Here is a 139,959-nt window from a genome sequence, read left to right as displayed (position 1 = left end):
GAAACTACTGTGCCCATGACTTATTTGATCTTACAGTCTCACGATTGAAGGAATTATTCAGAGTTTGTCTGTGCTACAGAGGCACGTGGTAGAGACCTGAACCCGTCGCGTAAGCGATGCCAAAGCTGTGCAGAAGTGGTTGTAGCAAGTGCCTTGTCCCGGCCCCGGGGAGTGCTGGTCCTCCTAGGAAAGAGCTTGGGCTGCAGGAATGGACCGTGAGGATTTCTCTGTACGTTGATCTTTCTCCTTTTCTAGAAACTCTAGGGGCATATACTGAAATGCACAATACTATATATGTATGTATATAGTTTTTTAAGAAAACCTGCTGTAAAAAAAATCTGTACTGAGGAAAATAAAACTTCTACGATTTTTTTGAAGTGTCTGAGCTGGGTGACTTTTATTTTTACTGTGATCCTTTTAACATGCCTTTGGATTTGTAACTGGTCGAGTTCGCTGTCTCCCTCGATGCATAGCAGTAAGCGATTGGAAACATCCACTGGAGGTTTTGGTCCATGGGAAGACTCTTTCCAGGGCCATCAGGTGGGAAGATGGCTGCAGTTAGACACTAGCCTACGGTGTTACCTCCAGGAAACACTGATGGGACTCGATGCAGCCACGCAGGGTGCACAGAGCACCGGGCTGGGAGGTGACCGTTGCGGCCGGCTCAATAAATCCGTCCCTGCCTGAGACCCTGCATCACCGGATCGGCCGCCAGGTAAGGGTGTGACAACAGATGAGAAGAGAGACGTTGGTGCTTCGGGCTTGTCTGTGGGTAAACGTGGTGCTGGTAACATCGAAATCTCTTAATTGATAGTGTCTGAGTTGCTGTGCAAAGTGCTTCTCCCTTGGGGGGGAGTTTAATTTGTACAGCTGCCTTTTAAATGAAAACAGCCCAGAGAGCCCAGTGCTGCTCTGTGTGCTCATCCTCCCCCTGCGATTCCTGCCTTTGCTGGCTGGAGCAACTGGGATCCTGCAGCTACCGGCTAACCACGCTGCTAACGCCCGTCTGGGGAGCCCATGGAGACATTCATCTGGGAATGCTGGCAAACAGATTTAACCTGTGAGTAGCACTACGCTCCCTTTGGGGTATCAGAGCTGGGCTGCGGGCAGAGCAAAGGGACTTTGCAGAGATGCCTCTCCTCCCGCAGTGTTAGACTAACAAAAAAAAAGAAAAAATTCAATCAAAGTTCATTTTTCTGTTTAAATTGCCTGTTGCAGTGTGAGGAGATGTCCCAGATTACGAGCACTGAGTACCGGCAGCCTGCGCCTTCATGCATAACTGATGGTGACGCCGAGGAACAAATTGATCTTTCAGTTTTGATGTGACCTTTTTTTAAGTGCCAGTTAAGAAACTTTCAGCATCCATTTCCTCCAGCCGCCACGGCTGTGTGCCTGGGAGGGAGGAAGGGGTTCGCCGTGGCGAGACGGGGCTATGCCACAAAAAGCAGCTGCCTGCTCGGTGGTCTGCAGCATCTACCATGAGCTGGGGGAGCCAGTGGCTCTGCTGACCCCAGACCTGCGTTTCCCTGGGGGGCACGAGGCGACTTCGCTGCCCGTTTTCCTCCCTTTGAGCAGCCTCGGCAGCAGCAGCAGTGGCTGTGCTGTGAAGCGCTGGTCTGTCACCCTGCGTTGGCACGGGGTGTACGTAGGACATAACGACTCCATCCATCCTACAGATGGTAGCCAGCGTGGGCGAGGACGCCAGCTCAGACCCTGTCTTCAGTCTCCCCCCCTCAAAGCACCTGCTAAAGAAACAAAACTTGCAGCTAGTACAAACCACGTCATTCAGAGCTAATTTCTTTTACTGCTGGTGCTGTAACTCGTTAAACTCATTTAATGCATCCCCCAAAACAACAAACTCAACCCGTTGCTGCCAAGTTACAGGCTGGGTTTACAAGTAGACATTAAGTTTATCAAGCATTGCTGTTTCTTCTCTGTTTGGTGAGTGCTCTCGAGTGATGGTCAGTTGTGTTACGTGAGTCGAGGCCAAATCCAGCTCTGAGGTTACAAACCAGCTGACTCAGGGAAGTGCTGAGCTGTTAAGGACGACGACGTGCAGGTACTGAGCTCTGAACTTCTCTCTCCTTGGAGCACCAAGAGAGTTTGTGAATTCGTGCCAAGCCTGAGCGGGAGCTGTAGGGCTGTCGTTACCCAGATCATTCTTTTTTAAAGTACAAATAAAGAGAGCAACATTTCATCTGAACACCTGAATGCTGTATTATGTGTTTTATAGCCAGCCCCAGGGTGCCAGGAGCTGTGGGCTGCTCTGCCAGGCTCTCTGTGCTCTGAAGCAAGAAGAAATAACCGTCCTCATGGAGAAGCACAAATGTATTTTGGCTCGGGATGGAGGGGGGACCGGGGTGGGAATGGAGGGGGGTGTTGGTTGAGCTCCGCTCTTACGTGTCAGTGCTGCACGACAGCTGGCTGCAACAGCAAACTGCCAGACTCCGATGAGATTCGTCCCTGTCGAATCCAAGAGGAGCTGAACCAGAAAAAACACCGGGAAAAGGCGATGTTTGCTGAAATCCTCATCGCTGGCTTTGCTGAGACCCGGGGCAGGGGCTGGCTCGAGGGGGGCTCGCCACGGGTCAGCCAACGGCGCTGGACGGGTGTTTTGTAAGCGTGTCTCTGCCTCTGCTTTTGAACTTCTTCCAGGGTTTGCAGAACTTAATGGCAGGAGACGACGTAGCAGCGGGAGGCCGGAGCAGTGGCGCAGCGTTAGCAAACGGCTTTGGTCAAAGTTTCCGTCGCAGGGAGCTGCAGAGCCAACACGGCCGCCCTCGGTCCGCACAAACAAGGGGTGCGGGGTTGTTCTGCCAAATCCCCTCGGTGTGGGAAAATATCTCCTCCTGAAAAAGCACTCATTTCAGTGCTAAAAAATCCATAAACTTGTCAAAAAGTTAACTTTTTTACAACCCCCTTTGGAGGAAATCCTGCTGTCTGCTCCAGCTTTCCCTGAAACCTGGGGCCTCGATTCACCAAGTCAGTGGTAAGTCGGGGCTGACGGTGCCCGTGTTGTGTCCCTGCTCTGTGGCAAAATAAAATCTCCTGGAGCGGCTCCTTCTGCGGAGGCAGCACAAGCCCTGTCGGACACCTGAAGCCGAGCAAGATGCAGCGTGAGCTTGGGATGTCCCAGAAGCTTTCCCCATCCACAGCACGGAGGGGACCCGGGAACCCACACCACGCCATCCTCGTGGCAGCAGCAGAGCCAGAAGCTGACGGAATCACCCCGTGCAAACGAGACACGAGCGAGCGGGGCCTCTGCTGCCAGCCCTCGGCTCGGGAATCCTTTTAGGCATCTGACTGTGAGCAATTTATCAGGAGTGAGCGGTACTGCTTATGACAGAGGGAGTCTTAATATTGCATTACTTCATTTATTTAGCACCTCTCCTCTACAGCCCAAGGGAAGGATAATGGGAAACAGTGCTGTGGGTTGCTGGGGGTTGGTTGTTGTTTTTCTTCCCTGCTAAAAGCAAACATCTCCAGCTGGTTCTTGGCTCAGAGAAAAAATATTGGCTTTACAAAAAGAAGGGATGTCAAGTCATTAAAAGCTGCAGGAAGAGGAAGTCTTCCGAGATGGGAGTGGAAATGGGGCCAGAGAGCTGGAGCCAGAAAGCAGACGTAGGAAGCGCAGGAAGATGGGAGGCAGTTGCATGGTGAACGCGCAGGTAGAAGGTAATTAGTGACCCAGTGCTGCTTCATTTATTGTCACCAGCCTCTCGTGCTGGACACATACTTAGTCCCTTTTCCGCTGGGCTCTGATCTTCATCAGTAGCGATGGCTTCTCGCCTCGGGCTCAGGGGCAGCTCCCGGCCCGGCACGGCAGTTCTCTCAGCTGGCAGAGCCGAAGGCACCCTCTGCTCTGCCCGGAAAGCCGACCAGCACTCTGCTATCAGGGCCACACGCTGCCGTCAGCCAGCGCTGGCCTGCGGCCAGGCACATCCGAGCAGGGAGCCGGAGCCTGGGGCTGTCCATCCCACCCAGCACCCGGCTGGTGCCGCTCACCTTTGGCAGCGCCGAGCCTCTCCGGAGGCATTAACCCGCCGGAAAGCTGTCGGCCTCGGCCGTTGAGCAGAGATGTGTCTTTGCAATTGAGTGCTCATTCCTTGTTGCCCACGGCGTGATCTAGGGGGCTCTTTGGGAGCTATCGGAAGCCGCAGGAGCCAGGTTGTGCCAGCAAACCCAGCATGGGAGCACTGGGAAAAGCAGCGCCGGCTACGCTTGCAGGTGGGGACCGTGCCACCTTCCAGCCCTCCTCTTCGCTTTTCATTCCAGGAGCCAGGCGTGAGCATCACCGATGTCACCGTTCCCATGTCAGGGCCGCAGGGTCGCCCCTCTCCCTGCGAAAGAAAATATCGGGAGAGGCGGGTTGTGAAACATCATCCCAGTCAAGTTTCGGCCCTAAAATCCCTGCTGACTCCTGCGATTTATCGCTCACCCAGCTACTACTTGCAGCTTGGAAAAGATAAGCGAGGGGGGGAAAAAGAGTATGGATTTCAAAAGTTTGGCTTTAAAGCCCGCAGGCTTTGGCCAAGGCTCCTGTCCTGGCCGAGGTAACGGAGTAGGAACAACATCATCGGTCGTGGCTGAAATAAAACAGCCATCCGCTTCAGGCCGCGGCACCAGAGGGTAATTCTGCTGCCTTCTCTTCCTTTCACGCATCTTTTGAACCATAATGGGAGAAAATGTGAGTATTTAGATACCAAAACCCCTGCCACCTTCCTTGTCTTTCGGTTTATTCCCCTGGCACTTTGTTTGCCCCAAACTTTTGCCATCACAGTTTCCATTTCGCACAAGCAGAAGCACACACCCGCCCAGGGCATCACCGAGCTGTCGTCTCTCTGGGCACACGGGGTGATGCCCAGGGCTTTCCTCCTCCCCTCCTTTCAAACCAGCCCCGCTCTGCAACCTATTGCTCACTTTCTGCCTCTGAGGTTTTTTTTTTTTTAACCTTTCCAGCCATTGCTGGCAGCAATTTCTTCCCCAGCAAAATCTCCAGCTTCTGTGCAAGAGGAAAACAGTCCCAGGGCTGAGTTTTCCCAACGCTCTCGCTGCAAACCACAGCGGCAGTTTCTGTCTCGACTGCTAATAATCCCATGGATGGTAACATCACTCCAGGCAAAGTTTTTGCTTAAAAGCCTTGATGATGATACTTTGCAGGGAGTTATTTGGCTTGTACCTTTGCGTTTCCGTCTCCCTACCCAAATCTTGCCGTAACAGCCCCCAAACTTGCTTCTTGTCAGGTCTTGTTTTAGCTACAACCCTCCTCCCTTCCCCTGCTTGGCAGGATGAATTTTAATGTGACATCCCAGCATCAGGCCTGTCACTTGGCTATTGCCTGTATCACACGCTCGTACGTATCAGCCCCAGGTCTAATTAACGTAATAAAATGCGTAAAAGTACTAAATCTCCTCAGACGTGGCAATTTTATCACTTCTATATACTGTCACAGCACAGGTAAAATTGACAGTAAAGAATAAAACAGTTATGTCTCTGGCATTTTTTATTACTTTTAATATGCTACCTTTTTTGTTGCTGGAAATTTAAATTATAATGGTGTGCTTCACTTAAAAAAAAGAAAGTATCCATAGCAACAAGAACATCTAAATTATTACAGGCTGATCACTTCTCTCCTAGAGTCACATCAAATGCCTTTCAAAGACAGTCCCAGAGGTGCAGGATTTTAATAGAATTATTTTTTTTTTACCTTTTTTTGCAAATAAACAACTGTATACAACGCACTTTCTCCATCAATATGCTGCCTACAGAAAGATCTAAACTGCCAGCATGCTTCGTTAGCCAGAGAGGGAGGGTTTCAGGGTTGTTCTTGCAATCCTTACTTCACATGAGGCTTTCTCATCTGAGTCAGTGCCTCCTGGTTATCCCCTGTGAAACTGGAGAATTTCCGTCAAGTTCAGCTGATGTAAATTCTGTCTTGAATCAGGGGAAAGGGAAAGGGAAAGAAGGGAAAGGGAAAGGGAAAGGGAAAGGGAAAGGGAAAGGGAAAGGGAAAGGGAAAGGGAAAGGGAAAGGGAAAGGGAAAGGGAAAGGGAAAGGGAAAGGGAAAGGGAAAGGGAAAGGGGAAAGGGAAGACCGCTGAGCCTACAGCATTGTGAACCTGCTTGTTAAATTACAAGCTGGAGTCAGTTTGATTTCTATTTTATTCTTTCAAAATTCCAAGCTGTCAACCCTAGAAAACAACTTCAGCAGCTGCTCAACATTTAAAAAGCAATCAGTGGGAAAACACCCGGATATTTTTCAGCCACCATCTCTGCATCTAAGCCTCCTCGGCGACTTTTGGTTCGAAGCAGTTACAGCTTTCCGCTCTTGAAAAATTCCTTTACCTTAATCATGAAGAAAAAGCCCCACTGATACACACACACAGAGCTGTCAAAAGGAAGAAACAAACAGGCTGGAAGAAATAGACGTTTTTTTTTTTTTTTCTCTGATCTCAATTATAGGAATCATATGCGTCATCTAGATCAATAGTAGGTTGAAATTGCTCAGCCAGAAAGATTTTGTGTATAAAAAAGCAGCAGCTGATGGCCTTCCTCTAAGCTCATGTATTATAATGTTATAACTGAAATTATGGTAGTAAACCACATTTACAGGCTCTCTTGGAAAGCTCAGGTGAAGAACAAAGCCTTAATAAACGTACTTGTACATAGTAACAAGATCTTAAACCAAGCCTGTACGTATCTGAGATCTTATCGTGTTCACTAATAGCAGAGATTTGCTTTTTATGGCCTTTGTTTCCCACTGCTGTGGGTACGTTCCTGGGTCATCATTTCCTTCCTTTTTCCCCCAGAGGTGACTGCAATTCAAGGAGGATATATTTGCAGAGCAGAACAGGCAAATTACAGTGGAATGAGGCAATCTTTAAAAATATAAAATATTACTTATCACTTAACCTTTGCAGAATGAGAGCTGATGTGCCAGACAAGTGGTTGTGGTTCACTGAGGCCAGCCCGAAGCAAAAATGTGAAAAAACAAGAAAATGTGTCAGAGTTCTTTGGCTGGTTTGATTTTCTTGTAGGGAAGGGTCAGGGAACCTTTGCATCCGTGAAAAAAGAGGGGGCTCCAAGGAGAGAGCTTGCAGGTTTCGAATACGGTTGGCATCGAGGTGATGCCAGGGAAACAGCATTACAGGAACTGGGTGTATCGTCTGTCAGTGACTTTCGGATCAAATTGGTTTCACATGTGAGTTAAAAAAAAGTCAGAATGAGAGCAGGTGGGTGGTTAAAGAGGACTGAGAGTGATGCAAAAAATCTGTCGGACCTGCAGATCCGGCTCACATTTGAAAATCACCCTCTTTATGGCTCCTGTGAAATCACCTTTTAATAAAGAGTCTGTAACAGGAACCTATAATTTTGTGGTTGATGCCTGAGCCAGAAGACAATCCCAGTTCACTCTCACACAGCTTTATTAAAGCCATGGGTCCAGCTGGAATCAGAAATATTTACTTTCTGTTGAGCACACAAGATCGTACAGAAATACTAGGCACTGACCTTTGATACCAGGCAGCAAGTTAAAGCTGTCATTCCCCAGCTCGCCTCCCTCCCAGCTGTACGCCGTCAGGTCTAGCAGGAAGGTTTCCCTAATTCGTAGGTGGAGTTCTCTGACTCACAGCTTCCCTGAATCCACCTTCTCACCTCTCAAAGTAATTAAATAAATCCCAAAGCCACAGCCCCAGGTATTTGGGGGTATTTGTCATCCAGTCTGTGGGCAAGAAGATGGGTCTGTGCTGCTCTACCTGGGATTTGCTTCTTAAATTGGGCCACACTTGATCCTCAACATTTGTGTTCGAGACTTTGATGCATCTGTAAGTGTTTTGCCAGTGATGTGGTGAGGCTGGGCAGTGGGTCAGAGCTAATTAGCTAAAAAGTGATTGTCTGTATCTGAAAATGGTCAGTGCTGGAAGGGCAAGACCCTTTGCTTTTAAGAGTGACGAGAGGGTGGACCTTGTTTTTTCATGTTGGCTAAAACATTGTGGTCTAGCAGGTGGCTGGTGTTGCACGAGTCAAAACTAAATTCGGGGGGAAGACTGTTTGAATGTGGGATACTTGCTCCTTTGTGGTCTCCTGTTTATATACTGAGCTGGCCTAGCTCAAGTCTGTGCAATGTGATGGGAGAATGGGAAAAGCTTCTGGTGAAGTTATTTAAGGAGTTCAAACAGGTATGAGCACACAAGTCATTTTAAAACTATGACAGGAGAAACTCAACTAGTGTGCCGGGTGTGTTTCACAGGTGCTTCCCCCTGCCCTTGGTGCTATGAGCCTTTCCAGTTCTGCTTTTTGTGTCCTCGAAATGAGAGTGTGGTCCCTTGAGGCTGGGGTAAGAGAGCCAGCACAGGCTGGACCAGATCTTCTCAGTTACAAGTGTTCCCTCGTCTCGTTAACCAGATTGCGTAAGGAAGTGCAATACTGCTGAGCTCAAAATTACATCTCTTTATTTCCTACCTGACATAGCAGCAGTAGACAAGAGAGATGGCTGCAAACAAGTTTAAAAAGTATTGCTTCCTCAGAGCAAAACTCAGGAGATGAGACATTTGGGTTTCATCTGGCTAACCGAAAGCCCGTGGGAGCTCTGGATGCTGATGCCTGCGACTGCCATGGCCACGTGATATTGGCTCCATGCCGACCCAGAGCACCACAGAGCTTTTGAGGGTGACCACCCATGTGTTTTGTAACAAGCTGTGATTTATGGGATGCCTGTGGAGTGGCTGGTCTCTTTGTGATAACGAAGGAGTTTGTGACGTTGACTCCCCTGAGAGCAGGCAATGAGCTCTTCAACCCCGAAGGTCCTTTTTATGTCCCCATACCACCTCTGCGTTCCAGCTGACAACACGACCCCACTTGTCATCCCCTCTCTGGTCCGTGATCAGGTCTGATGGCTGCAAACTGATCTCGTTTTACTTGGAGGGAGCACAGGTGTGGTCCTGCCCTTGTATTGTCACCATTTCCTCCCTTGTGTTACTCCTGCCAGCTTTAGTTAAATGTCATTGAATCAGACTCTTCCGAGTGATTAACTTGCTCTCAAACCTTCAGTACAAACCAAATGCTGAGCTGGGAGATGAGATTTGTGGCCAGAATCTGGGAAACTTTCAGTCTGGAGCAAGGTGAGCCCAATCCTGCTCTGCCTTGTGTCTCCCACTGTGGCTGCAGAGTCCGAAGCAAGGAGTGATAATGTCTCCTTCAGCCCTGATGAGCTCAGGCTTTATCTGGTTTGGGACTTACTAAGGCCATTTCAGGAAGGTGCTGAAGTGATAACACAATGTCTGGAAAGGTGGTTCCTGGCTGTGTGGTGAGAGTAAGCGTGATAGATTGTAAAGCCAGTGGAAACGCTGATCGGCATCTAGTCTGATTTTTATACAGAAGCACATGGTTCAAAGATGTCACTTGTTAATATCTGTGCTGAACTCCAAACATCCATCTGATTACCAGATCTCTTTAAAACCACACACAGTCTTTGAAAAGTGTAAAAAAAAGACAAAAATTTCCTACATCTGAAGACCTTTCCAGCCCTGATACAATACTACATTCCCTCTCCTCAAAAGTTTGATCCAGCTGGTGCAAAAGTGCTTTCAAAGAGCAATAAGGTGGAAAACCAGCTCAAGAGGAGAGTCCCTTCCATGTAAAGTGGCAGTTCTGCAATCAAACATTTGATCGTTTGTCCTTGGATTTTTCCTCTTGTCTCCAGGATGACTCTCAGCAATGGTTATTTGAGGGCTGAAGTTCCTCTTCTGTTATCTCTCGGAGCTTCTGACGCCAGGAGGATTTTCTAGGCTGAAACGGAAAGAGCCCTGAGCGAGTTGGGGGAAAGGCTTTGGACGCAGGCCATTAACAAAGCATTAAAGGCTGAGCTGAATTTGCCTTTGGCAAGTACACACAGGCTTCCCTGGTTTCTGTAAGGCTTCTTCCTGGCCCTGGTTTGAGATGTTACTGGATGCTGCTGCTCCATCCATCCTGCAGGTACGGGCTGTCAGGAGCGAGGAGTCCCAGTGCCCATGTACGCCTGTCCTCCTCCGCGCCGCACGGCCCACGGGCTGCCCTTGAGGGCCGTCATGGACTCAGTGGCTTGTGTCAGAGTGATGGCTGGAAAAACCACCTGACAAATTGAAGCAGACACAAAGCAACAACCTTCCAAGTTCCGCGTAGGTGACATTGCTTTTCCCCTACCAACCAGCTAGAAAATGAGCAATTACAACCTCCCTACAGTGCTAGCTAACTCCTACAAAGGTACTTGAGAGTACGTGGCCTCAGTGCTGGCTGTGCTGATTAACTCCGTATCCCATACAGCATTTACAGCCCATGGGCTCACGCTTCAAGGAAGCTCAGCCTGTCCTGAGTGTCTCGGGCTCCCAAGAGCCGCAAAACCTGGGAGAATATCAGCACCGGGATGACTGTTGCTATTGCAGCTCCCCATCAGAAACCCACCAGCCAGGCTAGAGGACAGCGAGTCCCCACAGCTCATGCATTTCACGTCTTGACCAAGAAATCTTTGGGGTTTGTTTCCTTTCTGAAGCAGGGATGGGAGGACACTGCCCCGAACCATTCATTTCCTTACCTCTCCCTTCCCCCATAGCTACTTGGTTTCTTCCCCCTCCCTTGCACTTCTGATACCTGGCAGGTATTTTTATAACCTCATATTTGTTGTTTTCTCCAGTTCTCATTTTCTCACTTTACAGCCCGGCCACCTGGTCAGAGCCGTTTTAATCTGTATGCAGCGCGCACGGCCGGTGCAGCCCGGCAGAGACCTGTGTGTAAAACCCTGTGCTGAGACACAACAGCTCGAGGCACAGAAACACAAACACTTTCTTCCCCTCTTTTGGGCACCGCTGCCAGCTGCAGCGTGAGCACACTTGCTCACACAGGCACGTGTTTTGGGAGAAGGAGAAAGCACCAATCTACACAAGGTTTGTTAGGTTCATTGAGGAGGATCTGTCTAGCCTGGATGAGGATCCAAGGAAGATTTTTCTTGTTCCTTTGCATGGATTAGGCATTGCCCTATCTACCAGCTTAAGGTCGGAAAAGGAAGACAAATGTTCCCTGAAATGTAATTGGATCTATGGAATCACGTAGGAGATTCATCATTCCATGGGACCTCTTAGATAACAGATGGAGAATGACGGGACAATGAATCTGAGCTGGTGCCACCTGGAGACATCAGGTAAGGAAGAGCATTTTCCTGTTTCATAGGGCTCCAGCACATAAATGGTTTTATTTTGTACTGACCCAGGACAAATTGAAAGGCAGCTGAAGGAGGACATTTCTGAAGTCGGTAGCAAACTGGAGGATCAAACCCCAGCCTCTCCCACCAGTGCACCACAGGGTCCTTCTGACGGCCCAGCCCTTGCTGGCACGCCGGCACCAGTAAAGCCCCATAGTTGGGAAGCGGCTGATACTGGAAAACGGGGCTTCTTTGCAATTGCTTCTCCAAAGCTGATGCCAGGATGATGAAGCATCTACAAGCCGTGTCTGTGTCAGAGGATGTGTTTTGCTTGCGTAACTCACGAGTTGGATGGGACATCTCTGTTCCCCAGGCTTACGCTGGCAAAATGTCAACAGTTTGGCGTAGACCTCCCCAGGCTCCTGTATAAATATAGCGTAGGCAGTGATTCAGCTGAGCGACGTTAGGAGTGACCTGTTTCTCAGGTTGGGACAGATGAAACTTCACCCTGAAGGTGACTTAAAAAGTTATTCTGGGCTACACCAAGCTTGCTCCATATTTCAGTGTTGATCAGGAAGCCTGGTGCAGTGTACAGCAGGAAGAAGTCAATCATCCGAGGTGGATTTGGCCTTACAGAGGGCTATTGGCACTGAGGGGAAAAGCTGATTTTTTGAAAAAGAGCCACAGTCTTGCCTTTTGGGGAAAAAAATAGCTTGCAAAACAGGACTGTGACACCAGCATGTCTGCAAAGTGCAGATCATTCTTCTTTTACGGCTTAAGCTTATGACTTCCCATGATCATTTCAAATCTTTACTCCTGTTTCTCGTCTGGATGCTAATGATCTGACACAGGAACTCCCACTCTGGAAACGTGAACTCCACAGTGTCTCTATTTTCCTGTATTGGCTAATGTCTGGATAGGGAAAAGGGTAATTCTATAATTTGGCAAAGCAATGCATAGCAAAGCGGTTCAGCAACTTTTACTCCTCTCTACAGGGAACAGAAATATATTTAGCTGCTGGAACATCTGCCCCATTAACCTTATCTTTTCTTTTCCTTTTTCCTTTGTACTATTGACCTCTTTGAAAGAGGTTAAATTCTGCTTACCTTGAAAGTCCCTGGGGAGGGACTTCACCTGCCAGGCACCAGGATCCATGCAAAACACGAGGCATTTATCCCAATCATAACCTGGCAGCTGCAGATCACTACTGAAACAGGCTGGGTAACGTCTGAGTAGTGCCAATAAATTACTCTGGAACCTGTGTATTAATCTTAATATAATTGCCCAAAGGGCATCTACTGACCTGCTTTACCCTCCAGTGTATATTACTGTACAGTTGACAAATGATTTTAACAGAGCCTTACTGGTCACCTGAGGATGGCCAATATATAGTGCTACAAGCTGGAATTTTCATTGCAGCACATAGTTTAAATGACTTTTAACTCTTTGGAAGTGCTTCTTTTTCCCTATAATGGAAATATTTACGTTATCCCATTCAAATGCTCTAAGGTGTCTTTATTTCTCTTGGCCCAGCTCATAATGGCCGAGTTCAAAAGCATTAATGTTGAAGGGAACGAGCTTGGCACCAAGGGAAGTAGGAAAATATTTTTTCCTCTGTAAGATGGATCTGTTTGCCTTAGGAAGGTGCTTGCTCCATAACGGCCCAGGCTTCTCATTTACCGTGTGCAGGGGGGTGTCCTCTGCAGCAGATTCAGGGTCTCTCTGCCTCACTTTAGTAGCGCAGGAAAATAATTGAGAGGGTTGAAGGTTTGACCCAATGAGTTTATCAAGGATTTCCTACACAGGGTCAGAGAGAACCCAAGCTAAAAACAGCAATGTTGGACAGTAACTTATCAATCTGTACACAAACAGCCAGAGGACCTCCATGGCTCATGGACTTATTACTTGCCATTAAGTCTAATAACTCTAGTTAATAATCTGACTCCAAGGCTGCTTCTACAGTTATCTCTTGCTGAAAAAAAACAAGACTGCTTGTCCTGTAACAGCTGTTTTGATTAAGTTCTTTGCAACCTCCATAAACTGGTGGTTTTAGTCTTTGACTTGTGGTCTTCTAAAACAAATGTCCTCTGTGTAGATTTCCATATGGTTTATATGAACGTGGGTATTTTCATTTTTTTTTTTAAGGTTTGCTGCAGAGAAGTGTATTAACCCCAAGGGTCTGCCAACCACAAGTTGGAGATCACGGTCCTAAATTATCTGTTAAGACCACTTATCTATTTGCCCAGAAGAACTTACACACTAATCCTCATCTAAAACTATCCCCTTTGGGCATGATCCTCTTCAGACTCAGCACCAGAGCTGAAAACTGCCGAAGTCCTGCTGAAATCACTAACCCCATGGAGTAATTATTAACAGAAGCGACAGTTCAGGCAGTGGGTCCGAAGCAGATCGTTGTTCTGAGGCAGGTGATGAAAATGTATGACCATGATCCACCTTTGGCCGAAACACAGAGCAGAACCAAAAGAATATCATAGGTTTTTTTTTTCTTCCAGTCTGTGAACAATGAACAGGATGAGCAGAAAGGCTTTTCCTCCCATGCTCCCACACGATGATTAATCTTCCCAGCATTTGAAGATGTTGGTCATTATTTCCTGGCTTGCCTTGAAATCCACTCTTCAAAAGCAGCAGCAGGATATATTTATATGATGAAAGAAGATTTTCGTGAAATATGCATTTGTTTCAACGTTCTCGGAGCAAAACCTAGCCCAACCCTCCAAGCAGAGCAAAGATTATCACACCTAGGGGAAAGCAGGGACTGCTGCAGACGTATGAGGGTGTCTCTGGATTCGGGTCTGACAATGGACTACACAGACGGTTGTCAAGTAATGGAAATTCACCCTTTGGGAGATTATTTTCCTTTAACAACTAAACCAGTCTTTAGTGACTACTTAAGCAGCCTGGCAGTTTCCAAAGGCATCATTCAGTTTGGCTCCTTCTGAGGCTGGAAAATTCCTGTGTTTTGTCAAATAAGGTCCCCTGGCACATTTTTGAGCTGTGCTTGGTCCCCATCAACGTAAGATGAGATTGTCACCCTCTGGTTTCTTTCCAAATAATATTAGGAAACTTTGAATAGCCAGATTTTACCTGAAAAGGAGGGGAGCTCTTCCTGCTCCAATCTTCCTGCTCCAAACAACTTGGGACAAAAAACTGCTATAGACAGGGGGTGATTCATTCCCCAGGATGCCATCGAGACCATCACATCTTACACAAACTGCTTTTTGGATTGACTCCAGATACTTTTTTGACCCAAACCAAATATTGAAGTTTGGTTTAAGATTGTTGGGTTTCCTTAAGGCTTCTGTTTGTCAAAACCCTGTTTTTGTTTCACTTTTCTTAGACAAAACTACTCACCAAGTTCATCACCACTTTGTCTGCAGTTCTGGTTAGCCTGAACTGCATTTTCTGACAAGACAACTCTTTTTCTGAAAATTATTCTTAGACATTTTCCACTTGGGATCTTATTTCTGAAGCCATCTAAACCAGGATGTTGTTCCACATTCACAACAGCAAATTTATTGCATTTTTGTGGCCCTTATCTTACTTAAGTAGGGGAAAATGGAATATAGTCCTTCTGATGACGCTGATTTAATGAGAAAAAAAAAAAAAGCTTGTGCAGCCTGCTATACTAGTCACCTGGTGTTACAGAAAGTAATAAACTAGAACAGTTTCTACTCTGTCCTCCGTGCACCTATGCTATGTTTCTGCTTTTGTGCTATTTTTTATCTTTTTTCATGTTTTCCCTGGCACAGAAGAGGCAAGATTGTTGAGACATAGACCTTTACTATAATTAAGCAAGATTCCTCCTCTTGTGAAAGCTCATTCCTACCCAATTCTGGTTTAAGAGACATAGAATGGATTGTTATCTCACATGTGAAATGCTTTTTTCCCTTTTTCTTAGAAAATGAGTCTGGCGGAGGTGGTGGTGAGTTTTACATTGTGCAAATGTCTCTCCTGCTAGCAGAGAACTGCCATTTCAATTCTCAGCAAGGCTTCCGTGCATCCCTGATGTGAGTCTTAATCCAGACAATTAATATCTTGTATGTACGAATGTGGAGTGAAAAGAAAAGCAGTCAGACCTGCAGACCAGTGCATGACGATGTGTCTCAATTCAGAGGTCTGGGGGCTCGCCACGCTGTTTGCTGTGGTTTGAATTTGGCTGTAGCTGCTACCAGCGTTCCAGTGGCTTCGTAGGCAGGGTGAGGCAGCTGCCTTCTCTGCATCAGCCGTTCACTCCTGACTGGTAAAGAGACAAGAGGGCTTAGTAGCCTCTTCCTTTCAGGTTTAGCACATGGAAATTACCACAGAAAATCGTATGCCTGCACAGCACAAAGTAAATGAAATCAGGGCAAAACCTACTACTGCTTTATCTGTTCTTGTAACTTACAGCCTTCAAACCTCTTCCTTGGCAGCACAACATGATCAATAGGTGCTGATGGGATCGTTTGGAGGAGGAGGAAGGTTGCTCCACAGAGCCATGTCTTAAACATATTTTTCTACATTTTATCATCTGCTTTATACATTAGTTTCTCGCACCATATGTAAGTTGGTACTCCGGGCCGTGGCTGGAGGGAACTTATCCTGTTGACTGAAGTCATCTGGGCTGAAGTCATCACCACCCTGTCTAGGTGACACCACCATGGTCACATTATTATTACAATTTAGCCTTTCAGGTGTTTTATTAGAATCATGGAATGGTTTGGGTTGGAAGGGACCTCAAAGATCTTCTAGTTCCAACCCCCCCTGCCATGGGCAGGGACACCTTCCACTACACCAGGTTGCCCAAAGCCTCATCCAACCTATTAGAATACTTCCTGCCAAAACAATCCCAGTAACCCATCAGCACACGGTCTAATCCAACAAGCAATCGTGCTTTCCTGTCTTTGCTCCTTAAGGAACACAAGGTAACAGCACACTCTCCCAGGTTAAAGCAAGGTACTGTGAAACTGCAACCCACTTTCACGTAGCAGATAACAACCCTAATTATCTAGGCTTCTCAGGAGCCTCGTGTCCTCTGCTTGTATTTCTAAAACCTTAAATAGTCAATATCAGACAGATTTCTTCTGTCCTGAGTCATTACAGGCCATCAGGGATTGTTTCACTTCTTGCTGTGTGTAGATGAGCCCTACTTAGAGAAAGTTTAGGGCTGTTGTTTGTGCAACGTTCAGCCGGTTTAAATGCACGGATTTCCCCTTATCTGATACAACCAGATAAGATGATGGTAGCTGTAGTGGGCCTGGCAGCCTGCACATATCTAAGCCTTTAAACAGACATTAGACCTTGCTGCTTGCACGTGAGGAAAAGCAACCTTGGGGCTGCACGGAGAGGGAAGATGCTTCAGAAGCTTTGTCCTCCCCAAGACGTTCCCTGCTGGGCCACGTGTGAGCAGAAGCCCGAAGTGGGATGAGCCAGCAGGGATGAGCCTGCTCCGTTCCCAGTAGGGAACTCAGCAGCTCATGAGATCAGCCTTCAGCAAGCTGAGCAACAAATTAGGCTCCACGCCACGGTAAAGCCTCAGAAATCTTTTAACCGCGCGCCGAAAGATGGCACCTTGTTCTGTCAACTGCATGCTTGTTCTTTTAGAGGTAAAGGATTCCTTCCTTTTTAAAGCCGGCAATTTCACCAGGTTTTGTTGTCACTACCTATACTTTGTAGTAGCTATCAACAAAGTTTAGGTGTCTGGTTTACACGCTGAGGCTGCCCTGTTTTAAGGATGCATTTAAATGTACTACCCCTTTCCGCTTCAATGAAATAAGGCTGAGTTGTTGGGTTGATTTTATTTTTTCTTTTTTTTTTTTTTTTGTAAACTAACTGTGTGAACTATGCAACTGCCTGCCAGCAATCCAGAGCCTCTCTTCCATCTGCCTGCTCTATCTTTTCATTGCTGTGATGCCTGGAAAACCACAGGTTTTGAGCGGTTCTGAGTCAGAGAGGGCTTTCTGGCTAAGAAACTGGAGTGCTATTCCAGCGTGACAGACACATCCCGGCCACTCCTGCAGCCAGAATGGGAGAGTTTTCTACAGAGAAAGGAGGGGGAAAAAAAAAAAAAAAATCAAGCCTACTTTAAAAGATAGGTTGGAGGCTTGAGCGTAATTATCTTGCCAAAACTCTTTTGCCTCGAGTATTATCTATCACTCTGTAATTTTCTTCCCCACAGAAAGGTAGATATTAAATTCTATTTTTCTTATGGCCATAAAAAAAGTAATTTTCTCAAAATTATTTCTTCCAGTCCTGCTAAAAACAAGAATCATAATGCAGCAGGACCCCCATCTTTCCAGTAATTACACTCTGCCTCCTAACTCCTTCAACACCAATTTCTCAATTTATTTGGCTTATGTCTGGAACTGCAGTCATACACAGAGACTGGGCTCTCTGTCTTATTATTACGCAGACTAAATTGTTTTTAAAATGTAATTAAACGTTTACCTGAAGACAATGCTTTGTCTTCTTCAAGAAGAATGATATCTTAACTTAACCTAATTTAGAAAACCTTTAATTTCTAAGCATCTACCTTCAAGACAATGTTATGCTAAACACAAAGCAAAACAAAAAGATTTCTTAATTTAACTTCATTAAAAGATAAGCCTTCAACTTTTCTATCACTGCTGTGTAAATGAAGAGCCAGGGATAGCCTTTCAGTTTGTTCAGAACTGTCTATTTATTCTCCCTTTGGTTTGTTCTCAGCTGTCGATTTTATTATCCTCCTTGATGCCCCTAAATCCTCTTAGAAAGCAGAGCTATCTAACCTTTTCGGTCTTGGGGCCATCTATAAGAAGATCAAGGGACCACCGCTGCAATAGCAGAGGTTTTTTGGTTTGATTTAGGGTGGTTTTTGTTTGGTTGTGGGTTTTTTTTTATAAGGCTGAGACAAAACGCAGCCTGCTGCTTGAGGTCTCCCAGGGAAGAGGATATCTGAGGAGAGTGAAGGGACTATTTCCATTCAGTTTGAGGCCAAGATAGGGTGCTAGGTGTTGGAAGAAGGGATGATGGAAGCCCATGGAATCATAGAATGGTTAGGGTGGAAGGTATCTTAAGATCATCTAGTTCCAACGCCCCTGCCATAGACAGGGACACTTTCCCCTAGATCAGGTTGCTCAAAGCCTCATCCAACCTGGCCTTGAACATTTTCCAAGGATGGACCGTCTACAACTTCTCTGGGCAACCTGGTCCAGTGCTTCACCACCCTCGGGGGAAGAATTTCTTCCTTAGATCTAATCTAAATCTCCCCTCTTTCAGTTTAAAGCCATTGCCCCTTGTCCTATCACTTGCTCTTGCAAAAAGTCCCTCTCCCGCTTGATGGAGCAATGGCCTCTTGCTGGTGCCTGGTCCCTGGGGGACCACTGGTAAACGCACGAGGCAGGGCAGCAGCAAAAGCCCTCCCAACTGCATCAATGCTCAAAATAATGGAACCAGCAGCTGGCTTTCAGGCTTCTCCCCCTTCTCCTGAGATGCCCTGCGAAGGCGTGCGAAGCAGCAAAACCAAACCATCCTTTGCAAGGAGCTTCTCTGGGCTCCGAGGAGCCTGTGGAGCATCTGCCATGCTCAGCAAGGCTCCTGTGCAACCTGCCAAAACAGAGCAGACGAATCTACTCCCCTTTCCTTGTGATGCAGCTACAGGGCAGGGAAGGGAGAGCAGCTGTGCAGAGCACTCAGCGCTCCTCGAGCAGCTGCTCCAGAGAAAACCATACGTGGTGGCTGGGAGATGGTGCCCGCATCTCCCTCTTGCTCAGGCTGAACTGGTCCTGCCTTCAAACCGCAGGGGATGGTTCAAAGGACACCTTTCAAAACCAGATAATCAAGATGCAAATTTACATCTGAGGGAGATTGTGTTCAAGGTCCACCAGGCAGCTGAAAGCACCAAGCCTCCTTTTTAGTTTTATTTTGACTAGATAAAAACCTGCAGCTGTTGTGGAGATGTAGGGAAGGGTATGGCAGGATGATCACTGGCCTTGGGCATAGCTGAGTCAACAGCAGCTCCCGAGTCCTCCTCCTAGAGCTGCTCTGCTGCCTGTTTTATGTCACTTATAGCACTTTTCGTAGGAGAACGACAGCACAACTGAACAGTTCAAACATGGGGCCCTGCAACGTGCTCCTGCCAGACCCAGCAATCAGATCAGGTATTTCTTTCCTGTGGTGTTAGTTATTTATGAAGAAGGAGCACACTGAGTGCAGGAAGACGCAAACAGCAGATGATGTCTTTCCTCGCAGCTCCAGCTCCTTGCCAGCCTACAAAATGTTCTCTTTTAGCTCTTCCAAGTTTAGTCACATCGATACGTCGGTGGCTGCAGTTTACCCTTTCCTGTAAGCCTCCTCCTGCCGCGGCTCCTCTATCTCACTCTCACAGCACCCAAAAACCACCTCTGGTGACCTCCTCCACCCATCCAGCTCCACTTCCGAGCGGTTTCAGATGCCTTTGGTTTTGGGGTGGTGGCCTTTTTTCTCTGTTGTTGCTAATTCTGCAGAAGGTTTTGGGTGGTTGTTGGTGGGTTTTTTTACATTTATGAGCAGAAACACTTCAGTTCACTCTCTAATACAACATTACCTCACAGGCTGACTGTCGGATTTGGTCAGGGCTTGTATGCTACATTGAAGTTTTAGGTGTGTGATGAGAATTTCAGTATTTAGGATTCAGATAGGTAAAACCCAGGAAAGACAGTTGTGCGGGTGGAACAGCGGTTTCCAAACCATCCTTGCAGCCCCTGCTCCTGGTCAGGGAGGAGCTGCCACACCAGGCCCTTGGGACAAGGTCCCCTCCCGGCAGCTTTGACCCTGTGGCACACGCCAGGTCTCGGGCGGCAGGTTCTGGGGGCTGCGCGGCTAAATCCGCCCCTCGAGAGCCCTCACAGCGGCTGAGGCGAGGAGAAGGCGGCCGCGCTCCCACCGGCTGACCCCTCACAGCGCCCGCAGCCCGCCCCGCTCCCTCAGCCCCTATTTAAAGTAGCTGGACCTCCCTCCGCCAATCGCAGCGGGGATGGGGCACGCCTCTCAGCCAATGGAAGGGTGGCTGGAGGAAAGGGGCGGGGCCAGGCGCTCGCCCAGCTCGAGCCAGGCAACTGTGGTAAACAAGCGGGCGGGTCTCTCGGCTTTGCTGGCGTTTTGAAGAGCCAACGGGCGAGGCCAGGCTCGCCAGGCAGCCAATAGCAAGCGAGGGCGGAGCGCGGCCCTGAGGCGAGCGTCAAGGCGGGCAGGGCCTCGTCTGCTGATTGGCTCGCGGCGCCCCCGCCTCCTCCCGCGAGTGACCGTTGGCAGGAGCAGGGGCGGGGCGCGGGGCGGGGCTGCCGGCGCTGTCGCAGTGAGCGGCGGTGGAGGCGGGCGGTGCGGGCGGGCTGCGGGTGCGGGCATCGGGCAGCGCAGCCCAGCGGGTCCCCGTCGGCGGCGAGGAAGGCGGGGCGGGGAGGAGGTGAAAAACAGAGGCCTCTGAGTAGCTCGGTGCAGTTAGGTACTTCCCTGCTGGATGCTTGGACGGGCAGGAGAGAGGAGCTGCCCCCTGGAGAGCCCGGCAGGCAGCCAGCCTCTTTCTCCTCTTCGTTTAACGGGCACTTGCGAGCGCTGACAGCAGCGAGGGGTTCTCGCTTTTGAGGTGCGCGGGCGGGACTGAGAAGATTTTGCTCACTGTAGGACCCCGAGTGGCTTGGATTTGTCAGAGGGGTGAGTAAACCGGGCTGGGGGTAGGAAAGCGCCCGCCCGGCAGGTTTGGCGGTGTGTCTGGGGGGCAGCGCTGTTCCTGCCCGAAGGAGCAGGGTGACTTGGGGCTTGTAGGTAGCTCTTTAAAACGCGTCTTGGTTTTTTTTTGAAAGTGGTCCTGCTTGCTTTTGTGGTCTGAAAGTTGAGCTTTTTCTCCCAGCACACATGAGGCGGGGGGAGTAGGATGAATAACTCTTAACAGCGAGGCAGCGATTTGGGCGAAAGGGGGAATTCGCCGCCATCCGTTTAGCAAAAGCAAATCCGTAGATTTTTTTTTTTTTTTTTCCTCAAGAAACTTAGCCCGAGCCGAGCTTTCCGCATGGCTCGTTTGCAGCCCCATCGCCTCCAGCCCTCTGCGGGCGAAGGCAGCTGCTGGCAGCCTGGTGAGGAGCCGGGCAGCCTCGTCCCTGTCTGTCTGCCTCTGTGTCCCTGGGCACCCTGCCCCTCCGGGCTTTTCCTCGCTCCTCGCCAGGGCGCGGATCCTCCTCTTGGCCCCAGGGCTGCACGCCAGAAGAGCCCGGCAGCACGGAGCTGTAGGGATGGTGCAGAGCTGGAGCTGCTCGCAGTTGATGGCAAGTCCGGAGAGAGGGAAAACGAACAAGTGTGCCGGAGGGTGGGGGAACGGCTGGGGAGGCGGCAGACCCTGCGGGACACAGGCTTATAACGCCAGCTGCATCCTTCTTGGCGCTGAATGAACGCGCTCTTCTCTCCCCCCCTCGCAGAAATGCTGCAGCATGAACCCACCGCTAGAGAGAAGGGATCGCACCTCCTCGGCACCGCTCCCTGAGCCAGCCCGACACAGCCGTCCGGCAGGCAGCCTGGCTCGGGGGACTGACGCCGGGAGCAGCCCAGCCCTGCCGCTCCGCCGCCCGGCTCCGGCGGGATGCTCTCGCCGCCGCCTTCATGCCGAAAGGGGGGACTCTGAACCGCCGCTCCGCGCCCTGCAAGCGTCTCGGGCAAAGGACCGCGGGCAGCGGCGGGGCCCCGCGGCTCAGCCCGCTCCGGAGCCATCCACGTGTCACCCGCCGGCGGTCCCCGGTGAAGGCGCCCGCTCCAGCCGGCGGTGCGGGGGGGCATCCCTGAAGCCTTTCGCCGCAGAAACCAGCGGCGCCTCGCGGGGTGGCGACGGAGCCCGCCCGGCGTCCGCGATCCGGTGCCCCATGGTGGTGCTGCGGAAGCTGCCGGGTATGCCGGGCTGGCCGGCGGCGCTGGGGCTGCGGCTGCCGCAGAAGTTCCTGTTCCTGCTCTTCCTCTCGGGCCTGCTCACGCTGTGCTTCGGGGCCCTCTTCCTCCTGCCCGATTCCTCCCGCTTCAAGCGCCTCTTTCTGCCCCGCCGGGCCACCGCCTCCGCCGCCGCCTCCTCCTCTTCTTCCTCCGCCTCCTCCTCCGCCTCCTCCTCCTCCACCCGCGACACCGACCTGCCCGCAGCCCCCCGGCCGCCGCCGAGCCCCGCCACGCCAGCCCCGCCGCTCCGCGCCGCCTCCGGGAGAAGCTCCGCACCGCCGCCCGCATGGCCGGCCCTCCAGCCCACACCGCGCCGGGCTCCCGGCAGCAGGTGCAGGGCGGCGAGCGGCGAGCCGAGTCCGCCACTGGCGCCCCCGCCGCCCGGGAGACGCGAGCTCCGTTCCGCTTCGACTACGAGCGGTTCCGCCGGAGCCTCCGCCACCCGGTGCGGGGCAGGCGGAGCGGCGAGGACCCCGAGACCCGCACCCGCAGGATGAAGATTAAAGAGGTGAGGAGCCTTCGCGCTGCCCTCGCCCTCCGCTCACGGCCATGTCCCCCCCCTCCCTCAGTCAGCCCTTTCCCTCTCCTCGTGTCCCCCATTCTCCTCGCACCCCCCTCACTTCCCCGCCCTCGCCCCCGTTTCCCACACAGGCCCCTCGTGCCCCTTTCTCCCTCCTTTTCCCAAGGAAGGCAGCAGGAATTGAGGGGGTGTCTCTTTCCGTGGGGTGTCCCGCAGCATGGCCCTGTGCCCGCCAAGTGTCAGCGGGCACCCGTGTCCCTCAGCATCCGCGCACGCCTCCGCTCCCCGGGGAGGGAATGTTAGGGCAGCCAGACGAGAGATTAAAGAGCTGAAATGAGGCAAAGGGAAATTTCAGCTTGGTGGTTAGGAGGAAAAAACTTGCTTGGCGGGAGGTGTCTGTGCAAGAGGCTCCCTCCCCGAGATAGCAGCATGAACCTGGCTGCGTTATGCAAAAGCTGGTAGACACCGGAGCTTGCCCTGGTCCGTGGGGATGGCGGGACGGGCTGTGCCCTCGCAGAAGTCGGGGAGGAGGCGCGAGGCTGGCTGTACATCGTTCTGTCGCTCATGCTGGGATGGAGATGGTTCCCGCTTGTTCCCCACTAACAGCGACCTGCAAGGCTGCCCTCGCCGAGACCCCGCCGAGCCGGGTAGCCTCCTCGGTGGGGTTACAGGGGTGTAACGGAGGGGAGGATTTGGCCCGGTGCCGACAGTTGGTGCACAAAAGCCTGGCAGCCTCGCCAACGTTTGCAGAGCAATCCGTGACCTAGTTAACCAAGAGCTATAGATTCCGTGTAGTGTTCGACTGCGCGTGTGTTGTATCTTTTGCTACGATGGATAACCAACTTGGAGTGAATTTGGTCTAGTAAGAGGTGCCAAGAAGTGAAATGCACAGATTAATTAAGCAGAGTGTAAATTTCCCGGATCTCTCCTCTCACAGAGGTGTAGGCATTCAGCAGAGATGCTGCCCAGGTTGAACAGAGAAGGAGGTGAGAGTAACGCACCGAGGGCCTTCATCCGCTGTAACCTGCGTTTTTAAAACCAATTTTTAAAGCTCCCCTTCTGATATTTCTGTCAGTCATCAAAACAAAGGCTGCACTGCTGGTAAAATTCCAACTTCTCTGCCAGGCAGCCAGACACAACACACCCAGGGGTGCTGGGTTTCTTTACCATCCCAGGCGTGGCTGAGCCATCCTTTCGTTCTGCATCTCAGCTCCAGGGTGTTCAGAATATTCCAGTACCCGGCCCTCTGGTGTGTTTGGAGTTGCAGAGCGTGTGCTTGAATACGCTGCCGACTCCTGCTTTCAAGGTACGGTAGGATAGCACAGCGTACCCAGGAGTAACCCAGCTTCCACTCAGTACAAACAAATCAAATTGGAAATCAATTCATGAAAGCTGGTGGAATTCAGTCCTTTATTTGTAGTTAATTATTTTTTAAATATAGGATTATTGCGAGTTGTATGGATTCAGCCCCATCTGTTTATAACAGCCATAATCAGTGCCGGGTAGCAGAGTTAGATTTTTCAAGGATAAGAATCCATAAATACTAGTTTTATGCTGACAGCTAATTACTCTTCAACAGAGCCCTTATTCCTTAAAAGTGCCTGCACTTCTATTTATTCAGAAGGGGAGAGAGAGAGAAACAAATATGGTGCTGAGATATGAGACTGAACGTGCAAAACAAGGGGTGATGGTGCAGCTTGTGGAAGAGATAAGGTGTGTCCTTTTTTTTTTTTTGCGAATCAGAAAGACATGAAGAAAACAAACCAAGAGGGGTTAGAAGCAAAATGCTGTATAAAAAGAAACAGATGGGTAAAAAAAAAAAAAGTAAAATGCAAGGAAGAAATAAGTAAAGTCATGATATGGTGTTTGGGTTAGTGAGTCCTCTTCACCTGATGTGAGAGATGCCAGCAGGGACAGGCAGTGGGTTTGCTGGGTGTTTTAAGGTGGTGTGTGCAGTAGCAGCAAGTAGCTTTTTCTCTCCTTCTTCCAGAGCTTTAAGCCCTGTAATTTGCTAAAATGTGTTCCAAACTATCCTAATACTTAAGGGGTTTTTTTTGTTTGCTTTTTTACTTCCCCCCCCCTCCCCCCCCCCACTTTAGGCTATTCTTGCAGGTCAGCACCTATGTAACAGGGAGGATGGATATGGATATTTTTTTCCCCCCATCTGTCTGCCGGACCCTAGATGAAAGCCAGAAGGAAGAACTGGTGCATGATCAAAGACTAGGGCTGATGCCCAACCTAGAGACTTGGAACTTTCTGTTTTCTTGTGGGACCCTTCAGCATGAGCAGGAGTCCAAGCAGGCGTCTGCTTTTTCCCACCCAGCCTCTAAGCTGCTTGATGCTTCAGCCAAAAAAGAGGGTGTGTCATTAATTTCTTGGCTGTTAACGTGTGGAAAGCGTCGACTAACGTAGCCCTGCTAGACTTTTTCTGCTTAAAAGATAGTGCTGTCCAGAGTGTGAAGCCCACTACTGTGATGTCTCCCGCTTTACTGCTGTTTGGGAAAGCTCGGAGCGGTGCTGGGGGCACCGGAGCTGTTTGCAGATGGAGTCACTCACTTGTGTGTGTTGAACGCTTTGTTTCCTAGTAGTGCAGAAAGGAAAAGAGGTGGATTAGCAAACTGAAATGCACGTAGAAGTCTGTTAAAAGAAGTAAGTGCTGCGATGAGCCAAGCTGCCATGTGCATGCAGGTATGTGCTTTGCACTGGTGGGTAGCTTAGCAGAGTGGCAGACTTCTTAGGTTTGACTTACATTTTAAAGACAAGCCCAGAGTCAATAAGCAGTTGTTTTCCTGACAAGTGAAAAAAGAGAGCACCTGTATTGCACAGACTGCTGACTGCAAAAGGTCGTTGGTCACCTGGAGGATTGCTGAGGATATACTGCTGTGTGTTACTGTGGGCAGCTGAGTGCTGTGGGCACTTTGTCCTTTTGAAGAAAACTGCAATAAAACCAAATAACAATCTCCCCGTGCTACAGGTTGGGAAATTTAAAAGGGCCTGGGATTATTCATCTCTTAAACTGACCTCTGAAAAACGTATTAGTTCTGTAATTGATCAGTCATGTCTGGCTTCAGGGAATAGCTAATTTTTCACATGCTAAATACTAATCACTGATGTTCCAAAAAAAAAAAATAAAAAGAAGAAAAGTGGTTGTAGTTGGAAAGTGACTGCAGAAATGCCACAGTGGGATTCCATATTTACTTGCTCTCAACAATTTCCAGATCAAATTGGCTCAGTGAAAAGTCAAAATGATTTCCCCTCCAACTGCCACTCCTGCAAACTCAGCCTCAGATCTGGGAAAATCAGACCGTGTGGTTTCTGCCTTTTGCATCGTAACCAGTAATAAAGATTTTGCTGTTGGAGCTGAGCTGACAGTTTTGCTGATGATGGATGAAGCAAAACAGACCGCTGCTTGCTGTACTGTTGCTGTGTTGGCTTTGTGGGTCTCGTAGGTAGGGAAGCGGTGGGGAGAGAGAACAGCATTTCTCTAAAATATTTTTATACCAGCCCTATTAATGCCATCCAGTGCTTAAGGACAACCACTGTAACCAGCTAGACCAGAAAGCATCCATCAATGAAATTAAACTAGCTAACTTACTTCCAGTCATGAGATGTGAGAAAAATGTGAACAGTGAAAGAGATTTACGAGTTTTTGTTTTCCTCTTTGGGTACCAAAGGCAAGTTTCCTTGCCTGATGGCTGAGAATAATACCTAATATCTTAGCCTGACAGTGTCCTTTGTCCCATTCAAATAAGGGAATACGTCAAATTTAGGCAGGCTTTTAGTCCTCTTCTGGGATTGTACCCTTGGGCTTGACACATGCATTCGTTCTTCCAGATTAGTAATACTGAAGCCTATTGTTTTACAGTGCAGTTCTCTTCATCCTGCCTTTTCTTCCTGTCTCCACCTTCATTTGCCTCACCCTGCTGTCTGCTGTCCTCTTTTAACACAGCTCTAAAGTCGTATTTGCTTTGAAAATTACACCCCAGGGGGAAGAAGGGCCATCAGAGTCCCTCTCTGCACTTATCCCGCATCACTCTGCAGATTAGCAGGCACCTTGTAAGGTAGCTCGGTCTCTTAAACACAAATATCTTAACAGTTTGTCACTTAAAATATAATTGGCAAGAAAAAGGAGTGTTTTTAGGAGCTGAACTTTTGCAGAAAGTTACTTGATGTTGGTTACTGAGTTGCCTGTGTGTGGTTTTGACAGTCCTGAGCAGTGACCCCTTCTGCAGTGAAAAAGCGTGTGTGTTTGGGGCAGAGCTGGGGACCTGCTGCTTGTTCTCGTCTGAATTTGTGCCACTGCCCTGACCTCTGCTGGGAGAAGTGTCTGGTCAGACGCTCGTTCCGTCTCGCACACCTGCATGAATAGAAGCTGTGGGTGTTCTCAGGGGGTTTTGTGTGGGTGCATAAGCACCCAGAACTGGATTGTGATCACCAGTGTATTGAAAGCAGGGCTCAAAACAGTTCTCGATTTGAGCTACAACTGACCTGCTAGTACAATGCAGTGAATCGCGTTATCGGTCGTCCCTGAGCCGTCTCACTTCTGAAACCAGCAGTAAAAAGGTTTCGGACATCTCCCTTTCCCTACACTGTGCAACTTCTATTCTTCCCTTCGGAGAAAATGCCTTTTCTTTCTGTAATCTGGGGATGAACAGTACTACAAGCAAATAACGTAATCCGTCAGTGGCTTCAGTACGTGAGTAGCACCACGCGTAGTTCTAGATGGAAAAGCACCTCCCCATGCACGTCTTTCTCACTGAGACCTGTGGAAAACATCTAATCCTTTGTGCTGGTCAAATATAAATCCAGTGACTTCCAGCAGACTTAGGTTGGATGCGGAGGGTAAAAAAAAAATAAATCTGTTTTCAATAAAATACTTAACGTAATGGAGTAGAATGATGATCTCAAACCAGTCAGGTTTACTGTGATCAGATCATAATTCTTTCTCTGGGCTAGAAATACCTTTGCAATGAGAGAATTTCTCTGCAGTTCGAAGCACTGACTGGCTCCAGGCTTGCTGGAATTTTCCTTTGCTCCATGCTCCTTCTCATGGCTTTATTTACTGAACCTGTGAAAAAGAGTACTATACTGTAAATCCTGTAAATGGTGCATACAGTGTATTTCTTGCTTCACTAGCCTCTGGTGGACTCACGCAAGTGAAATTTAAACCTAACCTGTCTCAGCCTCTTTCAGCTGTAGTGTATACAGTTAATTGACTAAAAATATTTTTGTTCTGTTGGCATAATTCGTGAGTATAGAAAATACTTCACGTGCTGTGATCTGTGCTGCAGTGCTGCTTGCCTCAGAGGTGCAAATGATACCTTAGTGCACACTGTTACTGATATTACTCGAGCTGAGGGCGTTTTGGAATTGGGGAGTACTGTGCAATTTGAAGACGTTTGTTCTTATCTCCAAAATCTAGCGCTGAAAGCACTTGTTCCACAATAAGTGAGTTTGGTGCGAGGCTGGTTTATAAACTGGCACTTAAAGACAACGCGCTATTCGCAGAACAGCAAAATTGTCGGAGTGTGGACCTCTCCAGGCAGATTACAGGTAATGACCGAATACAAGAGCTGGACATGGTGAAATGAGTTTCCAGGACACACACAAGCGTGTTGTGCCGCAGGACCGACACCTGGCTGAGTTACTGCAGTAAATACATAAAAGCTCTTCGGAAGATCTCAGATATGAAGACAAGGGGTTAAGGCAGCGGGGCTGGAGCCTGGCTGTACCATCCTGCTGTAACCTCATCCACGTACCCGCGAGGAGCAGGAATGAATGTGGCCATGGTCTGAGCGGGGGGCTGCGCTGGGTGAGGTGGGCTGCTGTGCCCCACTCTGCGGTGCCACTGGTGGGCCGAGCTCCCGTCACCCCCCCTCCCCGTTCTGCCCTCAGTCTCGGGACTGTGTGTATGCAGTTGTGCGAATATTTGCTAAAAAGCAGTCACCTCAGCTAAGATTCCATCTTTCCAACTAAAATATTTAGCATCTCTTGATTAACTTTTTAATCAATGATTAAATCTACCCCTTAATGGGAGAAAGTTGTTTGTTTTGGTTTTTTTTTTGTGTGTGTGTGTCTAACATTCTTTCCTTTGGATCTGTATGCAAGGCTTTACCAGATGATGCTAATCAATCATGTTTGTTTTGGTCTATTATTGTTTAGATTGTTTATCATTAGGTTTTGATGTTTTTTAATATGTTTTAAGTATTTAAAACGATTGAGGTTTTAGATGGGAGACGGGGGAAAGGAGAATGTATCTTAGATCGGTCTGTCATTTAGTTCTGAATCTAAAACTGACATGAAGCTGTCAGAAGGAGAAAGCAGGAAAGAGTATTCACTTCATTGGTGGGAAGAGGAAATATTGTGCTTGGAGCATTCTAATTTTTATACTTTGGAAAGAGTCTAAATTTACATTCCCCAAAAAGTAGTTTCCACTGAATGCCGTGAATGGATTTGGCATGAGGAGTGAACACGCTCCCATGATTGCTGTCTTTTACTGCGTATCCCCTTGGCGCTTCAGTTCATCATATGACACAATATTTTGGAAGGGCTCCAGCGAAGCTGTCATGGGCAGTGGTGTCAGTGATCCGTGCATAATGCGAGTGTATTGTGCATGATGGACCCAAACCATTGTAGGAGAGAGAGCACAGTGGGAACACTGAAGGACTGGATAATAAACATCCTCTATTTGTGGGAAAGGGATGTTACTCATTTGTACCCTTACTAAAGGAGGCAGAGCACCTACTGTTAATTAGAACAGGACACTTGGTCCTGAGTTCTGTTCCTGATGGCAGATTCATCATGTCACGGTATGGATCTAGTATGCATCTCTGTAAAATGGGCACATTTTTTTAAAATCCCTAATCCAGCAAGCTAATATGCAGCAAAACTATTTCCTCACAGGCCCTTCAGCATTCCCTGGGAGGACACTGGAGTGTAAGTAATGACTAGAGGTTGCACTAAACTGAAGTGACTTTAGTGCTTCCCTTTGGCATCTACTTATCTTGACAGCAAAGCTGCAGAGTCCCTTGTGTGTGTATCTGCTGCGTGCTAGAATCAAAGGAGAGATCTCAACGGTGTTTGAAAAGGGAAAGTGTGCTCTTAAAACTTAGTTCTTCCCTTAGCAGAAAGGTAGTGGAGCCTGGCTTTCTAGGAATAGTAGTCTTGTGTGCTGAAACCCCCATACATCCTTAGATCCCTCTCATGCAGTGACATTCCCCATCCTTGTGTTTGTAGTTCCTCCTGTGTCACCCAACCCTGCCCAGTGGTGCCTGTTGCTCTTCTCAGTGTTCCCCCTGGTGTGTGTGGGGCAGAGGCAATGATCCTGCTCTGGGTGCTTGGCACCCACAGCTGCCCGCTGCCCAGCGGGCTGTGGCCGAGCAGAGCAGGAGCATGTGCTGCTCCCCTGCCCTTAGCAGGGCGCTCCGTGGGGCTCTCCTCCAGCCTGCTGACAATTTGCACTGAACTTCAGTTCCTTTCTGACCTTTACCCTCTGTCAAACCCAATTGAAGTTTTCCAGCTCAGAAGTTACTGGGGAGGATGGGCAGACGACAGCTGAGCAGAAAAGAGTTCTCGGGCTTATTTGAGCTAATTGTTCTGATGGTTGTGATTGAGTGGGAGCCAGGATCTCATTAGTTCTAATCTGGCCTCCAACACTTCTATTGCATGGCCATAGAGCTGCTGTTATATTTCTCTCTCTGAGTTTATTAGTGGGTAGAACGATATGCTAAGAGTAAGGCTGCAAAGAATAATAAATGCAAGAGATTTAGAAATTCTACAGCATCTCATGGTGCCAAAAGCACTTGCACAGGGTGATGATATACAGTGAAGCTATATGTTCTGTGCGTCCCAGAGAACGTCTCTTCTTTAAGAGCTGGTACTCGCTTCAGAGGAAGTCAGTGACAGATCTCCCACTGATTTATGGAGCAAGATGGCTCTGAAGACTCTCTGTACTGAGAACTGGAACCATGTTAGTAACGTCCGAGCAAACCGTGTTTAAAGCAGACTTCTTGCTCTAATTGTGTTAACATGATTTCCCTGGGCAGTAAAGAAAGTGCATAACCATGTACTTTGCAAAGTAAAAAAGATAATTATCATGTAATCACATTTCATCCATCCTGAAACCCTCCTGCTGTCTGGGTTAGCAGCCCAGCTCACAAATAAAATGCTTCTAGTGGAAATGTGGATGTTTCTGGCTCTTCTTCCATCTGAGCCTCCGTTTTCCTCTGGAGTTATCTAGGAAGGACAGATATTTATGTTGGTAGTTCAGCGTTACGCTAGGTGAACCCAAACAAATCCTTGGCTGATTTCTGGTGATGTTCTGGCTTTCTTGAAGACCTTCCTCCAATACTGATACTGTGTTAGAATTCTTCAGTCCTGAAACATCATAGTTGTATTTGATTATCTTATCCATCAGACGTTTGTTCTGCGTGTTAGTGAGCTCTCCAACAACCAGAACATTGTCGCTGCTGGATGTGGATCTGCCCACTCTCATCAGTGGCTGCACAGTAGAATAATTCAGAAGATTGATTTCTGAAAGACAACTCCCTGGCTGCTGTAGGATAAAGCAGTAGACAGCTGTCTTCTGGTTTCTTCATTTCTGGATTTCGAAGACCTAAAGAAATACAGTTTTAACTTGAATATTAGGGTGAAATTTGCTAAGTGGAACAGAGTGGAAGCTTGTTCTTTAGGTCTTGAAAAGAAGCGTGGCCAGCACAGGACTGTGGGAGCCACTTCTACATTGGCAGGGGCATGGAGTCTGTGACCTAGGAGGTGCCTTCTGTCTCCAATTTTTATGAATCTTTGTGGTTCTTTTCTCTAGTTTATTTCCCAAGTCTCCTAACTTTCCATTTCTTGCTTCGTTCTTTCAGCAGTTCATTAATCATTGTTGCATGATGACTGTCTGGTGCAGGGCTGGAATGATGCCAGGGCCAAGCCCTGGTCCCTCTCGTGAGGGGAGGTCAGGCTAAATGAAAGCGAGTCCCCTTCGTCCTGCCAGCTGAATTCTAATGTTGTTCTAACATCCACTCCACTAACTTCATTTTTATTAAAGATCCAGTATTTGCAACCTGATTTGTATGATTTATTGTTGACGGAGGGACTCTTGGAAGAGTTTATCAGCCTCTGGCTAATAAATTTGCTACTGTGTTCCAAGAATTCCTTATAACACTTTTATAAGGTGACAATTCTGACATGAGGCTCTAGGAAGGCTGTGAGCAAGTTTCTTGTGTCTGTTATTAGCTATTACCTTTGATAAATTATTGGGCTAATCTCTGCTGACTACTTAATGCTTGAGAATTGCTCTGTTCCTCTCTTCAGAAGTTCAGATCACAAGCAACTCTTGAAAGGGGAGAGGACAGCGATGCTCCAATCCGTCCCTCCGAGCAAGGACTGCAAAGACAGATGGGCAGCAGGTGAACCAGCAAGAAATCATTAAACTAAACTCATCCTCCCAGATCTCTCCTGTTAAGCCATCCAAGTGTGAGATAAAGCACGAGGTGTGCTGGCAGTTCTCGGCCTCCCTCTTTTCTCCTGTTCCAGCATTCAGACTGAGACAAAAACAGTTTCCAAACAGATGTTTCTTCTGCTCCCAAAGTCCATTCTCACAGTACAAAACAGACGCAATACAGGGTAGCTCTTGGCCTATATTTAATTTTTTTTTCTTTCTTTCTTTCCTTCCTTCAGTTATCCCATCTGCTTATGACTGCTTTTTGGGCCCTTGAGCCATCCATGTGTCACAAGCAATTCACGCTTTGCTGGTGCTGGGAGGAAAGAGACAGATCAGATGCGTGGTCCTGAAATAGAAAGAGTGAGACGTGTATATTGAGCTGCTGAGCAAACCTGTAACTGTGCTAAGTTTTCCTTCCGAGGTGAAGGGACTCCCTTCACATCTTACAGTACGGGTCCTGTTCAAAGCTGTGATTCCCTTTTCCAGATTTAAAGGCCTGTCAGAGGCCCGTTCAGGTTGTCATTAGCCGAGGTTCTACCTCGAGCTGCGGTGTGGATCGGCTCGGTTTATCCACCTGGCTCCCTACGCTGACTTAGCAGCGCTCTCGGCATCGCTTGTGTTCCAAAGCATCGTGCTGCGTCCCAGGCTGAGAAATCTCCTCTTTCCCGAAAGAGGATACAGCTGATTGTGAGAGTGGTCTTCACTTTTTATATCTGAAAAAGCTTTGGAAATGTTTCTTTGGCTGAGCTGGAGCTCTTCAGCTGTGCTGGCTTCAGAGCCTTGCACAGAGCCCTGCCTTGCGGTGCATCATGATTTCCATAACTGCTTCGTGGTGACCGTCAGGAGATTTCTGCTCTGAGCGAGGAGGCCTTCAGTTAGTTCCCTCTGGACGGCTCCGTGGCAGATTTATGCACAGAGACTCTGGCCCCTGTTTAGTCTTTCGCTTCCATACCCATGGAGTATTCGTGCCCTGGTCCCACATCCAGGGCCTAGGAATACAAAACCTCATATCTTCTCTGTTTTGTTTCTTTTTGTAATTGATCTATTTGATGTCTGTCCCGCAGGCTGTCAAACAGGTAGGCCTAATAGGTTCTAGAGACCTTTTTTTTCTTTTTTTTTTTATTATTTTCCTTGAAAAAGAAATGAAAAATGTCCCCATAATATTTTTTTCCTTTCAGTCTGCCCATTCTTGGTTAGTTATTGCTACAACTTCTTTTAGAGCATCCCCTTGGGCTCCAGCTCTCCAGAAATGAGAGTCCTGTGCAGATGGTATCATTAGGGAAAGAGAAAATTACTTAACCTTGTCATAATGCAGGTCTGGAAAAACAATCTTGCTTAGTGTTTTTGTTTCCATCCACCTTCTCTTTTAACACGGGGGTATTACAGTGAGGAGCTGATGGATTCTGGCCTGGATGTTTGACTGGTCATTGTACATCATTCACCTGGAATGTTGGTCGCTTTTAAGGAGAGTTTGTAGTCTGTGTGTAATTAGGGATTTACGAAGACCATGTGCTGTACATGCTTGAAGGGATGTAGCTGAAATGTAAGAGCCCTCAAGGCAGCTTATAGGTATGTCACAGTGCCCAAAATCTTAAGAGCTAGGGGAATTTCCTGCATGATTTCTGCTGCAGGCACAAAACTCAGGAGAGGGTCTCTGAGGTGACATTTGAAGAAGCACAATTACTAGGTAAGTAATTTTTTTCCACTTTCTTTCCTCAAAGCATGCCGGAATGAAATAGTAGTCACTAAGAAAAGCCATTACCAGACTGTCCAACCTAGAGTTAAAAGGACTTGAAAAATCCAAATAATAGTGTCGCACAAAGCATATTGCTTTCCGGGTCCGTGTGCCACCCTTTGTGCATGCAACCCCTGGCAGTGGCTGTAGAAAGAGTTGTTGTGTGTTTGACAGACATCTCCTAATATGCAACTTTGTTAGCAGAGGTAATCTTGTGAAGTGAACCATTACATTAGAATGTAAAGGTAATGATTTGTGACATGGCAGTAGTGTTGGGGAAAATATTTGCTTGATATGCCTCTTTGTGCATGAAAGTCTGTAGATGCGTGTGTGTGGCTATATGGCACCTTTTTGCTTCCATGGTGCAGCACATACAATAATTCCTGAGACTAGCATCGTGGTAAAGTACAGCACAGTGTGTTGTAGTTCATAGGTATATTTTAATACTCTTAAGTATCTAGTATTCTAATATTAGAATATTATTGTCTAGTATTCTTATGTTTTACAAAAATAGATTGATTTCGTGTCTTCAGTTGTTACTTGAACACATTCTGATATCTCCTGCTTTGAAAGCACTTTTAAGTTTAAGTGCTACAGGTATTTAAGAAATTAAGAAATTTCCATTTAAGAAATCTCTTTTGGGTGGAAAATCTCAATGCATGGAAGCAGTAAACGAGTTCAAATTCTGCACCATATCAAAAAAAATCCCCAAACAACCCAATGGTTCGTAATGACCTTAAATTTCTTTTCCAATTTCCTCATACTTAGAGATGTTACTCAAAGAGCTACTTCTGCCTTCATTCTGTAGTAATAACAAGGGAGATCATCATTATTCCTATGGATTTAAGCTCAGCTTCCTCGAAGTGTCCTCTCTTCATTGTTTCATCTTTCCTGTGTCTTGCTATTTGCTTGCTGTATGTTTGCTGGCACAACATCTTCACTTTCATCTGTATCACACACGCTATAGTTAGATTTGCTCTTTGACACTGACTCCAGGGTTGTTTTTTTTTTTGCAACATGCCAAATTACCTTTTGAGTATCCATCTAGGGAAGAAATCACCCCTCAGATTTAACAGGGTCAGTTCCTCTGGCCAAGACTGCCAGGTGCAAACTGGACATCATGCGTTGCCTTTTGGTACAACTTCTCTAAACCTTGTGACAGCAAGCGTGTGATCAGCAGTTAGAGGTAACAAGCTCAGGACCAGAAGAATCTTCATCGTTTTTGTTGCTGGCCTTGTTGTACAGCGTCGGCTTCGGTCGTGCTCTGGAATACGGTATGTTTGATCAGTTATAGAGGCTTGGAGGAGACATGAAGCTGACAGCATTAGGGTGCCCGAGAACACCAATACCTTTTATTTCTATTAGAATTGTCCACGAGCTTTGATTCTGGGAAGTGAACGAGATGAGACTACAGCTTTTCTCATCTCTCTACTAAATCACCCTGTGCTTTGGTCTAGACTTGTAAATTTGTTCTCAAAACCATTGTCGTCCTCTTACAGTCTAGCATCTCATTAAGGAACTAACTGCAAAATCAACTGCTCTTGCTGACATGTTTCCTGATTTAGATGCAGCTGGATCCAGCTGGGTCTTAATGCCTGAGATAGCCCTATCACAGGATTTTTTTTCCCCTCTTGACACGGTTAAATCTAGTTGCATTAGGAATTTAATTAGGAGTTAGTTTAATTGTGTTTTGAGCTGTTCTTTCTCCCATTCAGCTTTCCTAGCAGGGGCAGTGAGTCAGGAAGACTCTTGAGTTCTATTTCTGTCCTTGTCACTAATGACCTTGGACTACTCTGCTTTTTTTTTTTTCTCCTGTTCCACCAGTGCAAATCAGGCTTCTAGTCCTACTTTTTTCCTGATTGTGGTGGGCCGAGAGTGCTTACCTCTGCAAATCTGAGCTGAATAGATCTCCTTTACTCAGCTGGCCTGTCTTTCTGGGAACAGCAAGTAGAAGTCGAAACTTGTTTTATTGTTGTTGCACCTTGCTGCAAGGTGCCTTGTGGCTGCGTGATGGAAGGTGATTTCTTCTAACTTCATAAAGAATTCCTGCATTGCTTCCAATGACGGAGATCGGTTTTCTGAGCAATGGTCTGCTGTGTCTTTGGCTGTTGTGCAAGAGTGAGTGAGCTGTGGTAGTAACTGATGTAATAAAAAACCCACCCATGCAAGTTTCAAAACAAGCTGCCGAGAGTTTGCCAGAAAAATCTGAAGCAAAGCCGCACTCACCTGTTGCTTGAATTACTGTTATATTTACTCCTAGATAAAGCGACATGTAGCAGGTAATTCACAGTATCTATCTGCCATCTAAGACTAAACAATCAGCCGATGTATTTACAGTCAGTAGGCTGACAAGGTTTGAAATTTGTTTTGGAATCCGTTATAAAGAGCCAGAGCACATGGGAAGAGTTGTGTACTCGGACCGGTGCTTGGGGTATGGCAACATGAACCTTTATCTTCTGTTTAAGGAAAAATTGAGCAGAAGAGTGGCAAAGGCAGTTGTCAAAGAGCTGAGGCTTGCCTGAGCTTTGGGCATCATTCCAAAGGGTGTGTTTGCAGAAATTTGCTTTTGAGGAAGTGAGTTTGCGACAGGAATCAGTCTTGTGGTATTGTTATCATTACAGTTGTGCGTGTAATCCCTGCGTTGGCTCGCACAGACCACCTCTTTGACTAAGAGAGATGTTACCGTGTGGATTCAGAATAATTTATACTCTCCTGAGTCGAGGACCTTGCCCAGGTACCCGCCCTCGTTGCTGCCATATCGCATCATCAGCGATGCCAGGCGCATGTAGACAGGCATTGGGTTTTGACCCGGTGTCTGCTACTGCCATCTCCTGCAAAATGATTCTGGGTCTGCAGGATCATCGGGTGGAAGAATATTGACCACGAATTCACCGAGTGACCTCAGTTGTGTGCTGTTCAGTACACTTTGGTTCTTTCTCTTTATTCTGCCCCGTGCTCTCAGAAGAAGAGGACGGGGTCTGTGCTGCGGGTGGATGAGCGGAGGCACACAGGAGTGGAAGTTGCCCAGCAGGTGTATGAGAAGGGTCAGGAGAGGAAAGCAGAGAGGAAATACCTTGTCGTGGTGGAGTCGATGAAGTTGTGTTCACTTGGTTTTGCCAGGGCTTTCCTTTGGTAGTAACAGTCTCGGGTTTTATGTGCAGTCACCCCTTTACCATCAGATAGAAGAAGAATGGTGCTTTAAATAAAGGTGGAGAAATGAGGTGAGTTTAGATTAACACTTAACCAAGGTGAGGCTCTGGAATGGTTATCAGTTGTTTGAAGGCCTGTTAAATGGAAATCTCTGCAGTTCCCTTAATGTTTTATTCAAAGACGGACGCTAACATGGATGCTGTAAAACAGGCGGGTTAGCTGGCGTGTCTCTAAATTGCTCAAGTTCCTGTTGGGATCTATTGGATTTACAGTAATCTTTAATTATAAAATGTAATTACTTTAGAATGGATTATCAATGTTGGTGTCCGTTTCTGTGGGTTGCTTGGTAACGTCTCTCGTGTGCTGAAGCACTATCTGTTCTGCGAGTTACAGGCTTTTAAACCCATGAAGGAAAAGCCTGTGGATATTAGTGTCTGCCTAAATGGAACCTTTCAGTCCACTGGAGTTAACACACAGCTTTTTTTGTTATTATTTTGCTATTAACATAAAAACATTTCTAAGGACAGCGTCCCAAAGAGGTAGCCTGAGAAGTTGCTCAGCTTTATATTAAAGATTTTCAAATAAATTCTGGCCTTTTAATAACATTCTGCCAGAGTGTTTGTATGGATATTTATATCTTGGTGTGATAATATTAAAAACAGCAACAGATAATAAACATGGTACTGTTTCATTACCTTTCCCGCAGTCAATCCTGAATTATACAAGTGTATGCAAGTCTGATTAGAAAAAATACCATCCATTATTCCAAATGTAAATGGCTTATCCTGGTGTGTTCAGGCAGACTTTGTCTTCTGCCTGCAAGACTGACAGTTGGTTCTTTTTTTCCTCTGCATCTTGTCATGTGGCAAATTATTTTTTACACAGCTGGGGAAAATATATGGCATTATATTACAGGTTAAAAATCCAAACTAGAACAGGGCTATTTTGGGGTAGCAGGAAGGTTGGAGATGGGAAAGAACAGGTCCTAGTTTTGAAACTGATATGACAACTGATCTTCCTCCAACTGCAGAGAGAGGAAGAGAAACCTGTCTGATAATTTGAAGTGGGAAAAAACAAATAAGAAATACAATAGGGACAGAAATTTTTGAAATTACACCCACCACCCTCCTTTTTTTTGTGTGTGTGTTTTGATTTGTGGGGTTTTTGTGTTTGGTGTTTTTTTTTTGAAAACCCAAACTGGGAATTTCTAAGATAGCTTAATAGTTAAATATTTGGAGGGGAGTTGAAGAATGGAGGCTAAAGAGCCACGAAAGTGGTTATCTTGTGAAGATAATGGCTTTGTGTAATGTTCCTTGGAAGTTCTTGAAAGGGGCTGATTGGTTGGTATATTTAGATTTCATCTTTTAAGCATTTACTAATTATCCCAGCCTAGATGGATAAAACTAATCAAATAGCTGTTTGGGAATGCTCTGCATTTTGAAATCTTCCCTGGTAACAAAAGGAGGGCAAGTGATAGTGTGGGGGATTTTTTTTCTTTTTTTTGTCCCCTCATCTCTCTGCTTTTTGCAAGTACATAAACCCAGGGATTTTCAGTGGTTTAGTTACTACATATATTCAAGTTTAACATCAGATTTGCGCATATCTTCAGGGTGAAAACTCTTCCTTGGTCAGGTTTTTATCCTGAGCCCTGATTCTTCATTACCTGAATCGCAGAACTTGCTATGTGCCTTTTTGTTCTGAATTCTTCCCGAATACCTTTCCACTGGAGTCTGATTTTTCCGTAACCTCAGGTTCCCTGAAAATCAGTAAAGTGATGGCACTCTGAAAATCAAGACTGTAGTACACAGGGCAGAAATTGTAAATCCCAGCTGTTCAGTATCTCCTGTTACAGCTTGGGTGGCATCATAAAGGCACTGCCGGACCGAGGGGCAGCGGTGCCCTCCCGTAGTGTAGCGTGTGCGGAGAGGGAGCGTTATCAACTTTGATGCTTGCAGTTACTACATCCAGAATGATGATTTTTTTTTTAATGTTATTTGGCATATTTGACCTCGGAAAACATAAGAGTTCTTGCTGAGTTAAGAGATGTCAAGAGCAAAGAGAAATGAGAGAATGGGCAAAGCTGTGGTGGCGGTGTAGGTGCCGTTGTGGTGTTCTTGTTAGGCTTAGCTGATGGAGAAATTCCGGGCATCAGAGAAAATATTAAATACTTGTATGATTTCATGCTGCAGTATTTGAAGGGACACAAGCACTTAGTGTTTGGCCCTGTATTTTAAAGGAGAGTATTTGTAAAGCTGACTTCGAAATAAAAATATTTCCATACGTTAAATAAAAAAATGCCCTGAAAGCAGTTTTGACCTAGCCTTGTTCTACGTTTATTTTTTTTGTGTAATCTAAACCCTGCAGTGTTGTGAACCTGCAAAGATGTTGTTGAAGTCCCTGAACCAGCAAACAGCTCGGTGCAGGGCTTCGGTCTCGGCGCCGGGCTCTGCAAGGCTGCTGCCCCTGTGAAACACACCTGGGCTTGAGAGCAGCATCTTTTTCGGGTTTGGGTGGAGCAAAGCACAAGGAAAGGTAATGGCCTAAATGATGGAAGTGGTAGCGTGGGTTTTCAGAAATCAGTTTAGATTCTTGTAGTGATTTAAATATATAATCATCTAGCTGGGTAACTGAAACTCTCGAAAGTAAAAAATGACTTACAGATTATAGAAAAGAGAGCAATCCGACAAACTCAATTATAAATGTGGAAGTCTCCACTATAAATCAGCTGAAAGCCAGGGTGATTAGAATTTCAGGGCCAAATAGATAATTGTCTATTAGATGGCAGATGGCACACTGGTGGGAACAAAATATAAAATTATGAATCTATTTCCATAATTTTTGTGGTTCTGGTGCCATTTTTCAAATCTAAGATGGCATAATGTTAATGCTGACGTATTGTGATCTGTCATGACTAGAATGGCATAAAATACTCGCTTCTAACGTCGGTGTCTCATCAGAAAGTGGACTTAAACATCTCGCTATGCATGTTCCCATTTTGCACCTCTCAGCTCCATCCCCTTCTGCTGCAGCCCAGCGTTTGGAACCTCTGTCAGAGAAAGCTTCTGGAAGCTCCATCTCAGTCCTCCGTAGGGTATATAAATGTGGAGTCCCCGCTTTTAGAAACTTGATGAATCTCTTTAGTGGTTAGGAAGTTAACTGCTAAATTTGGATTGGAAGGACAGCTGCAGAAAGCCAGAATAGGCAGAATGGCACAGATGCTTTTGGCTTTTAAACTTTTCCAGTTGCTGCTTTTGGACCCATCGTTAGAGAGAGGAAAGCTTGATCTTGGAAAATGGAAGGGTACCACGTTATGCATCTTGCCTCCCAAATACACAGGGTTTAAAAGCAGTGAGCAAAATTTGGTTCACGTAAAGGAAAACTGACAAGCCTTTACTACAACGAGGCAGCATATCCAATCTCATCCATCCTCTGTCTGCCTGATAATCAGCTCAGGACAGAACAGAGAAGGAGAGTTTAAGACACTGCAGTCAGCACAGCCCACAAAACCATTTTGTAGTGGAACTTTTTGCAACGCCGTGACAAATGCAGCTTAAATGGTTGCATAGGCAAATTAAGAATAAACATATTTATTCAAACAGCACTTGGGAGTCCTGTAAGAAGTGAGTCACTTTGGGGTGTCTGTCGGCAGGACTCACGCAGTCCCTCCTCGTGCGAGAAGGCAGAAGGAGATTTCCCTGTAGGATAGAAGCGGCTGTTGAAGGGAAACCCAAGGTAATTTTTTGGCCTGTGATGGACAGGATGGATCCCAGGGAGCTGTCTGTGCCAGTGTGGCAGAGATGCCCAGGTTTCTCACATGCTTTCAGGAAGAAACTTTGAACCTTCTGGAATGATGGGGTTAAAGTTGAGGGAAGGAAATAACTTTAAACTTCATACTCAGCTTAAAATAAGGCTGATTCAGAATTACAGCATTAGGAGTTTTGTGCAACAAAACAGAGTCGTTTCCACATCCTCTCCGTGTCCAGGCTCTCTGTGCCAGAAGGGTGGGTCGTCCTTCCTCAGCTCTGATTTAGGAGAGAAATGAGCTGAATAGATCGCCTGGCTGTTTCCTTTCTGCTGCACGAGCCCTTTCGCTCACTATGGGAAAGCTGTCTTTATGGAAACACCATCTTTCCTGCACTAAACTTCAGGGTCAAGCTCTGAGACGTAAAAGCATTTGCTCGGTACTGGCAGAGAGTCCAGAGTTCCTCAAAGATTTGCCTTGTTACATTAATGAAGAACGAGAACTTCCCATTTCGAATAATGCTGCCACTGAAAAAAACCCAGAGATCTAGCGAAAATAGAACAAACACCCCAAGACACCTCACTGGGGCATGTTTGAGTTTTGTGGAGGGTTTCTTTTTTTTTTTTTTCATTATTTAGTTTCCTCAGAGCAGAGCGCTCCAGTGACTAATTCATCCCACTGAGTTTTGAAAACCCAAATTGACTTTGTTTGTCCAGCATTCCTTCTCCTGGTGGTGTCGAAGTCTGAATGTTATCAACCAGTTCAGCAAATGTTTATCCTCGTCCATATGACCAGCTCTGTGCAACTTTACTTTGGAAGCTTGATGTTTAAAAAGGAGAGGGGGGAGAAATCTGGTGATGCGGTGTTTTGTGTGCGAATTAAGGAGGATACTGCCAGAGTGTTGGGTTTGTGAAACACACAGCTGGAGGGAAGGATGAAAGTAAGAACTGAAATGACAGTAGGAATTTCAGACCAAAGTAACCTGCTTATTCCGATCCTGAAATAGCACGGTAAATGCTGTTGCAGACACCAGCCAGGGGCACTCTGTGGAGGAATGGTTTGTTTTAAACTGCCATTTTCTCTCAAATGTCTTGTTTGAGTGAAGCGTTTTAGAAGACTCGTGCCATTATTGAGCGGCGGTGGAGAATATTGTCGATTCTCTGAAGCCACCTTCTTCCCCTTTGTTATCTGACTTTTTTCCAGGGATTGAATCAAAGAATGTACAGGTCACTGCAGTGCTGGGGCTGAAACTGCTCAGAGCCAGGCTGTGTGGATTATAAAAGGGAGCTTTATTTAAGGCACCCTTTAGAAGCTGACAAGTCCTAGTCTCTCCTAGCTGAAGAGAGGATACTTGTAGGTTTAATTTTTCCTACCAGCTGGAGCCAAAGGGGCAGGAGGACAGAAAAAGCTGTGTTGGAGTGTGTGTGTGTGTGTGTGTGTTGGAACCTGCACAAACCCGCTGCCTTGCAGTCCTCAGGGAAAGGTTAATGTGCTGAGCTCAGGCAGGACAGTTCAAATGTCCCAAAAGGAATTGTTTGAGTTGGAAGGGGTTACTCAGAAATCACCCAGCCCATCTGCAAGACTTGTTGAAGAAAGCACTTTGAGTTTTGATAGGAAGATATCAAAATGTAATGGATCCTCCCTTTCTCCTTTATGAAAGTATTCTGTTAATAAATAGAAAGAAAACTTCTGCACAGCCCTTGAAGAAAGACCAATTTCTTCCTTTGCTCACCACGGTATTAAGTGCATATTGAGCACCTCGGGGGTGCTGCTTTGCCAAAGTTGGATGTGCAACTGCTGCCAGGTGGGCAGGTGCTGGGTGGTTTAGCACTTTGATCGAGTTTCATTATCGCTGTCGTAAAGAAATGCAAAAACTCAGAAGGTTACATCCCTATATCTAGGGATATAGCAGCCTTACATTTTTATCTCATTTTAGTTACCATTCTGAAACACTGATACTGCTCGAAAAAGGTGGGGAATTCAGAGATGGAGGCATCTTTCTAGAATTCTCACTTGGTTTGCACAGCCCAGGGAGAAGTGGACTCTCAGTGTGTTGGATACTGTGGTACTTCCGAGATGTGCCAATCCCAAGTTCTGCACTGGGAATGATGAGTTTGAGACTTCAGCAAACTGTTGAATGCAGCCCCATTCATAAGCGTTCAATGCAAATGGATTTTATAATCAATGGGCTGTTGGTTGCTGGGTTTAGCTGTGAATGGGAAACTCCTGTTCGTTCCCAGAGCTGAAGTTCAGAAAACTTTCAGTTCTGTTAAGCGCTTTCATTCAGTTTTTCTTTTTACAGATGATGAAATTCGCCTGGGATAACTACAAACAATACGCACTTGGAAAAAATGAACTGCGACCGCTGTCTAAGAACGGCCACATCGGTAACATGTTTGGTGAGTTCTGAATCAATTTTAGTGCAAATTCGTTGCCTATTTTTAAAGGTCATGTGTCCATGTCAGTTCCTTTCTCTGCCATGCAGGGAGGTATCTGTAAGAGCTTTGATCTCTTTCCTCTTTCCGTTTTTACAAAATGAGGCTTTCAACACAGCTCCTAGGGGTTACCTACTCGTATTCCATTGCTGGCAATCTCATTCCTGCAGGCGTCTCTGAGTGCCCAGCCTCTATCACCACCTCTGTGTGCGGATCTGGCCCCAAACGCGTCTGAGAACGGTGCTAAAACCAACCAGTGTCTTTATTAAAACATGAAGTCGGTCCAAACCTGACAATGCCGCTATTTGTCTAAGCTTGTAGACGTCAAGACCTGACCAAACTGAACATTTTTCTTTCTCGTTTCTCCACTGTTGAGCAAGATGTGAATTCCATGAAATATTGAGTGAGTGAATCAATATTAAAGGCTCTTTATACTGTGTGCTTACTGGCTTATATAATTTTACTCTTTAGCAGATTACCTTTTTTTTATGTGAGCCACTTACATAATTTCAGTGCTATTCCCCTGCCCTTTCTGGTGGGATACGCGTTGACTTTCTGGGTTATAAATTGTCTTTTTCCTCATTTGCACTCACTCAACGCATTTCTCTGCTTACTCTGTCTGAGTTTGGCCTCGTCTGCGCGGGTTGTGCCATGGTGGGAAGGTGCAGAAGTTGGAGGAAGGCCAGCAGAATCTGCTTTAGCAGCGCTTTCCCACTCCTCCTTGGGGAAGACTTGCTGTACAAAGGTCTCTCAGCTTCTTTCCATAGGACTTGGTTTTATAGACGTTATCTCCCAGAGTCCCCTTGCCCAGATTAGGGTGGAATAGAGTTCTTCAGGGAGCAAATTATCTGTGAGCTTTACTTCTTCAGGGCAAAGCAATTGAACTAATACAGTATGAAGAAACATTCCCATTCCTGGTTTTGCCCTCTCTAGGTGTCCCAGGCCTTCTTTACATCAGGTACATGACATGAATGTGATCTTTCAGACAGTAGATGTAGAGATTGAGTGCTTTGTATGAAGAGGCCTCCCTCAGAGGTCTCTTTAGCTTTGAGGAACTGAGATGTGTTTGAAGGTGGAAATAGCATCATGTGTCTTCCAGGATGGCCAAAACACACAGAATCAAAGAATGTCAGGGATTGGAAGGGACCTCAAAGGATCATCTCGTCCAATCCCCCTGCCGGAGCAGGACCACCTGGATCAGATCACAGAAGAACGCGTCCAGGCGGGCTTGGAACATCTCCAGAGAAGGAGACTCCACAACCTCTCTGGGCAGCCTGCTCCAGTGTTCTGCTACCCTTACTGGGAAGAAGTTCTTCCTCATGTTTAAGCGGAATCTCCTATGTTCCAGCTTATATCCATTTCCCCTTGTCCTGTCATTGGATGCCACTGAGAAGAGCCTGGCTCCATCCTCATGGCAGTCACCCTGCTCTTGCGCAGTCTCACTTTGTCAGGAGCGGGGATTTGGGTTTGTTCGTCCTGTGCCGCCTTCTTTCAACGCCCCAAGAATACCCAGCTTTCTGACTTGAGAATTTGTATTAACTTCAGCACTAAGTTAAGCATTTTGCAACTTTTCCATTCTGGCAAGCTTGTCAAAATTCCTCAAGGAGCGTGCCTGTAAACAGACAAAAATATTGAAAGCTTTTAAATGCATTTATCATGCTAAAACAATTGGCAGTGCTTACGCTTGTTTGTAGTGTGCCTGTGAGCACTTTCAAGGAAAATGCTCCGGAGCACGAGGATTTGCAGACAATTGCAGAAAAGCTACATGGTACATTTCAGCCTCTTACTAGGCTTTTCCTTCTTTTAACTGTGGCTGGTAAAGAATGGAAACATTAGGCAATCCGTTGCTGCAGCCCTCTCTGCCTCTTGTCTTCAGAGGCTTTTAGAAATTAGGACAGGGCACTGTTTGCCTTCATTGTTGTCCCTTCCCCCTCCTGCCACATCATGCATCTTTTTATTCCAAACTACAGATGTAATGGAGGCAAATCGGGTACTCTCCAGGCTGGAGGTGTCAATATTAAGCTGAGATTTCTCTGCAGCTGCTTCCCTGTGGGAGGGAAGGAACCTCTTTCGGGCTATTTTCAAGTATGTTTGTGTGCATGAGAAGCAATTGAGTTCTTGCAGGGTGATACATTTTCCTGTTGTGGATGTGGTGCTCACTTGCAGCCTAGCCTTCAGTTTAGCAGCCTCACCCTGGGGGAAGCGGGGGAGCTGCTCTTTATCAAATATTCTCTCTAATCAAAGTAGAAACACGAAATAAACACGAAAGTAGAAACACGAAATATGTTCACCTTCTGCTCCTACATAGCATTCTGCTTCTCTTCACAGCCATGAGCTAGCATCCCTCCCCAACGTCTGCCCTGATGGCAGGAAAATCGCAGGCAGAAAAGCTCCTGTATCTCCACCCTACTTAATCTCCTTTCTCCTCTGCCTTGGAAGGTGGCAGCTCGTAGCTGGGACAGAGTGTCTGTACAGTTTCCATACTTCATACCCAGAGATCAGACCAGACTTGTCCACCAGCCGAGTGCTACGCTGCTACTTACTCTGCATGGCAGCATTCCCACTCCCTTGGACTTTCATCTGGTGGCTTGGTCTTACGTTCCTACTTGTGATTGATGCTCCCCAAATCCTATTCCAAGGGCATCAATTTCATCAAGATTCTCCCACGTTCTAGACATAGCTTCTTTGTACAGAAGTCTTCTGATTGCTGTCATTTATAATCATTGCAACTTGAAAGCCGTTTCCTTAAACCCACTAGCTGGGGTTCTTTCATAAGCATTATTTATTCATCCGTGATGCTTGTGATAAGATGTGCCATGCTAAACATCCCATCTCATGCCCTCCAGTGAGGTCAACATGCTTGAGAACTTGCAGCCATTTCAGATGTGTGATTATTTCCCTGGAAATTCTGCCATGGAAATGGGCAAAGCACGCTACTAGGGTGGAAGGATGTTGTCTGTTAGAATAAAACTTGCACCACAAGGTTCCCATGTGAATGACTGCACAACTGCGGGGTTTTCAGAATTATCTGCAAAATTTCTGTCTGCACTTAAGCTAACTCAAGGAAGATGCTCAGAGTATCTGGCCACTGTTAGAATCAGGCCCAAAACATGCTTGTTTAGGAGAACTATTTAAGAAAAATGGCACAGCTGGGCTTGTGGCTAAGGGTGAAGGCTAGAAATCCACGGTATATATTCTGTTCCCAGTGCTGATCTAGGTATTTTAACCCTTCTTACCCCAGCATCTCAGCATTCCAGTCTTCGGTGTGGTGAGCATTAAATTAATTGATGTTTGCAAAGCATGTTGAATTTCTGGGAGTGAGGCTGCCGTAGAGGGGAACCGTATTATGTAGCGCAGCACTTGAAATGCACCCGTCACTGTGATATCCAGCATTAGATAGCTGAATTATTATTCTGCCCGCTCCCTGGGTCTGTCATAGCCACTTATTTTTCTGACAAAATGTTTTTAAAATCCTGTTAGCTTTACAGAGTTTCTCTAGCTATGGGAGAGTGAGCTGGCATCTATTTCTGCTCATGCATCAGCTGAATTGTCAGTTACATTTTGATTGCAGAGTCTTTTAACAATGATAAGGTAAGAAGCCTGATTTTCAGATATCTCTTGAAGTGTGCAGTGCTGGCAGCAGAAGAATCCTTCTTTGACTTATAACCTGAGCCAGTTTGCTCTGAAATCAGTGACAGCAAGTAAACATGGAACCTTGCTGTGCTGTTAGACAGCAATTTTTCACCACCTAACTGCACATTAGTATATTAATTTTGCTATAAAAATAGCAATCTTTAGCTAGATTTCCCCCCTTTTTTCCTCTCTCCCCAGTTGAAGTCACGCCTAAAACTATGAATTGCCTTGTCACAGCCATCGCTTCCCAGCATATGCCGAATTTGTGCATCATTGTGAGGCTCTGCAGCTTTCTGATGTGAATCCATGTGACAACTGTCACATCCAGGACACGGCCAGGTCACCAGAGCTGGGTGGCAGAGATCTGACAGCAGCTGGATCTAAAGGATGTAAGGCACTTCGACTTCATCCTCGTGTAGGGCCCTCCGTGTTGTTCCATGTTTGCTTTCTTGGTGACAGAGTACACAGGGCTATCTGCACAGGCTGGATAACGGTTCTTGGAAAATCAGCGGTGGCTTAGGCTGTGTTTGTGTACTCGGCTCAGACTTTGGCCTAAACTGTCCTGACAGTTTGTTTTGAAGACAGGAGGTCATTGGTCTCAGTTGCCTGGAAATAGTGCTATTTTGGCTCCCCAAGATAAAAGGGGATTGCAGTGGCTGGGGAAGAAAAATAGTGACCACATGAATATGTACAGAGAGGCCTCTAGAAAGTACCAAGTTGATGGTTCTGAGATTCAGAAACTTTCAGGTTTTATCTCCCTGGCAAATGCAGTGCAATCCTGCAGGATTTTATCACTGCACTGTGACACTGTGACCTGCCCAGTCTCTGGTCTGGATTCAGAAATTCAAGTAACGTCTCTCCACTGGACTTACACCACCAAGCTCCTTTCACAGGAACTTTTAACAGCTGCTGGAGTGGTTTCTGACCACCAGCTCAGGTCCTGGGCCCAGTTGCATACAGAAGGCTCCATGTCTCAGAGTTAGTCCCTTCAACCATCCAGTCTTGCCTATTGATGCAAACATTTTCCAAACTGCTTCCTTCATCAGGGATTTAGCTAGGAAACCATGAAGCAGGCAGGAAATGGGCCCACCTCAATTAGAAGCAAGAGGAGTTGATGTATGAATATTTAACATGGGAAAGGTAATTGGATGAAAATATTAATTTAGCAACATTCTAACTACCAGAAGAGAAACAGTAACCTCCAATTGTGCAATCACTTGGTGCAGCTTTTCTATTCTGCCTCTGAGTCTCTTTCCCTGTGATCACAAAATTACAAAACCCTGGAGCGTCCTTTTATGTGATTAAAATAATAATAATAATAATAATAATTGCTCTCTGAATTTGTGTGCTGAATTATTCCTGCTGCCTGTTGCACATGACATTACACAGTCAGCTCCGTGTGCTCTTTAAAATGAAAAATATATTGTAATGAAGGTGTTGCTGGAACACTGTTGCTCCCTGACATCATCATCTTTTTTCTTTTATGTATGATGTTACCCACTTGAATATTATTTTCAGGAACAGCATTTTGTGTGGACGTTGGCCTTTGCTGTCACTGAAAGCTGTAGCAACAAACTTATTTCCTGTCAGCAGGAAGCAGTGGATCAGGATATCCTCCAAATATCAAACTCGTCGGAGATTGATCGTGTAATTCATGTTAGAGCTGACATTTATCCCTGTTATGTTTTTTTTTTTTTCCCCTGCTTTCCACCTGGCAAAGATCACTCCTTCCAGACACCAGGATTGTCATTAGTACTGCAGGAGATCATTCCCACCCTGCTCTCGCCTTGGGTCACGCTGAGATTGGTGCCTTCCTTCAAACGTGCCGTTCTACGCATTAGCTCGAGCATCAGGGCTCCACTGAACCCTAAACCTCACACAGAGAGATTTAAGCTTATTACAGCGGCTCAGCTGACAGGTAAAAAGTTTAAACAGAAAAAAAACTGTTAATGTCACATATAGTGGCCTTGGGTCTTCTCCAACCACCCCTGCTATCAAAGCCCTTGTTCTGGGGCTGAGCCGGACCTGATCCGCTCCACAGTGGCAGCAATTCTTGAAAAAATTTCATCTGAACTGAATAGATTCATCTCCCCTCAGCTGAGATTTACATCTTAGAAAACAAGAAAGCAAACTGGAAAAATTCAGTGGAGAACAGCTTTGGCCTAAGATGCAAAGCACAAATGTTCCAGCGTCCCTCTGTTTGTGTTTAGCGCTGTGGATAGGAGGACAGCTGCAAAGGCTGGACAGTGGGCCTGTCTGGAGCAGGAAACTGGGCAAACTTCACATTATCTCAGTGTAAAACCATTAATCATCCCAGGCTTCCTCCTGAGTTTCATGAACTTTCTATTGACCCTGAACAGCATTTTGAGTTTAATGAGGCCTAAAAGTAGGAGAGTGTCTTGGGATTTGTCAGAACTGCTTTGCACAGCAAAAGGGAGGAGAAGGAAACAAAAAAAATAATAGAAAAACAACCATTAAAGTAGCAAATGAAAGCAGAAAAAGAAGGAAAATTGTGTTGAGATGTTGTGACTGGAGAGCGTTCTTTGGGACCTCTTTCCAAGATGCTGAGGAGTAGAACGTGCACCGGTGTGGAGGAAGCACACCACGCGTGAGCAGCCCCGTTACCATGTAGACAGAGGAGCAATCCAAGTTGTAACTATTTTTTTTTTCCTTTTTTCAGACTCTGGGGACTGTATTTCAAAATACAGTGAGCTTGTCTTTAAGCTTTTTTTCCTTCTTTTAAAATTTTTTCTTTTTCTAAATCACCCCGTTATGGATGTTGTTTGTGCCTCATTCCGGACACTAATTATGCGGAAATAATTGTCTAATCTTCAGAGATATTGAGCGTGTGATTAAAAGGCAGCCAGCTGAGAGTGGGTGTAGTTGGACTGCTCACCGATTCTTCTCTGGATAACGGAGGCGGCGGTGGCAACGCCGCAGCAAAAGCTGAGTTGGAGGTTTGGCACTTCCAACTGGCATGAACTAACATCCAGCATCCCCTCCAAGGATCTGAATGGCACCCGTCTGTGTTGGCTTGATAATAACACAGCGTACACGGAGTTGAATACCCGACTTGAAGCTCCTGACTGTGCAGATACCTCGGCTTTAGTCAGAATATCTTTCAGAAATGTTGAGGGCTGTTTGTCTTCTCGCCACCGTTGGCAATCAGACGCTGTCCATGACTTCTGCTGCAGACACAAACCCACCTGCTGACATGCACTACCAGAAACGACGTGAAAAAGCAGAGCAAGTTAAAAATATTTAAAATACGTACGTTTAGCCATGCCTTTTTATGTTGGAAATATCTCGAGACTTCTGGTTTTCTTATCTTTATCCCTCTATATTTAGCTTTTCCTTGTTTATTCGGAGGAGATGGGTAGCTATAACTGTGTAGCAAAAAGCCTCCGTACCTTTTTTGTTTTTAATTCACTCCTTTTCCACTCTTGAAACTGCTGAAGAGATTAGGTAGGTTCAGAACTGGCTTTGCTGTGTTAGATTTCACATTCAGAGCTCAACTGCTTTATCATATCTTTTTTTTGTGCTGCCGCTGAAGTTTCTCGCCACCTTCGTTATGTATCTCATTGGATATTCATCTGGATTAGTGTTAGAATTTGACATTTTTCTCTTCGCCTTCAGGAGATTGCATTTCAAATGGCTCCTGCTACAGAATTTCCTTTTCTATAATTTCTCCAAGTACTTGTTTCCGATTTTTTTTTTTTTCCAGCTCTGCTGCCTTTTGGGACAAGAGAAGTCTCTTATCTCACTTAATCAATAGGTTTAACGTCATCCCATAGGACGTCAACTTTCAGATTTGTCACTGGTTTCAAGGTTGGATCTATGTGTTCAGAATATTATGGTAGGCATTTGTCATTTGAAGACCTTTATACTTTTTAAAAATACTCTCTTTTAGCCTCTCAGGATTGTTCTTGTCTCTAGAGGGAGTTTTTTGGAAGTTCAAGAAAATCCCTTAGCCTTTGCTTGAGGCATCAGTGTGAAAAACGGAGAGGATTTTTTTTTTGGACTTAACTAAAATTGTTCATCCTTCTTCTGATGTTTTATTCTCAAAAAATTTACTGCACCCTAACGTACTTTATATGCAGCTCCCAAAAGAAAAAAGGAGAAAAAAGTCAGTGCAGGAAAATGAAGGTGTTTCGAGAGAAAGTCCTAAAGGCAGAGGTTGTTTCCATACCAGTTTCAGTATACCCATAATATCCTTGCCCTGATACAAACATGCAATTAAGAACACCTAAGTTACGCCTATTTCTCGCCACAGTGCTCTTATCTGAATACATGATTACGTAGGGATGTCATTTCTTCGCAGAGCTGGAGGATGGGAAAGCACAAATGATGTGAGTACCAGAGTGTAGCGTGGTCCAAGATCACAGCGTTCCCGGCGATGGTCTTCGCAGCAGCATTGATTTGCCTGTCTCTCATCTTAATTCCCAAACTGAAATCTGTGCTGTGTTCTGCAAGCAAGAGCAGATACTTCAGGAACAAAGAAACTGAGGATCAAGTTTTTCCTGTACGTGAGAGCAGAGAGCTTTCGTTGACTTCAGCGAGGCCTTCTTCAGGCATCTGGAAGTGCAAGTCGTCTTCAGGCATCAAAATTAACACCTTTTGACTAGGCTAGAACATTCCTTCTCTCTTGGCAGGCTGCATCCTGGTTGCTGTGGGAACCAGCATTTTTAATTTCCTGACTTCTGTGTACATCCAAAATTGTAACTGCGATGTACTCTGTCACTGAGGTAGCTTTGGGGGTTTGCAGGGAATCGAGCCATCAGAAAACATTTTATGTAGCACTTCCTTCCCTCAGAATCGTTTTGGTGCATCTCCAAGGGGCATCTTCATGAGGCTTTTTGGAGACCTGCAATTCTCGTTCCTCTTAGTGAGTAATCACAGAATAAAAAAAGGAACAGTGAGAGGTCATTTAGTCTTTCTCTTCTTAAGCCATCCCTAAGCTACCCCATGCTGGAAAGTCACTGCAGGCATTCTGCTTCAGTGCTTCACAGTTTTAAAGCTTGTCCTGGTGTCTGACCTTGCTTTCCTGCAGAAAGTTAAACTGTGACTTCTTGGCCTCCCCCTGTGGATGCGGAGAATGGTTTTCCATCTTCTTCCTTGCAGCATCTCTCTGTGTCTTGGCAAAATTTTGCCAAGTTCCCTTTGAAACTGAGCAAGCCCAGACCTTTCCAGCTTTAATTGTAGGTCACGTTCTGTGGCCGTGTCCTCGGTGCCGTTGCTCCCCTCTGAAGTCTCCAGATGAGCCAAACGTTTCTCGAAGTGGACTCTGTCCTGGCTGAGGCTTTGCCAGCGTGGAGTGCAACAGCCCTTTCACGTCTTGCGTGCGACACACACTGTTTACCCGTCCTGGGGTGGGCTTTGCTTCTTCTCACAACGTTACGACATTGTTCGTTTCAGCTGAATTTGTGATCTGCTGCAGCCTCCGTATCGTTTTCTGCAGAGCGCTGTCTAACCGTTTATTCCTTGTGCTCCGTGGTTCATTGTTCTTCCCTCAGGGTGAAATACGTTCTATGTCCTTATTGAATTGCATCCTGGTTATTTCAGACTATTTTCCCAATTTGTTAAGATGATTTTGATATCTAATCCTGTCAGGGAACATACTGGAAACCATTTGGAGTCTTTCAGCTGGGGTGTTGCTGGTGTGACTTTAACAATATAGGAGAGAAAAGGAAGAATATGGACAGATGGTTCCAAGTGATGGATTTACCATGGCTTAATGTGTTCCTGCTCATCAGCTGAGACATGGTAGTGAACCATTTGCGTTCTCCTGACCCATTGCATTCACAAATAAAAATGTATTTCGATTCTTTCATTGTTGACTTGAATGCTTAGCAGTGTCTGGATTGGTAGCAGGTGTCCAGGCCCAGCACTTCCCATTCTGTTGCATACCAAACAGCATAATTAATCCTATTAACTTCATTTTGAGGCAAAGGGAAGTTTCATCCCTGTATCTCCAAATTCTGCGCTCGCACCTGGGCTTGTGTTAAGGACCACATCGTTTCTGTGAACATGCTATGGGAGGTGATGTGTTCTTGTCTGGACTATAGATAAAACCACGTCAGGGATGAGCAGTTTTATAACCCAAACTAGAAGGCACTGTCTGTTCTGCAAAGCCCCTCCAGAGCGTACCTTATCTGCTGAGGGAAAAATGCCATCTAGAGTTACAAGCTGCATCTTTCTCCTGTGCTGTCATAACACATCTGCCACAGCCACTTTTTGGGAAGTGTGTCTGGAAGACAGAAGGGCACCTTCTTCCTGATTATTATAACGAAGCGGCTCTCCTTTGAATTCTAAGATGAATTAGTAGTCTCTGCTCGTTAACTGCTACCTATATCTCTCGGAGTTCATGGATAATAGTTGCAGGTAGGACGCCTGTGTTTGTTTTAATAGGCCTGTTGGGACCCCTCACATTAAATGATGCAAGTCCTTGAGGAGGTATGTGAAGGAGCAATAAATAGTATGTAATCAGATTACCTTTAACCAGTCTAAAATTAAATTCAAACATCCAGAAGAGGAGTGACCGGCAGTGTTTTGCCCCACTGGTGTCGCTGCTGTTGTCTTCTGCTTAACCTTCTTGCACTGTTCCTCCCAGAATTACTCCTTGCTTACCAAATTACCTATGTTTGCCAGAAGTGTTCACCTCTGCTTCACTGACATCTGCGCCCTGTTGCCCAAACAAAGGAGAAAACCTGTTTCCCAAAGGAGCGTTTGAACAATTATTGCTTCCGATTTTCTGCCGAGCTCTCCATAGCTGACCTAGTCTGCCTGCAATAGAATCTGTGTGTGATGGGAAGCGGGTCGGATACACGTGGAAAGTGGATTTGCAGTTATCTCTCCTGTATCAAGGATTGTGTTCCTGAGGCTCAGACGAACTGCCTTCTCCTCTATGACACTTTCAAATTGAAAGAGTTTGATTTGAGCTCCAGGAGGTTTGGAGTCATGCAGTGACGGGATAGTGCCTGTTGTTGGAGGATCGCTAAATGATGAAAGATGGTTGGAGAAACTGGGGAAAAGAGGATTAAACTGGGGAGCTGCTGCCAAGTATTAAATACTTAAGAGTCAATTGGCAATAGGTGCTTATCATATATCTTCTCTACCCTTCCACTGAAGGAAGTAACTATCTGAAGGGCTGTTACTGTGACAAGCAATTCATTTTTACGCTGAATACCTTTTTTATTTCCAGTGCATAATAAGAATATTGCTAACCTGTTCCCACCAGCCTGATCTTCTCCCGACACAGTCTGCTTTGCCACATTCCTGAATGAGCATGAGCTCTCTTTTTCTCTCTCCTACCCATCACTTGTTCAGGGGAGAGCTGCCACTGCTAGTTCAGTTTGAATGATAGGCTTAATTCTTCAGAGGAAATTGATATTTGAAAAACATGAGTGGTTTGTAATCCAAAAAAAGCTATTTCTTTCCCAGCTGGAACACATTCTATATTAAATTTGATCATAGCAACCTAAAAGCCAATGCTTCAAGATGCTTCTCTGTGATGCCATATTTACCTAGAAACTGTGCTGCACATACGCCAACACCATGGTGTAGAGCAGGTGGAACTGTGATTCATTATCACTTCCCGTGAGCTTGGAAGAGCGCTCCTGCAGACAATGAAGAACAGACTGAGCTGTCTTGAGGGCCAGACGTTTGGGCAATATCCATAATGCCAGTCTTCAAAATTCCTTGCCTTTAGGTGGGAGCTGGGTCATCCTTGTTTGGCAGATGGCTCTTTCAAGGTGGTGTTACCTTTTAGTCTCTTTGCACGGTCTGATGTACCATGGGCTCTGCTTCTTCTAAGCCACGTGCTCCAGGATTAGTTGCTCTCCTGTTTCTAAGCATCTTTTCAGGGAATGACCAGCACTTTGACCTTTCCTTAATTGGGGCAAGTGTGACATTATCCACCCTACAGTGTATAGGACTAGGTTTTGAGTTGATTTAGGTATGAGGCTTATAGAGTGGCAGTCTTGAGTGATGCCCTACATTGAGTAAAATGCATGGGTTTCTGATGGATCTGCCAAGTATTTCTTCCAGAACTGCAAGAAAATCTGCAAGAAAATTAGCATCTCCAGGATCAGATAATTGATAGCTGATGAAGTTAGTAGCCAGTTGGTAGCCTACAAAGCAGGGTCATCACTCTGTCAGCTACCAGAGCTAAATCTATCAGCAATCATGAAGTGGAAGAGGTCAGGCATGGCATGTCAACGTAAACTTCAAATCAAAGGTGGTTTGTGTCTTGGAGTGATGGAGGCTGGTTTGTTGGGGTCTGTGGGGGTTGGCACACTCCTACCCCATGTCTGTTGTCCCTGCTGAAGTGCTGACCAGCTCCAGGGCAGGACAAATGCCAGGAAGGGGCAGATTCTGAAGCCAACTCAGAACGAGTGCGGTTAGTGAGCCGGGAGCCACGGCAGAGCCCAGCGTGTTGCCCCAAAACTCTCCATGGATGGCTGCTCACGGCGGAGGTTGGCAGCAGAGCGGAGCACAGAGCTGCCCGTGAGCCGCTGGAGGCCAAGGGCTCAGTGAGGTGGGTTCTTCTGTGTAGTCCCCCCTGCTCTGTGTGTCAGGGGAGCATGTGAGGGGTTTGGAGTATTTGGGATGTGGCCTTTTGACCAAATTCTGGAAAGGAGAGCAAGGAAGATTAATAAGAAGATGGGAAAATAACCTTGGATATGAAATGCTTTCTGATGAAGTCCCTGAAGTGTAGGTGCAGTGGTTTATTTGGAAAGCAAAGAAAAATGAGGTTGCTCAAAAGCTAATGGACTGTTTGGGTTTGTTTTTTTTTTTCAGTCTGCAGGAGAATGTGCTGATAAGAAAAGAAATAGATCTTTTCTAATTCTTGGACTACTTTTTTGTCCCCTTTATCTCTCTCTACTGCTACCTTGTTGCTCGGATGTAATTTGTTTAGCTTACCTTAAATAAAGGGAATGAAGTTACTCTGTGTTACAGCTATCAGGTTCACAGACAAAAGCCTCAATAAAAAGACAGTGGCAAGGCTGAGACTCAGGGCTGGTGGTGGTGGCTTTGCAGGCTTCATCCATAGGATGGAGGGACCACTCACAGACAGCTGAAGGACCAGGTTTTAATGAGGCAATTGTGAAGACTTAACTGAGAAATTTTCTTTCTTCCTCAAAAGAGGAAAATAACCTATTTGCTAGTTTCATTTTGATTTTCTGTTTAATTTATGTCAGCTGAACAAACAGTACCAGCTCTGACCTAGAGATCACTGGCAACTGGCTTGATCCTACTTGTAGTGTGAGCAGATTGTCCTTCTGCTTGAGAATATAGAATCACAGATTGGTTTGGGTTGGAAGGGACCTTCAAGATCATCTTGTTCCAACCCCCCCGTCATGGGCAGGGACACCTTCCACTACACCAGGTTGCTCAAAGCCTCATCCAGCCTGACCTTATCTTCTGGAACTGGATTGTATCTTCCAGTACTGATACCTAGTGCAAGGTTTCTGTGCTAGAGAGCAATTACGAAAGGAAAAGTTAAAAAATAAACCGGTGGGAGTGTTTGTGCGTGGCCAGCATTGCCATTCCAGAGGGACAGTGAATGGCTGGTGCAAGGGGCTTGGGATGAACAGAGACAGAAATGCCAGGTCAGATGACGGTGAACAAACTGATGTGATCAACAGAGATGGGGAGACAGCAGCTGGTCAGGAGCAGGTCAGCACACGAGGGGCTGTTTGCTGAGTGTCGGAGGGGTAGCAGGTGCCTTGCTGTCATTGACTCTGGTTTCGTGTCCTGCTGTAACTGGTACTGAGCAAAACAGGCTAGAACTTTGGTCAGCATGCTGCATCGCTTTGCCTGAAGGTGGATTTGTAAATCTTTTTATTTTTCTAACCAGCATGTTATCTTTATCAAATCTTTTTTTCTTTTTCAACTGGGAGGAAAATGCCTCCTGCTTTTTTGCTGGCAGAAGAAACTAAGGCCCAGAGCTCTGGCCTAAACCCAGATCCTATCTCAGGAGTTCCAGGCTCCCACCCACTTGTTCTGCCTGACCCAGAGCACTCCGCAGAGCAGACTTGCAAATCTCTGCAAAGCAGATTTTTCAAGAAACCATGCAGTGATTTTCACAGTTTACTTTGTTGCCAAGATAATCCTGAGCTGTGTAAGTCTCTGTGTAGATTTCCCCCAGAACTGGACAGTGTGCCACCACCCAGACGCTGTCTGGTGACGTGGTCTCAGCGAGCCCCCAGGCTTCTCGCACAAATCTCTGGATAAATGTCAAAAGTTCAGTCTCGTCTCCAAATGCTATCAATGAGAAAAAGAAGCAAAAAGAACAAGAAAAGCAGCACTCAGAGATGGTTGCTTTTCGAACTCCTGTCTTAACAAGGCACTGATTTTAATCAAAGCCAGTTCAGTCTTTTGAAGCCTTCAGTACCAGCAGAACCAGAAGGGATCTCAGTGTTTTCAGTTTGTGTTTCGCCCCGTGTTGCCTGCACCCCAAGAGGTGAAGATAAATAACCAGTAACAACTGGAGTCTTTTGTGCCTCAACAGTTAACAAGTTCATCATGTTTCATAGAAACTGCATCCTAATTTTTATTCCAAACAAGATTTCAGCACTAATTTTTGTTTTGACAAATACGATTTGACATAAGAACAGTGGGAGTCAAGACCTTTCATTTTTGATCTAGGTTTACATTGCGCTGATCTAAATTCCTCCCCCTTTTGCTCTTGCCTTTCCATTGTAAACTTGGTTATTAAAGTTAGCAAAAAGCTATTTGAAACTCTCTGTTCTGTAGCATTTAAACAGTCCTGCTATATGCAAGATTAAGTATGATAGCTTCCTAATGACTTGTGCTGTTCATTTTAAGCATTGGCACAATGCATTACTGTACTGATTTTTTTAAATGGCTTTGTTGAAAATGAAGGATTCGGTTTCTGTTCACTGAGAAATTTCATAAAGGGTTGTTTGCCAAATGGCAAGACCAGGCCCCCTGGGTCTTAGTCTCCATGACATTAGAGACAATATTCCTTAACCTCTTTGTTTGCTCTAGTGCTTTGGCACTGCCTGCTGAATAAGTGTATTGGTGAGGTTAGTTTGGGCACCATCCATCTCTGCGACAGACGATTCGTAAGAGCAACAGCAGAGGTACGTGGCTCTCTAAACGCAGGTGATATGGCACAAAGAAGAATTTTAGTCGAGCTAAACCCTGACATCAGGGAGATAGTGTTGAAAAGCTGGTGAAGATACTTCTTTCTCCTGCTGCTTGGGAATCCTTGCACCGTTTCCAGCCTGGCAAAGGCTGTGTGCGTGTGCATCCAGGCACACACTAGATTCATCGTTATTCCTTGCACCTAGAGAGCGAAGCTGGTGAGAGTTGAGACAGGGAGACTGCTCGTTGCATGCAATGTATGTGCCATTTTGGCTTTGCAGCAGGGCACTTGAGATCACACACCTGCAAGCCATCCTGTTTAGTGGCTCCCCAGACACAGAGTGGCTGTGGGAGTTGGGCAAAGCCGTTGGTAAAGGCATTTCTCCTTCCTGAGGAAGAGGGCTATTAAAGACCCTACTCTTAGCTACTCGTTCGCTGAAGCATCACTTTTACAGCTTTTCTAAAGGCTCTCAAGGGACAGACTTGCAGCTGGGAGCCCTTCAGATCTCATATCTGGCCTGTGATACTCCAAGTTGGCTATTTTGGGAAGAGGGGAGCGAGGGAAGGCAACTCTCTCCGTCCCTCCCATCACAGCTGCTCCACTTTGTCTGAAAAAACAAACGTGCTGAGCTGTGGAGGCTGAATATGTCCTGGGGTCACGCTGCTTGTTTAGGCATTGGGAGAAGCAGGTGTGGGTCTATGTACTAAGTCTGGTAGCAAAAGTACTTGAAAAGGTAGATCCCCAGCCCATAAATACCTCACCCCAAGGAGGTGTTTCATTTTGGCTAAAATTGCTTCCTAGAGCCTGAATAATTTTCAAGACAAAAAAAAAACAACCACGAAACAAAGGAAAAAAAAACAAAAAAAAACCAACACGCAACTGATTTTGACAAAGGGATGCTTTTTGATCCCCAAAAGTGTAACTGGAAAGTGATACCCATCAGGTAGGAGAGCTGGTTGGACTTTGTAGGAATGAAGCTGGAAAAGCCAGAAGGAAGAGCGAGGGCTTGGTTCGCCTGCGAGCGGGTAAGGGTGTTTCATGTGATGCTGGAGATTGGTCCTGAAATGTAAGCTGGGTTCTGGCTGTCTCTTCTCTTTGGGCCTGTTACTCTGCATCCTGCTTTATATAAACCTTCTGAGGTAGGACGAAGGTAGATGAATCGTGCTTTGTTACCAGTGAGTCACTCTGTTGCCTGACTATTGTCTCTTCTCTTGTCAGTGAGTCACTGACACCTTATTAGAGCAGCCGAGGACCCCAGGCCCTGTTCCCGCTGGAAGGAGTGCGATGGGGCTTTGTTTCCACAGCAGCTGGATAGGCCGAAAAAATGGCACGAGGCTCAGGCTCCACGGCCCAGAAGGCTGATAGATTTCCTCTGTTACAGGCAACACTTCAGCAATTTGAACTGATAGAGCAGGAGCAGAGCAGGGGAAGACAAACCATTTTCTGAGCACAGCAAAAACCACAATCTATTTTCTGGTGCCAAGGGAACGCGTTGAAAATATCCTGGATGCTCTTGCAAGTGCTCTGCAGTCTCTTTGTTTTTCATTTTTCTTTCTTCATAGTCTGGTTCTGTCCCTCTTCCCTTTCCTTTCCTAATTTTTGTCCTTTCCTTCAGTCCCCGCTCACTCCTCAGTCATGTAGTTGCTGTTAAGAGAAATCTGCCCAGTACTGTGCGTTCAGCTTGCTATTGTCTGCCTGCAGAGTGCAGAGGGTGGAGGCAGAGGTTCTTTCAAGCTGAAGATTTTGACCTTGGCTGCAAGAAGCTGTATGAAAAGTTGTGGCTTTCTCTGATGTGACTGTCTTCTGTTCTGTGCAGCTCCCAGAGAGACTGAAAGAGGGCTAAACCCAGGATAATGTCACGGTCTCCTGATAAAAGGCAATTCTTTGGTGTGAAGATCACAGTAGATCATCTTACTTCCTAAAAAATGTAATCCTGTCCTCTGGGACCTTTCTAATGGGAGACCTCAGCTGTGCTGTGTGAGCAATGCCTGGGTCAGTGTTCTACCCCAATCCAACCTGTGGCCATCCCTCGTTGTTCCCAGGCAAGCCTGGGTTGTAATCGTGAGCAGATGCAAAGCGTTCACGTCGGTTGAATTTCACACGTGGATTTGGTGACTTATGAAAGCTTCAGCCAGTCAGATGTAAACTCTTATTGCTCTCCTAATGATCAAACGTGCGGTTTCTGTTTTGTACCTGATGCTGGTGTGTTTGATTGGCCTGTTTCTGCCTAAATTGGTGGGTTTGATTTGCACATAATGGGTAGCTAGAAGGAAGTTCACAGATGCAGCAGCAGTTGTGATTGCTGCCGCAGTTATACTTAGTCCCTGCTTGGTGCTTTGCAGTGCTTTTCAAGCCTTAATTAGCCCTTACATGTTTGGCAGGTGGTAGGGTAGATATTCTCCACCTTTGATCAGCCCTCGTGGCTTCCCGTTAAAAACTCTGTGTTGAGAAGCAAGCTGTTCCCTTTTCTCTGCCACGCACTGGCTTGCTGGGACGCTGGAGGAGAGCAGGGTTGTGGGACATGTGCAAATGGGTGAGTCTTGTGCGTGTGCCAGGGGGTCCCATCTGTTACTCATTGGTTCCCCACTCGCCTGACTTGGAGCTTTTCACCCTTTACAGTCCTCGTTCAGCTTGTGACGGGGACCACGCGTCTGTCGCTTCTTGGCCGTAGTCCGTGGGCTCGTAGTCGATACAGGTCTTTGTGTTGGGGTCAGAGGAACCCCGGGCTGCGGTGGCAGCTCTTCTCTTCTGCCCTGTGCCCTGCAAGGGGTTCAGGGAGGGTTGTCCCTCACCTGGCAGGAGGAGTCTGGCCGGTGGCTCCCAGTTGGGTCAGTCCTGCAGTAGCCTGGCAGGCTTTCATACCCATTAGTTTCTTTGGTTGTTGAGATTGGTATATGTCTTCCATATACCAATGGAACGCACATTAAACCTCCTAATGAGCCTTTGGAATTGTGTTTTCTCTTGTAAACTCTTGCTGCAAGTGACTTTAATGAACTGCTAAGCTAGGGACAGGAGAAGCGGATGAGCCCTTCTATTCAGATTATCTACCCCAGACTAGAACGAGCTGCTACGGGCTTTATCTGTGGTTTTTAGAGATAGCACTACCATTAATGCCCGTGAAGGCCCTTTGAGACGTATCACTTGAATGGTCTTGTTCCTCCAGACTGGCATGAAAGCACATTCCCACTGAGGCCGTGGGGGTACGGTGTGTGTACAATGCCATCTCCTCTGCGTGGAGTGCTCCATTCAGCACCTTTCACAAGCATTATGTTAATTAATGTAACGTCTGTTAGTGATTTCTGTGGCAGCGTTCACAAGCAGGCGGGTGGATGCTCACTCCTCTGGGTGGGTGGAAGGAGGAACAGAGGAGCCTTGTTGCCTACATGGATGTCTCCATTCTTCTCGTGCACAAAAGAGCAAATACACTTGTGATTCGGGACGGGGTGGTACAGGCCCTCCTTCAGCTCAAGAAGAGATGAACCTTTGTATCACTACCATGAGCTGCTTCTTCTGGTGCGTTGCTGTTCTCTCACAGAGGAACCTCCAGGCAGGGACCTGTCACTTGCTGTCACAGGAGCTGCTGTGAAGTCCTTCAGTTCGAAATGCCCCTAGACAAGCATCCCTGCGTTCTGCCTGAGGTCCCGGTTCTTCCCACTGGTCCCAGTAGAGGGTTCCTCTTTCCCATTCAGAATGGCCATGGGCTCTCACTGGGCAGTGTAGGGACTGGTGTGGATCCCAGAGCTGTGTCCATTAGACACACTTTCCCTTTTGGCCATCAGTGAAGAGACCTTGCCTCTCCCGAGCAAGGTGTATCTCCACTCCAAGCCAGTTTTGCAGCAGGATCAGGGAGAGATTTTCATAGCACACAGGGCCTTAGATTTGTGGAGACAGGCAGAAGCTCAGACATTGAGTCGTTGCAACCGTTTCTGGGTACTAGCAGAAAGGTTTCTTTTGAGGGTTTCTTGGTTTCTACTTTAAAACTCCCTCAGAGATAGTACAATGAGGCTGAAACCAGTAATTTAGAGAGGGGAGTGTCAGCAAGAGTCAGAAGTGTCAGAGTGGGTTTTGATTCCTTTTCCTTTTGAAGCCACTTCCCCTTTGATTATATCCCTCACATTATAACGTGTAGATCTGGAAAGGTGATTATTTTTTAACATCTCTCAAAATAAGCAGCGTGGCAAGCAGATAGCACCGCCTGTATAAATGGGTGCATGTATATTGCAGTAAGCGTGCGAGGACACGTACAGCACCGTCTTTTGACAGCTGGGTATAATCAGAGCCGTTGGACACTGTGTCACGAGCTCTGTCACCATCTGGTGAAGCAAAGTCCGAGGAGGAAGGAATGAAGATGCTCCTGTAGAGAAGAAGTAACGTGCCAGTGTGTGCAGAGGGGTCAGGGTCCTCTTTAGATGTCCTCTCTGTCCTGGCATGTGAGAGAGACCCAGCAGTGAAGTCCTGATGCCCGGTTTGCTCTCCGCGTGGCTGCGGAGGGGAAGGAGGTTCTTTTTTATCCTCCTCGGGAGACAGCCGAAGCTGAGACGGTAGCTCAAGGTATTGTGATAGACTTTGTTAGCTGCAGGAAAAAAAAAGTCAGCTGTGCATTTTGCAGTCGCTTCAAAGCTGGCGCAGAAGAAAGGAAACATCGACAAGACCCTTGTACAAAACACACAGCCCGCGGTTCTTCAGATACGGGGTGTTTAGGGGAATATTTAAAACAAATGTTTAAAATGACACAAAGGCAAACCAGCGGGGGAGCGAGGTTTGCCCTCCACCTTGTCGAATACAGAGGAGGAAAGTGAAGCAACTCTGAGCTGTGCTTTAGTGAAGATCCGAGCGTGTTCCTAATCCCCGATGCAATTCGTGTATTTAGAAGCCGGACTTGCTAAAAACATAAAAGGCTCTGTAAATTCAAGCAATGTTTTTCACTTCAATTAATCATCCCGGAAAATTGTAACTTTATTGTCTGTCTCTGTTTAGTTTGAGCAAATCCAACTTTTCTCATTGTCTCTGTGCAGATTATGAAAGGCTTTGTGGATTATATCATCAAATGAAATCGAGCCCGTTAGTGTTACTCTCAGAATATGACAGTAATGGGCTGTGCCTCAGGCAGCACTGCCCTTCCTTCTCTTTTTAAAATGTTTTGCCTCTGTCCGTGTTGCTCTGAGCTGGTGTGTCTTTCCTTGCTAATAGGAAAGTGTATAAAAATCACATAATCATTAATATTGAAGAATCATTAAGGTTGATAAAAGCAGCTCTGACGGCGATGATGTTGTTTTTCATGGTCACTGCTTTTGGAAAACATGCCATACAAACATCAGCTCAGTTGTTTTTTAGAACCCACCAGTTGATCTAGTGGCTGTTTGACTCCATCTATTGCACTCTTGGAGATAGCTCCAGTTAGACGATCATTTCACAAGCCTGCAGGAATAAATGGATTTCTAGAGGCTGTCTCTACTGCCTCCATCCCTTTTCCACAGCCCCTGTTTTTGATGCAGACAGCATCCGAAAGCCGGCAATCTGTATTTGAGCAGTAAAGTCTTGGTTGGGTTTTTATTAAAGCAATGATGTGCTGACTGGCTGAAAAGTGTCAAAACTGCAATCTTGTAACATCAACAAAATAAGGCAGGATGCCTTTCTTACGGGAGAGGAATGCTGAAAGCATAAATGAGCCCTGCATGAAATTGGTGGTTCTGAGCACTTCTCCTCCGGGGAAACGGTATGATGTACATCAGGCACAGTCGCTTTTTTCCCTTAATAAGAAAAGACCAAAGTCTTAAAGTTCATGACACATGACTCACCTTTGCCTTCCTCTCCCCTCTGCAGTAGTTCCTCGACAGTGCATCCAGCTGGGTTTTCCTCTTAAAGCAGAACTAGAATTGAAGTAACACTGAAGGTATTACAAAAATGCCAAGGCAATCCGAGCATGCAATAAAAGGCTGGGAAAGCTGGGGGAATTTGGAGTAGTATTTTAGAGTCTGTTAGTGAAAAGAAGGAACTGACCTGAGCCAAATAGAGAGATATCTTGGGAAAAACCCTGGGCATAAAGCAGTGTGTGTGAGTCTTTGTGGTTACACTGGAGAGGGAGATGGTAGGGACAGAGCTGGTACAAGAAGTTTCTCCTGCAGAAACAAAACCTGAACCTCATCCAAGTATCTTTGCTGCCAGAGACTCCAAGAATTCTGACTGTCAGGGGGTGGGCAGGAACGTGGCTGCAACTGAGCAGTGTGTGTGTAGGGGGGCCTGCACGTGCCGCTTGCTGACGGCGATACAGAGGCAGCTTCACGCCTGTGTCCCTGGTGTGTGACATCCGCAGAGGGATGACTGATGATGATTCCAAGCTGGAGGATTTGTGTTTGCTGAGTTACCCAGGGAAGTGGTGGCCTTTGTAAATTAAGCACAAAGGGGTTTGAGTCACAATGTGCTTCATGACCTTTGCTTTCCCGTGTTAGGAATACTTGCAGGGAACCCTAACAGAAATAAAACTCTGGCACTGAGATCTTCCAAAACCAGGGTTGTTAACATCTCCAGCTCCAGTTAATTTCAACTGCTACGAGACTGTCTACACACTCTATAGAGTTTTCTTGGCACAGCATGCCATGTCATTCTCTCACTGGAAGTTCTCCTGTAGTCATTTGTGTAAGACAACACTTGGCATGCAATTTTTTTTACATAGAAGACATGGTTGGTCCAAGTACTTGGTTGGCATTTGCTGCATCTGCATGTGTCCCATTGCCATCTGCTGGAGAAGGGTGTGTGTGCTCACAGGGACTGTTCTGGTAGCCACAGGAAGGGAGCTGTCCCTGAAGTCACCCACTCTTCCTTCAGGATTCATTGAGATTAGTTTCTGGTCTTTCTGCTGCCGGACGAGTCTGTTTTGTTTATCTGCTGGTAGTAGGAAACCCTGGTGCAGAAGTTCTTTGTGCCCCAGATAACAGTGCATCAGGACAGAGTGAGCAAAGTCCTGTCTTGGATGCTCTGACACAATAAAAATAGAATCTTTTTCCCTCACTTAGAAGAGGGTTATGCTTATAACTCAGTTAGAAAGAGGCTGAATTTAGGTTTAAAGCTGAACAAAGATTAGAGGACCACTTTGGCCAAGACAAGAACTGGAAAACAAGGCAAAGGCTTGCAGTCATGGCTGATGGCTCAAAGTGTAGACCTTGAGCTGTTCCTTGCGGGTATTTTTTTCAGAAATGTCAGGCCTTTGACAATTGGGCCTCTCCAAAGCAACTCATTTTGGGTAACAGAGCACACTAGTCCTGTTAGAAAAGCTCAGTCTAGACCATGGCCAGTTTGGATCCCATCCAGACATCCACAGTATTGGGACTTGGGAGCTGCTGCCTGCCCCAGCTCCTGCAGATTGATTTAGAGCAAAAGACGACTGCGTGAATGCATGAATGGGGCTTCATCACGCTCTTCTGTTTGCAATGCAGGAGGCCTTCGAGGAGCTACAGTGGTAGATGCCTTAGATACTCTGTACATCATGGAACTCGAGGAGGAATTCCAAGAAGCAAAGAAGTGGGTGGAGAAGAACTTCGACTTGAATGTGGTGAGTCAGTTACTGGGAATGCCTGCCCGTGTCACAGAAACGCTGCGTGTTTGGCCCATTCTGATCACAATTTTCTCTAAGAATCATCTTGGGAGGGGATCTATGAAGTCTATGGGGGAAGAAACCACTCAACTCTGATTTTTTAATTATTTTTTTTTTAAGGCTAAAGGGACTACTGTGATGATTCACCCCATCTTCTGCCTATACATGGCACAGGGTTCCAGCCAGGGGCCACCAGATCAGACTCTCAATGTCTGGCCAAAAATGAGATTTGGTGTTTAATGATTTTTGTGGTTTGGTCTGGGTTATAAAACCAGCTGTAATTATTAGATATTCCAAGGAAGTTTTGGTCATCAAAGAACAAGTTTGGTTTCATCTCAGTTAAATGTCTACCTGTGATAAAACTTTTTTCTTTTTACATGCTATAGATTAAGATTGAAAATGCTGATCTTCTTGAGTGGGCTCTTTGTTGCTATGTCATTGAGCAGTAGGACCACGGCACCTTGGCAGCAGAGTGGGAGCACACAGTGAGCCTAGATTTGGAAGGAAGGGCATCGTATCTAAAACTGGCCAGAGATACTTGCTCTCTGTGGCCCCTGAAGCTTTCCTAGCCACTTCCTCTTAGAGCTAGTATCCGACTTGCTGGGACTCCAGGTGCAGCACGTGCCTTGCAGTGCTATCAGATGAGGGATGGTGTCCGTTATCTCACTTCTTGGCCAAGGCCCCTTGCCATAGCTCTGACTATTGGTGTCCAAGCCAGCTCTTGTATTTCTCATGGGAGAGCTGATGGGCTCACATTAGTGGCATGCGGCAAACGTTAAAGCCAGAGTGCAGTTCAAACTTGGTTTTTTAATGCCAGCCTGGTCGCCTGTTGTGAAAAATGGTTCTCCCCATGGGAACAATGCATGCAGCTGCCTTGATAGAAAAGCATCATTTGGGAGGGCACGACTGGCATTCATGTATTCATAAAAGGAAGACCACATCTGATAAATTTGGTGAATGCTCTCAGTGCGTTACTGAATCGATAAACAAGGGACAAAATCAACTGGGAGATGATTTATCTGGATTTCATAAAAGCTTTTAATCTTGGCCTGCAGAATAGATTGATCTGCAAAGACAAGAATGAATGCTATGGATTGATCGGTGGAGTCAGAAAGCAAAGCAGAGGGAGAGAAAGAGGGAAATTAATTAAAGAATTGGCTCTGTACAAGGAACTCTCATAGTCCAGAAAAGTGAGGCAGGGACTCCAAGACCCACAAGCTGTTTGAAAGTGGGTGCTGTGATCTGTCTCATGCAATATCAGTCATCGTCTCAAGACAGCACTTGCTCTGATTTGTAACCTGCAGGTATTTGGAAAGGGCAGGCTAGCACAGAGGTTCAGGTGCCCCTTTGCTTTGCCCTCCTCACTGAAAGTGCTGTGTTGGTGGAAGATCTTTCTAGTTTTTGGCTTTATGCATTTGCCTGAGGGTAGGAATCATTTATCATGCAGATTCAATGGCCAGGAGCATGTATTTTTTAAAGGCACATTTTGAATGCAATCGTTTTGACATTTGCTGATCATCAGCTGAGTAGGTAGAGCAAAACTTGTTCCAGGTGAGTGGGTTCCTGAGTGATTCAGTGAACCACATCCATCTGTGTCTGCTGTCGGTGGTGGGGGGGCACACGGCCATCACGCGGTTAGTCTCTCCATAAGCATGCCCTTGACTGGCACCCTGTGGGCTGCGGTCCTCTCCGAGCCTGCAGACTGGGGTGAGTCCTTGAATGACAGAAAATATCTACCTCATGCAGGGAGCATGTTACATCTATCTAATGCAGTGCCCTCTTCACGAGAAAATGGAGAAAGTAATTTTTCCATGTCGCTGCACAATTTTCTCTCTAAATAAGACATTTCAAGGGGCAAATTTTTCCCCTAAACTAACTCACAGCTTTTTGCAAGGCACAACCCAAGGCAGGGTTGGATGGATGGACAATACGTCTGCCCTAACTGATCTACATATTGTCAGCTGGTGATAAATGGGCAGTTTGGGTCTTCCTCTTCCCTTCAGGCTTCACCTGTCACTGTAGAGCAAATAAAGTGCTGTGAGATCTTAGAGGAAAAGCTGTGTTACGCTGTGGGTGAGGACTGGGAGACTGAAGTATCTGCCTACAATCTGTTCCCCTCAGCTGCCGTTTGTGCGTGCAGACTTTGCAGTCAAGTATGCCATTATGTGTTTTCAGAACGGAGAAGCGTCCTTGTTTGAGGTGAACATCCGCTATATTGGAGGACTGTTGGCCGCCTACTACTTAACTGGAGAAGAGGTTTGTTTTAGCAGCTCTGCGTGTCTCATACAGCCACCAATTATGAACTGAAAGGGTTCTCCAGCAGCTTTTCTCTGAGCATCAGATAATCCCTCCATAACAACAGGCTAAACCTATCGTTTTTATGAATATCGAAATGCCGCTAATGTTCTTTTAATTAAGTCTCACATAATTACCTTGCACATACCGTGCATGGCTCATTTGCAACGATCTTTTCTCCTGTGGGCAATTCTAGCAAGACGTGTTTTCGGTCGGACACATTGCTCCCCAGTGAAATGCCATTTGCAGTGATCTTTGTCTTTGTACATGCTCCTTTGTATTCTAAACATAGGCAATATTTCATCAAACATCATTCCAGAATCTGCCTCAGCCTAAGGAGGGCAACTGATTAGTGCCAGGCGCTCCAGACTCTACCTGGACAGTCTCTCTGCAGCAGTAGTTTCTAAGATGAAGTGCCCTGGGGCACAGGGAGGGAGGGTGGCAAACTGTGAGGGCAGGGTAGCTGCATCCTGCCAACTCGTGACAAAGTGATGCAGCTCCACAACATGTCCCCTTGCCCGGCAGGTGTGGGCTGAGTGTCACAGCCTCTCCTGCAGCGTGGGGGAGCAGCCGTTCAGCGGATGCTCCCTTCCCCGCAGAGTCCTGGCTGAAGCAGGAGGCTCTCGCTTCCACTTTCCTTCTTTCTCTCCAGCCTGGCAGAGGCCAGGGCCTATCGCCATAATCTGTTTTATAATGTGACTGGACTGGAATTTTGCAGCTGGCTCTAGAGAGATGAAGAGATTATTCCTTTGCCCTGGAAGTCTTAGGTGAGCAGAAGCTCTGATTCGAGGGGGAGTTTTGTGAGTGAAGAACTGGAAGACGGGCTCTTAAATGAGAGCTTGGCTCTCGTGCCATGCACTGACTGTGGCTGGGTGCTGTCCACCATAACAGGATGGGATGGCTCATCACTGCATAGTGGCACCATTGATCCGTGGAGTCACAGGAGCAGCTCTGCTACTTTAGTTGCATTTTAAATGAGTTCCAGGAATGACTTCTCTCTGTGATTTCCCTCCAGGGAAAACTTGCAAAGACTCAGTGCCTCGACTCAGGGCCTGTCTCAGTCACAACTTCAACAGGCTTCAGATCAACAGAGCAAAAAGAAACCACATTAAACCATAAAACTCCAGCAGTGACCTCTTGAAGTGCAGTGAGCAGCGATGCTCAGCAGCCAGGGCAGTGTCTGTCATATACCCAGTCAGTGTCACCAGGCTGAAAGGCAAAAATCAAGTCCCTGTCTCTTGCTTTCCCTTCTGAACCAAGTCTCTACCTCCTTGCGAGTGTATCAAAGGTCTGCAAGCCCACAGGAGAGCTCAGGTTTCCTCAGTGCTGTATTTTTAGAGCAATAAATTCCTGCCTTCTGAGAACTACTGTGACAGCTTGGGCTGGTATAGGGAGGCTAGAGGTAAAAGGCTTGTGCTTTATCTCCTAAGTCACTTACAGGCTTCCCTTGATCAGGACTAATCTCTGGAGCAAAGATTAGTGCTTGTATCAGTTTGTCCCAAAATAATTGTGTATGGTGGCTTTGTGCTGCAAGCCACCATAAGCTATAATTTGATTTGAGAGCCCAAAACTCAGGCATTACAAATGGAAAAGGAGCAGCTTAGCCATGAAACCATGAATCTTTACTGGAAAAGAGTTGCAAGTAAAAGCTTGTTTGTTGGAAATCACAGGTTTTTGCAACAGGAGATGACACAAGCTAGACAAACCCATGTTGTATATCTAACAATGCTTCACCCTAGAAAGGTTTCTTTTGATTTTAATTCAGTCATTTCACCTGCCTGTGTCCTCTGCCACCCTGGGAAAAGGGAAGAATTTTTCCCCAAAGAATACTCTTTGGATCAGTTTAGATGAGGTATTTGGGTGTTCTGAGCTCTGCAGCTCAGGCTGTGCTCATGCAGGTTGTGGGTTTGGAAGGGGACTTGGGGCTGGTTTAATATAGCTTTTTAGAGGACATTCAAGGTAGATACCAAAGTTCAGCATGACTTTTGGTTCAGATCTGTCCTGTAGTGGAACTAGGGCAGCAGCGTACCTGAAACAGTAGATTCTTATAGTGCAGAACTTGTACTTTTTTATAATGGTGTGTTTGAAAAAGTGGATTTGAAAGAATTCAGTGTGACTAGTATTCACAAGCATCCCATCAAATATTTATCCTCTTCTTCTTTTAACAGGTGTTCAAGAGTAAGGCTCTGGAACTTGGAGAGAAACTTTTGCCAGCTTTTAACACCCCTACTGGTATCCCACGTGGCGTCATAAATCTGGGCAGGCAAGACACACATCCTTACAAGCATGTCATTTTATTACTGAATGTTTGTAAAAGACCAGGACTCAAGCAGAAACAGCAGCAGTTCCTCAGAGGTGTCCCCCTCTAGTGCAGATTCTTCGAGGTCATTTGTTTTGCCAACTCAAAACCCAAGAGGTGCCTTGGCAGAGATCGCAGGTGACTCAAGTTAAACCCAGCTGTGTTTTATTAATTTTGGGCTATCCGCAGTTTCTTCCTCTACCTCTTGGCAGGGGTCCCTGCTGCAATAGCATTTTCCTCACTCTCATTTTCTTTGAAAGGTTATTTGTAGTCTGCACGTAGCATGTGGTGCTCTCTGTATTTTTGCCATGTGCCCAACTAGATGCATGTGAATTTATCCAGGCTCCATGTTTGGAAAAATTGGGAAAGGAACTGAATGGGGCTGGCTGACAGTTTTGCTGCTAGAAAGGGGAGAGTATGCAGATCCTCTAGTTTTCTCCCTGCTGGCAGCACTCAGCCAGGTGTGTATCCTTCACTTTGAGCCACAACATTTCATGTCAGGTAGGTGGTGGTCTCATGCTGGAGAGGAGCTTTGAGGCAGCTGGGTTAAATGGTCTCTCAGCAAACAGAGGCAAACCTGTGGGCTGGACTCCCAGTCTGTGATTCTTGCTAGTAGACAGTGTTCCCTGCCAAAAAGGACTCTGGCTCATTTTGATGCCTACAAACAAATCCCCCAGGGTAAAAGCTGCATGCCGGCTGAAACGGAGACAGCGGGAAATGTGGGTTAACAAAAGCCTTTCATCCTCACCTCTTGCAAAACTCAGAGCAGCAGCCATGAAAATCATTATTCATCTCTTAGCCCAAATCTCCTGTTTGGCTCGTGTCTCTGTGAAGTGCAAGACTTTCGAATGTTTGGCTTACGCTAATCCGTTGCTCAAATATCACTGTCACCCTTCAATTGTCTTATCTGCACGTGATCCCAGTGAAAATTTGAGCAACCACCACGACTTTAATTGTCTCTTTTTACAGAAGAGACATTCTGCTTCCTCTGTGGCTGATAAAGACTCGGCACAGACTAACCTTTCACAGAAATGCCAAACCCTCCCCTGCCCTTTGTGAAGACAATTGAAACAGACTGTGTCTGCCTAGACATTCCCAAAATGTTTTGCTGATGACCTTGACTAAGAGCAAAGAAAATCAAAATAACACTGAGCCCGCAATCCAGAACCCGTTTTACTGGCTTGAGCTCTGGCTTCAGGGCCATGAAACTGCTGTGAGGGTTCGGAGTATCAATTGATTTAGGACCAAGGATGAAGTGAGATAAATCTTGAGTCTGACTACTGCAGGAACATGATGAACAGCCAAAGGCTGTAAACGCAGAGGGGAAGGGAGTTATTGAGTGTAAGATAGCGTGTGGAAGCAGAGGAGAGTGAGGTGATGCTGTGAGAGCATGCTGACCCAAACCAAAGCCCCGAAATGTTTTGCAAGAAGGAATGCTCTCTCCAGTTCTGCTTTTGCAAGGATATGCTAATTCCAGAGAGACCTCATCATCTCGAAAGAAAGAGAATCTTGCAGCATGCGTAGGCTTTTGGTGGTGGTGGGTTGGGGGAGTGGGTTAGGAATGACATTCAGAAATTTGAAACAAACAGAAGCTGGCTTTAAGTCAGTTCTGTGTATACCCATCTGAGGACCCAAGTATAAAGGCACCCAACCCCCTCAGCTCTTCCCTTGGCCAACTGGCTTTATCTCATCCTATCACCTCACACCACCTTTTCCTCTTGTGTCCCCTCTCCGCTGATGTGCTTCCCTGTGGCCGCCTGTTTTCGCACAGGCACTGTATCGTATCTCACACAGGCTTGTTTTCCATCCTGCTGGTCCAACTGCCACGTTGTCTGCCAGGTCCTGGAGTACATTGTCTTCTCAAGCTGCTGCTCGGTGCTCTCTGCCTGTGTGTTGCACTGCGATTTCTCTCCTGGTGCCTCCTCTCCCAGGTCCCTGGCCCCTGCTCTCCTTCACATCTCCCCTAACCCACTCTGCACCTCCAGATTTTTCATCATCATCCTCTCCTGGTCTCTCTCTTGACTTAGCACTGTTTTGCTGCTTTGGATCTCCGTGAGGGAAGGAGATGATACAGCCGTTTTCAGTCCATGCTTGCACTGGACAGTGTTTAAGGAGGACCATGTATCTGGGGGATAGAGAGAGCTCTGAGCATTTCCTTTTGTCTTGAAGACCGAGGTCCTTTGAACAGTAGTTTCCCCTGAGATGTTCTAAAACAGGGCAGCTGTGAAGACCCAGTTTGTCCAGTCTGTAGTGCTGAAAAAGCGTTTTCCTGCAGGGGGTCATTTCAGGCTGCTCTTTAACCCAGGGACACATTGCAGACATACTCTGTTTCCTCCAGACCACCTCTCCCCGAGTTTGACTGTGATTTGTAACCCAGGGCTCGGCTTCCCAGCAGCACAGTCCTTGCAGGCAGTGCCTGGCTGCGTGTTTGGGACGGAAGGTCTCAGGGGAGGGTTGTGTCGGCCGCTGTGACCCCACACAGCTGCTGTCACAACAAACACGACCCCATTTGGCTGCTTCCAAGCACTCCTCGTTTGAACTAGCTCAGAAGGCAGTTTCTGTTTGTGAGATCATATTTGTTACAGCGTCTCTTCGGTGCAGTAAATAAAGAAAAAGTAATTGACTGTTTATAGATAGGAGAACGCCGTGGGATTGTTTAGCACACCCATCCCAGGGCCAGCTGCTGCCAGGTTCAGCAGATACCGACACCGACTTTACCCTGGTCAGACTGGAGGACCTTTCTGCCTGCACAGGGAGATTTCTGCCGTAAACACTTGATGTTATTGGGGTACCTGTTTTAGCTGCACACAGTGTTTTCAACCGAAACGCTGGCGATACAGCCTCCTGACAGTTTGCAGGGAAGGCTGACGTTTGGCAGTGACTGAGCAATTCAAAACAGCGTGAACATATTGCTTATCTAATGGCTCTTCTTGTCTGGAGGCGAAACAAACGGCTCTGGACCTGAAATGGTTTTCCATATATCACATGGAGGGGAAACTACACCCCCACCCCGGAAAGATGATTAGTTTTAGCCTCCTGTAAACACCAGAACCCCTTTTCTGCTAACAGCCCAGCTTCCAGGCGCCATCTAGTGTCACCCCCGCCCCCCCAGCACTGGAAACCTGTTACCTCATCCGTATCAACCGACGGGAAAATCAAAGCTGCGTCACTTCTGAGATGGATCAGCCAAGCTTCCCTGGGCCAGCGCCTGCAGAGGCTGTTGGGGGACCAAGGCCTGAGGATACAGGACGGTTTTGTGTCTGTATAGATTTCAGAGAGGCGCGGGGCTGCAATCTGTAGCAGCGGGATACAAGAAGGAAGTGGTCGAACATAAGAGCAAATCCAATGGTGAGGCTGTTAGTGCTTGGAAGAGCCTCAGCCCTCCCATGTCCTTTGGGTAGTTTTCTTTGAGATTTAAGGGAGCAGCAATGCCCTCCTCATCCCCAGAATCAGCTCCTTGCTTTGCTTCAATGCTGATTTCTCTCTTTGCATGGATTTGACAGGGTGAGGGGAGGCAAACAGAAACTGAGGAAGGATCCCAGTATGTCAAAAGTAAGGGCAGAGGCACTTTGTATAACTGGTTTCTTCAGATAGAGTTTGCCAGCTTCCGTGGTTTTATGCTGACCCTCCTGTTCTTACAAGGCACACAAGATGAGCACCAGTGGGGTGCTTTCAGAGTCAGATTCCTCCTGGGCAGATGTTAAGATTCCCTGTGGCTTTTCATTACGGCCAGGTTTGCCCAGTGGCATCTTTCCCTTAGCGTTGACGTTGCTGTGTGCTATATCCCCCTGCAAGCAAGCGGGCACTGGGAACGTCAGTGTCACGTACACGTGAAGAGTGTGAGATCTCATTAAAACAAGGGGCTGAGGGACAGTCTGGATTCTCCGTTAAATAGCAGCCTTGTTGGATTTGTGGGACATTTGAGATGCGAGTGTTCAGCCCAGGCTACTTACAGACACGTTTTATCCCAGAGTGTCTTGTGTAGGGCAGGTTGTCAGTGTTCTTCCAAAGTTTGCTTTCAGCTGATCTGTTTGGGAGGGATTGCTCTCCCACAAAAAATGCAGTTTTCCAGTATGTGCAGTCTGTGCATTTGCCCTATCCTAAACAATCCTTTGTAAAACCATTGCTCCATCACACTAGGAGTGTTCTGTGTGGCAGTCCTGAAAACCTATATATGTCCCTCACATGGCCCCTGTTGAGACCTGGTGTGCACTGTGTGCACATAGCAAAGGCAGGATCTGCACTGGGGCGGTTGGGGGGACCTCAGGCTTCGGCTGTGTTTTCCTGGCAATGAAGGCTCCCTTTTCTCTCCCTGCAGCGGCATGAGTTGGAGTTGGGGTTGGGCATCTGCTGGAAGCAGCATCTTGGCAGAATTTGGTACCTTGCACTTAGAATTCCTGCACCTTTCGGAGCTCTCTGGCAACCCGGTGTTTGCAGAAAAGGCAAGTACTTCCCACCTTGGTCTTTGGAGAACTGGTGTCTCTGTACTCCTGGGGTCAGTGCTGGAGCAGAGCAGCACTTTGGTCTGCCTGCAGCAGACAACATGGCAGCAATGTTCCTTCTCCCCAATACTGGTACAACTCACCAGAGGAGAAACTCTGTAAAAAATGAAATTTTTTACACTGAGGGTGGTGAGGCACTGGACCAGGTTGCCCAGAGAAGCTGTGGCTGCCCTATCCCTGGAAGTGTTCCAGGCCAGGCTGGATGAGGCTTTGAGCAACCTGGTGTAGTGGAAGGTGTCCCTGCCCATGGCAAGGGAGTTGGAACTGGATGATCTTTGAGGTCCTTTCCAATCTTAACCATTCCGTGATTCTATGATTCTATGAAACCTCCCAGAGTGGGACATGGGTTCAGACACCTGTGCCTTGCAGGCTGCAGAGGTTGCCAGGCCTCAGGGCATCCTGTTCTAGATCCCATCACTCCGATGGGCCTCGGCAGGCGCCTACCCCAGTGTTTTCTTTGGCTGCTTACATTTGCTGTAGCCCCTTCACCTGCCTCTCCATCACTTGCAGCCACCGAGGAGGTGACACGGCGTCTCAGTCGTGTGAAGTTGTAGCAGAAACTTACCCAGCCAAGGGCACAGCCAAAATTAAACCGTCTGTTGGATGCAAACTGCAAAGATAATTGCTAATTCTGATATCCTAATAGTAGTGCCTTGTACTTGCAGACCTTTTTACTCTAAACAGGCATTAAATGTTCTGCTCCAGCCAGCAAGATTTCTGCTGAGGTTTCTTGCTTAGGAAAGGCCTGACAGTTGACATATTGGATTCCTTTTGTGTAACTTGTAACTGAAAATCTATTAATATTATACATTACCTTCAGCTTTTTTTTCCACAAGTGATCTTGTAGTGCATGTGAGAGCAACTTAATAAATATGCTGTTGGATACCAGCAAGTCATTAGCTTTCGCTGCACGTCCCTGAGGAACCAGCTTTGAGGGAGACAAATTGTTCCAGTTAGAATCCGAACTGCCCCCGTGAGCCCAAAGGAAATGGGGCCTGTCCCGAGACCCGCGGTAGGGTGGAAACAGACAGTGGTTCTGGGATTGCCAATAAAAAGCTCAAAATGGTACTTTTCCAGGGTGTTTCCAGTGCAGGTCTGACAGTTGTGAAACAAGAAGAGAATTGGCAGGAAGAAAGAGAAGGAAGAAGGTAGGAGAGCAAAATGGAGAATAGGATGGAGTGTATGGAAAGCAGTAAGGGTGGTGTGAGCAAGAGGAATGTCGCAGAGGGGTGAGCAGGGGAGAAAAGCAGAGGGTGAAGGGAAACTGAAAACCCCAGGAAACTCTGAAGGGAAGATAAAGAAAGACTGGTGATTTGAAATAAAGGAGACAAGCTAAAGATTCCTGAGGACAGTGATAATGACGGAGTGCTCAGAGGAAGAGGGGAGCTGAGGAAAGACTAGTAAGTGGAACAGTGGTACGGAAGGAAAATGAGTGGGAATGAAGTGAACAGGGCAGGAGGGAAGGGAGACGAGCACTGAAAACACAAAGGCAAGAAGATGCACGTTAAAAACTAGAATTGCATCCATATTCCAGGTTCAGTGACATTTTGAGCCAAAGTCAAGCCTCTGTCGCCAGCCTAACACATTTCCCTCTTTGCCTCCTAAGCCCATGGAGGGATAAGGGCAGAACCTTTCTAATGGACTCTCCTGAGCGGAGCGTTTCTGGTGCCTGCCACAGAAAATGTATCACGTTCATCCTAACACCCTCTGAGAGGAAAATTGTAGGATGATGTGGGCTCAAACAGCCCATCCTGTGGGAAATTACTTCAGAGGAACAGATCAACTCATTAACTTGCAGCTTGGGATTTGTGTGATTTTAGCAAGAATAAAGTCCATCTGTGTCTTTTATTCAAACATGTCATTAATATGCCATGCTACTAAACTTCAGTAAATATTATGCAGCCTGACGACTTACTTGGAAGCACCGACTCAAGTCTGTAGCCAGCTTTTGGCGTACAAATTGTCTAATTTTATAAAAGGTTTAGAGTGTATTAGCTGCTCTGTAGGTTATAATAGAATATTTATGCTGCGTACCATTTAACTTCGTCCCTTATGGGAAAGGCCTGTTGGATTTAATGGGGGTGAAACCAAGGGAGGGTTTCGAGAATAAGTACAGCTGCTCTGGCGAATTAAAGGAGCTGTCTGTTGTTGAAATTAAAGGCCCCAATTCATCACGTTGAGTGACCACATGGTGAATGTAAGTACTGCGTGAGTCACTCATCCCTGCCACTCCTTTCCCTTTGGATCATGGAAAAAATCACCCTCCGCGTCTCATACATTTCCACCCAGATCCCAGATCCTTGGGATTGCTTCTGGACCACCATTAGTGAACTGCTTCCACTGCGTGCTGAACTGGGGCCTTGCAAGGTTCTTAGAATCATTTCTAACATCCCACAGAGCTGGATAAAACTGTGCTGAGGAGTCCGACAGGAAAGTTTCTCCATCACAGCTCTCTCACCGGAGAGCCACGTCCCTGGGTTCTGCTTGCACGGTGATTCACGGTGCTACAGGCTGCTGCGCTTGTTCAGCCATGGATCAGCACTGAGGAATTACAGAGTTCCCAGTGACAGTGCGGAACTGTCAGCTTTTCCAGTAGGGAAGTAACCTAGTTCTTGTCTCTCATCTCTCCTAGGTGATGAACATCCGCAAAGTCCTGAACAGAGTTGAGAAGCCGCAGGGCCTTTATCCCAACTTCCTCAGCCCGGTGACAGGGAACTGGGTGCAGCGTAGGTATCACTCCGTGTTCGGAATCCTGCCTGGAGCGTTTCAGCCTTTCAGTTATTCTTTAGGAAGCAATAGCAACTGTCAGAGAAGCAAGCCAAGGAAATGTCTTGTCAGGCAGCCCGTTATACATGTGATTAGATAATGCAACCCGATTTGTAAGATGCAATATAGTAATTGTACACTCATTCCATCAGCCTTGTTTCCAGCTGAGCGTCTCACCTCCAGAGAGAATTAGGGCCTCTCTTGCACAGGGGAGGGTGATGGTACATGGTTCATCACACAGATATTAGAAATCAGCACATCTCTTTAAGACCTCATCCTGCAGTCATCACATAGCCCACAGACCTACCTGGGAGCTGCAGGTGGAGGCTGTGCGCAGAAGTGCTATGAGATTCACTTCCTGAGCGTGCTGCAGCAAGTAAGGAACCACCTGGAGAAGCTTACGGAGTCTCAGATCCCCCTAGGATCTAGGGATATGTTCTCTTGCGTGCGTTTGGGTACCTGCCACCGTGGTACCTCTGCGTATTGCAACTTTGTGCAAGAAGGGTGAGACGAGTACGCGTTCTTTTCTCTTGTGGGGAGCTCAGCACTTGCCAGCACTGGTAGATACTGCTTTGATATGAAAGAAGAGCAATAACCAGGAAAGGGCTTGAAAAGAGCAAGGAGATATTAGAAGCAGTGTAGCCAGGGAAAGATTATTTACTTTCCTGCTTTATGCACACAGCCCCTTCCTTACCCAGAGAAGAGACTGTTCCTCTCTTTTTGTGCCACCAAAGGGCAGAAGCTTGCCCTCCAGTAGGAACATGAGAGGCTGCTTCTGCTGCTGTGCCCCAGATCTCTGACCTCAACTTTCCACTCTGTTAAGGATTTGCTTGTTTTGGCAAGGGAGGGTTGCTGGATTTCGTGTTTCTCTGTCAAAGGAAAGAAAAGTCTCTTTTTGCAGAAGCTGTTTTTAACCTGTCAGTGGATTGCGTTTATATTGTTTAAACAGTTTTCTTTGAATCTTTGCATTACCTGGTGTCCCCATGCCTTGTTGCATCATTTGCTCTGCTGGATCGCTCCAGACCTTTCTAACTACTGTATTAATAGCCCTGATTGTAACTGACAGGCAGTTGCGTAGCTCCCGTCATCTGAGACAGCGAGAGAGCTCTAGCTGTGAGCAATCCCTGAACTTTAACTGCCACATCAGCACCTCTAATGGTAATTGACAGGGCTGGGCTTGAAAGGTGTCCCAACAAACCATCTTGGACAGTTGCAGTTGTCCCATTAAACCAGAGCTGTCCTTTGGTGCCACGAGGAAAGAAAACAGGTTCCTGTGTTTGTCCCATTAATTGATCTTCAAAGTTATCCAGTTTCTTTGTAAGCAGTTCAGCTTCCCCTCCACGCTTGTCTCTGCAGAGTCGTTGCAGTATGTTCCACTTGAAAAGCTGAACTCCCATCCCCTACCACACCCCTGAGATGCCATTCTCTTTAGGTTATTCCCAACTAGCAGCCACGCTGCACGTTTTACCGAGCACAAGCATTAATTCTGCTGTTAATTCTGCCTATTCATTGGTGCTGAGAGGAGAAGTGACTGACTGTTGCCACAGCTGAACGTTACAGAATCTTTGGGAAACTGAAGAGCTGTGCTCTTAATTCAGATGGTTAAAATACTCAGCTTGGTACTCAATATTCGTCTCTTCTGCCACTAATTTAATTCTATTTAAGTCTGCAAATTTTACTTCATTGTACTGACGTGCTCCCATCCCTTGCTGGCATGTAGAGGGGCCTGTTGCTGGTTCTTGGAGCTTACTTGTTTGGGACAGGCTGATACATGCCAAAGGACTAGAGATGATCTCTGTCCTAGACTTTTGCATCCTGAGGGCAGCTCGTGGCACAGGCTCTTGGTGGCAGTTGCTCAGAGTATGACCTTGTGGTCTGAATCCATATTCCAGTGAGGGAAAAGGCTGATCAGCCTCTTCTGCATCTCCAGGACTGCTGGTGAGAAATAGATTAGGACCAAAGTAGGGAGGCAGCTGCAGCCTGCCACAGAGATGTTCCCTGTAGGTGCCAGGCTCTCATTTTCTCTCTTGTCATTAAAGCTCTTTGCGGGAAGCTGTTTTTCTTGGAATTGCTGTGATTTTCTTAAAAGGTGTATCTTTGACCTGGCTGAATGAGCAGATCTTCCAAATGAAGAGGCAGTGCTGTACCTCTTCTGCGTGCAGTTGTTACCTTTAGAAAATTAAAGCGCGGTCCCCTGCTGAAATACGAGATTTGTTTATGCAAAGTGCCTAGGAGGCAAATGCTGGCAAAGCTGATGCCATATGGAAAGCAATTATGTACCAGAGCTCCTGCTTTGGTGATTTTATGAATGACACACTTAGGATCACAGAGCTTCTCTTTAAAGACAGGCTGTGCTGCCAGTGTTTGCAAATAGTCTGTCCTCTTTTTTTTTTTTTTTTTTCTGAATTCATGCGTCTAATCTCATTGTTTTGCTATGGATTATTCCATGGATCATTGGACACACTGTATCAGGGATATTTGCTCTTCAGGTCAGGAAAACGCATGGCTGTTGATCTCTTCTGTTGGTAGGATTTAGCATTTAGAATAAGCCTCAGGACTTTATCTATGTACAGAGGAAGGGAAAATAAAAATCTGAACAGCTAACTCTGAAAACGCTGCTGCATCTGTTTACATTTAAAATGAGGACGCGGGCAGACACAGGGGTGGACACTGTTAATTAACTAACATGGATGGTTCAGTCCATGGTGGGTAATTTGTCTTGCTCTTCTAAAAAGGGGAGTACTTGGCTGCTTGAAAGAATGAAGGCTGCTTTTCCCCCTGTGGTGTAGTTTGAAGATATAAATCCATCCAGCAGTTCCCCCCAGGCAGAAACCTGCAGCTGTCATGCCCATTTCACAGCACAATTCTTTAGCATCCTCTTCTCCAGTAAGGTCATAGCATTGTGTACTCCAAACAGATAGCCTTGAAAATCCGATTTCCGCAGAAGAAAATATTCAGTGCACATCCTTGTACCTGACTTTATCATTTTAATACGCCAGCAACCCCAGCAGTCCCCAGGGCACAGAGTCCCACCGTGAGCCAGGAATACAAATGGCACAATCGAGAGGTCCCTACTGCAGCCCCTTGCTGGCAGCTCTGTGTGATCCAACATGCGTTCTCCCTTTCCCGAGGCAGGGAGGCAGCACCCAGTGGCTTCATAAAGGCAGAGATCTATCAATACCTGCCATTGCTTTTGGTTTATGAGGCTGGAATTTATGATGATTGCTTCATAAACAGGAAGCATCTTCAAGCTGCAGTATAAATAACTGTTGCAAAATAAGGCCTCTGAATAGTTTTGGTAAGGGATACTGATGCTTTGTAAAATGACAGAACATTTTTCTTCTGATTGCACTTTCCACCTTTCTTCCTTTTTGAAAAAGAAACGTTGCAAGCTCTCCCCAGGAAACTGCAAAGAGGGAGAAGAGAACAAGGGCACTGAATAGAACGTGGTTGTTCTTTGTAAAGCAACTGCTTATCCTGTGTCATGAACCTGAAGTTCTTTTCTGGCTTTCCCACTACAGACCACGTCTCCATTGGGGGGCTTGGGGACAGCTTTTATGAATATCTCATCAAATCTTGGCTGATGTCAGACAAGAAAGACTCTGAAGCTAAAAAGATGTACGACGATGCACTAGAGGTAAGGAGCAGGTTGCTGCTCTGTGTTTTTTGCTGGGGACATTGTTCATCAGAGAGTTTCAGGCAAAAATGTCTTAGATCTTTGGGTTTCCTTGGCATTCATTCCTGTCCACTAAGTATCTTGGAATACTTAGTAAGTAAGTTATACTTATTGTCTGCCAGGTATCTTGAAATCCCGATTTTCATCCCTTTAGGCAATAGAAAAGCATTTGGTCAGAAAGTCTGCCGGGGGATTGACCTACATTGCTGAATGGCGGGGTGGCGTCTTGGATCACAAAATGGGCCACTTGGCTTGCTTCTCTGGGGGCATGATAGCACTTGGAGCTGAACATGCCGGAGAAGAGAGGAAGCAACATTACGTGGATCTCGCTGCCGAAATAACAAACACGTGTCACGAGTCTTACGCACGCTCAGGTAAACCTATGGACTGCCTCGGGAATGTTGGTAAGGGAGAGCCTGCAGCCTTAAGAGACTCAGCTTTTGTGTGGCAGAGGTTTGCAGGAGGGTATTTTGTGCTTCAGCAGCATCTGCATCCCTGTGGATGATTTTCACTTGTCTCTTCTGGGATATCTAGAAGGGAAAGCAGTATGTTTTACATAGGGGACAGCTGGAGTGGAGGGACAGGCAGATGTGAGCTCCTGTAGCAGAGTTGGGAAATGAACTCAGAGCTGAATCCTAGTCCTGCCTCCCAGTCGCAGAACTAGCCTTCTCCCAACAAGACTATAATTTGAGTCTGTCCTTTCACATCCCTTGGCAGACAAGAAGGGGAGTTTAACAGTGATTAACTGCAGCGCGTCCCACTATATGGAGCAGAGCAGTTGAGAAGCCTAACAGGAGAGTGTTAGAGACCTGCAGCTGCTGGTAGGAGCCAAAAAAATGAAGTTACTCAGCCTCCCCTAAGGCTCCTGTTGTTTAAGCAGAGGCTGGCGAAGTTTTTCTATTTCACAAGTCCAGTAAAATTTGTTTCATCACCCAGAGTGCTTGTCAGTCAGTGCTTTGGGAGAGCAGTGACTGGTGAATGAGAGACTGGGTTAGTTCTCTGCCTGCAGGGCTTTCAGCGAGATAAGCTTGCGTTGGACTCCGCTCCTTTCTTTGTAGGCATCTCTGTAGCTCTTCTGAGACTGCAGGCAGCGAAGCAGCAGTCTGCTTTCCGGGACCTTGTCAAGCACAGGTCTGTCTGCACTAACTCTTCCCAAAGATTGTTTCACACCTTTGCCGCATCAGCAAGCCCGTATTGGCAGCCCGTGTCCAGCATGTTTGCCCAGTAAACTTCAAGCTAACCTGAAATGATGTTTGCAAATAACACTTGGTTTTTTCCCCCAGCACTTACAGAACTAAAACAAGCTGCCTGAACTAATAACCCTCTGGTTGTGAGTGCCTCGAGCCAATTTTCACCTTCAGCAATATCCATCAGCATAGAAAGGACATAGCGAGCCTGCCCACACTGGTTAGGGTGCTGTCATTTCAGCAAGCTCGTTGTTTTACAGAGAGTGTCTGTGCATGTCACCCTGGCTCTCCGCACACAGCCCGACTAGGGAACTTTGTTAGATCCCCACGCAGACAGGAGGGCCCAGGGAAGGTGTGCAAAATATTTAGAGAAATAAAACAACTCCCTGAAATACAGCCTTGTGGTAGACACTTGGGTGCACCAAGAGAAACCTGGCATGATCATAAGCAACCTCTTAGTGCTCAGTTGCCCTGGTTTTTGGATAGAGAGAAGGTTGGGTTTGAAAGGAGGGATCTGTGTACTAGCTAATGCTTGCAAGAGACTGAGATTCTCATGCAAGGGACATTCAAAAAGACCAATGTACTCTTAATGCTTTACTCATAAAACATCAGTGAAGTTGATTAAGCCTTCTCCATCATCCTGATGTCTTCTTTTCGAAGAGGCTGCTAGTGGACCAGGAGGAAAGGCAGAAGAAGCAACTGCAGGTCCCAGGTACCACTTCTTACAGCCTCCCTGCCGCAGTGCAGGCAAACTGGCTCAGCCTGGCGGACTGATAATTGTGAAACAAGGCCCCTGCGTGGGAGCAGTGTATCCATGTCTCTGTGATGGCAGGGTCAGCTGCATGGCTACATTTTCCTTTGAATGTTTTGTCTCTTTGAGGCTTTACGACAGGATCTGCCTCTCTGTTCTCTCTCCTTTGGGTTCTGAGTTTTTCTTCAGTGACAAACTCTGCTCTCAGGGTCAGGGGCAGTGCAGTTCCTGGGAGCAAATACCATCCCAGCAAAAGTGCTAGGACATGAAGGAGATTTGTACCTGCCCTCTCCACACTCAAACCTGGTGCAAGCCTGTTTTGTCAGTTGTATCCACCCTCAGAAACACTTTATCCTCACCTAGTTGGTACCACAGAATGAGCAACACCTGGCGTGGCAGTGGGCACAGCTCATGCACTCTGTGAAGTTGCCCCTACTTTGACATCAGCTGTGAGGTTGATCCTGATACACGGCGTAACCGATCTGCTCCTCTGACCTCATGCAAGCCTTAGTTAAATGTTGCCAACCTGAGCAGCATAAAAGCACTTAAACAGTATGTTTGCTTGTTTTCTCCTCAAACTGATCATTGCATCTGTGTGATCTTGTCTAGATACCAAACTGGGCCCCGAAGCTTTTCGCTTTGATGCTGGAACTGAAGCCATGGCAACCAGACTCAGCGAGCGCTACTACATCCTACGCCCAGAAGTGGTAGAAAGCTACATGTACATGTGGCGGCTGACACACGATCCCAAGTACAGGCAGTGGGGCTGGGAGGTTGTGAAGGTATGGTTGGAAAGCTCGCAGTAATGACTCTTACAGGCTGCTGGATTCTTACAAAAATCTTTCCTTGGGTCAACAGAAAGAGCAGAAATTATTTAAATTGTGTTAGACGCTCAGACACATTAGCAATGGGGTAGGAATGCACAAAATAGCTCAATTTCTTGTGGCCTCTCTGTTGATCATTGTGAATGTTTTCTTCTCCCTTTTGGGCTACACTAAAACCAGTCAGACCAAACAGTGGAGGTTTATGGAGAGGAGTGCTGCAGACAGCGAAACCTGCCATCAATGTAACGGCCCTCTGCAAAAAGGAGTCAACCTTCTATTTGAAATATCTGGACTGCTCAGAACTACTGCGTAGTTGCCCAGGGAAAATCAGCAAACCTGCCTTTGCCTTTTGTCTGGTCTTCTTCCCACAAAGACCTCCCAGCCAGAAAGTCAGTCACCTCTTCCTAGCCCGTGCAATAGCCCGTTGGCTGCTGCCCCACATGCTAGCAGGGGCCGTGTTTCAGTGGCAGGACTGTCGTTTGTATACTGCCTTGGAAAAGAGGCTCTGCAAACAGCTAGAGTTGCCACTTGAGATCTGGTTTTGCTATGTGTGTCACGCCAGGGTCAATCAGTCTGCTAACTTAGGCAGGTCTCTTGCTTTTTGTTAGAACTAGCTTTATTCCTGGAGTCTGGAGTAATCACCCTGCTCTTCAGTGAGAGACGGCGGCTACTCTAAACCCGGAATTTGATTTGTAAAGCTGACTTGTAACGCAGCGGATGATGATTAATGAGTTACTCCGTGCTATTGTGTGTTACTGAGTTTTCTTTTCCTTTCTCAGGCCCTGGAAAAACACTGTAGAGTAGAAGCTGGTTTTTCTGGCATCAGAGATGTTTACACCACAACCCCAACCCATGACAACATGCAACAGAGTTTTTTCCTCGCAGAGACTCTGAAGTAAGTCTGGTATCACAGAAGCCTTTCAGAGTAGCCTGATTCCCACAGCATCAACACTCTTGTCTGCTTAATAAGTCCGTGATGATAAGGGCGAAGTCTTATCCTCTGTGGGGAGCACTGGGCAAGGCTATGGGTGCTGCAAAGCTTTGGTGGTTTCATCCTGTAGAACCACTGCTGTGTCTGGCACTCTCGAGGTTTCTGCTCATGTGCTGGATGTAAAGGACTCTTCCTGTGATCTCAAGCTGCTGTAATTTGGAGGCTCTGGTTGCAGAGCTCCCTTAGCTCTGATGGTTTAAGAGACAGCTTTCCCTCTGCCAGGTTAATGTCCTGCACACAGAGGAGGCGTGACTATGGCATGAATTTGCTGCCCCTTGGTGCAGATCTGCCATTGCTGGTAGCATGAGCTGATGATTGTGGAGTGGCTGAGCACAGATGCCCATCCTGTTTTGCACCAGGGGTGGTAGTTTCCAGCAGGAGAGGGAGGCAGGCAGTTGGGAAAACGTGGCAGCTGAGGCCAATGGCAGCCCCCATCACAGTCCTGCTGACAGTGCTTGCTTGTGCGTGCGTGGAGTCCCACTGGAGTTTCCTTTAATCTCTCTTTGTGTCCATCTTCCCGCCCACCCTTGCCTTACGGCTCCAGGTACCTCTATCTTCTGTTCTGTGAAGATGACGTGCTGTCCCTGGACGACTGGGTGTTCAACACAGAGGCTCACCCCCTGCCAGTCAACCACACGAACTTTAAAGCAAGTGTGCAGTAGCGAGGCCGGTGCCCAGCGCCCTGCTTCTGCAGTGTCGGCGGGTTACTGCATTTCCTTTCCATTAAAGGAATTCGCGTTGTTCCTAAAATGGTATTTTGGGGCACTAGTCCAATTCCGGACAGTATTATATTGGGAAGATGAAACCGTGACAAAAGCACCTTCTTTTCCTCTGTGAGGAGCTCTGTTAGCCTGATGATGAGATGTTTATTCTGGGCCATATTGTACACAGTTCATAGACATTCCTTTATACAGAGAATTTATATGAAATCCACTGACTTTGCTTTATAGTGGCCAAAGGACTGGAAGTTTGCCATAAAAGAGACGTCATATACACACACATCCTCCTTTCGTTTTTCTGTTTCGTTTTTGCCTTTTATATACTCTTGGATTTATCACCTTTCCAATGAACAGTTTTCAATATACTGTGCTTTCTAGGCAGTAGGCTTTCTAGGCTCTTTGGGGAGGACAGGATAGGAGGACGAGGAAGGGGAGTTGCCTTTCATGTGAGAGCAGCTGGAGTGCGTGGAGCTCTGCCTGGGGATGAATGAGGAGCTGACTGAGAGTTTATGGGTTAGGATTAAAGAGAGGACAGGTCAAGGTGACATTGTAGTGAGTGTCTGCAGTAGGCCACCTGACCAGGAAGAACAAGGGGATCAGACCCTCTACAAACAGGCAGGAGCGGCCCCAGGTTCGAATTTGCAGGCCCTGGTCTTCATGGGGGACTTCAGCCACCCCGGTATCTGATGGAGAGACAACACAGCAGGACATAAGCTATCCAGGAGGTTCCTTAAGTGGATTGATGATGACTTCCTTCTCCAAGTGACAGAGGAGCCAACAACAAAGAGGGGTGCCGTGCTGAACCCCATAGTCACCAACAAGAGAGGCTCATTTGGAACATGAACATCAAAAGCAGCTTTGGTTGCAGTGACCATGAGACAGTGGAGTTCAGGATCCTGAGGGCAGGAAGGAGGGTGAAGAGCAAGTTTACAACCTTGGACTTCAGGAGAGCAGACTTTGGCCTCTTCAAAGATCTGCTTGGAAGAGTCTCTTGGGATAGGACCCTGGAGGGAAGAGGGCCCTGAGAAAGCCAGTCAATATTCAAGAATCATGTCATCCAAGCACAAGAGAGTTCCATTCCAATGAGCAGGAAGTCAGGCAAAAGTGCCAGGAGGCCTGCATGGATGAACAGAGAACTCCTAGCTAAACTCAGACACAAAAAGGAAGCATACAGAGGGTGGAAGCAAGGATGGGTAACCTTGGAGGGCTACAGAAACATTGTCTGAGCATCCAGGGCTGAAGTTAGGAAAGCTAAAGCCCAAATGGAATTCAATTCAGCCAGGAATGTCAAAGACAACAAGAAAGGCCTCTATAAGAACATAGGTGGTTAAAGAAGATTAAGAAAATGTGGGTCCACTGCTCAGCAAGACAGGAGACCTCGTTACATAGGACATGAAAGAGGTTGAAATACCAAATACCGCCTTTGCCTCAGTGACTTTTACTAGCGAGATCGGCCTTCAGAAATCCCTGGTTCTAGACACCAGGGGGAAAGGCTGGAGCAAGGAAAATGTACCCCTGGTGGAAGACGATCAGGTCATGGAATATTTAAGCAAACTGAACATATGTAAGTCCATGGGCCCTGAAGGGATGCACCCACAAGTGCTGAGGGACCTGGCAGATGTCATTGCAAGGGCACTCTCGATGATCTTCGATTGATCATGGCAACTGGGAGAAGTGCCCAAAGACTGGAGGAAAGCAAATGTCATTCCTGTCTTGAAGGAGGACCCAGGGAAGTACAAGCTCATCAGCTCCAGCCTAAACACTGGGAAGGAGGTGGAGCACCTAATCCTGGAAACCATTTCCAGGCACACAAATGACCTTCAGGAGTAGCCAGCATGGCTTCACCAAGTGGAAGTCGTGCTTGACCAGCTTGATAAACTTCTACGATAGACTGGCCTGGTAGATGAGGGGAGAGCAGCAGATACTGTCTACGTGGACTTCGGGAAAGCTTTTGACACAGTCTCCCAGAAAATCTTCATAGACAACCTGTTGATGTACGGGGTGAATGAGAAGACAGTGAGGTGGGTTGAAGACTGAGCATAGAGGTGGTGATCAGTGGCATGAAGTCTAGTTAGAGGCCAGTAACTAGTGGAGTACCCCAGGGGTCAATACCGGGTCCAGTCCTGTCTAACATCTTCATTAATGATCTGGATGATGGAGCAGAGTGTACCCTCAGCAAGTTTTCTGATGACACAAAACTAGAAGGGGTGACTGATCAAAGCCAGAGGGTCATGCTGCCATCCAGATGGACCCCAACAGGCTGGAGAAGTGGGCTGATGAGAACGTAATGAAGTTCAGCAAGCAGAAGGGCAAAGTCCTGCACCTGGGAGGGAACGACCCCATGCACTGATATATGCTGGGGCACCTGGCTGGAAAGCAGCTTGGCTGAAAAGGACCTAGGAGTCCTGTGGACACCAAATTCATGAGCCAGCAGTGTGCCCTTGCTGCAAAGAAGTCTAATGGTATCATTAGACAAAGTATTGCCAGCAAGGCGAGGGAGGCGGTCCTTCTCCTCTCCTCAGCACTGGTGAGGCCACACCTGGAGTATTGTGTCCAGTTCTGGGCTCCTCAGTACAGGAGGGACATGGACATACTGGAGAGAGTCCAACCAAGGGCCACAAAGATCATTAAGAGACTGGAGCATCTCTCCTGTGAGGAAAGGCTGAGGGAGCTGGGACTGTTCAGCCTAGAGAAGAGAAGGCTCAGGGGTGGATTTTATTAATGTATATAAATACCTGAAGGGAGGAGGCAAAGAGGACAGAGCCAGGCTTCTTCCAGTGGTGCCCAGTGACAGGACCAGAGGCAATGGGCACAAACTGAAACACAGGAAGGTCCCTCTGAACATGAGGAAACACTTTTTTACTCTGAGGGTGACCAAGCGCTGGCACAGGTTGCCCAGGGAGAATGTGGAGTCTCCATCCTTGGAGATACTCCAAAGCTGCCCGGACACAATCCTGGGCAACTGGCTCTGGGTGGCCCTGCCTGAGCAGGGGGTTTGGACCAGGTGACCTCCAGAGGTTCCTGCCAGCCTCAACCATTCTGTGATTCTGTGATTGTGGTGTCAAAATTGTAACTAAATCAAAAGCTGTCTGCAAAATTCTTGATCCTGATGTATTTTTATATACTTCTTCTGTGCTCTTAAAACACATTTATCACACATCACATCTCATTTAACTTTTCCTTATCGTTTTTGTGTTTTTCTACTTTTATTTGAAACTAAATGTTATGAGTCACTTGTAATAATTTCACTGCTGTAATAGTCAAATCTGTGAAACAGAATAAAAGTCTTGTAAAAGAAAAAGCATGTTTGGGTTGATCCTCTTTAAAGCCATCTGTCAAAGACCTGTTACATCATTCTTGGAATAACTGGGTGACAATGCTGGTTGATTTCAAGAGTATTTCACAATAGATGTTGATTTCCAGAGTAATCCAGCCAGTGTATGGACAGCAATTCCCATCTGCAGCAGCTCTCTCAAATGGCTTGTTCACCATCTGATATGAGTTAGCAGGAGTTATACTAAATGTCGTATTTTTCTAGCAAAAAATAAAGAATCTCCAGCCAAGTTTGCTCTTTGGTATACATTGTTTCTGGAATGAAGTAACAGAAGTAAAAGAAAGGGAACAATTGAAGCCAGATTCTTCCATGCATCCTGCCACTGAACAAGCAGGATGACCGTGCAGAGATGTTCACACACCGCTCTTGTTCTGACCTGGGCACTCGTGAGTACCTGCTCAACAGTTCTCAAGGAAGGGCTGGATCTGGGATCCACGTCCTTTCTCCCAGCAGCCTTTCCTCTGGTCGCCACAAAGCTGCCTGGCCCGTGGTGATGGGACGTTTCGTTCGTTCTTGTGATGTTCTCTTGATAATTGGTTCGTTCAGCAACTTGGGAAGATAAAATTGCTTTGAGCAAGTTGTGAAAACAAAAAGTGTGTTTCTAAATTCATGCCTTTGTAATTCCCCAGGAGAACAGGGTTGTCAGATGGGGACTTAGCATTATTCCGGGGATAAAGATACTGGCTGGTGAGCTTGGCCTAGAGGAATTGTTATTGGTAAATAAACATTTGGATACTGGGAAGCAGGTTTAGCTCAGAGGATTTTTACGATTGATTAAGGGAATTCCATAAGTAAAAATGTCCTGCTCTTGGAGTAACTCAAAACGCTTTGCCTGGCAAAATTTAAATCCCCAAAGTAAATAGCACAGTTCTAGTTTCCTTTAGAAATAGATCCTTGGTGTTACATTAAAACTCTGCTCTTGTTTTCTCTTCCACACAAGTGAGCAAGAATGGTATTAGTAAAGCCACATACACTTCTCCAGGAGAGCTGCTGCTCTCCTGCAGTTCGCTGGCTGCATCACAAACAGGGAAGGTTTTCAGTTATCCAGCGTGCCTGACGACGGAAAGCTTATCCGTAAGTTTTGCTTACTAAGACGGATGGAGCTCAGCACCAGCCACAAGGAAAGCTTTTTGTTGCAGACAGCCATGCTTGAAAATTTCCACTCTCACAGAGCCCAGTTGTGCAAATACTTCTGCCTGTGCTCACAGATCCCCAGTTAAACCCCCGAGGCCGGCAGATTCATCACAGGCGTCGAGTTAAGCATGCACGTGTTTAGCAGGAGTAAAGACTTGTTCCAAGGATCAGCTTTGTTCCAAGGCCTGGCCCTGATCCACGGCTGGGATTTTTCTGTCCTACGGCAATGCAGGTAGCAGAAGCGTTTGCCCCACTGCTGTGTCTCCTCGCTGCTCAGCACACCTCGGGCCTTGGCTGGGTGCTCCTGCTCGAGCAGAGCCCCCAACTCTGGGAGCCCTGTGCATGGATACAGGCTCTGGGATTCACCTCCCTTGCACCCACCCGTAAGCCTCCTGCTGGGTGGGGGTGGTGGGACTTCTTGTGTTTGTCCAGATGGGAACCCCTTTGTTTTCATGCTTGGAGTAGATAAATAAATGGGGTGCTACGTTTGAACCAGAGGTTTGGTTTTAAATGTCTGTTGGAGAGGATCTGGGAAGATGTGTGTCTTTGAGCCGCTTTCCTGCCTTTCAGTCTCAGCCATGTGGGACACCAGCGGGAATTGTGTTGTTGATTTATGATAGGTTTTTTTCTATTTTTGAGTCACCTCAGGAGGAAATGTGACCAGCCTAGGTTCTTTCCCATTTCCCCTGTTACATTCAGATTCAGGAGCTGTGATTACCATGTTAATTTTCACCATCGGGTCATGTGGCCCTATTTTATGTCAGAAGGAATTTCCTGTAAATGAAGTTCCGATAAAAGAAAGTTGTGTTAGTGGCAGAGATGGGAACTAATAACTATCGCTTGTGGAATGGCCGGCTGGTGTCACCTGACCATACAAGGAGATAAGACAAAACTATCCACAAAACAAACACATCTTTTTGTAACTCACACTTCATTTTTTATGACTTTATTAAATTCCCTTGGAAGGCTTTCAGCAGAATTGGTTATTGAATTCAAAAGCCTGGCAGTCGTCTTATTTTTCCACATCCATTTTGATCGGATGTGTTTCTCTGATTGTTTCAGATGTGATGCATCCAGTAAGCGCATCCCAGTGCGAGCAGTTTCAAAGTTTCAGCAGTTACTTCTGATCCCGTTGGGGTCTTTGGCTTCGTTCCCTATGGAGCCTCAAAAACGTACCGTGCTGTAATTGGGAATCCTCTCGCTAAAACGCCCCTGCATTGTAAATGCTTTTGCTCAGTGAGAGCCAGCGAGTGTCAGAACTGTGAGCGACCCTCCAGATTGAACTGCTTCCTACTGACTAGGAAAGGCCAAGGGGGAGCTGGGAATGCAAGCCCATGGGAATTTGGTAGGCATTGGCTCTCTTCAACTAAACAGTCTACTTTGAAATGTCTCAGTCAGACAGTGTTTCACTCTGCAGCCTTTGCTGGCTGTTCTCTTTCTGGGCTGATCTGTGTTTTCCATGGCTGTGAAGCCTTGTCACAGTGCATCCCCGGAGCAGGATACAAGCCCCTCTTCTGCAGTAAACACACCTCTGGTTTTCTTCCTCTCTTTGAAAAGCCCCACGTGAAGCCAGGCTTGGATACTCCGCGTTCCTTACTGTTTTCCGGAGGATTAATGTTTTGGGGCCTCAGTCTGGTCGGGACTTGCTTCCTCAGGGGGTTTGTGTTTCCAGGTGCTTTCTCCATTTGTGCGCAGAGCTCAGATTTTAACGCTGCCCTCCATTACACCACGATCACTGACTTCAAAACGGGCCAGGGCTTCAGGCTATGGGAACGGGGCCATCAATTTAAACGAGGACAAGGTTTCTCTGCTCTTGCGACGTGCCACCATGGAACACGGAGTTACGTGTACTCCGACATATGGAAAACCAATCCCTCTTCTGCAAAAAAAGAGTCGCTCCAAGTTTTTCATCCTTGCTACCAATTTCTCACTATTTTTCTTATTTTCAGCTGGACTCTCTCCCTGCCAGCAAAGGGGAAATCTGCTGGGTGATTTTTCTTGGTGGAAGTCTTCCTTGTTATTTCTCTGTCACGAGGATTTCTTTGGTACAAGTGTGCCTGAGTGGGCCACACAGCAGATGTCTGGATATTTAAAATTCTTCCTGAGCACTGTGATTTGTAATCTCAACAACCAGCAGTGTAGAGCCACGAGTTGTTGGTTTGGTTCTCCTTTGAGGAGGATTAGTTCCCAGCAGATGCCCTGAATTATTTCACCTTTTGTCTTTCATTCTTTTTCCTATCAAATAATTCATCCGTTTGTCATCTTTATATGGTCGCTGGTGACACTGGTAATGGTTCAGATGTAAAATGAGCCCCTGTGCTTCTGTCTAAATGGTATCATTTTGGCTCTGCCAGCCGCCCTGTCAGGTCTCCTTCTCCATCTCGGTGTCTGCAGGCTTTGTCATCTCATATCACCTCTTGCTCTTGCTCATTTCCCAGACACCCAAGTACATTTATCCTGTTTCAAAGCTATCTCGTCCTGTTACATTTTCTGCTCTGAAGGTATTCGCTAGGTTATTTGAGGTAAGCAAAAGCTCTCCACACCTCACTGCCCAACCTAATGAGCCCGGAAAGTTGTAAAGTACATCTGCTTAAAGTGCTTCAGTGCTTAACTCATTCACACCTGTCTCTGCTCCCAGACATCATTTCAGTGATCTGTTAATTCAATTCCTCCCCATCTCCTCCCCACGGCCTAAGCACTGGTTCTTTCAAGGCCAGGTTGGATGAGGCTTTGAGCAACCTGGTGTAGTGGAGGGTGTCCCTGCCCATGGCAGGGGGCTTGGAACTGGATGGTCTTTGAGATCCCTTCCAACCCCAACCATTCTATGATTCTTTGATGGATGTGGAGGTGGAAAACAAAGAACAGTGGCAGAGTTTCATGAACGTTTTCTTCTATGGTGCAGCTGGGAGGAGGAACCTTCTCCTTCCTGCCTTGGCCATGCCGATGTAGCAGCACTGATCTGAGCTACAAAAAACCCAGTTTATTCTGTTGCTGGGCTCTCTGGTCGGGTCCAAGCTTGCACTGTCACTGCAAGACAAAAACTTCAAGGGTTACGTGGGGATCTGTGGCAGAGAGAGGAACAGAAATGACTGGAAATTTGGGGATCGCGGTGTGGTGGCGGGAGGGGCTGAGGCTCGGCGATGGCTCCGACTCCATGAAGGTCTCTAAAGGGGACCGGAGGGGGGGGAGAGGGGCCGGACGGGGGCCGGAGGCCCCCGTCCGGCCCCTCTCCCCCTCCTCCGGTCCCCCGCGGGGAGAACGGACGCTCCCACCCGGCCCCGGCCCCTCCTCGCCGGGCGCTGCCCGCCTGACGCCTCCCCCGGCCGGCGCGGCCATGGCGGCGGGGAAGCGCTGAGAGAAGAGACGCGGCTATGGCGGGTCCCGGCGCGGCCCCTCCGCGCTTGGCTCTGGCGCTCGCCGCTTTGGCGGCGTTGGTCGCCGTTAAGTACTACCGGGACGCCGAGACAGCCCGGCAGCAGGTAACGGGAAGGGGCGAGGGGGAAGATGGAGGAGGACGGTCGTGAGGCCGCGCTGCCCCTCACGGAGGGGAGGGAGGGATGAAATGGCGGGAGGCGCCCGGCGGAGGGGGCTGCGGGCGTTGAGGTGGTCAGCGGGGATGTTGCTGGGCTGAGGGGGATGCCGCTGGGGTTGAGGTAGCCAGCGGGGCCACTGAAGTGGCCAGCAGTGGGCTAAGGGGGCCACTGAAGTGGCCAGCAGTGGGCTAAAGGGACCACTGAAGTGGCCAGCACTGGGCTCAAGGGGCCACTGAAGTGACCAGCAGTGGGCTAAGAGGACCACTGAAGTGGCCAGCAGTGTGCTAAAGGGGCCACTGAAGTGGCCAGCAGTGGGCAAAGGGGGCCACTGAAGGGGCCGTCAGGGTTGAGGTGGCCACTGGTGTTGAGGTGGCTACTGGGGTTGAGGCAGACTGAGATGATCACCAGGCAGTAGTGGCCATGAGGGGACCAACAGAGTTGAAGTGACTCCCTGGCATCAGTGGCCACCGGGTGGGTTGAGGTGGCTACCAGGGTTGTGACCGCCAGGCATCGGTGGCCACTGGGGTGGAGGTGGCCACTGCTGGGCTGAAGAGGACCACCACACATAGGTGGTCACAAGGGTTGAGGTGGCCATGGCAGCAGTGTCCACTGGGGTTGAGGTGACCACAAGGCACTGGTGGCCATTGAGACTGAGGTGGCCATGAGGTGTGAGATAGCTGCCGCCAGGCTGAGGTGACCGCCACACATCGGTGGCTACTCAGTTGAGGTAGCCAACAGGGTTGAGGTGGCTGTCACCAGGCCAAGGGGACCCCAAGGCTGTGGTGGCTGCCACTGGGTCGTGATGGCTGCAAGGCTTTGGTGGCTGCAGTCTTGAGGTGGCTGCCAGGGCTCAGGTAGCCACCACCGAGCTGTGACGACTGTGAAACCATGGTAGCCACCAGCTAGGTTGTGAGGACAACCAGGTATCAGCAGCTGTGGAGCTTGATCTGGCCACCGCCAGGCTATGAGGACCGCGAAGCTGTGACAGCCACTGCCAAGGCTGTGGGGGCAACCAGGCATCAACAGCTGCGAAGCTCTAGGTGGCCACCACCAGGCTGAGGGGGCAACCAGGCATCAGCTGCTGTGAAGCTCGAGGTGGCCGCTGCCAAGGCTGTGGTGGCAACGAGGCATCAGTGGCTACGAAGCTTGAGGTGGCCACTGCCAAGGCTGTGGGGGCAACGAGGCATCGGCGGCTACGAAGCTTGAGGTGGCCAATGCCAGGCTGAGGGGACTGTTGAGCGGTGGAACTCGTCACATGCCAGTGGCTATGGGCTTGAGGTAGCTGCTGCCAGGCGGTGGTTTTGTAGAGCTGTGGTGGCCACTAGGCTTGAGGTGGCCACAGGGATTGTGGTGGCCACCACAGGGCTGGAACACCCACAGTGCGCCAGCAGTGATGGCGCCCTTGAGGCTGGATGCTCCTGCCAGAAGATGGAGAGCGGGAGCACCAGATCCCAGCCCTGCTCTTGGCACCACGCTTCACAGCTGCTCTCAACGTGGCCTCTGAAGGTGTCTTTCCTTCCTGCTTTATTCCTTCCTGGAAAAAAGGCCCCAAACCCTCAGATATTTTTTTTTTTCCATTTTCTTTTTTTCACACTAGAAATGCAGGTCTCGTGGGCCCTGACTGTAGAAGCAGCAAAAGAACAGAGGACGTGAGCTGAAAAACGGGAAGATTTTTTTAGGGGTTTTGTTGCTGGCTTTTTTTTTTTCCAAATTGGGCTGATTGACGTTGGTTTTGACTGTAATCCGTGTAATTTAAATGCCGCGTGCTTCGGAGGGAGCGTGTCTTTGTTACAGACCGTACTCCCCCGGCTCTTCGCTTCGGCGGGCATCCTTGAACATCTAAAAAGGTTCACAGAAAAGAGCAAACTTCTCCTTCTTGATATTTCCATAGTAAAAAGACAAGGGTTTTTAAAAGGTGCCTCTTTGTCTCTTCTTGCATTGCAAAAAGGGGAAAATGGCTCAAAGCAGTTAATTAGAAAAATTCAGGACAGTCCTTCTCAGGCTGAGAGGGCCTCACCCTGCCTGACACAAAGCCAGGTCTTCCCGAGGTTTTGTTTTTCCTGGATGTCTGGGCGCCAGAGGAGAACAAAATGTGAACAGCCCCAGGTTTTTTATTATTTTTCCTTCATCCTGCTTAAAACATATGTCTTGTCACTTTCCGTGGAAATGTTTGTTTAGCTAAACAACCCACGAGCAGGTGGGAGAAGAAAACTCTTTGTGAAAATGACAGCTCTCCTCCTCTGAAAAAGACTGAAAAAGCTCAGTCTTACTCTTCTGGCACAGACGGGGAAACTTTTTGTTTCTTACAGTCCCAGATAAGAAAGAAAAAAGTAAAAAAACCACAGGCTCTGGAGAGCTTTCTTTAACGTGGATATTATCAGAAAGCAAAAGGCCAAGGCCTGGCATCTCTCCCCCTTTTTAACATAATTTTTGTCCTGCCTTTTGCCTGAGTGCAGCAGGACTGGCACGTGCTCTGCAGAAGTCTTTGTTCCTCCATGGTTGGGGCCTTACCTCGGGCCGGGTGGGCGCTCCCCGCGGCCCCGGCGCGGGCAAGGCTGAGCTACCGTGCTTTCCGAGCATGGAAGTGAATGTTTCCGGAGGCAGCGGTGTGTCCTGCAGGAGCCCAGTACCGAGCCTATTAGCCGGGAGGCTGCGTTCCGCCAGCTGCTGGCATGTGTGCCATGTGTGCCTGCAGCTAAGTCGCCCGACCGCAGAGCTACCGTATCTGCCAGCCGCGGTGGTAGGAATAATTATCGGATGGCTCTGCAGCTGATGGGGTTTTATTGCTTAACTTTAAGCAATAAAGTTTAAATAACTGCTTATTTAAGTGCAGGCTGAGGAGATGGGACCGTGCTGTAGGTTGATTTTTGGATGCTGATGTCCAACAGCAGGCACCTGTATTCCCCAATTTGTGCTCTGCTGTCCTAAACACCGGCAGAGACGTTGTTCTGGGGGCGGGGGGGGGGGGTAACTGGTTGTTTTTCTGCCTTCACCCCTTTTAAGTAAATGATCGTCACTTTTTCCTGATACCACAGCAGCAGGCGGTCTGCCCAACTAAAAACTTTGTCGCTCATTTGCCCCCCATCCCTTGAGGTCCATGTCTGCGAAGTGCAAGGAGAAGAGAGGCTCTAAAAGATTCATCAGCAGGGAATGGTGGATGTGCCGTGGAGAGTACTGGGAAATGGACCGTCTCTTCAGAGCTCAGTACTCATCCAGGACAGCCTCCTCTGTGGAGGAGGAAGCCACCATGCGCTCCCTGCACACTTCTCTGCCAGACAGTGAGCGATGACACGGGCCCTCACGAGGCCAATGTGTTGCGTGCGGTGCACAAGCAAGATCCGGAGCCCAGAGGAGTGCTGAAGCCTGGCCCAAGGCTTCGTGGCATGACCCTGGCACCTGGCTGCTAGGGAGCAGTGCAGCTGCTCAGGAGAACGTTGTTATCTGCTTACAGGGCCAAGGATGTTCATCCCCATTCATTTGGGGAACAAAGGCACAATTTTGGCCCCAGGAACATGGACAGTCCGGAGCGGATTGTTCCTGTGCATAGATAAATAACCATTTTGTTCCTCCGTTCCTTTTCTCAGCCGTGTCATTCCTGCCCGCTCTCCTTGTCTTTCCTGAGCCAGGTCTGCTCCACATCTCTGGTTTGCATTCCAGGGTCTTTATTTCTGTCTGTCTCAGACCTGAAGCTGCCCTGGAAGGCTCTTAAGTGCTTCTGTTGCTGCAGTTGGCAGGAGCAAAGCCTTCCAGGCTGCATTAGTGCTGCTCCAGGCTGGCAGGCAACAGATGGAAAATAAACTAGTTCCGGAGCTCTGGGGATGGTGATGATGCTGCAGGCAGCAGAGAGTAAACACGGTTAAACAGCAGAATGCAGAGTGGTTATCCGTGCAGCTTCAGGCTTCTCCGGGGGTGGCAGGGCAAGCTGCCCCAAACAGGGGGTCACAGGGGATGTGCCACAGGCTGGCTGGCTGTGAGGTGGCCTGGACAGAGACTTGCTCCATGTCTCTTCTCCTTTCTCACCACCGTGGAGCTCTCTCGTTCTGCCTCCAAGTTGTCCCTTTCTCTTCAGTGCTGAGTGCTGCGGAGTGGAAACGACTAGGAGCATCTAGAGCCATTCTGAGACAGCTCCAAGGGAAACCTTGCATTTCAGTGGTGTTTTCCACTGGATGATCTCCGGGTGGGGTTTGCAGAAGGGGAAACCGAGGCACAGGGTGGCTGGGATCTCGCAGAAGTTTCTGAAGAAGACTATGGGATTTGTGGCTCCTCAGTGTATGGCCAAATGAGTGGGCAGAGCAAGGGGCTGTCCCTCCAGTCTTGAGGCTGGAGACTTGGAGGGGAACCTGACTAGGTCAGGGCAGTTGCGCGCGGTGATGCTGGCGTGGATCTCAGTGCAGGTGTAAGTTAAGTTGCTTTCTGCGGAGTTACAAGAGCCCAGTTCATTTCCTTTATGGTTTTGTAACGTGGATAGTCACGTATTTGAGTGCTTTTGTTTCACTGCACGTCAGGTAATTACAGAAATCACCATCTCCAGGTGCTCTGAATATCTGCAAGTTTAGGAATAACTATCTGGAAAAAGTTGGAAATTTTTCTGACAAAAAGACTTTGAGGCTGACACTGAGCAAATGGTCCAGTTGGAGTTACTCAGCCAGATGTAATTTTAATATGCTCATGCCAACAGTTCCTGGACACTGATCCCTATTGTAAATAGCACAAAATCCTGCCAAGGGGTGTTAGTCTTTCGATTTGATGGCTGTTTGTGTGCTGGAAAGAATGCAAATTGAAGCTGAGAGGGGCCAGAGGGAATTTTTGCAGAAGATGGGAATGAATTCTCACTTGCCTCTTCTTCCCGAACTAGGAGCTGGCACTGAAGTCCTTGGGGAATGAGGGGCTGTTTCTCTTTTCTTCTCTGGACACAAACAATGATCTGTACCTCAGTCCGGAGGAGTTCAAGCCGATAGCTGAGAAGCTGACGGGTGGGTATCTGTCTGCCTTGCAGAGCTCTGCACAAACCCAGCAAACGCCAAAGATAACACACTCAACAGTTTTTATTCGTGTCTTATTTTTTTCTGGGTGCTCTTTTGGGTCTCATTTCCATGAAGGGAGGCTGCTAAGCTTTGCATGTTTTTGAAAAGGCTTAAGCACTAGACATCACTTTCACAAAGTAGAGTTTTTATAAGACTGAAGATCCCATTGCTGGACTAGCAAAGTACATAAGTTACTTTGTCTGGAGCTTAAAGGGGATTTGGGATGGGTGAATGCAACAAATACAGCTCAGCCCAGGCCGGGCCAAAGCTATTAGTGAGTCGCAGCAATTCATTCATGCGCTCCTCCGGCTGGAACAGTCTCTCTCAGATAGCAATTGGGAGAGATGGTGTTTGGAGACCGCATCGGCGTGTGGCAAGTGTCTCCTGGTGGTGCCAAGCAGGAAGAAGCCTGGTGATGACAATGCACGGGAGAGCTCCCGGCGCAGTCGAGATGCAGACAGCTGTTTGCTTGTGCTGTAACGAGTTGGCTCAAGTGTGTGTTCTGCTCCCTCCTTGGTGAAATGAGGCTGCTGAACTGAGCCCTGGGCTTTGGAGGGTCCTCCGCTAAAAGGAGGGCTCCCCTTTAATCCGTGCAGCCCAAGCAGGTCTCCAGGGTGGGTCTGAGTTCTGCGGCTGCACACAGTGTAAGAACAGCTGGGCCAGGATAAATGTGTAATCACTTCACAATTGCTTAAAAGGGAAGGGAGGGGAAACAGCTGCTTAAATTCCTGTCCCTTTGTCTAGGGGTTGCTCCCGTCTCAGAATTTGAAGAGGAGGAGACGCCTGATGCAAGCGGGGAGACGTTGTCCCTTGTGGCTAAATTCCAGCCTTTGGTCATGGAAACAATGACGAAGAGCAAAGACGGTTTCTTGGGTGTAGGTATCACGCAGGATATGTATGGCCAGAAATTCCAGTACAAACACACCCAGTGGGTTAGTAACATCACCAGGAATAAGTGCTAGCCCGTTAGGAGGGGGAGGTGGTCTTGCTGAAGCCTGTGGGGTTTGCTCTGAGAGCGAGCTCGCTGCTTTCTGCAGCTTTCATTGCTCTCAGCATGCTCAGCAGCACTGTGCCCCAGTTAACACGCCATGCCTGGGCAGCTTGAAGCAGGCATTGGGGATGGCACTCCTGGAGCTAATTCCAAAAGCAGTGGTGGTACGTGATCTGTGCCACTCTCTCCCATTTCCTAGTACTCACAGAATTGAAAGTTGACAGAACTCCTTGGTGGTGTTTTGGGTGGTAGGAAGAATTTAAAACGTGATTTTTTTTTTTTTCCTCTTCTCCAAAGCCTACTCGGATGCACCAGCACTACTGCACGTTTGAAGCGTCCGATTTAGGTGCTGATAGTGTCTTTCATTCACAGATTTCTCACGTCGCCCTGTCTGGGCTGAGGAACTGGACTGCCCCAGCAGCCCCTATGAGTGTGATGCTTGCCAGACAGTTTAAAGCCTTTCTTCCTCCAAAGAACAAACTGGATCTTGGGGATCCATGGTGGATAATTCCTAGTGAATTGAACATCTTCACTGGCTATCTTTCCAACAACAGATTTTACCCTCCACTTCCCAAGGGCAAAGAGGTGAGATACGAAACTTAATTTCTGTATTCCTGAGAGGTAGTTTGGATAAATGTTCTGCCTTAGCCCAGATGAATTGCAGGAGTCCCTAGAGCAGACGAGGCTGTTGCATTATATCTCCCTGGACTTTCTAAGGGAGCAAAAAGGCTGCAGCTTACAGCCAGGAGCACCGTCTCCGAAATTGGAGGTAAAACTGAGAGCAGGCAAAAGCCCTGGGTGTCTGTCATGGCCAGGCGAGGCTGGCTTGAAATGTTGCTTTGTTTAATTGTTTGGGGTTTTAGGCTCATCTTTCTCAGGCAGGGAGGGGAAAGGGTTTATTCAGCAAGCACTTGTATGGAGTGACTGTGCCATGTGGGACAGTTGCCAGGTGCCACCCCGGAGGTGAACGTTTCATTGACAAGTGGAACACCACGTGTACGTGGTTGGTAAAGCCAGGCGTGTGTAGCGTTCTCCCCCGGGCGCCCGGGTGGGTGTTAGTGATCGCATAGCTGATAGGCCTCTGCAGCCCGCTGTGTTCATTGATCACATACCCACTCTTTCAAAGCCTTAAGTAGTATTGATGGAGGCAGCCTCCTAGATCAGTTTACTGTGCTCAGACATTCAACCAGCTGGGATGATGGAAACTTGCAAACAATGGGAATAGCGTAGAAAGCGTGGAAAACAGTTTTATTTTTAAAAGCAGTCTCTTGCTTTATCTCCTTGTTTTGTGATTAGGTTGGTCTCTGAGCTAATTTTTAAGTCACAGCAGTTCTCTTGCCTTCCTGATCTGGTGGGGAGTTACTTTGGAGCTGCAGCTGGCCTGCAGGGGAGGAACCGTTCTCATTTTTGCTCTCTTACAATTCTTTCCCTAGATCATAATCCACAAGCTTTTGAGCATGTTCCACCCACGCCCCTTCGTCAAAACCCGCTTTGCTCCCCAAGGAGCTGTGGCCTGCATTCAAGCCATCAGCACCTTCTACTACACCATAGCGTTCAGGTAAGGCCATGGGTTCAGGGTGTTGGAGGAGGGCTTGGGGGGACTTCTGAATTTGTTCTGTGTCTCGGGGCAGTGGAGAAGGCTGCTGTGAGCCATGGCAGAGAGTGTGCCTGTCACTGCATGTGCAGTCGTGTTGCCAAGCAAGATCAGATGTGTCCTGGCTGGGAGGGAGGTGAAGCAGTTCGAGGAAGAGGGTAGTTCGCAGCCAGCTCTTGCCTGTGGGTGATGCTTTGCTGATGCACAGAGGACCCCTTTGCTCCCAGTGTAACCAAGTCCCTGGTGAGGCAGGAACTGTTGCCCAGATGCAGGACAGCAGTCGTTTCTCCATCACCATCGGTTTGGAGCTATCCCTGGCTGAAAGGGGTGAGTCTGATTAGCAAGAAATTTGTTAGATTTTGGTGAACTGGGGGGTGGAGCGCCTTTCCGAGGGGGACAGTCTGGGGAATTGTTTTGTTTTAGTGGGAGTGTTACATGCAGCTTTTATTTGCCTGATCAAGCTGAAAGGGTGCCTGAGTGGGTCTTAGTCTGTTCCTTGTTTCAATGAATGATAATGTAATTCATCCTTCCTAGATGGACACTTACTGCCTAGTTCCAAAAGGCATCAGTGTCGGAGATGATCCTGACCCAGGGGATCTGCCCCAGTCTTTTACCCTCTTCATTGCGTGACATGAAAATCTTTTTGAACTGAACCTCTGCCCCAATTTAGCTTCATAATTTCTGGTGCCTGGAGATAGCTTCTGCCTGCTGTCATCTGCAATGCATGATCCATTCTCTCCTCCCGGCACTGCAGCTGATGGCTCCTTTCTCGTTTCAGGATCCATGCTGAGTTCCAGCTGAACGAGCCACCAGACTTCCCTTTCTGGTTTTCCCCAGGCCAGTTCACAGGTCACATCATCCTCTCCAAGGATTCTTCCCATGTCCGAGAGTTTAAGCTCTTCGTCCCCAACAACAGGTACAGCTGTTTCTCTCTCTTCCTGGGTGCTGAACAGACTTGGGGATTGCTGTAAGTTAAGCCCAGTGGAACCCAGGGGCTCTGGGATCCTGTCCCATGCAGAACTGGGGGCTGTGCGTGGGGGCAGGCTGGTGGGCTCTTTTCTTATGAAGATAGGAGTGCAGTGACAGCCACTTCCCTTGCAGTGTGTGGGCATCCTGGCCCGTGTGGGGAGGGCAGATCTGCAGTCTGAGCTTTGGGCAGGCTAGTTCTGCTCTTTGCTTATCTGTTTTCCTCACACATCCTCCTCTGCCAGCGGTCATCACGGTCATCGTGTCCTCGATTCTCTAGATACAGTTGCTCTCTAAGCTGGTTCTGGTGCAATTTCTCAGGAACAGCTCTGTTTATCAGCAGGTCTGGGGGGCATCTGGCTTGGAAGAGGCAGGGAATGACAAGGACAGAGGAGGGACAAGGGAGAGGCAGGGCACAGGTTGCTGGGGACGTGTAGCGTGGGCTTGGGGATGGATGTCCTTGCACAGCCTGGCTGCAGCTGGCACGTGCTTCGACTGAACGTCCAAGCTTGAGCTGTCTTGTGCCAGCCACTTTAGAGGGAGGTACCTGCAGGCACATGGGAAGACACACAGGGATGAGGAATTAAAGTTGTCTTGATACTGCCCCAGAGGCAGGCATCAACTTCTTCGTTAGCAGCACTGCTGCAAGCCCTGCTCCCCTTGGCCTGTCCCAGCAGCCCCCAGCTGTTGGCAGGGACTCTCGCAGACGTCAGATACCTGTTGCAAGCTGCAGAAGGCTCCTTGGGTGTCTGTGATGGATTAGCTCATGCTTTTCAGCCAAGTTCCTGGAAAAGCTGAGTGAATTTTGCTCTGCAGTTGCCTGTAAAACTGGCAAATGCATCTCTCCTAGTTGCTGAGGATCCCTGACCCATTTCAGGGTAACTGTCCCTTGGTACTTGGAAGATGGGGAGAGACGGGCAGGGTGTGGGGAGCAGCCCCTGGCAATCCCAGTGCCTGGCTTAGAGCACCAAAGTTCGGCAAAGCCTGATGCTCTTGCTTCTACATATTTTTTGCTTGGTGTTTCACAGGTTAAGGTTTTGTCTGCATATCTCCTCGCTAGCTTATTCCTGCTCTCTGGCAAGCAGCTGGAAGCGTTTCAGGAGAAAGAAGCTTCAAATCTCTTTGCCCATGACGGCTGAAGTGAAAATTCTATTATAACATTACCCTGGCGACTCAATCCCTGTGGCTCTGTCAGCACATTTGTTACAGCAAGCAGACACTTACAGCTCTGCCAGTAACCCTGTACAAAAGCCTTTTGCTTCCAAAAAACCACTTCTAAAAGTTCAGCAGGATCAGAATATGCAAGTTAAGTGCTGGGAAGGAAGCGGGAGCAAAGACACCTCTCTCTTCCTTACTTTGACAGTACTTAAAGGTGTGAGGGCGTTTGCCCAGAGTGTTGGGTGGGTGCCTGGGCCATGATCCAGCAGGGATCTGGTGTTGCTGGTCTTGTGCAGGGAAACGCGGTCATCTCCAAGGAGCCAGAGGCTCTGGGCTTCAGTGCTGCCCCTGCGAGAGAGGCATTGGATGTTCTTACTTGTTTGAGGTTTCCCATACACAGCTTTAGCCTTCGATGACTCTGAACGTATCGGGTTCGCCTTGCAGGTCTCTGAACGTTGATATGGAGTGGCTCTACGGGGCGAGTGAAAGCAGCAACATGGAAGTGGATATAGGTTATCTGCCTCAGGTCGGTAGTCGCTCTCAGTGCAGCATCTCAGCAGGGATTTATGCTGCCATGGCCCTGAGCTGTACAACTTCAGTTATCCCTGTTTCTCTTGAACATTTCAGTATAACAATATCATCTCTGTTGACCTGTGCGTATCCCCTGCAGCAACGTGGTCCCCTATTGCCAGTTCTTGTGGTGGTTTGGTTTTTGACCCTGCTGTGTGGGTTGAATCCTAAGCTCCTGGAGTCAAGTGACTTCTTCCATTTTTAAAAAGTTGTCTGACAGGTGGGAGGGGAGATTAGGAGCTGAACCCAGGTCCTGAACCCAGACCCTGAGCCCAGAGGGGTGTATGAGCAACAGCGTGTCTGAATTTAGAAACTGCCTAAGGTTATTCCTCTCTTCTGTGGTAATCCCATCTCTTGGGACAGAAAACATAAGTCAGGATTTTGAATGCCTGATTTTAACAGTCCCATTTTCTCCTAAACTAGATACATGTTTCTTTTTAATTGCCAGAAGTCAGGAAAAGAGACAAAATCATTTCAGACGTACCAGAGTACTGAACTACAGGGAAGTTCCTGAACAGCTTTCCCTGTTGCACCCTCTCGTGGTTAGCCACGGGCTGTGTGAGGGCTCTGCTTGATCTGGGCAAGAGCTTCAGACTAGCGCTGCAGGTCCCAGTGATTTTAAGGATCTGGTATCCCAGAGTCGAAAATCTGCACTGGGAAGGTGGGAACATGGAGTGAAGAGGCGTTTCCAATCTAGCGAGCACAGGCAGACAGTAACTGAAGGAAATTAGGTTGTTTTCCTGCTATTCCCCAATAAAACACATCTGCAACTGGTAAAGTGCAGCTCCAGGAGGCAATAGATCAAGCTGTATCTTTGTTAGAAGATGTGCAGTCTTACTTTGCGTCTTTATCCTGTCCTGGAGTACAGAAAAACCAGGAGTGGGATGCCTGCAATGTCTGACTCAGCCTGTTCTCCTGCAGATGGAGCTGGAATCGACAGGGCCTTCAATCCCCTCTGTGATCCACGATGAGAACGGAAATGTGATTGACAGCAGGGATCCCTCAGGGGAGCCCATTCAGTTTGTGTTCGAAGACATAACCTGGCAGCAGGAAATCCCCTGGGAAGAGGCAGCCCGGAAGCTGGAAGTGGCCATGTATCCGTTTAAGAAGGTGAGGAAGGAGCCAGGCTCTTCCTTGGCACATTTCTTTGGGGCAGGTCATCTTCACTGGGATGCCCTGTCACCTCGAGTACCAGCAGCAATCAGAGGCCATGACCTGATCAGCATTCAGAGTGGTGTGAGGGTCTCCCAGCTCAGCGTGTGCCTCCCAGGCACTGCCTGTGCGGCTTGATGGACTTCTCGATTCCAGATGAGGGAGTGCAGTGTCTCTGGAAGGCTGTTTGGGGTCACAGACAGCACAGGCAGGAGCAAAGCCTAGATGTCGTGTGTCTCGGGCTTGTATTGCAAATGCAGACTCATCCTTCCTTCCTCTTATCAGCTGCTGCCAACACGATTTCTGAGTGAGGCAGGTAATCGCGCTGCTTACAAATGGTTTTCCTCTGGCGTTCCTTTTGCAACGTTCAGCTACCTTTGGACCAAGCTTTCCTTATCAGCAGGAAACACACAATCCGCCTGTGCCTCTGCAGCCTGCAGTGAGACACAAATTCATAGCACTGGGTGACCCAAACTATTTAACATGCCAGTAGCCTGTGGAGCAGATGGCTACTGCCTGTCACCGCTTCCTTGGCTGAAAGGACACGTTTCAGTGGCTGCCTCCTTGTGCCTGAGCTTACAAATGTCCCTTTGAGCTGCCAAGATGTTAATAAAGTTCCCTTCGTTCGAGTGATTGGAACAATCTCTGTGCAGGGTCTCTCCCAGCCAGTTTTTAGGCTGTTTTGGTGAGGTTTTGTAATAAATACCTCAAGACCAGGTTTCCCAGGCTGCCGAAGTGCGTTTGCAGACAGCCTGCCCGCCGTTGTGCAGATGCTCTCTGCAGTGTGTAAAGATGGGGCTCTGCGGGTGCCAGTAACAGCCCGCGTGCTGTAAGGGGCTCGCCACAGTCTCACTGGGAGACGAGGTTGTCCCTGGGGATGGCACCACGGTTGTAATTTGCCTCAGTCTGCAGGAATGACTGCAGGTTAAACTCTGTGTGCGTCACCTGTGGGATGTGGTAGGTCTGGTTCCTTCAGACGGTGCTCGTGTTTGAGAAGGGCTGTTCTGTGTCGAGTTCTCAAGCTGTCTCTCTGCCTCCAGGTCTCCTATCTTCCCTTCACACAAGCTTTTGAGAGAGCAAAAGCAGAGAAGAAGCTGGTGCACTCAATCCTGCTGTGGGGAGCCCTGGACGACCAGTCCTGCTGAGGTGAGGACATTCCCAGCGTGGCTGGAGGAATGTTGTACCTCGTTCAGGCTCTGAGAGGAGCTGGGGTCAGGGAGCTGGTCAGGAGCCAGCGGTAAATGTCGTGCTACTCATTTTGGCACTAAAGATGCTGAAGAGAAAAGGGCTGGAAGCGGGGAATTGCTGATCAGAGCTTAGGTCCCCAGTGGCAGGAGCAGATCTATTTAAAACAAGCCCCAGACCAACTGGCTAATTCAAGTGCTTTTGTCGAGGTGGAGGCATGGGTCTGGTCTTTCTCCTGTCTCTTCCCCTCTCAGTCTGCTTGGGCAGAGGCAGCATCTACAGGGCAAAAGGGACACTGCTCTCTGCTTTGTCCCTGACAGCTGCACAGGAGAAGCCAGAGCCAGATGTGGGCTTGGCGTTGTCCTGATGTGTGGCTGTTCCCCCACAGACATGCTTAAGAATTTCCATGCCACATTGGGCAGGAGTGATGGGTGGGAGAAGGGCAGATATCTTTAGTCCTGTCTGCCCTTAACTCTTCAGCGTGCGTGGGCTCTGCTCTGCATGAACAGCAAGAGGGACTCAGGGTGGATCTGCAGGGCCTGGTCCTTTCCTAAATGCACCCCATCAGTCAGCCTCCACGGCAAGCTTGTCCTCATCCTTCTGTTGCCTTGCAAGTGGCTGGGGTCTGCTCTGGTGAGTCTTCTCTGCCAGCAGCACACACTGGAAATAATAAGCTATGGAAAGCTGCCAACAAAGCAGAAAAAAGACAATGGGGTTGGCTGGGGGGAGCCCAAGCCAGCTGCCACAGCAGCCACAGCAGTGGCATCGTGGTGGCATCAAACATGGCAACAGTCAGCTCAGGAAACACAGCAAACCACTGTCTGCCTCTCTTCCTATGTCAGGTTCGGGGCGAACTCTCCGGGAGACCGTCCTGGAAAGTTCGCCCATCCTCGCCCTGCTGAACGAGAGCTTCATTAGCAGCTGGTCACTGGTGAAGGAGCTGGAGGAGCTGCAGGTGAGTGGCACGGGCACGTCTGCCTTCTTCGTGTTCGGTGCTGGTGAACGCAGGCGGTGCTTGGCACGGGAGTCCCAGCAGGAGCAGGGAGCTCGCACCTATGCCAGTGGAGGATTTCGGTTCCCAGCCCTTAGTGTTCTAGCGATTGCAGGGGCCAAGCGAACACCAGATGGAGGCAGGCTAAGAAAATGGCACAGTGACCCCCTTCGCGCTGTCATGGTGCCAATATTCAAAGCTAAACCAGAGGCTTCGCTGCGAGATAGCCCTGCCCAAGGCCGTTTGTGCCATCAACAGACGGACTTCTTGGTAACCCAGGGAGCAACCAAATACTGTCTGAACCCCGAGTCTCCTGGTTGTACCTTTCCCCACTTACGAGCCTGTCTCTGGGCCCATGCTGTCAGCTGGGGTCAGTCACAAAGGTGGAGACTCTGGGAAAAGCTGGGATCAGACTGTTGGTTTGCCTGGGAACTGCCAGCGATGGGGTGATTTTATTGTTGGGAAGGAAATAGAGCTGAAAAGTGAGAGGGAGACTGACTGAAAGGGAATAGAGTTTCAGTGTGTGCAGACATGTTTCTTTGGGGTCTCCTTACAGACCAACAGAGAGAATGAGTTCTACAGCAAGCTGGCTGACCTGCACCTGGAGAAATACAACTTCCCTGTGGAGATGATCATCTGCCTCCCCAACGGCACGGTGGTACGTTCGCTACCCCTTTAGCTGGCTCTTCCCATCCAAATGTGTGCTTTCCAGGGTCATCTGCAGACCCTGAAGCGAGAGTCCACTCCCCAGCCATTCCCTGGCTCCTCGAGCCTTTGTGGGGCTGTAGTGCCTCAGGGTGCTGTGCTCTCAGGGATGCTGTGGCAGACAGACAGCAGCTCTACCAAGAAATCTGAAATGTCTTTTTATTCAGAGACAGAACAACAGCAGCTCTGGGCAGAGGGGAGAAACAATCGGGCTTGAACCAAGTGTCTGCCTGTTTCCTTCTTGTCCTTGGTTGGAGTCAGTGACCTTTGGGAAGACATCGTAGCTCGTTTCCTGAACCCATTCTCCCTTGTGCTCATGCTTTGGAGAAAATCTCTCCTTATCAGCACCTTCTAGAACATGCGTCTTTCTCTTGATTCCCCAAGTTTGTCACAGAAGATCAGCCATTAGCAAGTCCACACGCTTCAGCTCTGCTGTTCCCCCCCGAGAGCCCCTCCACCTTGAACTTGAAGAACGAGGACAGTTCCTGATGCCTGACAGCGTGGCGCTGTGCTGTGTGTCAGCGGACGGGCTGTCTGCAGTGGAGGACCTGCCAGAGCTGATCCGATTGTGCCCCGCGCTTGCCAGATGCACTGGTAACGCGTGCAGTGACTCCTCACTGCCTCGTTAGTGGCTCCCCTCTAGGCAGGGCTGTGGGCTGGTGGGTGGCTTCAGCTCAGCGAGGAGAATTCTGTCAGCAGGAGTTGTTCTGGCCCTTAAAGTCTCCTCTCCTCGTCTTGTTTTCTTTCCCAGGTCCACCATATCAATGCCAACTACTTCCTGGACATTACTTCGATGAAGCCTGAAGATGTTGAAAGTAGCATCTTTAGTTTCTCAACCAATTTTGAAGACCCTTCAACTGCAACTTACCTCCAGTTCCTGAAGGAAGGACTGCAAAGAGCAAAACCATACCTGCAGACCTAAACACAGAGGCACCCAAGTGCCCCACAGAGATGGCCAAAGACTTAAGAGATCTATTTTGATTACAGCAATTCTTCTTCATCTTCATGCGAGATCTTCATGTTAAGATGCAGACGGTCCCAGGACTGGAGCTTTGCTCTGGATGATGGTTTGAGGCCACGTTTCAAGTGATACCAGTTTACATAACCCACCCTTTTGAGTTGAAGCAAATTTTGACAGGAGTGAAAATACTTGAATCTACAAACATTCTCAGTGCATATGCCTTGGGTTTGCCACCCACCCTCATGTTTTTCCAGCTCCTGTTCAGACTCCGTGGTGAAACTGGTGTAACAGCGAGACCCAGCATCACCTGGAAACGCCTGATCTCAAGGACTGGACTGTGTTGAACCACGGAGAACAGCATTGCTGTTACGACCAAACACTCGTGGTGAGCGCCGGTGCCCTGTGGGCAAAGGCGCAGAGCCCGGCGCAGGTGGGAACTCCTTCCTGGTAGCCGGTGCCCTCCACACCTCCTTGGCAGCGGCAGCTCTGAGCTGTCAGCTGCCCTGTGGCTTTGCGATGGCATTTGTTGACAGCAGTGGCAATCAGTGCACAGTGGGACCGTAGCTGGTAACGTGTAGACGTGAAAACTGAAGGTTCAAACTGGAGCCTTGAGCTCTGGAGTAGCCTCTTCCCAGCACCCTGTGTGACACAGTGGGAGAGCAGCCTCGTGTATTCAGGTTCTTTGCATCTGAGGGAGGTGCTGAGGTTGACACGGTGGCATTAGGAATGGAGACCAGGGCAACAGAGGTATGGTGCAGCTCAGAGATACCAGGCATGGATTAACTCAGGGGGATTAGGGACCAGAGCCCCTGTTGGCTCCATCAGTGCAGTATGTGCACTCCAGGCCACTGGACACAGTAGTGAGCGGTGCCCCCACCCCATTCAGCCCAGGGCCACTCCCACCCCGCCAGCTTTGGGAGCTTTGTTCTCCCAGTGTCTCCTCCGAGCTGGTGAAATGCTCCATCCTTGTTTGCCTTGAGCTTCCAAAACACGCTGAATGCTGAACCATGACAAAGTTCCCTTTGGGAGTAGGAGGTTCAGTGTTGCCTTGAGAGCATTAACTGGTTGAGAACCGAGCAGTTTTGAAAGCCAGCAGTGCTAAAGAAACCTTCAGGAGATTTTTCCAGAGAAATTGTTCAGACAGAACGTGGACTGTAACTGCCCTGAGCAGTTGCCCCTGCTCTGTCCCAGTGCCTGGCTACAGAGCGAGCGTAATTTGGAAAAGGAAAGGTTAAATGAAATGGGGTTTAAAGCATATTCCTGTAGATAGTGAGGAGACAAAGTGTCTTCAACAGATGGCTGCCAACAGCCATGGCTGTTGATGCTTTTTTCTGCTCTCTGAAGCACAATTTTGTTGGACCAAATCAAACCGGGGAAAGACATTTTTTTGGAAGGGGTATTTTCATTCCTGGTCTCCAGGACCTGGGAGGAACCCAGAGGTCGTGATTACCCTGTCCCAGCCCTCCTGTCTGTATCCGTGGCTGGAGACTGAGCTTAGCTGGACCTCTGGGCTGAGCCAGTGTAGCTTCACTAATTGCTCCGGTGAGACTAATTACACCTGGGATGTTTCCCAGTATCGGCTTCCTAACTATGCATTAGCTCTGCGCTTTTCTCGCACTCCAAGGGGCCTGCAGTCACGACCGGCTTGGGTCTGGCAGCACTTTCAGCTGCAGAAAGTGCCAAAGCCTCCAGGCAGCGTTGGAGTCCGAGCTCCTGCCGCAGCGGCACGCTCATCCCTTGGAGGGACTTGGGTCTCATCCCTTCAGGGGACTTGACCCTGAGCGGAGAGCAGCAGAGAGGGGTGCCTGCCTCCCCCCAGCTCCCTGGGCGGCACAGCCGCAGTGAACATCTGCCCTGCTGGCTTTTAGGGAGCTTCGTGGGAGGTGTTTTTGCTGCACCTTCCGTGAGCCCTGCGGGCAGGCCTTCGGAGCACTGTCAGTTGGGCTCAGGTAGAGGGTTCCATTTTGGTTTCCTCCCCCACCAGTTCTGCAGCAGAAGGGGATGGAGAGGGCAGTGGCTGGGCAGGCAGGGATTGCTTTTGTCTTTCCAGGCTTGGAAAAACAGGCAGAGCAGCGGTTCCGCAGGGCCAGGGGAGCCTGTTTTCCTTCTGCTGTGCTGAGGTCGGGACAAAGCCTTGGGGATCCCTGAAAGCACCTCGTTTTTCCGCTCGTCAGCCACTGGGCTGTTGCCCAGAGCTGCCTCTGAGCCCCCCCGGGCTGTCTGAGCTCGGGGTGACGGGGGGTTAGCCAGAACGGTGACAGAAGGATCCCAAAGAGCCACCCCGAGGCTGGAGTAGTCTGGGGGATCCGGGGGGGACTCGGTTGCGTCCCCCTGTTAACCCATTAACTGCAAAGCTGCCACATTGATCCGTCGCCGCCGTGGGTGGGCTCGGACAGAAGCCGCTGCCTGGGGGGTTTATCAGTACGTGCCAAGCTTTTCGTCTCCTGTTTGCAAACTCACTAAGGATTTTTCCGATGGGTCTGTGATACCTCGGGGGGAGGAGGAGCTGCTTCCCCCCCCCCCTCCTGTGCTTTGTGACGCTCTGGTCTGAAACCCGCAGCGGGCCAGAGCCGATGTCTGCCAGCGAGGGGGCGGGGGGCGGCGGCCCCGCGCCGTTCGGTGCCGGTGGGCGCGGCGGGCCCTCGGGCCGCGGCTGTAGCTGCACTCGTTAAACCCGTCCCCACCACGCTCGGCCTCCGCGCAGTCCTTGCCGCCGCCGCGGGGCGGAGGGGGGGCGGGCTGTGGGGAGGGGGGCGCAGGGAGATGGCGGGGGGACACGGGTGTGAGCGCGGGGTCGGTCTGTCCCTCCCCGCGGCGCTGCGCCCCGACAGTCACCCCAACGCCGCCCCGGGGGCCCCGCTCGCCATCGCTCCCTCCCGGCCCGGCGCCGCGGGGCTCCGCGCACGCGCGGGCGGTACCGGATGCGCGCGGAGGGGGGCGGGGGGGCGGGTTCTGCTTCCGGGTGATGGCGGCGGAGGGACCGGCAGCGGGGCCGCGCTGCGCCGCCGCCCCTCAGGTACCGGCGGGGCCTCGGGGCGGTGGGAGCGGGGCGGGGGCTCCGTGCGGGGGCGGCCCCGGCGCAGGCAGCGCCCGCAGCGGCTCACTCTGTCTTTCAGTGAGAAGCGGCGGCGAGCGCGGTAAGATGGGCCCGCTCCGCGCCCGCGGGAGCCGCAGCACCCAGCGCTGAGCCCGCCCCGGCGGCCGCCGCCAGAGCGGAGATGGCAGCGGACTCCGTAAGTGTAGCGCCGCCCGGAACGGCCCCCCCGGGCCCGCGGCCGGTGGCCAGGGGGCTGCCACAGCAGTCAGCGCACTCCCGGTTCGGGGATTCGATTTAAGGACATGAGGAATTGTGAATTGAATCGTCTGAGACCAGCGTTCGGGCACTGCGCGCGTAGCGAGCCCCAGCAATAAGTAAATTAACGGATTTGTTGGTGGACTGGGCGATGGAACTGGTTTGGATCCCAGTTTGTCGTTGTGGCGTTCGCTGTCTGGAGCCTTGTGCAAAGAGCACTTCTCCTTTTGAGTCCATTTCAGGAGCATCCAGAGACCACTGAAACATTTGCTGTTTCTGCAGACACGCTCCAAGGCCGTTCTCATCAGCCCTCAGCTGGGAGGGGTGTTGACTGGGCGCTTTGCTGTCATCCAGGAGATGTTCACGGCCTTACCAGTGCTGACTGTGTTAAAGGTCACGTGGAAGTGAGAGTGTCCCTTTAAATGAGACTTTCTCTGATTTCAGTTTTCTCCTGGCCCCCCGCATTCCTTCTTTTGACACGTTTTCGTTTGTAGCTCAGTGTCTGCCACTGAGTGCTTTTTGTTTTCAGTCCTGAAAACACTACACCCCAGTTTAAAACACCCCTTAGTAACTGGCTGGCTCACGTATGTTCATCTGAAACACAGTTTTATGGAACGAGGACCTTAGTGATTAGCAGGTTTCCGATTAAAAGCATCACCCAACAATCAGAGCTCTTGAGTTGATTGTATAGGATGATTTCCAATTCAATAAGTTCCAAGAAGGGCAACTGACTTGGAATATTAACTATATCGTACGACTTCTTGCAGACGATCCCCATCTGGCAGAACAAACCCCACGGCTCAGCGCGCAGCGTGGTCAGGAGGATCGGGTCAAACCTCCCTTTGAAACCCTGTCCCAGAGCAACCTTTGAGGTAAGCAGACTCCGAAGGGATTTGGTGATTGTATATGGGAAAGATGGCACAAGACATGGCACTGCCACGAACTGCTGTCCTGTGAACAAAGGGGTCTGCAGAGTTGTGTGCACAAAACTCATGTAGTAGTATAGGTAATTGTAAGATTTTTTATTTTTTTTTTAAATTCTGTTCTTGTAAGAGATCATTGGCAACTCGAGGAAAATACATCCTGAAATAGAGGAGGTATAGCAAGCTAGAAGAGACAGAAACATGGAGCTGCTGCTCCAGTGCTTTGTTGTGTGACCTCCAGCAAGCCACATGCCCTCTAGGCCAGTTTCCTAAACAGTAGGACAGGGTTTGTGGAAACGCTTACGTCACCACTCGAGCTCAAGGACAGCGCTGGGGCTTGTCGTGGCACAGCGTTGCACGTGGCCTTGGCAGCGTGCTGAGCTGTATCGGGTTCCCTTTGCTGCCTTGCTGTTCAGCCTCACGGAGCACAGCGACACATGGAATGGACACATTCTGGCTTACGTTTCCGTGAGCCAACTGGTTTTGCTCTCGCACATCCGACGGATGCAGCTGCCGTCCTGTGGCTCTGACAACCAGTACAGCACATCTGGGACGGCATCAGGAGACAGGACCACCGTTTGCTTAGTGTAACTCTCTTCTTTTTAGGTTCTACCAAATGTTTCCGACCTCTATTTAAATGATGTCCCTCCAGTCCCCACCTTGGCAGACATCGTGTGGATAGCAGCAGACGACGAAGAGACGTATGCCAGAGTCAGGTTGGTTTCCTCTTCGTGTCTGCTGAGCCTTATTTTTATGTGCTGGTTTGTTTTGCATAGTATAGGCCAGCCATTGATCAAATGATCGCAACTTCCAGGCCTCCTGAGGTCTGATGTGGTGCCTGTTGAAAGACATTTTTCCCAAGAAACAAGAAAAAAAAAAATTGGACAAAGGACCCTAGGAGGAATTCCTGTAGGAGGTGCTAAGGGCCTGTGCCATGCCATATTTTACTCACTTGAAAGATCCGTGCAGAGTAACCCCTGTGATTTGTGGTATTTTCTGGTTAGAAAGTTGAAGAGTTGAGTTCTCCTGGGATTGGAATGTTCTGCCCCCAGGAGTTTGGTTCTGGTCAGCTGAACCTTTATCCTTAGAGCAGGGCAGTAGTAACAGGTATCTTGCGAAAGATAAAATGGACTTTGAAATCAGAGGCAAAAGTTAGTGGGTAGGTGACCTTTCCCATCTGCATCCAGCGCGCCACCCGGCACAGAGGCACAGTTACCAGGAGAGAAATGACTTGAAACCATGTGAGCACACCCAGACTTGTGTCCCTGTGTCCTCCCACCACATCTCGTGCTGTTGGGTCATGATTTCGGTGACAGGCTTTCTCTTCTTTGTAATGCAGAGAGCACAGCGCATCTGCGTGGTGGTACACACGGTGTAGTGGCTTAATTCACTGTGTTGAGTGACTTAATTCACTGTGGTGGAGTCTTCTGCTGTCCTGAGGTGGAGGCAGAGCATTGCTAGCACTGTTGTCAGAGGGGTCTGGACCTTGTAAGTGACCCACAGGTTTTTGTCCTGTAGGAGCGACACTCGCCCACTGAAGCACAAATGGAAGCCAAGTCCCTTCACTGTCATACAGCGAAACGCTTCAGTCCCCAACCTGAGGAAGCAGGAGGAGAAGCTGCTGGCCTTGAAGAAACCTGGTTTACCAGCACTGAGCCGAACAACAGAGCTCCAGGATGAGCTGAGTCACCTTCGGAGTCAGATAGCTAAAATAGTCGCTGCAGAGTCAGGTAGGAGTGTAATGAGCTTTGTTCTGTTGAACGAGAAGGGCTGGGTGAGTGAACCGTGTCATTTCCTCCATGCAGAGCAGGCTTGCGTGTTGCTGCCGTTGGTGGGACGCCATCTTCGGGCTCAGCTCAGTGCTGTCTTTGTCTAGATGTTTGCATCTGTTTCACTGGAGGAGTCCAGCTCGTTTTTAAGAAATACCAAGTGCTGCTTTGTGGCTGCATTGGATCTGGAGGCCAACTCGTCTCAAGCCCCGTGTTCCATGAAAGCGTTTGGTGTGTTCTTGCCTTTCCTGCGGCGAGTCAGCCGTGAGGGAGAGGGTTGTGTCTTGGTTCGGGTGGAGCGAGATGTTTGTGTTTGTTTCTTTGAAAATGTTCCATTTCTGTAGTAAATAAGGTATTTGGAGAAGAGCCCAGCTGAACTGATCGATTCCTTTCTTTTAGTACATTTGTAGGCAACTAAAAGCCACGTTTTAGTGGCAAAGCTAAAACTGGACTGTAAGGAAAGACAACTTCTCTTCCTTTCATGGTTTTTCCTGTATACTCTGCTCTGAAAATACAAGGATATTTGGTAGTATCCAAATCCCAGTGGTCTTACAAGGCTTGCTGCAACAGTGGCTGGTTTAGAACATGTGAAATTAGTAAGACAGAAATACATTGTGTGTATTTATGGAGCATTCAGGAGGCAGAGTTGTTGATCTCCCAATTCAAAATGCTGAACAGTTTTTCAAACTAAAGGAATTTAGTCCTTCTTGAAGACAGTTTTTCTTAAAAGCTGTGTTTCTGTTACACAGAATACTTCTGCCAATAACCAAGGCGACAGCTGTGTTATGGCTGCTTCCCAGGGGAAAAGAAGGACCTGTAATTCTTCCCATTACTTTAAAAAACAAACAAACCAACCAGGATTGTGCCACGCTTGAAATGATACTGTGTGGGTTAATTCCTGTTTGTGATGGGCAGTAGTGGCTGATGAAACCTTCCTTATCCTACATCTGAAAGCAAATATTTCCTTCAGTTCCCAGATTGCTGCTTTGTACTGTGGTGTGTACGTGAGACCAAATCTCTCGTGCTCTGTGAACGATGGTGTGGTGGTGGTTGGATTATTGCAGCCTCACGGGACGTGCAGCGTTAACGGCTGCTTGTTTTATCCAGCTATCCGTGAGCCATAAACACGTCCGAGCATGAAGCAGCGTTGTGGGGTTTGATGTAGTTGAAACGTTGGTTTCTACAGGAGAGACTGGAGGTTCTTTCTCAGTTCTGTGTGATGGTCAGTGGACTCTTAAGAACCTACTCAATACCAATAACAGTTCCTGTTGACTTTGTGTCCTCCAAGTCAATAGCAGGGAGCCGCGATTCCGGGCCTGGCTGTAGCTCAATAATCTGATGGAGATACCTATTTAGCAGGTTTATTTTGGAAAGATTGATGTCAAAAAAGAAATATTGTACAATCCGCTTTGTTATATACTGTTAGAGAAATGCCTTAATTGGAAATTGATAACTATCTACAAGTTTACTCTAGAGGCCAAGGGCATTAGTGCTTTAAGGTACAGTTTGTTTCCAGTACAGGAAGGTTCTTTCAAGGAGATGTGCATTAAGCGTTTTTCTAGGTTTTTGGTTGCTTTCCCTTAGTTCCCTTTCCCTTACACTGGAAATATCTAACTCATTTTCACTTAATAACACTTGGAATTTATATAGCTTATATAGTTCTTATCCTCACTGGATTTTAAAGCATGAACAAATAAATCCCATCTTCCCCGTGGAACAGGTGGATGCTATTCTCATTTTGCAGATGGTGATGGAAAACCAGGTGAAAATGCCTGCAGTCACAGAGTGAATTGCTGTGACCGTCTGGTGTAAAACGCTGGCACTCCTGAGCCAGCTCTGCATTCCCACCGGGCGTAATGGTTGTGGGGGAAGGAGCCTGAAAGGAAAAGAAAAGCGAGCAGTTCACAAGGCGATGAGGAAAAAGAGGAGGAAAGTGAAGACAATTAAGACCTGCATTCTGCTGCAGGCTCCCTCCGTGACCCTGAGCAGCAGCGAAATCTCTGCTCTTCCATTTCTTGTCTGGAAACCAAAGTGAACCTTACGTGACTTCTGCAGGGACGGGGCGCAGTGTTTGAACCGAGGGGTGAGACGGTGATGGGCGCAGTAGGAATAGAGATCCATAAGGGGGCTGCAGGGATAAAAGGCACTGGAAAAGGTCTTGTGTTGCATCGTGGTGTCATGGGAAGCAGAGTGGACATGGAGAGTAACAGAGAATATGATTTATTTGTTTTCCCATAGCACGGGGGAGGCTGGCTGATGATGCCTCTTGATCCATATTCTGTTGTTTTGGGGAAAAAAAAAACCTACATGGTTTGGTTTGAGTTTATTTATCCACGTATATTGTTTTCTTTTTCAGCTTCTGCTTCGTTAACACCAGATTTATTATCTCCAGGAAGTTCAAATGCATCTTCTCCTTTACCTTGTTTTGGACCCTCTTTCCAGTCGACGACTTCCTTCGTCATTAGCGACATCACGGAGGAGGAGGCAGAGCTCGAGAGCCCCGAGCTCCCGTCGGTCTCCATGCTTTGTTCTGCAGCCTCCGAGTGCTGTAACCAGAACCAAAGGATCCTGACGAGGAAGATTCCGTGTCTCTTTCCAAGGCCAGCAGTTTTGCGGACATGATGGGCATTCTTAAGGATATTCATAGGATGAAGCAGAGCAAAGACTTGTAAGTGCTTCCTGAACTCTCTTGATTTTATCTCTTGTCTGTCAAATCACTGTAGACACTGGACATTGCGTTCACTGCTTGTTGGTGCTGCACTGTACTCATGATTCACAGGGAGGGAAATACCTGTTTACAGTAGAACCTGCTAACACTGAAGTTTCTGGGGTTTTTATTGATTTTTATTTATTTTTATTTGACCTGCCTGGATAAAAAGCAATGGGGAGGAGCTTAAACCGATTAGCACAATGTTTGTAGAATCACAGACTGGTTTGGGTTGGAAGGGACCTCAAAGATCATCCAGTTCCAACCGCCCTGCCATGCGCAGAGAACGGTTTGGCTGTTTCAACTTGTTCATCTCAAAAACAGCTTGCATTTCCCCAGATAAAAAAGCAGAACTGTATATTTGCAACCTTCAGAGTGAGGGCCGCACTGTCCTCTCTGCCCGCAGCGGTTCCAGGTGCTGGTGCTTAGACCATCTTGCACTCCCAGGTGGTTGGGAAGCTCAGCAGCTCTTTCAGCATGGCACAAACAGGAATTAACACGTGGGGCTTTTCAGCTTCTCAGCTTTTGCATCTGGCCCAGCTCTGAGCGTGGGCAGAGTGAGTTTTCACTTGTCTCGTGATGAGTTTACACATTGCTCATGAGAACACCTCAAGCTGATGCCGTGCCAGCTGCCACACGGTTCTGCCCAGCTGACAACGTCGCTGCTTTAGTGTTTGCTGTGCTGCCCTTGTTGTATGTGTAGGATCACAGTGATATATTTTCCACATTTTTCAGCCCAAAGATCTATCCGGTCGGCATGTTCTGTGAGTAAGATTCCTGGCCGAAAATAACGTGTCGTGTGGTGGCTGTTTGCAATTTCTGTGCCTAATTCGGTTTAAGAGAAATCACATTCTCAGCGCTGAAAAAATTCTGTAGTCAAGTGAAAGAAATATGTTCAGTGGCATCCAGAACACCAGTACGGTATTCCACATCCATAATTCACACAGCACACCCTCTTGCTCTTGTTTTCCCAAGTGTTAAATATTACTCAAAGCTCAGTAGCTTTCTGAGAATGCCTGTAATCCTTCTTGAGGGTGAGTAGAATTCATGGACCACAGATGAATTGCTCCTCTTCCTTCTTCCTGTCTGTTGCAATCCTGGCTCTGTTAAATCCCGAAAAGCTTGCAGATGCTTCATGTCGTGACATCAAATGTTTTAACTTTCTCAGAAACCTGTACCTCTAGGACTAAGCACTGACAGGTAACGTTTTTATCAGTCTTCCAGTTAGTACAGACTGGCGTGTTCGGCTTCTGTGGAAGCAGGCTTTTCAGGGTAAGAAGACTGCCACCATCTGTGCTGGGTGAAAATGGGGAAATGTGCATTGTTCAGGGCAGGGGGGGCAAAACTTATACAGATGATGGCAGGGAAACCTGAGGTGTTTCTTATCCATGTCTGGATATGCCAATAGGGCTGCTACCAGGGCTGGCAGAGTCACGCAGAGCCAGGTGCTGATGGCAGGGAGGCTGTTTGCAAAGTCTTCGAGGAGGGCTGGAGCACATCCATGAGGCAGGAACACAAACGTGACTCGTGTGGCTGGGTGTGCGTTAGCCGCAGCCCGGTGTGCATGGTGGGCGCTGTGGTTGTGTCTGTTCGTGGTGGCTGTGGGGCACACGAATGTGTCATCAGCAGCCGTAGAGCTCATCCTCAGTGAAGAGCAGCGTGGCAGGGAACGTTGTGATGTAGTGGGTCACGATTTGACCTGCTTTCCTCAGCAGAAGGTGTGAGAACAGCTAATCGGGCTTGGATCTTGCTGTTACCCTGGGAGAGGAGCTGTGCGAACGAGTGGGAGGAAGAGATGGCTCGTGCACAAAGAAGGGATTTACCAACAGCCTTGCTTCTTAACGTTACAGATGGAGGAAAGGATTTTGTGCGGTAGAATGCTTGGAAGAAGGGGGTAGCTGCTGGGGTACAGAGTGGGCAAAGGAACCGAATCACCTTTCTGCCCCTGTGACAGCTGGAGTGATGAGCTGGGAGCAGGGACACACGTCCTTCCTCTGCTGCTGCCGCGTGTGTCAGGGCCAGAAACACTTCAGTAGAAAAGTTTGGGATTGTTTCTTGCTGAAGCTGGACTGTTTTCCTCTCATCTGTTTCTCTCTCTCAGCCTCTAACTCATCCCCTACGTGCAATAGGGACGTTTTGGGATACGGTTATTACAGTATAATTAAAGCTGCTTGAAGAATTGCAGGTAGTTGAAACATTAAATAAATCACTGATGTTCATTACTTTATTCAGCTTTAATTCCTGGACACGATCCTCTGGTGTCGGTGCAGCTGTGCGAGCAGCCCTGCGCTTCTCCAGCCGCGCTCACCGCGCGGCCGCGCTGGGCCAGCTTGAGCCGAGCTGTAGGATCATGTACTCTGTGAAGGTACCAAACGATGCCTAACGAGATAACTACATAGATGCTTCTCTGATGCTCCTGTTTAGGACTTGGTGCTTAAACACAACCCTGGAAGCCTCAGGAATGAGTGAGAAACGCTTGCAGAAATGTGCATGTTTCAACAGATGTGAAATTTGAGCCTGTTGAAGTGTCTGTGGTGCCCTGCGAGGGCAGCGGGTGAGCGGTGTGCCCTGCTGAGCCCTGCTCAGCTGGGGGGAGAGACAGGTAGCGTGAGGAGCTGCTGGGACTGTGAGTAACTTCCACTTGTAAGTACTACCCTTACGGGACTGACCAACTTCATTTTTCCATGATTATTTCCTCGGCCCTTCAAGCAGCTGTGAAGGGCTGAGACACTGAAGGTGAATGCTGGTGGTCTGCAGTCTGCTGCGGGTTGTGCCGCCCTGTAGGACATTGTACCCGGTGGTGGATGTTCCTCTTCTCACCCGCTGTGGGGTGTCTGTTTCTTCGCTCATCCCGGGAGAGCTTTTCCTCGTGAGCGGCGCAGCTCGAGGCTGTCGGTGCTGCCTCTCCTCACTGCTCTTAGTGTCGCCTCTGCCTCTGGCCGCTCCTCCTGCCAGATCCTTGGGTAACTCGGGCTCCTCAGGTTTGCCCTATAAAATAAGTTTCTAACACGTCTACCATGAACTGCTTGTCTGAACTCGTTGGAAGAGGCAGGGTGCTTTGATGAGGGGATGCTGCAGCACTCAGTGCAGTAGCTAAGCGGAGGGAAACGCGTACCAGCCCTCCTTGAAAACACCTGCAACTACCCCTATTTCAATAGGAAAGCTTATATCCATCGTATAGCAACATTCATGGAAAAAAATACTTCCACTCAGACACCACACCACTTGTAGATTTATATTGAGGGGGATGTAGGCTGTAAATAATTAATGAATTTTTGTTGTACTTGCTTGTTATTAACACCATTGAATAAAAATAAAGAGCTTTGATGCTGAGATTTTCAGGATGCTCCTTGATCCACAAAATGAGCTCCAGGTTTTCTAAGCCAGCAGGAAAGGGCTGAATTTTTAGCTGCTTTCTGTTGTTTTGTGGTGTTGTTCTTGCACCTCCTCTGCTTGTGACAAAAGCTGATGATAAAGGCTGCAGAAAAATACTTAAAAGACTCTAACCAGAGCTGTTAACTATCAATTTTGGCACTTCCCTTTGCTAATTCACTCTGCTTTTGTCTCCTGTGTAGAAACCGAACTTCCATGAAGGAGGAAGACCCGGCTGTTCTTATAGCAGAAGTTCTGAGAAGAAAATTTGCCCTCAAGGATGAAGATCTGGCCCTGAAGGAGAAATGATGTTACTGTCATTAAACTCTGTAAGCAAAAGTGTTATGCTCCCAAAATTTTCTCCACAGTAGCTGCCTTCCTAAGGATTGAGCCTTTTGCCTCTTTTATTAATTAGAAATGGTTTCTGCACTGGACACTTACTTAGGAAAGACCCTATGGATTTGATGTGTTTTCCATGTATTGTTATATTTAAGAAAAAACTTTTTAAGATGATGGAATTTCTTTTCCACCTGTATTTTGATGTTGATTATTGATAAGGATCTTCTGAAAAGTGCAATGAGTGCTGCTGGATGACGTTCTTTCTACCTACAATTTTCCTTAGGTTCAAATTAAGCATTAACAGTCTTGTTGCAATACAACCAGTTCCCATTTCCAGTATAAATGTATGTCAAACATCCGGTTCTTCCTCTGAGTACGGTACAGAGCTATTGAGAATAAGCTCATTAATGTTCCCAAGTCTTCAGGAGGTGGTTGAATCGCAGCGGTAAAAGGCGTCTTCCCAGTAACTCTGTCTGAGCTGATGGTAGGATGAAACCACAGTCAATGATCAAACCACTCGGCACGTCTAAGGGATGGTTTTAGGGAGCCCCGGGTATTCCTTAACTCACAAACTATCCCCACAGTTGCATGACAGAATGGCCTTAATTTCTTGCCACTAATTTAATGTTTCATTAATAGTCCTTGTGTTCAGAGGATCTATTTTATTTAGCGTTCAAAAGGTCTATTTATGGAACCACTAATGCTAAGAACTGAGCACCTGCCCCAAGAGCTGTCGTCTGAGAAAAGGGAAGCAGGAGCCTGGCGTCATCGATGGCTACAGTTCTCACTGAGAGGTTTCCTTCAGCTACACATTCTCTGCGATGTTCCTCATGGCTGTGTTTAAAGTATGATTTTTTTCCTTTATATAAAATGGAGCCTTAATAAGACAGTGGTTGTGCTTGGTATTTTTAACGCGGTGTGCAAGCATGGCAGCAGCGGTGGTTGTATCCCGGGGTGCGGAATTTCAGCTGCTGCAGCTGGAGTGGTGGGTGGTGGTGCTGCAGATGAATGTGCTCCGATGTCGAGGATTTTCTTCATCCACCAGGCCCTCAGCCCTTGAAAATTTAACCCATCTCCCCCACCTCAGAAGTGAGAGAAGCAGCTTGTATTGCTTCTCCCCCCGCAGTGAGAGCAGAACAGCGAGTACGACTCAATCAGTTTTACAGGCCACTGATACTGCTCTTCCCCTCTCATACGCATGCAAAGAGCCACAGGCCCAGAGGATGGTTCTCCCTGTCCCAGTAAGGCTCCCCTGCGTAAGGATTTGGTGGGAAAACACCTGCCTATGGAGAAGACGGAGCCGTAACCAATAGTCCCTGTTCCTGGGAACATGCCCCATGTGCAGGATGGATCTGAGTGTATCGGCACAATTAACTTCTGGCCTATGACCTAACTCCAGTTGGATCTATTGTACTGAAATTCTGGCCCAAGGGGAGAGCAAAGCCATCTTAAATGGCAACATTTGCAGTGTTAAAGACATACTCAACATTAAAAAAAAAAAAAACCAAAAAGTAAAAAACTGGGCAGTTGCTGCTGACAAAGCAGGATCTCGTCACAGATCCGACATTAGGACACAGTTCAGACTTACCCAGAACAAATCCCTCCTGTTTGTCACAGTCTTCCTCACTTTAAGCCTCTGGTAAGTCTGGCAACAGCAGCCAGGTGCTCTGATGATCCCCCTGCAGCTACTGGAGCTACATCTTCCATGGCCACAAACACACAAGCCTCCCATTACGGTGACACATGCACCAGCTGTCACCTTCAGGGGCTGGCACAGCTGCAGTCCTGAGACAAGCAGGACATAGCTGAGCCTGGTCCTTCTCACAGCAGCTAAAGTGAAGTAGATGGTGTGGGTCCTGCACTGGGCCTAGAAAAAAAAACCTTTAAATTTACACTTCCATGATCCTAAGAAGTACAGATTAGCAGTGGGCTCTCTCAGGCTGAACAGCAGCCTAAGAAACACAGCTGCAGTGCTAAAGTCAGGCCTTGGTCACACAGGCTCTAATCATGATGGAACCAGTCAAACCATTGCAAACATAAGCCTTCAAAATTTTATTTTTATTAAAGCAAAATTTCAGAGAACAAAGAGGTCCTGCCTGTTGCACGGGTCTGCTGCATATGCTGGCCAGCCCATACACACAGAAACAGTGGGTACACTTACCTAATTCTAACTTTCTTACAAAAAAACCCACAAGGGGTCATACAGGTGACCCATTCAGGGCCACTTACCAGTGTTTAATCACTCTGTTCCCTTCCGAATCCTGTGTGAACAGTGAATCGTAGCACACCTCTAGCTGCTGCTGCCCCAGTTTGCTCCAGCTGCTGTTTGCAGCGTCACGGGAACAGCCCTTGTAGGGAGAGTTCGGCAGCGGCCTGCGCGAGCAGCCGTGGTCCTTGCGAGGAGATGGGACCTGCTGGTGGCGGTGGGCGATGACCCTGTTCCCCTCTGAGTCCTGGGTGAAGAGCTGCCTGCAGGGACTGCTCAGTCCTGGCTCACTGCCCCGTCCTTCCTCGCCTGCGCCAGCCCCAGCGTTGTGGCTGCGCTCTCGCAGGGGCTGTGCTCCGGCCGGTCGGCGTGGAGATGGATAGAAGCCAGCAGTCCAGGTGCTGTCTCTCGTTGTAGCAGGATTGATGTTCTCAGTCTCAGAGAAATCAATTACAGAATGAGCACTACCCGATCGGCGTGGTTCCGTGTTCGGCTTTGCACCAAGTCTTGGTTGGAAACCAAACCCAGACTTCGCCCCCTCTGGGTGCAGCTGACCCGCTTGTTGCTCCATCCCGCAGTCGGAAGTTACGCTGCCGCTTGCTGACACCGCTTCTCCGGCAAATAAACGGGACTGGTTTCTGTGAGCGATGATCCGGTTGCCCTCTGAGTCCTGGGTGAAGCTGAAGCAGCAGCAATCCTCTCCCACCCCACAGGAGGCTTCATTCTTGCTGGGAGACTCCACGTGTAATAACGGAGCGTCCAGCAAAGGAGTCGGCGAGGCTGGTGCCTTCTGTGGACGACGCTGGGCTGGAACCTGCACCCTCTCCTCGGCGCTGAAGGATTGCTTCTGGGCTTCCTCCGTCCGCGGCAAAGCCAAGATCTTCACAGGGGAGGCGGCCAAAGAAATACCTTTTTCTTTACAGTCTTTATTTGGGATAAAAGGAGATGGCCTGGAGTTTTCTTTGTCTTTTTCATCTGAAAACAACAGGAAACTGGTTAAAGCCAGAGCTGGCACGCATATTTCTCGGGGTTAGTCACTACCCACACCACCGTTCCTTGATGCTTGACTCAGGACTGCTGCTTTAGTGCTCCTTCGAGTAGCACCACACAGACCGTCCCACAGCAGAGCAGCACTGCCACCACCTCACAATCATCTGCGTTTGCGCTGCTGAGGCTGTGATGGAACAGCAGCCTAAAACATGGGAGCAGTTCGAAAAAATAAGCTTCCCTCAAGTGAGACGCAAGAGCTGCGTCTCCAGTCTTTGGCTTCCCTGCCTTCCTCCTCTCAGCTTTCCAGGCAGTTCACCTACAACATTCCCTTTAAAAGCTCAAGAGTTACCAAAAAACCCCCCACAAAACCCCACAGTGAAACTCCTACAGCTTGCATTCATCGCCTGATGCAAGCATCAAGTCCCACGTTTACTTCTGAAATCCTTTAAAATTAAATCTAATACAACGTCTCAATATAAGCAAGCTCACCCTTGATCCAGGATATGCTAAAAGAAAAAAATTACACATAAAAAATACCTTAAATACAGATAAGAAGCACCTTAAATCCTACAGACCTCTGACAGACAGCAGCAGCGGTCAATGAATCCGAACACAGAGTGCGTAAGTGAATGCAATCGATCGAAGGAATCAAATAAAAAAAAAAGAAGAAAGCACACAACACATTCAAAAGGAGCAGGAATAACAAATCCAGAGCAAAACCCATCAATGGCCCTGTCACAACACAAAAATTCTGTCAAATAATTACATTGTACAATTTATGTAAAGCTTCCTCTAATCTGCTTACTGCAAAACTAGTTTAATGTTGATGAACTAGCCATTACACAACTTCCAGTGTACAAACAGCTACACAATCCTACACTGCTGGTTTCCACATCCATTTCACTTCTCTCTATATTTATTAATTTGAGACCCACAGACAAATCCCAGTTTCTTGTATTCCAGAGCACAAAAGCAGCCTCAAAAGCACAGAGGTTGTGAGTTGGCTTAATTAGCTTAAATATTTCAGCTCTCTTGTCATTCCTTCATCCATTCAGCTGGGGTTAACCACTGCCTTCTTTAGAAAAGGCTTTGTCCAACCTTTCATAAAAAAAACTTTCCACACTCACTTCCCACTGATCCCCCTTACAGGGAGGTTGTTTGAACCAACATTCATTTTCACTTCCAGCTATAAAGTTCCTTCAAGGGCATTTAACTGACAATTTAGGGCTGCTGTTGTTTAGCACAAACACGGTGTCATTGGGCAACCCAGAACTGGACATTTTGCCACCTGGACGGTTTGTATCAGCACTTGGGCTGAGCCAGACTTCCCAGCATTCCACTGAAAACTCCAGTTTTGTAGGAGATTGAGCCTGGTGAGTTTCTTAAGAGTTCCGACTGCTCTCCAGTGAAGACTGGCTGTGACTGCTGTTATTATGCTTTAGTCTAATGCTGTAAAAGGTGCTTGCATTTAGATTAACCATCACAATAAAATTATTTCTGGGAATTCAAACCTTTCATCTTTACCCTCTTCATTAAAAACCATATTTTTCTGCGTAGTAAAGCTGCCAAGAAACAAAACGAGATGGGTTTCCAGTTGCAGCCTGAAACGACTTTCCTGCAGGAGCGTGCGCTGTCCCGCGTTACCTGTCTGCGTGCTGAAGAAGGCGGAGATGGTGGTTTGCCTGGTGCGAGGCTGGGAGGCTCTTGTCTGCGTGAACGCGACTGAGGAGCGCTTCCTTTCCAGGGTTCGACTGGATGCTTTTGGCTTGGCTGTAAGAGGCTGGGTCAGGAAAGAAACAAGGGAAAAGTGAAAACATGCCATTAAAAACAATTCTACCCTTCTTTTTTCAGTCCCCACCTTTGTTAAATGCTTCGGCTCTTCCCGTGGCACCATCCCAGGACGGCAGAGGTTGGAAGGGGCCCATGGAGGTCACCTTGTCCGACCTCCCGCTGCGGCGGGGCCCCCCGGGGCCAAGGCTGGGGCTGTCCCGGCCGCGCTGCGCTGTCCGCGCTCTGCCGGCCCCGCCACGTCCCTCTCGCACTTCTAGAAACGCTCCTGCATCGCGCCCGACCCGCAGCCGCGCCCCCGTCCCCGCGCCGAGCCCCACCTGCGCCGCGCTCCGCTTCAGCTCGGCGGTGTCCAGCCACACATCGCACGCCTCGGCCTGCCGGGCCGCGCCGCCTCCGCGCCTGCGCTTCATGCCGGCACCGGGCGGTCCCCGGCACCGGCCTCCCGGGGCGCGGAGCTGAGGGGAGGAAGCGCAGGCCCCGCCGCCGCAGCGGCGCTCGGGGGGCCGGGCCCGGCCGGTACCTCAGGCGGCCGCGCTCCCGGTTCCCGCCTCTCGCTCGCGCCGCCCCCGCCCGGCGGCTGCAACAGCCACCGCGCGCGCTCGAGGCGGAGACGGACCAATCCGAGCGGCGGGGCGGGATGAGCGGCAGGCGGAGCCCCGCCCACTCTGGGCTGTGCCCTATATAAGGCCCCGGCTCGCGGAGGGGACGAGCATGGCGGCGGCGGGGCGCAGCCGTCGCGCCAGCGCCCGTTGGCACGGCCCCATCCAGCGCGGCCGTCCCTGTCATTGCCCCGGGGCTCAGCCTCCATGGAATCAGCTCCCTCCGCCTCCCCTCTTCCCGCGTTTCCAAGGGTCCATCCCCTTCTCCCGCAGACCCACCAGGGAGGGGGAGCCCTGCTGCTGGCAGATAGCTCTGTACAACTGCCCAAGCCATGCGGCAGGGCCTGAAATGACATTAAACAGATTTGCTACGCGTGTTTGTGGTTTATACGTGCTCAACTGGGTCTGTTCCATGGGTTAGATTCCGCTAACAGGCCAGACAGCATCTCCTTACCTTTTGCTGCGAGACCCGGCAGCCTCCAGGAACCCTTCCCAGCCCACCGCTGCACGAACAACATCTCATTCCAACTGTTTATTCAGGCATGAATTAAACCAGTGTACCGTTTTCAAAGCAAGCTGGAACTAATTCTGAATTTAACAAGCGTAAAAAGCAGCTCTTACTTTCCCTCCCTACAGAGAGCACTGCCCAGTAACAGTTCACCAAGTGTTCCATTCCTCTTCTCCAAGTTTGTGGCCGGATTCATTCCAGCATCTCCACAGCTGGCTGCAGACCAACCGTTTGGGTGAGCTCACCTGCTTCTCCTTCAGGCCTCTCACTCCGCTTTGAAGCTCAGCTTGTTCTTCACCTTCCAGGCCATGTAAGCGGCTGTGAGGACAGAGCAGGTCACCGTGAAGAGGCACAGGGCAGAGAAGTTGTGTGCCAAATCGCCCTGAAGACCGGAATAGATCTGCCGCCTGGATTCATAGTCCAACACCACCGCCTCGATCTGCGCCAGCGTGCAGAGTACCAGGCAGACGTGAAAAATCTGGTGGCTCTGCCCGAAGAAGTGACATTTCCCGGGGAACCACTTCTCAGGGTAAGGGTGTGAGAAAAAAAAGGCACCAATGAGGAAAAACAGCACCTGGCATTTGTGATACAGAAGGGCTGGGTCAGCTCGCTCCGAGGGCGGCGCGGTGTAGATGCGGTGGATCACGGGGCTGATGTCCAGCATGTACGCCAGGCCAGAGGGCAGCTCCTGGCAGAGCCGGCTCAGGAGGCGAGCTGACTGGTGGTACTGGTACTTGGCGTAGCAGGAACCGGCGCAGGACAGCCACGCTAACAGCACGGCCGCCGGCATGTAAAACCCCTTGATATTCTCATGCCAGCTGGGCTCGATGGCGTAGTAGTAGTGACCCAGAGCGCTGCCGTACTGGTAAACGGCGACCCCCACGTAGTCCATGAAGAAGAAGCTGTAGTGCCAGAACTCGGATTTGGCCTGCAGAAGGTGAGCGAGGGTGCTGAAGGTCAGGTAGGTGATGGACGCCACGATGATGATGAGGAGGGGTTGGGCGTGCAGGTCCTGCCCAAAATCCACTCGCTGCGAGAGCTGCTGGAAGCGCAGCAGCAGGATCAGTGCGGCCACCAGATGAGTCCAGACGTTGATGGCCTCGTTGTGCTGCTGGAAGAGCGTCGAGAAGTAGTAACGCCAGGTCTGCTGCACCGGCCGGTAGCCAGTGTGGATGTAGGGCTTCCAGAAAACCTTCGGCACCTCCGAGCTGCTGACGGTGGAGGGAGAGAGGGGGGCCAGCAGCGGAGGGACCTGCCGCACGTTAATGAAGAGGCGGCTCAGCTTTTCGGTGATGACCGTTGCCATGATGCAGCCGAACTCCAGGTCCCTGCTGCTCAAACAACCTTTGGGACAGAAAGAAAGTTTTGCTGAGGGGTTTAATAGCGACTTTACAAAAAAAAAAAAAAAAAAAATCAACAATCAGGGGCTATTTGAATGCTTTATGGTTTTTTTTTACCCCAAAGATATGTAAAATCATGCATGACTGGAGAATGGCCTTGTTATGGCTGAAATAAAAGAATCACCAAAAATAGTAATAGGAAGGAGCCTGAAGTGAGATTTCAGAACCTCTGCCAGTGTGCCCAACGCTGCACAGGCAACAGACTGGAGGAGTACAGAGGTAGAGGGCACGAGTATGGGGTTAATTGACACAATAATTAACATGCCAGGACACCTCAGTTTCTAGCTTACCCCTTTCCCAGCAGTTTGGGAACTGCTAAACAAACTAAACATCCTAAATCAACTTCCCGCTCCAGGAGCAGCCCAGATTTTTCCTCTTTTAAACCATTTGCAGTATCTGTCTTCACAAGTAACAACGAGCCACGTTCCCATCAGCAGCGGCACGACCTGCTCTGCATCACGAGGTGTATTTGGGAACATAAATAACTGTAATGCCAGTGACAGAAGATGAAACTTCTGTGTTTAGAGTTTTTACCGTCTTTTTTCAGCTCCTGATTTTCCATGCAGTTTTGCACTAAAAAAAACAACGCAGCTCAAGTTCATCCTGTTGCATCACTGAGGTCCAGCAGCGTAATCTTTGCGAGCAAGCATTTCCATATTTACATTTTCGAAGCCACTGTCCTTACGGAGATAAAGGCAGCCTGGCCAGCTTGTTCTGCCTTTTCCCTGCAGCCTTAAAAACATATTGACCAGAACGTGCTCGAAATGCGATTTCCCCCCCGGTCCTTTACCTGCTCTTGCTCAGTTCTGAAGAAAACAGCCCGGCTGCCGTCCAGCTCCAGTGCTGATTTACGCCTCAGCTCCTGGCAAGTACAGTCATTTCAGGGACAGCTCAGACAGGAAAAAGCTCTTCGAAGTTTGGGAACAGGAGGAGGAGGGGATAGGACTGTTTATTTTAAAAAATCTCTGTGATTTCCTCATCAAAATGGAGTAGCTAGGTCTGTAACTCATGCCTGCCTGAAGCTGAGGAGCACAGACGCAGACAAAACCAGGCTGTTTGCTGCTCAGCTCCCCTCCTGAACGCTCTTTGCCCACCTCCTCTGCCCTCCTCGCCTGGTTAAAGAGGCTCCCTGTCAAAAACAACCAGCCTGGCTGAGGGCAGCACCCCGCAGAGGGCAATCCTGATCCCCGCTTGGCCTCCTAAACCCTCCTGTAACACTGCAACGTGCCCAAGGTGCCAGTGAAAAAACAAACTTCATCAACCTCTTCCGGACTTGCCGCTCCTGCACTGAACCAAAACAGCCTCGAGTCCTGCCAGGGAGATGTGGGCAAAAGCAGAACTTTCCAGGTTAAGCTATTTTGACCAAAACTTGCCAGGCAGTTTGGAAGAAAACACTGCCATTCCGCTGCCTGGAGAACTCACCTCCGTGCCAGGGCTGCCACTGCCCATGAGAACACCTTGGTATGTGGGGAGGAGGCTCAGCTCCAGACCGTGTCAGACCCCATCGCGGGTGCCAGAAGACAAATTCCTACAGGAAACGTGCCCCCAGTTCTGCTCAGGGAGATGCTGTGGCAAAAGCAGCAGGAAAAGCTGCGTTCAGAGCAGCCAGGCACGAGGCAGGAAAGGGATCCGTGTTACTTCAGGTCCTCCAAAACTTGTTGGAGCACGACTTAATTTGCAAAGCTCTTCCTAGCTACGAAGCCTTGAGCAACGTTCGGTTACGAACGGAGCACATCCTGCGCGGCGCTGGAAATCATTAATCTGGCTCGTAAGCTGAATAACCACCTCCACATACCCACGAGATGTCAATAACGTTGCCTCAGACGCCTGTTATTTCCTACGGAGCACTTCCTTTCTCCAGCAGCATCCACCCATCCAGCTGAATTTTTTCTTAATGATACAGACTCAGCCCCCAGCTGTTTACATGCCCGTTTGCTCCCGTGTATGTATCTGTATTTAGCCTTCCAAAGCACAAATATGGGGTTTTTTTTTAGTTATGACCATTTTTTTTCTCAGCACAGGCTCACCGAGCTCCCCGGTACCAGCGAGCCGAGCGTTTTCGGTGGCTGCGCTCCAGGCCCCACGCCCCGGCAGCCCCTCCCTCCTCCCAGCAGTGCCAACCCTGCCAAAATCCCCCCTGGGGCACCCACGGATTGATTCCCTCTCCTGGGAATTTGCTTCCCGGGAGGTGTTTCAGGACGCGAGCGCAGCTGGAGGTCACGGTCGCTGCGGCCCTGGACCCTCCCTCCCCTCCCGGGGCCCCGGCAGCTCCTGCCGCCCCTCCCCGGGACCCCCCACCCCCCCCGGCCAAGGCACCTGCCGAACCCGCCGCAGCTCCGCTCCCCGGTGCGGGACGCCGAGCCCCCCCCGGGACGGGGCCGGGCTGCGCCCCCGCAGCGGCCGCCCCCTCCGCCGGCCCCGCCCCGACACCGGCGTCTCCCCCCGCGCCGCGGCGGAGCGCTCCGCGCCCGCGCACCGGCCGGCGGCAGCGCGTTTCGCTCCTTAATCGTTTACCGGCGGCGGGAAAGCCGCGGGGTGCCGGCCCCGAGCGCAGCCTCTGTCCGTCCCTCCGGAATTGTTCCTTCTCCAGTCGCCCTCACCGCGGCTTCCAGGCGCTTTTGTAACTTGCTCCCGCGCGGCGGGCTGGGAAACAAGCCGTGGAGCTTTTGTCTTAATTTTGTCTTTTTTTTTCTTTTAAAGCCACCTGTTTATGGTCCAGCTTTCCCCACCAGACACCGTTATTTCTCTTCTCCTGCCCGAGCACCATCTCCTCCCGGCTGGTTTCCCCCCTTGCTCTGGTCCCAGATCACTTCCCCTCCTCTCGTTATTTGCAGCCCCCAAAACATCCGTTCCCCCCCAGCAGGTCCCGGAGGAACCCGACTCAGCTCAGACCCTGGGCATGAAGTTCAACATAACGCAGGCGCCACGTAAAGCAGAACTGCGGCGAGGGAACAGAAGGCCCCAAGCTGAGATCCGACACCTTTGGCAAGTCAAAAAAAAAAAAAATCACATTTACTGACTCTTTGTGCTTCTAACACCATTTGGGGTTTGGCAGTGCTGTCACCGTCCTCCCCCACCCCTTGAAGAGAGGAGGAGAGGAACCCCCACATGGCATTTGGGCCATTTGGTCTTTTCTCAGCAGGTAAAGAAATACATTAAAATGAAGAACTGTTTTTTTTTTTTGATTGCTAATTATGCCTCATCTTGTATATAGGAACTGATCCAGCAACCACTTAGACCTCCATTATGTGGCACTAGAGACACTCAACTCCTTTCCTAAGCACACGGTGCGGGGTTCAAGGCTGCATCACAAAGGTCAGCTCTGTATTCCCCCCCCTCACCTCCCCGGGTGGATCCTGACCCCATCCCTGTGCTCTCTGCTCACACCATGTCGGTATGTGCCATTAACAACCCAAAACCCTGCACTGCTCGTGGGTGGTTGCTCCCCAACAGACAGAAATACAGTCTTTCTTACCTTAAATGATGAAGTATCGTAACACTTCCAAAAATCCTTCAGGTAAAGGATCCGACTCCAGCCCTCCAGCGCACCAACAGTGACTTTATCTCACTGTTGTTCTTTCATTCAGAGTGTAGTATCAGCTTTTGGTTAAGTAGAACTCTGATGCAAGTGTGATGCATGAAAGCTTTCTAAAACTGAGGTTCCTTCTTTATCAAGCCCCAGAAGACAGGTCAAGTGGTCCAGCACTCAATTACCCCCTTAAAAAAACAAAACAAAAAAACCCCAAAAAGCACAACAACAACAAACCTACCAGCTTTCCACCCTCAGAACGTTTCAGTCTGTCACCCAGCCAATGCCAGAGGCTCCGGGTGTGGAGTTCACCTGAAAACAAACCTGGTAGCCAAGTCTCAAGATGAAGGACACAAAATGGGGAAGACAGGACAGAGCGTGCCTCACGGAGCACTCACAGGAGCTGCGAAACCCAACGCTTGCCCACTCCGAGAGAACACACTTCCCAAAGCCGAGTACTTCCCAGCAGGGTGTTTGTACCGAAGGCGTGAGGAGGCTGTTCCCACACCCCGACCCTACTGCAGGAGTACCTGGGATGTCTTTGGCGGGTTGGGTGGGTTTCAAGGCCCCCGTGCAGTGCAGCACCTCTGGACCCATCCACCTAAAAAGCACCTTTCCTCAGAGCGCAGGCACAGCCGTATCTATTTCTCGCAGCCCAGAAAAACAGAGATGCAAACAGAGACGCACATCTCCTGTGGGCTGAGGTCAATCTTCAGACTCGCCCTGCAGCACCACATACTACTATACCCACACATCCGCGGCAGACACCAAACCAAAGAGAACTCCTATCCCGGCACAGAACAGGTTTCTGACTTTTGTGCCCTGACACTGCAGGACGCGGTACAAGAGTCACCATTCAATAGCACAAGCCATCTTCTAGAAACCCTTACCAAAAAAAAGAAAGGCTCAGATCAGAGTCATGTGGCAACAAGGACTTGTTTGTTGAAGTGTCAGCATCCAACGGGAGGTGGTTCTGAACTCTTTTTAACAAAGCCACACAGCAGCTGACCGCTGCCGAGGTGTCAAAACAAAGCTGGGATTGTGGAATTAAGACAATGAGGGTGCTCTGGGGAAGCGGCGCTCGCGCAGCGTGGCCAGGGACGGACAGAAAAGCACTGCCACGGACCCTTCCGCCCCGCGGGGACAGGGACGCCTGTCGCAGACCTTGGCCAACTGATTTTCTCACGTCATTTTCCAGAAGCCATTCTCATGATAACAGCACTGTGCAGCTTTATTTAGTCACTCAGTTACAGCAGTATTTTAGCAGACTGGGACAGAGTCAGATTTTTGAAGTGTAACAGATATTGAGCATGGAACAGTATTCTACATATTCCTTCCACAAACGTCTTACAGAGCTGATACAGTACTAGCCATCAACCCAGCAGCAAGCGCACTGGAGTAGAAAAGGATGCAACAAGAAGATAGCTACACTGGAAAGACAACACTTTAGAAAAAGTGAAACATGTCAGGTCTCCCCTCTAGCCCCCAAAGAAAGTGTACAGTTTGGATCTAATTTTACAGTTCTACATCAGTTTCTAGAAACTTAAAAAAAAAACAAAACAAAAAAAAAACAAAACCAAAGATAAAACCACTGGCCAGTACAGTCTTTGGATATTTAGAGGAGGGGGAGAGTCAGTTTCCAGAATGAAGTCAGTCAGTTTCAGCCTCACCAGGGTCTTTGCCTTCTTTGTTCTTTCGAACCTCTTCAATGTGCTTGTCCTGAAAGACACGGGCAGGGAAGCAGTCAGCCGCCCGGGTGGGCACAGCAAGCCCCGGCTTGCTGCCCACCCCCCCAGCTCCCAGCAGGAGCCTGCAAGGGTGGGTTTCTGACAGGGGCTACAGGATGAAGCTTCGTAAGAGAAAGTGAGGTGCTGCTCTAACACCATCCGTCCCCTCCACCCCAAGAGGAACATTTCTGCAAAGCCTGTTGCAGATTTCATCATCTTTTAAGATTAGACCACCACAGAACTCCCAAGGATGTCTCTCTACTCATAGCACTCCCCTCACTTGGCCATTTACCTGGCTTTTTTTACCCAGTTTTCACAGGAAGGAGCATGGATAAACTCTCTCCCAAGGGAGAACTGAGACTCTACACCCACCTTCTCCCTCAAGCGTTCCAGTTTAGCAGCCATTTGTGCCTCGCGGTTTTCTTTGTTAGCTTCCATTTTGTGGGTCAGCTTCTCCTCTGCCATTTTGCTGAAGTTGTTGTTTTCTTCAATTGCTTTCTGAAGCACCTCTTTCTCATGCTCCCGCTTCTCAGCTAGCTGCTTCAAGACTTCCGCTTCATGAGACTAACAAAACAGAGGACGCAGGCTTTGAACAGAAAACAGACAAACTACAGAGACAACTACAATCCAGTTGCTCACAACTCCTGAGATAAAAGATTTTCTGCTGCTTTACCAGAGAGCAGCATAACTTTGTGACGCAGGACAGAGCTCCCTGGTGCTTCCTCCACCCACATAACCCATTTTCACCATTACGGACTACCAGGAAAGTTAAGCTTCTGTCACTACTTGCAAGTCTTATTAAATGGGATTTTTCTGGAAAAAAGAACATGGATCTTTATGTTAAGATCATTAGATCTTTCCTAGAAGATTCCTGCTTCTCAGAACAGTGAATCACTGCGATTTTGGTCACACAGGAGCCTGTGCTTCAATTAGTGAGCTTCTGCACAGCCCAGGGCTCTAAGCCACATCTCAACAGCAAAACCTTACATTAAGTAAGACATTCTACTGGCAAACCTTCTCATTATAGACTTCTCACTACATTTTTTAGCAGAAAATTAATCTTTTATGATGTTGTGACAAGAAAAAACAGCTTCATCCTGAAAGAGTACCCCCTCGTAACTGAACCTTTGCTCCTGTTTTTTCAAGTGACCATTCAACACCACTTTGGGAATAAAGCTACGGCCTCACAGACTGTAACGAAGGCTCATAAGAGCCTCAGAGATTCCAACAAAGTTAAATTAATATTCCATTTACTGTAATACAAACTGCTTATCATTTGTCCCAAAGGACAAGTAAATTTAAAAAAAGAACACCACAACTTGCACAGTCCAGTCACTGCTCACTTAACCTGTTGTTTCAAGTTTACCTTGCGTCTCTCTTCTGCTGCTTCCAACTTCTTCTGAATCTCTTCCAATGACACATCCTTCTTCTTTGGGGGAGAAAGAGGGAATTCTGGGACTGCCTCTTTTGAGCGGGGACTGAGTATCAGCTCAAAGGCCTGCCCAGAAGCACGCTTTTCCAGTTCCTTCACTTGAATATCTAAGAACATGGGGAAAAAAACCAAACAAACAGTATTTTAAGCCAGGAACTGGCTCGGGCAACTTGCAACGAGAGCCCTCAAAAATTCAATGCCGCAAAGCTCAAAGAGACTTCTTGAAGGCTTATTTTAGCCTTCAATATCCAGGGTCACAAAGACAAGTTTATCAGTACTTCAAAGGAAAAAAAATCATTATTTCTCCAATGACAAATCTGAGGAAGAGGTCAAGACATTCACCCAAGACCTGACACAGCCAAGAACTGAAACCAGCTTTCAAAGGAATACATAAGCCAATGTTCTCTCTTCAAACACCTCTGAAGAGGCATGCCAGTCCTGCACGGTGTCAGTTGCACCAGCACACTAGTTTTGGATCACCGAGATGTCTACATGATAGTCAGCTCTGTTAACGGAGCAGATGGCATGCAGATGAGCTGAAGCCCATCTGCTAACAGCCTAGTCTGAGAGGGCTTTTGGTACGTTTTCACAAGCGCCCAGTTTTAACAGCTTCTCCAAAGCAGCCTAGAGAAGGGAGAAAAGCATAGTGACAACAGTTCATTTCACTATATTAGATGTTAAATTATTTCTGAGGAAATTAAGAGGAAAAAAACATAAAGAGTATTTAGTGCATAATACTACATACCAGAAGTAGCCATGACCAAGAAAAGATGACTCCAGAAGCCAAGTCAGGAGAATTTCAATCAATTGAATTCCTGGATAACAAAGAGACATGCCTTTGAACTGCAAGTAGAGGAATTTCATTTCTTCTAACTCCTAATAAAAACTGCTAAGCATAATTAGACCTGCTGAACAAAAGACAGTCAGGTAGGTTACTGCAGTCAGTAATTCCAGTCTGTTCGTGGGGCTAAGGCTGATGCACACTCCTAGGAACAGCAGAGATGGTCTCAATTATTGGCATTGCAGGATCTGCATGTACGACTGCATAGCTGGGCATTCTCAGTCCCTGTTTTACTCCATCATAATTAAGATATGCAAACAAAGACTCTCATTTTACCATTAATTCAGCAGCATAGTGTGCTATGGATATTTCACGGATATTCGACACAGATACAGCTCTTCGAATTAAAATACAGCGCACAACAGGTCAGTACAGTCAGGACTCCTGCTGCTACCAACGGATGTGCAAGGAGCTCGTTTAAAAATTCACTTTATTTGTGCAGCTGCAGCCAGATGTTGCACATCACGACAGGCAGCGAGCACGCACACTGCCCAGCATCCCTTGTTATAAGGGACGTAGTAAAAGAAAAGTCACAAAACGCTCTAAAAAACCCAAAAGGAGGATTTTTTTTTTCAGGTTTTAAGCCGACGATGAAGCGGGGGCCGGGGTGGGTGCGCGGTCCTAGCGCCGCCCGTTCGGGCGGCGCTAGGACCGCGCACCCACCCCGGCCCCCCAACGACCCCGCCCCTCTCGCCGCCAACCAATAGGCGCCGAGCCCGTCGCTCGGCCGGGCGGAGGCCCCGCCTCCTCCCGGCACGCGCCTTCCTAACCGCACCGAATTCAAACCGCCGGGGAGAGCGCGCGCGCTCCCGCGCGCGCGGGGGGCTCCGCGGAGGGCGGGGCCAACGGTAACATCCGGGCACCTGCCGCCCCCTCCCCCTCCCCTCCCCGCCGCAGGTGCGCGCCCCCGCCTCTACCCCGGGCTGAAGGAGAAGGAGGGTGGGACGGGGCTCTTCGCCCCGCTGTCGCCCAACCGGGGCTCCACCGCGGGGGCTCCGAGCGAAATGGCGTCGGGGCGCGGCCGCCCGGGCGCCGCCCCTTCCCCACTAACAATGGCGGGGTCCTGTCAGAGAGGGGAGGGGGCGCCGCCGCCAGTAGGGCGTCGCCCCTCACGGAGCGTCTCCCCTCACAAAGCGGCTCCTGCTCCCGGGACAACAGGCACACCCTTCCCCACAGGGATTGGGGGGGACTGCGGACGCCCCCCCGCCCCCCCAACCTCGCCCATTGTCTCCCGCAGCCCCTTCCCTTTGTCACCCCGACGCCCGAGAAGCGGACGACGGGCGGGGACGCGACCGCCGCGAGGAGAAGGGACAAAAGCGGCAGGCGCGGGGACACCTCCCCAGCAGCCTGCAAATGGCTGCGGAACCCCCGGCAGCCCCCCCAAGCCCTGACACCCTCAGACCCCCCTCCGCTGCCGCACAGCCGCCCACTCGCACGGAGCGCTGCGCCTCCGCGGACCACCGCCCGCTCCTCTGCCCCCCGCCTCTCTTTTTCTCCACACGCGAAGGGCCGCGGACGCCCCAATCCCGGACGGAAGGCCCGCAGCACCGCCGCGCACCCACCTGCCCGCTCCGCCGCTCCAGCCACACTCCGCTCCCGCCCGCCCCGCCGCGCACAAAAGCGCCAAACAATGGCACGTGACCCGCCCCGCCCCGCCCCCATTGGCCGAGCGCGGCGGCACGTGCCGCCCGCCGCGGGGGGGCTGGCGGGGAGGGCGAGGCGGGGGGCGCGCGCCCCCCCCCCCCCCCCCCCGCCCCTTTTCTCCTTCTCCCCGCCGCCCGCTGCATGTCGGGACACGTAGTCCGCCACGGGCGGGCGGTGGCGGCGACGGGCGGCGACCCCCGCGGTCCCGCGGGGCCCGGGCGGAGGGTGCGGCACCTCGTCGCGACGCCCCTCGTCTCCGCGAGCCGTCCCGGCGCCGTGCGCCCCCGCGCCACGCTCTCCGCCCGTTCCCGGAGGGCTGCGGGACTCCCTTTGTCTGCCACCCCGGGGGTGGGGAGGAACGGGGCCCCGGAGCGGCCTCCTTTGCTCGGGGTCGGCGGTCCCCTCTGGGGCGTTTGGCAGGAGCAGAGCCATGGTTCGGGTGGTCGTCTCAGGGCTGGTCAGTTACTTCAGGGCCATGGTCACCTCAGGGTCTCGGTCACTTCAAGGCCATGGCCACCTTCCTTGAGACCATGGTCAGCTCAGAGCCAGGGTCACCTCAGAGTCATGGCCACCTCCGAGCCAGAGTCACCTACCTCAGGGCTCTCAGTCACCTCAGGACTTAGATCACCGCGAGGCCATCACAACTTGCCTCAGGGCCATGGTGATCTCATGGCCATGGCCATTTACAGCAGGGCTATCGTCACCTCAGGCTCATCGCCACGTACCTCGGGGCCCCAGCCACCTCGGGGCCATGGTCACCTCCCTCAGGGCCGTTGGTTACCTCAGGGCCAGTCAGTTATCTCAGGGCCATGATAACCTCAGAACTCTTGGCCATCATGAAGATGACCACTATGTTTCTTTGGTCACCTCAGGGTCGCAGCCACCACAGACCAACCCCCAAGAGGATCTGCGGATCTGACAACGCGTTGACCCCGCAGCCCCTGGCGGTGTGTTTTGGGGGACAGCCGCATGGCCACCCTCTCCTTTGGGGTGACACCAGCGGGTCAAAACAGGTCCAGAAAAGCCATCGTTCATGCAGATTCCATAGTATTTATACAACAGCTGTGTAAAGATGGTCCGTCCTTGTCCTACGGGCTGCACGGGGAGCAGTTCCCTTCCCAAGATAACGCTATTGCCCAGCGTAGATAAGTGTTTCGTTCGCAAACGTGCTTTAAATGAACTGGCTGCGTTTTCGCGTGTTCCGTACAAGTGGCTCCTGTACGATTCCCCTGGTAGTTTCCGTGCTACAGTCGCTTGAGTTGCACCCAGAGTCGACATGCACAAAAGGCGGATGGCTGGAGAATCCTCTGCTACAACGCGACCCAGCACAGCAGTCTCCGTACCCTACATACTGAAGAAAGGACTTTTCTGAGGGGACCCACCCTTGTTGTGCACACTCTTAAAAAACAAGGATTTTGCACCAAAAAAAAAAAAAATCCTACCTTGAGGCAGGTTAATATTGTGACAGAAATGCATAAAGCTTTCAAAACAGAGATTATTTTAAACACTCGCCCTGTTTTTTGCTGATCTGACGTCTATTTCCATGGAAACCACATCCAGCCGCCGAGCTGCTAGAATTGGGAGAGGTTTCTGCCGGAGTGGCTCGCTGGGCTTGGGAAGAGCCATTTTCCAGCAGCATGGTAGAGCCTTTTTGTGGGCTTGAAGGGATTTCAGAAGCCAAATGGTTTGGCTGCTTGGCCCTTCGGGGTCATGCCTGGAACATCCGCGGTGTCCCTGGCTCGATACCAGTGGTACATGCATAAATATCACACACAACACACATATTTTTAAATGAAACATCTTGAGTGCTTGGATTAAATGTTGCTGGAAGACAAAGCAGCCAAGAGACCACGCCATCAGCCTGTGTTTTACTTTATCGTTTATGAATTATCATCCATGTAGATCAACAGTGTGTTGGATGCTTTAATATGAATGCTTTTTAGTAAAATCAGTGAGCTTATCCTGGGAGGATCTCAGGATTTCCCAGAGGAAATAAGGCTTCCTGGGCTCGGGGCTTTTTGTTTGCTACCTGTGTGACTGCCTTCAGTCAGTCCTCACCCCCTGGAGAGATGATGATGATGAAATATCATTTCCCGCTTTTGAAGAAGGGATGCAGGCTC

At 48.6% G+C, this 139,959-nt stretch overlaps 7 protein-coding genes across 8 annotated transcripts in view; 4 read left to right on the top strand and 3 right to left on the bottom strand.

The window, feature by feature from the left end:
- Positions 1–348, top strand: part of LDLRAP1 (low density lipoprotein receptor adaptor protein 1) — a 17,963-nt gene extending 17,615 nt beyond the window's left edge. For both annotated transcript variants that reach the window (XM_086626119.1, XM_086626118.1), the window contains exon 9: positions 1–348. This exon is cut by the window's left edge and continues 1,725 nt beyond it. The gene's annotated coding sequence lies outside the window, so the exon portion shown is untranslated.
- Positions 349–22,031: 21,683 nt separating this feature from the next.
- On the top strand, positions 22,032–88,854 carry MAN1C1 (mannosidase alpha class 1C member 1). Its single transcript, XM_086625946.1, has 13 exons — positions 22,032–22,379; positions 22,433–22,603; positions 42,993–43,089; positions 65,305–65,420; positions 67,638–67,718; positions 69,926–70,020; positions 74,375–74,498; positions 77,191–77,284; positions 80,846–80,961; positions 81,155–81,374; positions 83,548–83,720; positions 84,542–84,657; positions 85,298–88,854. The coding sequence occupies exons 1-13, from the start codon at positions 22,032–22,034 to the stop codon at positions 85,413–85,415; spliced, it is 1,869 nt and encodes a 622-aa protein (XP_086482072.1). The 3' UTR covers positions 85,416–88,854.
- A 4,457-nt stretch (positions 88,855–93,311) lies between these two features.
- Positions 93,312–109,154, top strand: SELENON (selenoprotein N). Its single transcript, XM_086626143.1, has 12 exons — positions 93,312–93,419; positions 98,329–98,446; positions 99,242–99,372; positions 99,861–100,073; positions 100,922–101,046; positions 101,861–101,998; positions 103,651–103,732; positions 104,698–104,886; positions 105,969–106,074; positions 106,956–107,068; positions 107,661–107,762; positions 108,561–109,154. The coding sequence occupies exons 1-12, from the start codon at positions 93,312–93,314 to the stop codon at positions 108,729–108,731; spliced, it is 1,596 nt and encodes a 531-aa protein (XP_086482269.1). The 3' UTR covers positions 108,732–109,154.
- A 2,799-nt stretch (positions 109,155–111,953) lies between these two features.
- MTFR1L (mitochondrial fission regulator 1 like) lies at positions 111,954–122,059 on the top strand. Its single transcript, XM_086626170.1, is given in 7 exon segments — positions 111,954–112,003; positions 112,830–112,934; positions 113,592–113,701; positions 114,504–114,715; positions 117,111–117,302; positions 117,305–117,422; positions 121,037–122,059. Coding segments are annotated over 7 exon segments (858 nt in total). The 5' UTR covers positions 111,954–111,988; the 3' UTR covers positions 121,143–122,059.
- Positions 122,060–123,397: 1,338 nt separating this feature from the next.
- Positions 123,398–126,569, bottom strand: AUNIP (aurora kinase A and ninein interacting protein). Its single transcript, XM_086626282.1, has 4 exons — positions 126,477–126,569; positions 126,013–126,148; positions 123,552–124,353; positions 123,398–123,491 (listed from the first exon to the last, which is right to left on the bottom strand). Exons 1-4 carry the CDS (start codon positions 126,567–126,569, stop codon positions 123,398–123,400), a joined length of 1,125 nt encoding a protein of 374 aa, XP_086482408.1.
- A 962-nt stretch (positions 126,570–127,531) lies between these two features.
- Positions 127,532–128,572, bottom strand: PAQR7 (progestin and adipoQ receptor family member 7). Its single transcript, XM_009986191.2, has one exon. The coding sequence runs from the start codon at positions 128,570–128,572 to the stop codon at positions 127,532–127,534; it is 1,041 nt and encodes a 346-aa protein (XP_009984493.2).
- Positions 128,573–133,399: 4,827 nt separating this feature from the next.
- On the bottom strand, positions 133,400–136,166 carry STMN1 (stathmin 1). Its single transcript, XM_009985786.2, has 4 exons — positions 136,100–136,166; positions 135,289–135,461; positions 134,295–134,486; positions 133,400–133,914 (listed from the first exon to the last, which is right to left on the bottom strand). Exons 1-4 carry the CDS (start codon positions 136,110–136,112, stop codon positions 133,846–133,848), a joined length of 447 nt encoding a protein of 148 aa, XP_009984088.1. The 5' UTR covers positions 136,113–136,166; the 3' UTR covers positions 133,400–133,845.
- Positions 136,167–139,959: the final 3,793 nt, after the last annotated feature.

Source organism: Tauraco erythrolophus, chromosome 24, assembly GCF_009769465.1.
Source record: "Tauraco erythrolophus isolate bTauEry1 chromosome 24, bTauEry1.pri, whole genome shotgun sequence".
NCBI classification, from domain to species: Eukaryota; Metazoa; Chordata; class Aves; order Musophagiformes; family Musophagidae; genus Tauraco; species Tauraco erythrolophus.
Note: the sequence above shows the minus strand (reverse complement) of the source record. Positions and strands in the feature narration are given on the sequence as shown.

Excerpts from the sequence above, each read along its gene's own strand:
- PAQR7 (XM_009986191.2), bottom strand. The coding sequence starts at position 128,572 with ATGGCAACGGTCATCACCGAAAAGCTGAGCCGCCTCTTCATTAACGTG.
- AUNIP (XM_086626282.1), bottom strand. The coding sequence starts at position 126,569 with ATGAAGCGCAGGCGCGGAGGCGGCGCGGCCCGGCAGGCCGAGGCGTGC. Across the intron at positions 126,149-126,476 it reads TGAAGCGGAGCGCGGCGCAG|CCTCTTACAGCCAAGCCAAA; the intron begins GTGGGGCTCGGC and ends TTCCTGACCCAG. Across the intron at positions 124,354-126,012 it reads CTTCTTCAGCACGCAGACAG|ATGAAAAAGACAAAGAAAAC; the intron begins GTAACGCGGGAC and ends TGTTGTTTTCAG.
- STMN1 (XM_009985786.2), bottom strand. Across the intron at positions 134,487-135,288 it reads CAGCAGAAGAGAGACGCAAG|TCTCATGAAGCGGAAGTCTT; the intron begins GTAAACTTGAAA and ends CTGTTTTGTTAG. Across the intron at positions 133,915-134,294 it reads TGGAACGCTTGAGGGAGAAG|GACAAGCACATTGAAGAGGT; the intron begins GTGGGTGTAGAG and ends CGTGTCTTTCAG.
- MAN1C1 (XM_086625946.1), top strand. The coding sequence starts at position 22,032 with ATGGTGGTGCTGCGGAAGCTGCCGGGTATGCCGGGCTGGCCGGCGGCG. Across the intron at positions 22,604-42,992 it reads GCAGGATGAAGATTAAAGAG|ATGATGAAATTCGCCTGGGA; the intron begins GTGAGGAGCCTT and ends TTCTTTTTACAG. Across the intron at positions 65,421-67,637 it reads AGAACTTCGACTTGAATGTG|AACGGAGAAGCGTCCTTGTT; the intron begins GTGAGTCAGTTA and ends ATGTGTTTTCAG.